This window comes from Agelaius tricolor, unplaced genomic scaffold, assembly GCF_023055355.1.
Source record: "Agelaius tricolor isolate 1412-34295 unplaced genomic scaffold, bAgeTri1.0.p SCAF_10, whole genome shotgun sequence".
Taxonomy (NCBI): domain Eukaryota; kingdom Metazoa; phylum Chordata; class Aves; order Passeriformes; family Icteridae; genus Agelaius; species Agelaius tricolor.
In genome coordinates, this window is record NW_027269270.1 from 21,673,896 (window position 1) to 21,801,962 (window position 128,067).

The 128,067-nt window shown below is 46.2% G+C and overlaps 1 protein-coding gene across 2 annotated transcripts; it reads left to right on the forward strand.

Annotated features, from left to right (window-relative positions):
- The first annotated feature begins 2,657 nt into the window (after positions 1–2,657).
- On the forward strand, positions 2,658–108,193 carry MARCHF4 (membrane associated ring-CH-type finger 4). Of its 2 annotated transcripts, none has more exons than XM_071435193.1 (4): positions 2,658–4,924; positions 72,337–72,498; positions 81,308–81,500; positions 99,861–108,193. In XM_071435193.1, exons 1-4 carry the CDS (start codon positions 4,463–4,465, stop codon positions 100,220–100,222), a joined length of 1,179 nt encoding a protein of 392 aa, XP_071291294.1. In that variant the 5' UTR covers positions 2,658–4,462; the 3' UTR covers positions 100,223–108,193. The 2 variants fall into 2 exon arrangements, with proteins under 2 accessions (XP_071291294.1, XP_071291296.1); XM_071435195.1 differs by having other exon boundaries at positions 72,337–72,492.
- Positions 108,194–128,067: the final 19,874 nt, after the last annotated feature.

The window sequence follows — 128,067 nt, forward strand, 5'->3', positions numbered from 1 at the left end:
TTGTTGAGGGAGTAGCTAAGGGCAAATGGGCCCACACTGTGCTTTAGATAACCAGTGTTAGAGTGTCTGCTGTGAGACCAACCTGCAGCCTGACACCTGAATCTTTCTATAACAAACAGTCCTGCCAAGATTCCTGGACATCTCCCCAGTCTAATTTCCTAGTCAGTAGCTTGGATGTAAGCAATGAAGAGGAACCAGTTATCCATTCTTAGCTGATTGAGTCATGTGTTTTTTCTTCCTCTTTGGGTACCCAAGGAGGGCAGAGGTAGTGTCTGCCAGAGGTGATGCCTCCCATGGTTATCCTCCCAATGTTAACCTCTTGTCTGTTAGTGGGCTCAAGAGACAATGGATCAAAACTCCCCAAAACAGGTCCTTCTGCAAAAGAAGGTGCTGCCCATCATTTGCTGCACATCACTTCCTGTGAAGCAAAATTAGGAAGGCTAAACTGGCCTCCTAACACATCCTGACTCTCACTGGAATCTCACCAAAGTGTCTTGGGCCAGCTCTTTCCAGTGCAAGCATTTTAAGCGAGACACCTTGATCCATACCAAAGGGCCTGAATGCAGCATCCAAGTGTGAAAACATTGGCAGCTGTCCCATTAACAAAACAGAAATAATACCCACTCACCTCTGGGAAGCATATGGAGCACTTCCGATTTATTATTTGTTTTATTTATTTTGTCACATTTATCAGCCATTCAACTCTCTGGGCACACAGCCCACACATTAAAACCCAGAGTATAACACAAAGATCTCCTCTACCCTGAGAATATCCTTTCTCTAAAACCAGGCCTGGGCAGGAGAGAAGGATGAAAGATGCTTTACACAAGAGAAGGATGACAACAATATATTTTTCTCCAGTTCTGTTGTTGATGGAACCATTCTGAAAATGTTGGTGACATCAAGACAAGAAGATGGGAGCATTAAAAAGCATGGGGGGTGGTGGTGGAAAGCCATCCTGGAGCATGGACACAGAGACTCAGCCTCTAGCCAGCCTGTCTCACACACAGGAAGTCTCTAAAATGCTCTTTCCATTATTATTTCTCTAATGACCCCATTAGACACGTATGAAATTCTGAGAAGCTTTAAAATGTTGTAGACAGCCACACTGGCAAATCTGCCCAGCTTTTCTGAGGAATGGCAGGCTGCATTGATGAATGTTTTAAAGCATCCCAATGTGTAATTTATTTCCTGGAAATTAATTGCATGTGCTGGTTTCATTTTCCGGTAGCAAATAATCAGTCTGCTCCTTTTTAATTAGGTAACAACATAGATTCCTCTACTAATCATGACACGATGTTTTATGCACGTCATGTCTTTTTCTATGGGAAACAATTTCAAATCATTGTCTAGGGCCCAGCACAACTTTAAAGAGACATGAGATTATTTATCAGTGGTATTGCCTGGGTCACTGCCAATGAAGACCTTGTACACAAGACCAGCTAGAGTACCCATACTGGGCATTGGTGCAGGCAATGGCCTCCTCAAGGAAAAGTTTAGGGAAGAAACCAAATTAAATGAAATTTCAATGGCATTGTCATGATGTCAGACCCAGGTGCCAAGAGGTGTGTCTCATCTTGCAGGTATTCACTGGTCCCTGAGCTGAGCTATTCCACTGACATTAGCCATATTGCATAGACTGTATCAATAATACTTTTGGTCCACATGAAACTCAGCACTTTTGTCAGCTGTTCCAGCTGGAATGCAAATACCAAGTTCCAGTTGAGACCTAAGCTCCCCCTAGCATTCAGAGGCTGCATGCAGGGTCTTCATGGACACACATAGCAGGATGGGGTGGGGAAAGCCACTTCTGCTGATGATTGCAGAGAAGAGCTAATGGCCAACAGCAGCTGCTACTTAAAATTTTCAAACAGGCTGAGAGAGTAAAAACTATTGGCCTTGACATCCATTCATTACTTGCAGCAAAACTCTAATTAAGCAATAGTGTTCCGTCATATTTACCCTCCACTGGGTTACAAGGAACCCATATTTCTACTGAAATACATGCTACTGAAACAAAACAAATCTATCAGCAAAAAACGCTGCTGGAGTAAAATGTAAGAATGATATCATAGCTATTAGACCGTGAAAACCTCTGCAACAAATTAATCTGCTAGGGAAAAGTTTGTTGGTGGGGTTTCGGCTTCCTGCTGGGAACATTTAAAACCCTCACCACTACCCGAGACACCGCCGCACCTGCGGCCTCTGCCTCCTGCCCCTGGGAAGTTCCCGAGTGTCACAGGATCCGCAGCGGCCGGTGGGAGCTGGAAACCCGCCTGGAACACGCCGGGGCGCCGAGGCTTTGCCGCCTTCCGGGTGCCCCTCGCCGGCGGGGCCGCATCCCGCAGGGCTGGGCTCGGCGGGGCCGGTGCGGGGCCGGTGCGGGCTCGGCGGAGCGGGCGCGGGGCTCGGCGGAGCGGGCGCGGGGCTCGGCGGGGCCGGAGCGGGGCTCGGCGGAGCGGGCGCGGGGCTCGGCGGGGCCGGAGCGGGGCTCGGCGGGGCCGGTGCGGGGCTCGGCGGAGCGGGACTCGGCGGGGCCGGGGGCTGAGCGGGCGGGTCGGGGGCGCAGCGCCGGCGGAGCCTCCGCGCCCCGCCCCGCGCCGCCCCGCCCGGCGGAGCTGTCCGCGCCCCGTGGTGCTGAAGCCGCAGCGCCCGCCCAGCCCCTTCCCCGCCCCTCCTCCCTTCCTCCCCGGCGTGGGCTCTCGCAGGCAGCCGGCAGCTCGGGGCATCAAAGGTTGGGAAGGGCTCCATTCCTCGCTTTGATTCTCCCCCTCTCACCCCGCCTTTTTGCTTTTTCTTTCTCTCTCTTCTTTTTTTTTTTTTTTTTTTTTTTCCTCAAGCTGGGGGAGGAAGAAGAGCGCGGCCACGTCCCACCCCTCCCTTCCTGCAAATCCCTGCTCGCACTGCAAACAATCTGCCTTCCCCATTGCATCCAAGGGAGATAGCAACAGCAACATCATCACGGCAAGCCGGATGGGAGAGCGGAGAGGAGGCTGCTGCTGAGGGAGGAAGGCACACACGCACACACCAGCTCGATGTTGCCAAAGCGGTAGGAACCGCACGAAAAATAAGCCATGCTGCCCCATATGTCTGGCGCATTGTGCTCCATCCGAGCCTTTTAGGAGGAAGAAGAGAATTATCTGCTCCGATTTTTTTTCCCTGCCAGCGAGAGTGCGACAGACTTGCGATGGTTGAATGTCAATGCCTGTGAGAGAGAGCAACAGTCAGAGCAGGAGGAGGACAGAAGGGGAGGAAAATGAAGGTGGGGACGGTGGAGGAGAGAAAGAAGGAGCCTCGTCCAATGCATCAAAAGGAGGTCCCTGCAATTGCTGATAGAGCCCCGACCGCCTCGCCATCCACAATGGTCTGTACAAGCTGCCAATGCGTTTGATGACGTTCCTGTTTTGTGAAAGGAGGAAAGGAAACGTGACCATGTAAGATCCACGTTTCGCCGGTCAATTACATGCGAAGAATAGATCCGATTTCGACGTGGGTTTTTGGTCCAGGATGATAACAGCTTAGGGAATAATACAGCCGCCTTCCCTTATCAATTTCGCCCTGATATTTTTTTTTTTGTGCGTGGTCCAGACAGCTGCTGGAATAGAGAAGGTCAGAATATATAAATATATATAAAATATATATGATATATATATTATATATATAAAAATATATTTGTCTCAGTACATCTGGGATTAAGCTCATTGAATGCTAATTATTTCTTTCCGGACTTTTAATATTTACAATGAAATCTTTTAAAGGCAACGGTAAAATCTGAAGCCACCTGGGAGCACAGTGTTGAAAACGTAGGGTGTTTTCCCACAAACAATGTGAAGGTCTTTTTTGTCAAATAGGCAATTTTGATAATAACAACAGCTACCAATTTTGCATTTTGATAGCCAGACCAGCTGCTATTTTGTCTGGATGCACACCGGGAATCGTGTGATCGGGTTTTATTTTTTAATTGAAAAAAAATTATTATAAAATAGAAGAAAAAGGAAAATTACTTGAGATGCCAAATACTGTCGAGAGAACCATATTCTCTCTCCTCCCCACACCCACCGGAGACGTGGACCCTTCTTTTTTACAGGCTTAGGAGTTGTGAGAGCCGATCGGGGGCTTTCTCCCGAGACCGCCGCCTGCGCCCCTGGACCCTCGGGCGTGGGAGATTTATTTCCTCCTCCCGCTGATTTCTAAGCAAACTTGTGGAGGGGGAAAGGATCCCTCGGCAGCACAGAGTCGGTTTTTTTCCCGGTGTGGATTTTTTTTTCAATCGCCGTCCCCGCCGGGTCGCAGCGGGCTGCCGGGGACTCGGCCCCCTCGCCCTCCGGCTCTGCTTTTGTGCGTTCCCCGGCGGCCAGCGCAGCCCCCCCGGCACTGCGGCCGCCGCGGAGCCCCCCCGGCCGCGGGGCGCCCGGCTCCTGCCCTTTTCTTTCCCCCGTGCCCGCCTGCCAAGGAAAGGCACATGTTAATACCACCCGGCGCGGGCATTTTCTGCTACTGCTGCTGCGGGCTCCTCCGTCCGAGACAGATGTTGCGAAACCAAGGCCTCCTCAAGTGCCGCTGCCGCATGCTCTTCAATGACCTGAAGGTCTTCCTGCTGCGGAGACCCCCCGCGCCGCCGCCGCCCTCCCCGCCGCCGCCGCTCCCCATGCCCGGCGGCGCAGAGGCGGCGGCGGGGGCCGCACCGCCCGGGGGGCGCGGGCCCGGCTGGCGGGCGGGCGGCGGCGGCGGCGGCGGCGCGGGCAGCCCGGCCGCCGAGGAGTGGGGCAGCCCCGCCGGGGAGCCGCCCGCCTCCCTGCCCAGCAGCACCTCCTCGGATGACTTCGGCAAGGGCAAGGCCGAGGACCGCTACTCGCTGGGCAGCAGTGTCGACAGCGGCATCCGCACCCCGCTCTGCAGGATCTGCTTCCAGGGGCCCGAGCAGGTGAGCGACCGCGGGCGGTGGGCGCTGGGCTGGGCGCCGCGGCGGGCCCGGAGGCAGCGATGCTCCGCCTGAGGGACCCAGGGCCTGCTGCTTGAGGGGCTGTCCCTGTTGCTCGGAACAGGAACCCAGACCCAAAGGGGCTCTGCCTTCTGCCCAGGCCCCGGGCTCCAGATTTTGCACCTCGGTAGTGTTTCCCAGGGAGGTGTGGCGTGGAGGCGTGCTCCGTCCTTTTCTGCTTCCCGGCAGCCTTGCCCCGGGCACTCATGCCCAGCCTGAGAGCCGTACAGCCGTGGCATGGCAGAAGGGACATGCTGGCACCTTCATAGAGCCGAGCACATCTCAGCAAGGGAGGCTGTTCGGTGCTTTGTGGGTACCCAGTTGCAATGATTCCAAAAGTGACGCAGAGGAGGAGTTCAATGTACTCTTTGCTTTTAAAAATACAATTTGAGTCTGTACAAAACACGTGGCACAAGACAACCCCACTTCAGTGTTTCCCAGGGGATGGCTAATAGGAACTGTGCAGGTGCTCCAGTGCTCCCATGCTCCCAGTTGCACTATCTGCAGGAGAAACACGGCTGGCTACGATTGTACCTGATGAAAATGCAGCCCTGAGGTGCTCCGTGGTACAGACTGAGGGTAGGCCAGTGAAGTTTCCCTCCACCACACAGGAGAATGAAACAAATGCAACCATGCTAGAATATAAGATGCCACCCTGGAGCATTATGCTCCATATTTAATGACAATTAAAAGCATCTCATGGCTGGCAACTTCCTTACATAGATGTACCCAGCAACATTTGTACCTGACGTGACACAGTTCGCAGGTGCAAGGAAGGCTGCAGACCTCCTCATGTGGGATCAAGCCCATATGTGCACATAACCATTATTACTCAGGATAATTCAATTACCTGTCATAATAGGGGATCCTTGTATGAAAAAGGGTTGCCAAGTTCAACTTGACTATTTCCATTTTGGGGACAGATTCTGGCATGTAAGGTGATACGTTGAAATCTGATGCAAAGTGGGTTTTACCCCAGGTGTTTTTTCCCCTTCACGGACCTGTGTGCTCTGCTAAGGAGAAAACCAGTGCTCATTTGAAAGTGGCCATGCTCTGGTACACGTCCTGCCTTTCCCAAAGTTGCCTACATCTGTAATGCAGTGATTGTGCCTTCCCTTATGTTGGTTTGAGGATGATGGTGATGGGTGCTGGAAAGTGGGGAATGGATTTCCATTATCCCTTGGGAGAACCGGGGCCTGCCACCAACCAATCCCAATATCCACAGCCCTGCTGGATGTGTCATACCAAGGTTTCCATAGGTCCCAGCTCAGTGCTCAATGGACTGTAGCCTTCTCTAATGGTTTATGCAGCTGGCAGATAGCTGTGTAACACAGTTTTCACTACAGGCTTTCAGATGGGAGTGGAGGAAATAATTATTTTTTGGAGATACTGTACACCTTCTTCTCTTGCTTGTCTTGTCCCCATCTCTTCTAAAAGTTGGAAGCCATGCAATTCGCTTCCTGGGAATTTGCATTATTCCACATTTCTAGTACTCTTCCCTGGCTTGCCATTCTGCCTGTGTACACAAGACGTAGGCACCTCCGAGATTGGCTTACATGTCAGAGCAAATAGAGCCTAAGCAGAATTAAAAGGTAGCTTGCTTCCTTGGAGAACATTAATGCTTGAAAATAATTGGATGCTAATTTTCACTCTGAAAACCAGTGTAGGTTGCATTGTAAAAGTGAGACTATTTGCTGACCATCTGCCAGCCTACCTGAGTGAGGAGCTGAGCAGATGTGACTGGCATCTCATAACACTTTCACCAGGATTTCTCTTTTTTGATTCTCACAGTTTCTGACCAATACAATACGATATTTGCAGCTGTATTCTGCTACTCCTCCTTGAGCAGTACCTTATTCCACAAATAATTTTTTGTTCATTGGCATTGCTTGAGGAGTATTTGAAACCTTTGCCCCTGCAGCAGCTGGGAAGCACAAGTCATTATGGAGGCCCAAACTGTGGGGTTTCAAAGCACAGCCAGATCCTGACACAGATTCCTGGAAGTACAGTTCAGAGTAACTGAGCACTGAATTGGTGCAGCTGATGTCAAGACCTGCAGTTTGGTTTATTTGGTGCTTATGTCAATAAAACTCCAACAGGGCTAAATCCCAGATTCCTTGTTCCTTTTTTTTTATGGTGTTTATTAGTGGTTTAGCCTTTATTTCCCATTTTTTTTACAGCTCAACAGCTGACCAAAGACTTCATATTTTGGACCCTCACAACTGTAAAAGTTATAGATGCACATTATTCTATACCACCCCTGCTAAGATCATGATAAAAATTTATCTGCTTGGAAACAAAATCTAATTGCTACTTCTTTACTCTGCTGATTAATAACAATGACAGATCTAAACAGTATTTTATTTACCTGTCAAAACCATCTGAATTTGCTGCAGCTGTGGGCAAATTTGCAGGGCTGCATCACAGTAACAAGAACAAAAGCCTTCATTATAAATTGACTGTTAGGCGCTCTAAGCTTATTTACTCAGATAAAATGACAGTGAGTCTCCAAAAGATGTTTTAATCCTGTTTTGATATAAAAAAAATCCTAACCAAAACAACAGCCAAAAAGGTTTCTTAGTAATCTGGCTTTGCAAGTAGGTTTTATTTAGTATCTAATGCAAAGTAAAATCGGTAGGGATTTTTGCTTTAAATTTATGATTGCCCAACATGCATAATATTTCAGGCTACTGAATTCTTATATTTTAAGCTCCTCATGTTGCTTTGTGGTTCTTATGGGTAAGCTGATTCTTCCATTTAAAAAATGTGCTGAGGACTATAGGAAGGAGGGAGACTCATTATTGTGAAACTGTTCTGATCCTTGCATGTTAGTCAAGAGAAACCAGGGATGTGGGCAAGAAAAGAGTGGATCTGATGACCAGGGGATCACAGCATCTGGACTCATGTTTTGAGGGCATGAAGGGCAAACTCTGCTCTGGTCTGGCAGTTGAAAAAGGCAGCTGCTTTCATTGAAAATGAGAGATAAACATGGTTGAAGCTGACTGAACTCAGCTCTTGGCAATGGCATTTCCTTTCAGGGACTTGCTTGGCATTTTCAAAGGTTTCAATGACTGAACGTCCTGCACCATTGTGTCAGCAAATTCTGAGACCCTGGATTGAGCAGCAAAGCTCTGGGGTAAAAGTGAGGAAGAAAAATGCTGGAGTATTTTCTTCTGTTTTGGTTAATGCTTAGTGTTTGTATAATTTTGTCTACTTTCCTGGATCTCTGACAATGTTCTGCAAGAGAAAGAAACTAAGATGAGCTCCTCTCTAACAAATGTTTTACAGTATTTGGTATGGTTCCAAGCTGAAAGCAAGTCATGGGGATTACCAGCAAAAGGCATGGGTGAAAAGTCCTTTTGCATCAGGGGATAAACTGTTAGCCCATGTCACAAGGAGTTAGCAGTGCTGTGGAGTTTAGGGTCTCAGAAGTGGTGCTTTCAGCTATGCTGAAAATAAATAGAAAACCATTCTTAAATGAAACTGAGATAATTTGAAAAGCCACGTGTTTCAAGGCTTGCTTGTTATATTGTCAGTTAGAGCGTGTGCACATCTTTTCTTACCTATCATTTTCAGTCTGCATTTCTCTTTCTCTTTTTGGGGGAAAGATGCTGGAAAGATGGAGATTTGAAAAGTCAGTAGTGGTAGATTTAGTTGGCTATGGAGGATCAGAGAGAGCAGATTGTGGACTCTTACCTACAGGCTGGTAGCTTGGACTTAGCTCAGTATTCAGTAGAAATGCTTGGATGAAGACTATTCTTCCCACCAAATTTCCTGCTAGACTTTTGGAACACCAGCCTTAATATGAGAACATGAAGACCTTCAAGAAAATTGGAAGGGAAGACAAAATGGATATTGAGACATGCATTTCCATGTGAGATGTGACTAGGCTGTGGAGCACCCTGCTGCAGGACAAAAAAGCTAAAGTTTAATGAATTATTATAAAGCCATGTGATTATTATGAATACCTAGAATCGTCACAGTTAATGATAACACTTCTTAAAGTAAAATTCATCCTTCACATCTGAAGCCAGTCTAGAGATCAGGGTAAGACTGTCAAGGAGCAGGGCCCTGGGGCTGGTGTCTTGCCCCACAGCTCACCAGCCTCCTGTGCCTGACCAGTGAGATCCACTCCTGCACGTGTGTGTCTGGATTTCATGCTCATGTAAGGTAATGTCTTCAGTGTGTAGGCACCTGCCATGTTCAGGACTTCTCTAGAATTAAAGTGACCTCAAATTATTCATCCTGGACTAACACACATTCTTGGGGCCCTGGGTAGGCTCAGGGCATGGTCAGTACCATTGAACAGCTGGTCATTAGCCTGTGTTACTTGAAATAGCTGGTGAGAATCTCAACTTCTTCCTGATACAGACATGAGCAAAAAGCATCATCAGCTCCCTGCATGGTGGAGTCTGCAGAGAAGGCATGAGCTAAGGTCAGGAGATATTGCTGGAATACAGACTGGTCTCTCAGCAGCACAGAGGAGTGGAGGGGGTGTCTGGGATACCTGATTTCTGATTTGCAATGTTGCAAGATTGAGGAAAATGAAGTACTAGAGTGAGACAAAAAGAGGCAGTCTGTGTCAGAATTCAGAGCACAAGTATGATAATGAATGAGTGGAAGAAGAAACAACTGTGCAACCAGTATCACAAGCGTGTCCAAAGCCCCGAAAACTTGCAAATATAGATGTTGGTGCTTCATGGGGTCTGTCCAAACTGGCTAGACCATTAGGACATTGTTTTCAAATGTGTTGAATCACATGACAGTGCAGGCTTCCATCCTTGACCTTTTCATAGGTGTTTCCACAGGATTCTTTTCTTTGCTGTTAGAAAGAGAATAATTCATTAGAAAACATCCAGTCCTGCTAAAACTGAAGAAGAAGAGATGCTCGAATGCAGCCATTTAGATTTCAATCTATATTTTGTAATTTATGGGAGAAAGAAAGAAAAAGAGGATGCTTTCTGTGACATTAAGTCCATCTTTCTGCCTTCCCATCTTTGAATCTTAACACCTCTCTAGCTACCTCTCCTCTTTCACCTGTCCCAGGATGAAATCCGTACTGTGCAGGCAGAGCATTTTTGGCTTTGGCAAAAGCTTTGCTTGAGCCATCAACTGAACGGAGCCCAGGATGTCATCTATTTTAGATTTAGTTGCTTTTGCCACAGAGTTGATTGGCAAAGCTCCCATTAACTTCAACAGCAAAAGTGTAGGCATCCAGTAGCAAGGACCTGACCCCTGTATTTCAATAATGTTGTGTGCACAGCGGGGTTTCTATAAATAATAGTGAAAGCCACTAATCCCATTGACTTTTAATTGCTCTGGAAGACAAGGTTTTCACCTTTTGTGCCTGCTGAAACTCTGATGCCTGACCCATTTATTTCAGTGCCACTAGCTAGCCTGAGCAGCAGTTTTTCTTTTCTTTCACTTTTCCCTGTATAAAAGGCTTCATGAAGGAACTTGTCTATGTGTCACTGTTTCTTAAACATACATTTCAGACCATGATTAACAGTGGCTGATGTCAGTTAGTGACAGAACAAGCAATGCAAAAGCATGTAGCTCCATTGTTTGCATCTGTAGAGTCACTGTTATTTCGACAAAGGCAACACTTGCCTCTGGAAGGGCTCTGTTCATACAAAACTGAATTGCATTTAGATTGTCTTTTAAGCAAAAATTCATTCCCAGCAAGGGCCTCCTCTGTGGCAGCCTTTTGCTCACATTGGTGTTTTTGCATTCAAGGCTGGCCCAGTCTAGAAGTCAGAAATGGCTGTGCCAAAAATCTGTGATACTGTGTGTCCTATGTGCCTGCTGCACATCTCCATTCCTCCTAGACCTGTAGTAAGATAATAAAATGTACTGTAATTGTTAGTGGTCCATGTCTGTGACCATCCCATCCCTTTACTATCTGGCTGCCACAGGAATAAAGCCGTGTGATGGTGTTAGCTGTTACAGGTTATGCTCATCAGCCCTCCTCTAAACCTAGTGGCTAATGACAGCCACATCTGGCTGAGAGCGGGGATCTGGAAGGCATTAAATTCCATGCTATGCTTCATGAAAACTAGCTGGGTGAAGAAGAGGAAAGCTAGAAATGTCCTGCTGAGGGAGAGATTATAGCATTATCTGTGCTAGACACTGTAGAGTCCATGGACAAGAGAGCTTCAGATGGAACAGCAGCTGTAATAGGAACGTGTATCCCATTAGACAAAAAAAGAATAACCCCATCATGATATGGTTTCCATGGGAAACCAGACTTACAGAATAGCTTGTTAACTTTTTATCTTTCTCTTTTTCCTTTGTTAATCAGAATTGCTTACCTAAAATGAATTGCTTGATGCTGAAGACTTTCTTCTCTTCCCCCATCTTTTCACAACCTACCTTTTATCCTTTTCTGATTTATCACTGGTTACAGTAGAACAGATTATACTGTTGGCAGTGGAGAGTGATGAGTGATGACTTTCTTCTGGTGAAGAAAGTAACAGCAGGACCTGGAAACCTATGTAGATAATAAATGGAATGTCCCCATGCTCCTCTGTGAAAAGTGATGAGATAAGGGAAAATCATAGTGGGCAAACTGGTTCTAGTGACAAGGCCCCTATACTGAAATTCTCACACATCTTCTGTCATGTCATTTCTTGTTCTTTACACTCTTGGGTGGTTTTCTCTCACCTTGTCTTCTTTTTTTTCTTGGCCAAAGCCAATTGACACATCAGAGCTTGGTCTCACCCATCCTCTCTGTCTCTATCTTCACAGGTTCTCCTATGGCCTATGTACTATCAAATCCAAGCCTCCTCTCTGTGCAGCTTGGAACACAGGTGACATTGCTCCCAACAGTCACACAAGCTCAACTTGCTTCCCTGGGTGGGGAGTGAGAGATGGTACAGAATGGGAGAATGATACCAAATTAAAAAAAAGTGTTTATATATTATAATTTCCTACATCTAGTACCTTGTGTTTATTGTAGGAACCAGGCTGTGCTTGGGGAAAACTGTGTAAACCCCATGGAGGATGGGGTAGTTGTATCTTGAAGGGATCCTTGAGAAAGTTTTGTCTCCTCTGTAGAATAACTTTGCAGGGAATGTCCATGTTGGTTGAAGAACTGGACTGTCAGACATACTTTTTTCCATGGAGTAACAGACATATGCAAAACAACTTTGCAGAACATGAGAGAGAAAACAAACTTGATATTCAGCCAGTTTGGAGGTCAAGCACTGCTACGGCCTTTGTGGTTTCTTTGCCATGTTGCTCTTAGCAGAAGGTTACCAAGGTCTGCTTGATTGACAGTGTGTTCCTGTTTAATGTAAGGCCATGAGGTCACCTTTCCCATGCAGAAAGTATGTGCCATTAGCCCAGAGGTCAGTCAGTGCTAGAGGCACCTCTAAGGGTTGCAGTGCACTAAGCATTTGGAGGTGTTTGCCCTCACCGTTTGCAGACAGTCCTGTGGCCGCAGCCTCTGTCAAGTCGTTCCCTGGGATTGCCATTGTAACCTCTGCTGCTGTGGAGGTTTAGCTTCTGTTTATTAATGTCTGCGCTGATCATGCCCAAGCCTGGGGCAGTGCCCAGGTCTCAAGAGATCTACCCATCCAAAATCCTGATAGAGCCTGGTCTAAACAGTTCTTAAGGATGGGCATAGTTGGAGAACCCACCTTTGCTGTTGGTACTCATTTCTTCTTGTCGTTTCCTTTTTTCCCCAAGAAGTATGTAACTGAAGGTATTTTCCAGTATTTGCATGTAAATACAGTGAAAATTCATCCTTTCAGGACTTTACAAGTTTAAGTGACAACTGAAGCCATAACACTGCTTCTTCTCTAGGCCAAACAATCCCAATTGTGCATTTCCTTTTATGATGTATTTTCTAGACTATTAATCATCCTTGGTGTTACACTTACCAAATGGTCCATATTTTGCTATAAAAGCACTGGAAACAATTATCCAGCTGAATCCTTGTCAGTGCCTAGCAGGCAGGAAGGTTTTGAATCCTGCTTAACAGGTAGCAGAAATCATCCATTCCAGTCTAATGTTCGCCCTCTTTATTTATTCATTTATTTAGGGAACAGCAGATGATTATTGATTGTTACTCAGCTCATGATCTCCATGTCCTTCAGAGCTGCTTCTTGGCCAGTCCTCCATGCTGGCTCTGTGCAGTTGGCATTACTGCACAGGTGGAGGAGCTGCATTTGGCCTTTCTGAATTGCATCTATTTTTCCCCAGTAGCAGCCCCTTACAGGAGGCCTGCAGAGGCACTAACCATTAACTCTGTTGAATCTTCAGATCCATAATGACTTGAGCTCTTCTGCCTTGCCTCCTGAGGGGAGCTGGAATGAAAAGGCTGGAGGAGCAGTTGTGCTTTTCTTTAAGGATCCCGTGACTGCCATAGGTAAGACTTATGGCTGAGGCTGGTCCTGCCCACTTATGGCCATGTGGGAGGAAGAGTGAATGGATCCTCATTCCTTCAGTTCAGGTGTCTGCTTCTGCCCCAATTAAAGCCACTCTCGGCAAGGCGGAATATGATTTTCCTGACAGTTTCAGGCTTCTAGCCAGTCGTGCTTGAAATATTGCCTGCACCACCCCTCCTGCTTCTTCAATCACTTTATAGATAGGATGGCTCACATTTCCTCCTAGCACCTTCTTGTGCTAGGACTGTCACTTGGGGCATTAACCCTATGCCCAGTTTGAGCTTATGTTCTCTCATATCCCAGCTGTATACTCATGTTGTGTTCATTTGCTTTCTCTAAGATTGCACAGACATTTGTTCAGATCCTCACTTCTTGCCTTCATTACTGTGATCCCTCCCTCTCCAATTTCCCAGCACAGGCATTGTCCTGCTTTAGTGGAGTCAAAACCAAGAAGCTCACTTCTTTGACTGATATCTTGATGAAATAAATGGTTTTCCAAGAACTTCCATGTGCATCTCCACACCCTTCAGTGTTCCCTGTCCTTACCCAGATAGATCCTGTGTAGTTTTTTACTCCAATTCTCAGTGTTTGGGAGAGCTAAAAAAAGCCCATGTGGAAGGATCTGTTGAAGACATAACGCACAGCATCAGCGTTGCAGGAATCCTGCTGGCACTTCACCCACATCACATCAGCACCTACCCTGGCAATTTCCTGCAGGTGCTGAGCTAAAGCTCAATGGATGCTTTGCACTTGCTGCAAGTACAGGGCCATGGGCTAAGCCTGCCCCTCCAAACACCCCAGTGCTTTTAGTTTTATCAGTCTTCTTCTCTGTCTGATGTCTTGCATGACCTTGCACTGTCTGATGAATTAAGCACTTCCCTTTTCTTTTTCTCCTTGTTAAGCACACTAGGACCTGTCAGGGCTTAAGGTGCTGGAGAAGTACAAGAATATTATTATCCCATTCCAAGTGATATTAAAAGAACATTAAGACGGATCAGATGGGCATTCAAGAAAAGTAGGTAATAATAAAATACTGTATCAGAGAGAAATAGCAGTTAAGTAATTAAAGAGAGGGTTTACACAAGAGGCAGAAGGAGAGTTATGGGTGCTTCTGGCCTCCTGACCATTCTTTATTTTAGTACTATGATAATCTTTACAGGATGTCAATATGTCAAACATTGCACCAAGAAATGAAGCAAAGGCTTTTCTTGCCCTACAGAGTTCACATTTTAGGACATAAAACCCCAATATTTCCTTAACATTGAAAAGGCAGGCATTCTTACAAGATTTAAGGCCAGAGGGAGTTACTGGGTTAGTCTAGTCTGAACCTCTCTGTAATAGCAGTGAAAAAGTTCCCTCAATGAAATTCCTGCTTGAAGCTTAATAGCAGTGCAAGGACTGGAGAAGAAATATCCCTTCTTGATTTTCAGATCTCCAGCAATGGGAAATTGTGGCAGTGCCCAAGGAGAAAATCTAGGGAAACAGAGAACTGAAACTGTCTTTGCATATCAACTTTTGTCTTTTCTGTCACAGAAAGAACTGTGTACTGTGTGCATCCTTAGAAACCAGCTTCAAAAACCCTTGGGCTAGCTGGCAGAGAAGATTTCCCTCATGGAAGAAGTTCTGTGTTTGAAGACAGTTTTATTCCACATCAGATTAAAAGCAAGAAACTTTCAGCCTGGAAAAACACTCATGGGATTCAGCTAGTTAGGAAAAAAACAGTTCATAGCCTCCTCTGACATATGAGAGCAGAAGTGCTGTCACCTACATTTAACCCACATCTGGAGAATTTTCTTCATAGATGGGATAGCTACATCTTAGAAAAATGTTTTTCTAAGAAAAACATTTTTAGAGCCCCCAAAGCCTGAAGTGAGGACTCTTTCATAAAGTGCAGTTTGCTATACTGTCATGACCTGGCCCAGCTGGTCATGTTGGGTCATTGTTATTACCTTTCCCACTCCTTATGATTTATTTCTTGCCCTTTTTGCAGTCATGTGAAATCTGTGGGAGAGTTCTTGGCCTTCTCATCCTGCAGCTATTAGTGAGATTTCCTCTCTCATCTTTTTCTTCGTGATGCCAGACAGGAGCTTCATCTCTTTGAAGGTGTGCTCAGGCATTCAGTGCAAATGTCAGAGGATGGTGACAATTTTGAGTTATAACTCATGTCAAATAAATTCACACAACCTCAAAATATTTTAGGATTTTAGGGAACCTCAAGAGATCATCTTGTTCAACTTCTACTCAAGCAGATCTGACCAAATCAGATCTCCAGATATCCAGAGCTGGATAATTCCAAGGACTGTTATTCCAGTCATGTCTCTGGATGCCAGATTTAATATTTACCACCCTTGTGGTAAAAATGTGTGTGTGGGGGGGTGTATTTCTGATTTCTAATCATAATTTCTTGTGTTTCAAATAGTATTTGTTTCCTCTTGTAACCATACACCTTTGAGAAGAGTCTGGTTTTCTTGCTGTACCATGAGGTGGCTGAAGACAGCAGTAAGATCTCCCCATAGCTTTTAAAGTGATTTTAGGAGGAGCTGTGCAAAAGAAAGGATTAAATGTCTGCTCTAGCTCCCTGGTGTGGATTTGGACAAGGGCTGAGATTTGTGTAATGGTAGTCAGATAAATACCAAGAGAAAATACCTGCCCATCTATAGCTTGCAGAATGAGAACAAACATTGCTAATAATAGCAAAAGCTCAGTTACGTGTCTTTGTCATAGCCAGGACACTTCTTGATCCAATAATCACTAAACCTCAAGGAGGTGATTCTATCTCAAATCTGAGTCTTACAGAAATACTGGTTGTAGAAAACCTTGATTGAACAAGAACGTTTTTTGTTTAAATTGAGCAGAAGGGTGAGCAAAAAGAGATCTGTAACTAAGGTTTTCAACTTTACAGAAGCAGATTTTGAAAAATTAATCTCTAAAAATATGCAATATAGCAGAAATTTATGATACGTTGTCTTATGACTACCAAAACAGCCATTAGTCTCTTTATAAGAAACAAAAGCATTCTGTTACAATTGCTGCTTTCTGGAATCTTACAGTAATTCTCTCTTCTACAGGCCATTTTTGCTTTCTGCCTTCAATTTATTTGCCTTGGAAAGCTGTTTAAAATCTTTCCCAAGATATGTTTTAATAGAAATGAAAAATATTCTCCTCTCTCTCTTACTTGCTTCCCTAAGCATCAGTACTTATCCATGTCAGTTCTGTTTATAAGTTCACAAGATACACTCAGTGACATTTAAACTTCTCTGCCAAACCCAGCCACCTTTGATAAATAAAGGGCTGCAGGACTCTTAAGCTCTTACGAGTTGCCTGAAAATGTGTGGCCAAGTGGGGCATACTCCCCACACTGGGTTTGTGATGCCATGGAGGGGAACTGTCATAAGAGCCCACTCCTACTAGACATCATAAAAAAGGCACCTTACTACCAGGTACAATTCAGGGAAAACATATACACTGTTTGGCTCCATTGCTCTGAGAACTTCTGATTCTGCTGTTGTCTTTGCTTTTAATTCTCTTTACAAAAAGGCAAGAATAAGATCCATCTGCCAGCAGATGTGGAACTAGCAAGTTTGAAGTTAATACTGGAATATTTCAGAACACTGTACATTTAGGAAACATAGGGACCTGTATAGTAAAAGTTCTAGAGCCTTCTCCACTGACCCCAGTCCAGGATCTGTTATTTCAGTCAGCCTCTTTCAAGGGCACTTCACAACAGGGTGGTCTCACACAGCCAAATGGTGAGACTTGCCCTTCAGGCAGCACAAAAAGAGAGGATGTTGATCCAGCCCTACCTAGGACTGCTTGAAAACCTGAAGAAACACATTTGGTAGATGGCTGATGACAGCAGCTCTTCCTCAAACCTGCAGAACTCTATGTGTCACTCCATCACTGCAGAAAACTCAGCGGAGTGGAGAGCCAGGTGATCAGGGGAAGGATTGTAGTTAAGCGATCATAACTGGCAGGGAGAATATCAGAAATAATTCTGTGCAACTTAATACGAGGAAGAACTTTGATCAGAGGCATCCAAAGTGCATCTGTCAGTAGCAAAGCAAACTAAGCTGCAGGGACTCTTCAGAAGTTCTTACTGCAATAGTAAGCCAAAGGAGATGCAGAAGCTGCTACAGGCTTATAGATTTCCATGGATCAGTCCAATGAGCTCACATCAGAGATTATTTGCAAACACAAGGCATACAAATGTGTGTGTTTGTGTAACTGAGCTGCTCTGCCTGTGTTTAGGAGGATCACAAACATACGGGGTAAAAGTTGTGATCTCTGGAGGTGGCAGGGTTTCTACCATAGCATGGCTCTGCTTTCTGTTTGTGTTGGATCAAGTTATTTTTCTCTGTAATGGATGTGAGAAAGCCTCTGAGATTGGGTTTCTGTGATGAAACAGAAGATGGAGGGGGATGTTCTTGGGACGGATGAAAGCTGGAAAACACATGCTCTGCTTCTCTGATCAGCACAAGGTTCTGTTGCACGTGATGGAACCTCATTCATTCATTTATTCCTGCAATGCCACTGCCACCAAAAAAGCCTAATGGCATTCATCAGCTCCTTGCTTCTTTGCATCCCAGTTCTGCATTGCCCCATTTTGTGTGTTTCCTTCCATAGGATTTATAACTTCATCCCTCTCCAGGTGGCATCTCTCCAATAGGGCAATGTAACTCTGTCTTTTCTTACCAGATCATCTTTTGCCCCTAAGCACTGTGAGTGGAGCAGCAATACCAGCCCTCTTAGGCTACAGGGGAGATTTTCACCTTCTCTAACTACATTGTGAATGTTACCAGTTTTTCAGCATGCTCTGCATTTTGGCTTGATTAGCCTATTTGTTCTGTTGTATTGCAGAGACAAGGAGCAGTGCTTAGGCACAAGAGAGTATGTTCTCTCTGTATCCTGTAAAATAAGAGAAAATTTGCTCAGCTGGAAATGAAACAACGTTGAGTTCAAAACTCATTTTGACTGACAACTGTTTTGCATTTTTGTACAACCATCAGTGCAGGCCAAGGTCTCTACCCCTATGTAAATGCTCCTAAGGCTGTTAGTCATTTGTATGCCAGAGATACTGACAAGTCAAAAAGAGGCTGCACAAATCCATGGAGATAGGGAAAACCATCAGGATTTCCCTCCATATGGCATGCCCTATACATGTTTGGAACAAATATGGAACAAAATTCACCGCAAGTCCCATTTCTCAGACTGTGCTGTCCACCTGGCCAATACTGTTTGGTACCCTCTGACACAGCTTTGGCTGTCATGGGTGGGTTGCAGCATGAATAACAGCCCTTCCTGTGATTTACATCCTTTCAAGGGAGTGAAAACGAGTTTTGCCAGATATCCATCGACCTATAAATGCATGTGGCATAACTGCTGGGACACAGCTGAACTCACGTGACTGTCTTTAATCTTGTTTCCTTTTAAATCACTGTGTCTACATTGCCTTGAGCTGTTTTTCTTCCCTCCTGAAATGTGCACAGCAGCTTTGGCATCAGTATCTCCAGTGCACTGGCTCTGCTTCTGGACTGCACAGCCTTTGGGGCTCTCATGAGATGGTCAGAGGGCCATGGGGGATCAGGGTCCTGGGTTCCCATCAGCACATCCATGGCCTCTCTGTCTTGAGAGGTTCTGTGTGATTCCCAGGCAGCCGCAAGCATCGCTGCAGTGTATGAGTGTGTGCTGATCCCAGCACTCACTGCTGAGCAGGGACCAGCTGTACGCGTGTTTGTGGCAGGGTGGGAGAAGGCAGATGCCACGTGGCTGAGCCAAATTGGATTGAGGAGATTAAATGGTCATTTGTGGGTCACGTTTTCCTGCAGAGGGCAGATTGATGCCATGATGCACATCTGGGCTGTGGAGCAGATGTAGCAGTTTCAGCTGCTCTGAGGCACTTTCCTGGAGGACTCTGCTGAGCACACTACGGGGCTGGGAACACAGCACACCAACCAGGAGAGCTGCTCTCTGCTGTTACTGGTACATTTGTAGTGAGAGATCTGCTCTTTTCTGTTTCTCCAGTAGTGTGTGCATGGCATGGCCAGTGCAGTGTGGTGATTTGCAGTGTATCACACCTGTACTGAATCACAATGGCTCACAGATCAGGCCTCCGTGTCTTGTGGTTTTTTTACATTCCACTTACCAGTGTTCTGTGTCCATCCACTGAAAAAGATCTTTCCATCTGACTGGTCAGCTGTAAGTTCACCAGGTCATGAAAGCAGGCTGACCTGGAAAGATCCAAGATGTGAAGATGGTTCAGAACTTGATTTATGCTTGAATACTTTCTGACACTTGGGTGTCAGGGCTGTGACTGTGAAACAGTAGTGAGCCCTTGCTGGATAATGCAAGTGGTAAAGAAAACTTCCTGGCTATGTCAGAAGATCGCTAAGCAAATGGCATACTGTGATATGGAGGAAAACCACATGGCCTGCCTCCATGAGTGCTTGGAGAGGGCACCTCTGCTTCCTGCAGAGCCAGGTTTTGCCTTTCTGCAAAAGAAAAAGAAGTAGACTAAAAGGTGTGGGGAACTGAGCAGCTAACACAGTCCTCTCAAATGAGAGTCACGCTAGGAGGTCAGAATTAGCAAACCCCGGATTTTAGAGTCAGGGTGGCAGCTGGGTCACTGGATAACAGGTCCCAGCCCAGGTAGAGGGTCAGTCTCTGGCTCTGATAGGATACATTTAGAATATTTCCCCCACTAGGATGGCTTGGCTAGAGGAGGTTCCTCTTCCAGTTCAAATGAATGAAAGTGGATGAGCAACAACCATGGATCTCAGCTTCTCGTCTGAGCTTTGTAAACAAACTGTGATTCTGGGCACATCACCAAGGTGGGACACAGCTCTGAATTGCAGACACCTCAATGTGAGTGTCACAATGTAGGTGTCTGCATGTGGACTGGGTGTTTAGGCAGTGAAAAATCAAGAGCTTGAGTCATGCCCACGCCATGATTTCTCAGTGGAAAACATCTTGAGGTAGGTAATCGTGCCCCTAGCGAATGCAGGCAGTGGAGCTGGAGAGCCAGACACCTACATTTGCTCTGCTGACTCACTCCCAGGGCTCTGCTGTCAACATTGACTAGACCTCCATTGATTATAGAGGAACCAGGGCAGCCAGTGCACGCAGAGCTGCTGCATCTACATAGAGTACACAGGACCCTTTCATGCCCCCGTAAAGCAGACTGGAAACCTTCACTTCTAGGAATGCTTTAAGGAATCCTTGCTCATCTACAAAGCACTTCAACCTAGGTGCTCTGCAAATGCTGAGTGTTCATGTTATTATAAGTAAACAGGAATTCAGAAATGCATGCACAACACTGAAGAGAAGTAAACAGATGGGAGAAGTTGCCAAGTAAGGCCATGCTGAAGTGATGAGCAAAAATAAGTGTTGGAGACAGTCTGACATTTTTATAGCAAGACAGACACAGCCAGGATTTGAAGCATATAGCAATGAAATGAGGTCAAGAAGGTGAGCTGCCTTTTCTCGGCCAAGCTCTTCTCCTGTTGGGCAGTCCCTTCTGTGCTCAAGCAGCAAGTGCTCCTCACTGTTGGCCTGGCTAATCAGGGTAATCATGGTGCAAAATGGCTCCAGTGGACAAGGCAGGAAAAGTGATACTGTTTGTGGTGAGTTGTTGTGTGGGAGAAGAGATTTTAAATACAGCCTTGAAGTCACCGAGTGACACCAGCACTGGGCTGACTTGAACTGACAACTGCTAATTACTGAGAAAAAAATGACTCACTAAAAAACAGTAATTGTCTTACATCTAATAGATGACTTACAGTCAAATAGAATGCTACAGTCTTGGCATGGGGGACATGCATAATGTGACAGACAGCCTGCAGCCTCACATATCTTTTACAGAAATGGAGTTCAAAAGTTGCACAAGACGTGCTGTATTTTAATTAACCAAAGCCCAGAAAAGCTGCTCTGCAAACCTAGGCAGAAACTGCATGAGGACACCCTTCTCTTGGCAAAACACGGAAAATCCAGTCTGATTTTGCTAACAGCAAAAATCCTCTGGCTTCTGAAAAGTCACTATTTTCCATTTTACAGTATCCAACTGGAATTGCTGCTGGAAACTCCTATGGGGAGGGGAGAGCATCACCAGAAGGGGTCTTCACAGAGAAATAGTGAAAGGGAGCAATTCTTGGAGAATGATGCAGTGAACGTGTGACAGGCACTTCTGAAAATTCATGTGTCTGTCAGAATTGATGAAACTATTTCCTGTTGGTGTGATAAGAATGTATTAAATATTTGTCTGGGTTCACACAAGCATGGATTATAAGAAAAGCTCCTGTATATTAAGGGATTACATACTTTATTACAGTGTATGCTACCTAAGTAGCACTGGGAACAGTTCTCACATGTGTCTGTGCTACAGGGGAACAGTAAGCAAAAGGCAAATTGTTTATGGTGGTCCTAGGCGTAATTTGTATGAACCATCATGGTTTTCCTGTTTTTGGAATCCAGAATGATCTTTTCACCTTCATAAAGTGGCCTAAGTCAGTCTGGAATCTGATGGTGCTGAGGCTGTCATCATTTGGATATACGTGGCTCCACCACGCTTCTTGGGCATGGGAGCACAGGGGATGTGTCTCTGGTGCTCAGATCCCTTTTTATCCTCCAGCAGGTCATTTCCAATCTCTGTTTTTGGAGGGATAGTTCAGCAGACCTTGGCTCTGAATTTCAAGATGCTGGGCCTGTTCAACAGACAGAGATGTCTGATGGGAAGCAAGGCACACAGCATCTCTGCAAACGGCACCATCAGTTCAATGCCATCTTTATTTTTTAAAGAAAAAGTTGGTTTTTTGACCCTTGAGTCACTGTTCATTATTTTCCCACGTGCATGTCAATAATTCCATGTTATTGGGTCATTTCTCTTTGTAAAGCACTTCAAGTACAGTTCAACACCAGTGTGGGACATGCAATTCCCTGAGATGGTGGTGGCTTCCTGTTCACTTCTCCTTCTCTTTTTCTCACTCTCTTGCAATCACTTGAAAGTTCCCTTGAGCTCTTGCTTAGCTGGCTCACCCTTGACTCTAAATAGTAACAGCCTTAATCCAGGGGACTTCTCTAATCCTGGGGTCAGAGTGGGAAGCATGAGTGATTGCTCTGAGCAGCAAACCCATTTATGCAAAGTGTTTCACTCTCTGAGCAGCATCGTTCAGGAAGGATGAGATTAGGAGGATATCACTGGCAAAGTGACTAAGAGATTTATCTTATTCATAGGCTTGGCTTGTACTTAAGGAATTTACATTATTGGGATTTTTTAAAAAATCTGAGCTGGCTGAATCTATCAGTCTTCCAGCTGTGTCACAGATATTGAAGGCTTGTTGTTTCCTTCCTGGTTCCTACCTCGCAGCACCTACACATTGCTCCCACTGCTTTCTCTTGTTGCTCTTCTACACCTGTTTCCACTTGCCAGGAGTACCACAGCCTCCCCCAAGTCCCTAAGAGATTATCATAAGGCAACTCAGTGTCAAGACGCTTTCCCAGGTATTCGGTCTGTTTTTTTCTTTTAGCTTAATTAATTTCTTCATTATTTGTCTAGTTAATAGTGTTGGGAATGATTAAGAGAGTTGCATCTCCCTCTGACACTGATATGTCTGAGTATTTATAATAAAAAAAAGTCAATGTCCTTGAAGCTTCTAAGTCAGTGATTCCCCTCTAGAGCAGGGGCTGGGACAGGTCATAGTATGGACACAGATATTTCTCTGCATCTGTCCTGAGAGAAAATTCTCAGGAGCTCAGCCCTCAGAGATCCCCTACCCCAGCTGAGACTGGCAATGCCAGCACAAGTGCCCCAGCTCACAACAGTGAGCAAAGGCCTGGAGTGCCTTTGCTCCACTACAGTTGTGTGTTCAGACAGACTGCTTGGGAAATTATATTGGCAAACCCCACACTCCTCTGCTAATGAAGACTGACACCTTGCTGGGGGATGGATGAGGAGGGGGATGGTTGGCACAAAGGAGTTGCACTGGGTAAAGGCTGCATGAAAAAAGACATGCGGTGCTGGAAGGCAGAACATCCAGGGTTAGCACAGTCAGGCTGAAGTCAGTTCAGGAACTCTGTCTTCCCAACATGGTGTCTCCTTGCACAGCAATTCAGACAGGAGCAGCAGGGACATTCCCAAGGGAAGGAAGGAGGTGTTACTGAAGTTGTAAGAGAAGTCAGTGTTACTGAAAGAAGGTAAAGTCTTATCTACAGACCTTTCCTGAGGATAAGGGTCTGGACACTGTCCAGTGTCTTGGTGATGTGTGTTCATGAGTAAGCTGAGCCAGTCCAAGACCTTGCAGCTATAATGAGCAGTACCCCCCTCAGCTCTGCATTTCAACCCTTTCCAAGCTCTAGCAGCAGGGACCATGCAGCCAGGGACTTGATCTCAAATTTTTTTTAAAATTCTGTTTAGCTTTTTTTTTAATCAATTCCCCTATCTGACCACCTGGTCACCAACACAGCACTGCTAATGGGGCAGGGCAGCACACACAGGAAGGGCAATGGGAAGGAGGAGATGGCAACACAGGCATAAACTGTGCCCAGAATTGCATCCCAATACCAAGAACTTAGCTACTCCCTTCTAGCAACAATGAAGTATAAGGCATTTGAAGATACTCTGCAGCAATTTAAAGGGGATTATTTTATATTCAGCCCAGAGATAAAGCAAACTTCAAGCTCAGCTCTTCAAGAAAACAAGCTCCTTGCCTGGCCTGACATCTGAATATCTGTCCCAGGAGGGAGTCCCTTTTACCTCTGTAAAAGGAAAAAGAAAGCCAGTGACACTTTTAGGCATGGAGCCATGCCATTTTTGTTCTTACACACTTTGCAGTTTTTCCCAAGTGACACTGAAGTTGTTCCCAGCTCAGGGAGGAATTGTTTTCTGGCCATTCTGGGAAGAAGGGCTGTACGAGGTGGTTGCAAGCTGCAATTTCAGAGGTATCTTTCTTAGTACCCAAATACTCCCCCCCAGCACAAATGAGAGATTGACAATCTGGGCTAGTCAGTGGGGGATGCTAAAATGCCTAAAGGGACAGAAGCACATTATGTGTGAGGAGAGGTGGAGGGATTTGGACTTGTTCAGTCTAGCAACACGAAGATGAAAGGGGAGATCAGCTGCCTCCTTCTACTTGAAGTCAGAGCATAAAGACCACAGAGGCAGAGGTGTACAGCAAAGGGCTAGAGGCAATGGCACAAGTTGCAGCAAGGGAGGTACTCATTGGATATACAGAATTAAACTTTTGCACTGAGACAAGAACCCAGATGTATGGTAGAATCTCAGTCCTCTGACATCTTCAATATTCAGCAAAATGGAGTCTTGAGAAGCCTTGAAGCTAGCCCAGGTTTGAGCAGAAGGTTGGACAAAAGAAATCCAGGGACCTCCCAACCTAAATGCTGTGACCTTAAAAAAAACAGGGGCTGAAGAGACTGAGAAGTGGCTGCAATGTCACTGGTCACAGGTTTTAGCCTTCTCCTTCTGGAGAATGGTGTTACAGGGAGAAGATTCTTAAGCATGCAGAGATGGGAGCCCACCCACTTGCCTGCCTTCAGACATGACTGTGCAGTGTGTCCCAACTTCTGTCTGACTGACCTTTGCACAGATGAGCTGGCCCAGCACAAGAGCCTGTCCTAATGAGCACAGCAAAGCTATGGCCTTTCGTACTGGTGGCAGCAGTCAGCCCATGACTGATGTCCAGGAGGTGCCTGTGCTCCACACTCATGTTGTGGGGACTGGTACTGCCATCCTTCACTTTGAGATCAAATTAATATCTAACTAATGAAAATTTGGGCTGGAAAAGACTGGATAGATGTGCTGTATATGCCCACCATCTGCCTTACCTGTACCTCTGGCATGACTCCTGCTCTATTCTCTAGATAACTTCCAACCTCCCATATCATCAGTATGGTTTACTGTGGGTTACACCAGGTCCCTCCAGTGTAACATCAGACCCCTGCTCCCCAGATATCAACCTCTTTGCTTTCAGTATTATTCTCCATCTATCTTGCTGAAGCACCCCAGTAACAAATTCCCAGTGACTGTCAGCTCAGATTCCCACTTAGCAGCACCTCTTACACCCCCACTTCCCAGAGCCTTCCCAAGCTCAGAACTGCAAAGTTCCACACTTGTGACCATCCTCACACAAGGCTCTTTCTCCTATGGCACATCCCCACTTTCCTCTTCCAGTAGCTCTTCCAACCTAGCCCCCCAAAATGGTCCTTACAGGTGCTCTCCCTTTATCTTCACCTTCCTCCCTGGCAGGAGTGTGGGAGGAGAAGGCAGGCAAAACCTCTCCCTTAGAGTGGGCGTGCTTAATTTGGTGTTTGTTTTCAGTGCCGTCGGCTCATCACTGTTTAATGGATTTCATTTATGACGTTCAAAGAAAGAAAAAAAAGAGAAATATCTCTGCCTCACTACAGCACCTTATTTCAAGGGAAAATACCCTTCCTGTTTTCCTCTGGATGCTTGTTCCTGTCTGTGGGATTCAGCTATCAAAAGGCATAAGTGTGGTCATCTGACACATGCATTGAAATGCTGCTCATTTTCTCCCTCAAAGAAGTAGCTGAAAGGTTTCAATATGGTGCTATTCTGCCAAGGGAGAAAGTGATGATAAAATGCAGCCTGCCCCAGAGGAGAAGCCAGACAAAGAGGGAGCTCTGGACAGGTAGATGGGCTCAGCTGGCCAGGTCTGGCTGCCCTGTGTCCCTGAGCATACCCAGCACCAGCAGGAAGGGACTTTATTCCCTACCTGCTTTTGCTGGCGACTGACTCAGAGAGCCCCTGCACTGGGGATGGCCAGGACATCTTGACCAATTTCTAGCCAGCCCACAAGTCCAGGCTATTTGAGACCTGTTTGGTTTTGTGTCCACTAAGTCCTTTATTTAACCAAAATCAGGCCTCCAAAAATGTCAAATAAATGATTTATATTCCTTTAAATAGTTACTAATTTCCTCTTTAAAAAACTTCTCTCCTGTTCTCCTACAAGGAGTTAGAATTAGGTGCCACAGCTGGACAGGGTAGGCTTTCCCAGTCTCTGCATGGGGCTTGGTACGACATTGCTGGTTTGCAGAGGAGCCATTTTCCTGATTGTGGCACTGGCTCTGACTCTTATTTAAGCTGCTGTGAAAGGAGAGGCATTAGGGAACAGCTATCAGGTCTCCAGAGAGCCAGACCCCGGCAGAAGTGTGAAACGTCACCGTGCCTGTGGGTGAGAAGGAAGAAAGTGTGTTAATGCTTTCGAGAAGCACCATCAGGCCACAGACTTTATTTCTCAGCCATCCATCTCACAGTCCTCTTAGCAAACCGCAAATAGTAACACCTCCCTCCATCCCTCCCTCCCTCCATCCCTCCCTCCCGGGAGCTGGGAGGCAAAATTAACTATTGCAAAGCCCTGTGGGCGCATGAAGCCGAGTCCAAAGGGTCTGTGAAAAAGCCTTTCCACAATGCAGATTCTCACTTGTGATGTACTTCAGGTTTTTCATGGGATTAAAAATAAAGCAAGACGAGCCTCCTCCCAGCCAGCGCTCGGAGCTGGGGATGTGTGCAGCGAGGATTTGGGCTCAATGCAGACGCTGCTTTCCCCAGCACGAGTGACTTGAAGGAGTGAGCCCAGCGCCGCATTGTGCTTTTAGCACAAAAGGATGGATTTTGAGGCTCAGTGCAAAGAAGTAGCGCTGCCTTTCCCTGCCACCCTGCTCCCACCTTCATTATGGCAGAGTGCGCTGCCAGGAGCAATTAAGCAGAACGAGTTTTGTTCTCCCAAAGAGCAAGAGCTCTCTCATGGAGCAGTGGCTTCTCACTGCTGTAACGTGGCTTAGCTCAGGAATGTGGCTTAGCTCAGGAATGTGCCGTGGCTTTGAAGGGGTGTTGCCAGGCTGGTTTTGTTAGAAAGGGGCTGCATGAGAAGCCAGGGAATGTCATACAGGCTGGTTAAAGGAAGAAAGGATGGTGCCAGTAGGAAACCTCTCACCTGGCATTTGGAAGCCTGCAGCGTAAATGTCTGCTCTGCCGGTGTGTCCTCCAGCACGCCTCTGCCCACACACCAGCTCCTGCCTGGGCACGGGGGATACTGTGCTGTCCCTTTTCCCCAGGGACACCATCAGGGCGAAGGCATTGACAATTGTACACCCTCAGACTGTATGAAAGAAGGAGACACATGCCCAAGATAGCCACTGTTAACCTTAACCTTGCCTCATTTTATATATTTTTACAGCTGCTGCAGATGTCTCGGTGTCTCCCTGAAAGGATGTTAGGTACTTGCAGCCCTTTCAGCTCAGACAGAGCTGCCTACCAGAGCTGATGGCTTTGGCCCTGGCTCCATGAGGCTCCCTCCTTGCAGGGAGGCTGGTTGAAGTCAGAATTCTCCCTGCTCTGAAAGGGACTTCACTCGAGTGCGGCTGGGCTTCAGCGGCTGGGTCAGGGCTGGCAGCTGCTCACCCAGATCTGATTGTAAAGTTGGGATGGAAATAAGACAGAGGATAAATAAGCAAGGATGTACTGGGAAGCCCTACAAGAGAAAATAAGGACATTATTATTGATTATTGAAGATAATAACAATAGTAGTTATCGACTTGATCTTGCAGCATCAACCAGCCATGTTGTGCTATTGCAGGAGACGGGAGAGGTGCAGAACCCCTGCACGCCAGTCACACAGCTCATTTGCTCTCACCCAACAGAGCCAGAGAGAGCATGTTTGTAAAATGTAGCCTGAATATCATAAGCTGAAGTGACCTGTAGGATTTTCACACTACAGTCAGCTGGGGAGCTGTTGGCAGCAGCAATCCAGAAGTATTTTTCCATGGCATCAGCCCAGAGGGTGGTGGAATTGCTGGGAAATGTGTTGAATTTGGGGAGCTTTGGAGCTGCTTGGAAGTATATTGAAGGAGATGGAGAGGAATTGGTGTCTGGATTTATGGTAGTGCTGGCTCCCATTCCCAGGCTCTGTAGCAAAATGGTCTCTCCATTTAAGCTATCCCTGGACTCACTGTAGCTCCCCGGGCTCAGAGCTGGCACAGCCACCTGTGGAAATGCTGCACGATGGGATGTATCCATCCCAGCCCAGCTCAGCTCAGCCTTAGTGCCAAGGCAGGAGATGCTCTGCATGGAGCTAAACACTAAACATATTTGCTGTCCTCCAGTTACCCCTCTACCTGGCCCCTTTGCAAGGCAAGTAGCTTTTAAATGGGGAAAGAACTATCAGGACACTGCTGCTGCTGCATCCCAAGTGAGACAATGCAGAGCTCAGGTGACCCTAACCCACAGTGCTGTGGGATGGATGCAGCCCTGACTCAGGGAAGAGGCTTATGTTATGGAGGGCGTGTGACACTCTGTCCAAGAACATTTGCTTTGTCCTCTCTCACCCACTAAATCTGATTTAGGGTGGCCTCATCTCTGAGGCCTCCAATTCCTTTAGTCTGTTTCCAATCACCCTCCTGGCCACCCTGCTAGTGTGCAGATGTATGTGTGTGTAGTGGGGTGTTAAGCCCTTTAGAGCATGAAATGTGATAGCTGTCCCTGCACGCAGTGAACTGGGGCTGCAAAGGGAGATGGAATTAATTGCACCAGCAGTAGCAGTTGATTGGCAGTCAGCATCGTGGCAGCAGGGAGGTAAGTCTGCAGAGGGGGAACCTTATCAAAAAGCTTAATCAGCTTAATCAGGAGGAGTTTTCTTCAGCTGGTAGCTGGACAGAAAAGACATCTCTTGGCATTAGTACCTGAAGGTATCCACCAGGTTGGAGGAGCACAGTGGAGGATCATGGCAGCCACTTGCACACATGTTGGCCCAGGCTCCCCAGGGGTGTGGAGAAGGACTCACAGGACAGCAGCTGAGATGTGCTGCCTGAGAAACCTGGTTTGATGGGATCATAAGAAAGCAGCCACAGACAAATCCCTGAGATGTGGGCTCTAAGTGAGGGCTTGGGACTGAAATGAAATACCAGATTTAAAAGTGAATTTTGGAGCTAGCAATTTTCAGAGGTAGCTGTCCCTGGCAACTCAGTCAGAGGATAAGGGACATTTAGCTGCTCATCCTGCGTGGGATTCAGCCTGGCATTTCTGCTCCCCAAGCACGGAGCTACCACAAACCTGCTGTGCCATAGCAGGGTGAAGCAGAGTGCTAGTCAAAGTTGGTTTTACTGTGTTGTAGGCAACACTGACAGCTAATCTCCAATCTGTAGCTCATCTTCATAGCCTCAAACCCACTTTGTACAATTCAGAGTCTCCACTAGGGCCAGATCCTCAGTGACTCCAGCTTGGTGTCTTTCCCTCCTTGGTGCCATGGAGAGGTTTTATTGCAAGCATCAGAGATGTGAGCACCCAGGCTGATCAGGGCAAGGCTGAAAGTCACCATAATGACAAATTACCCCATGGCTCTGCCTTTTGTTGCAGGGCTATTGCTACCATGTCCGTGACACAGAGATGAATCATTCTGCCCAGCGGTAGCGCACAGCCTCCCCCGGAATGGCTGCTGGTTACTCATCCACAGCAGGAATACGTGCTGCCTTACTCTTCCAGGAGGGTCATCTCCAGCTGCCTCTACAAAATGCCAGAAGGGGGTGTTTGGCCCATGCTGTGGCTGAGTGGGGCTGGTACCCTAGATGGGCAAAAAGAGGGGCAGCACATTGTCCCTGGCCCACTGTGGGGAGCACAGTTGTGCAGAGTCTTTTCTTAGCATCATGAAGAAACAGAATTTCCACCTTGCCATAGAGTCATTTGAGCTGATCGCAGTAGGAAGCAGGGCTGGGTAGCAGGGCCCTGGGCTCAGCTTGTAGCTGATTCCCTGCCTGAAATGGGAAAATGAACTAGGGCTTGTCTGCACCAGAGAATTTCCCCCCTGCACTAATCTGGTCTGGCAGAGGAGGCAGAGTGAGGTGCCAAAATGTTTTTTTTTTCCCTTTTCCTTTTCATCCTCTTTTTAAATAGCAGTTCAGCTGATGGGCAAAACACAGTCTAGAGTAGCATTACAGGCAGCAGAAAATTAGTTCAGCTTTTACCCTCATTAGCTGATTGCCAGTAATTAACATTTTGTCATTAACTACAGATGTTATGGCCTGGAAGAGAAGTTTGGGTGTCTTCATGTTAGCTCTCAGAAATGCACTGATTATCCACATTTAATTGACTGCCTGTGCCTCAGTTTCCTTATCTCCTACAGGGAAAAAAGGTCACCCCTATCCTCTGCTTTACATCCCAGCCTATAAGGGCTGTCAAAGGAAGATGTGCTGCCTTCAGAGATAGTTCTTTTTATGAAGTTCAGCTTCAAGAAATGCAATTTTTCACTCTTTCTAGCTTGCCATCTCTTCCCTTTAATAAGCCTCACTATCCAATAGATCATAATTTTCTTGGCATTGACCTTTCATTGTGTCCAGGAGCTTTATTCCATCTGTTATTTTCAAATAAGCATGGATGCCCACAAGTTCATTCATGCCTGTTCTTTCACAGCACCTGGTTACAGTAAGGTATCTTATAGAACCAGAGCTGGAAACCAGGAGGAACAGCTCTGAGGCCCAGCTCCTGATCTGAAAAAGCAGGCAGAGCCCAGCACCTGGATCTCAAACCCATTGACAACTGGGGATGGATAGCACTCACTCATGGGATGCCTCTTTGACAAGCTCCTCTGTGTCCCTGCATTTCAGAACAAATCCTTTCATAGCATTTGGTTTCTCATTAAAATAAATGCATTTCTCTAGCAACCTCCTCAGAAGCAATAGCCCCACAGTAGCAAATTCATGTGTGCAGCCTGGCATTTCAGAGGAACAATGTAATGAGAAATAAAGCCAGCTGGAGTTTAATCAGGAGAACCAAAAGAAGCCTCTCTCCTCTTCCCACTGCTTGTGCCTGGGGCATTGAGCAGGGCCCAGCACTGACCTGGTTGTGGTTCTCCTTCCCTCCTGTTCCCACTGCAGCTGGGAAACATTAAAGGCAGCAGCACTCTGTGCAAAAATGTCTTTCCAGGAGACTGCTTTAAGTGTCATTGAGTGAACAGGGAGAGGTAGGAAAAACTGGAAAGTCATGCACAATACCCTGCCAGTTACCCTTTGAGAGTCATTGCTGTTTATGTCCCCAGCATCCCCCTCCTGTTCCTCCTGCTGTGCTGGGAGCCTCAGCGCTCTCTGCTTCTCAGCCCTTCCTCCTGCTCTGCCTACATAGCCATCTACACCTTCTGATGCTCTTTCTGTGAGCAGGAGGAAGCAGAGTGGGGATTGATGAGGGAGTTCAGAGGCCCTGGGGATCGAGCAGTGACGCTTTCTTGCTGCTGCAGTGACTCCGAGTCTCTGTCTGCTGGTTTCACACACGGGGTTGTACACCAGTGCCTCTCCCAGACACTGCTGCGGTCTCTGCAGGTTGAGACAAAGGCTCTGGTTGTATCTGGAGTCAGTGGCAGTCTTTAACAGAAGGGAACATAGCTGTTCAGCAGAGCTAAAGGCAGCTGGGTGATTTCTGGCTCACACACCAGGCCCAGTGCTCAGCTGCTCTCTGCATGGGCAGGGAGTTTGCCTGTGCCAGCAAAATGCACATTGATGCAGCCTCACACACCGACCCCTCCCACGCAGCAGCATTGGCTGTAAATGCATTCCCATCACTGGATTTATATCCCAGCAGTGCCCTGGCCGTGCTATTGCTGTTAATAGGTGTCAGCATCAGCACCAGTAGCTTTGATAGCCCCCAGGCAGAGCTCATCTGAAGGATAGGGACATTGCAGTATCAAGGCTGGCATTGCTCCAGCACAGGATGGGAATATTGGTGAGGGAGTCCATGGACAGGCTGTCACACTGAAGGCAGGCAGCAGCAGAAGTGGGCTTTATGCAGCAATGTCCACTCTCACTCCTGTTTATTTTCCTCTCCTCCTCTATGGGTGTCACCTGCAGAGTCTTTGGCACTGCTTTTGTGTTTGGCATGCCCCATCTTTGCACAGATGAAATGCAAGTGTGGCTGACAACTGCTGGAGCAGCACTGGGAAAGCACGACAGCACAGAGCACACCATCCCAGGAGCAGCCAAGACAAGTGAATTACTGGGCATCTGAATAAATCCAATGGGGAGTCCAAGGATTGGCCTCAAGCAGGGACAGTATGTGGCCAGAAGCTGTGTCACAGTCATTAGGAAGGAGCAGCACCCCCGAGGCTGCCCAAGCTGTGCAGAGCATGTTTTCACACAGCAGGAGCTGTGTGTCTCAGAGCACTCTGTGCTCTTGGCATCCCACTCAGGCTCGGGGCATGGGACAGTCACATCTCATCTAGTGCCAGAGCAGTGACCCTCTTGGCATGACTTTTAAGTCCCAGTGGCTCTATTAGCTATTGCTCAGCTCTCCAGCTCTGCCCTGAGACTGCTGTCCTGCTGGAGGTGCGTTGGACAAGGCAGGAATCCCCAGTCCTGGGTTTCCCTCTGCTCTTGGCAGACAGGCTTTCCTCATGTAGTAGAACCACCAAACACCTACTGGTTCCCTGTGGAGGGAAAATTCCGAGGCCAATTTTGGTGAAGTCTCTGCCTTCTCTGATCCTCAGCACATCACCCAGTCACACCATGTGACAGAGCTGCTTTGCAGGCAGAGAGGGAACTCCAGAGAAGCCTGGAAAATGTAGTTTTCCTGCTTGTTAGATGTCTTCAGGATGGAAGGATCCTCCATCCACAGCCATGGCAGACACTGTCTCCCATGCTGGCAGCTCTGTGGTTTCCAGGAGTAAAGATCTGGGATCTTCAGGGAGGTCTGGAAGAAAAGGTGCATCAACGCTGATGAAGACTGCTTTCCTCTGTGCCTTGCACTCAAAGTCTCTGGTGCTTAACCATGTGAACTACAGCAATTTCCAGGATACCAAGGCACTTCTGACCCTGTCTTTGCATCCTCTCCATTTTGTGTGGGTACTCCAGAGTCAAATAAGGAATTCAGCTCAGTGCATTGATTTTCCTACACTGACAGTTTGTAATAAGGTTTCTCTCTTCTATGCATTCCCTTATTTTCAAGGCACATAAGCAATTTTATCTTAGAATCCTCTTATCCTTGCCAAGTTTGGCTGAAAGTTGCCAACAACTAAAAAAATATTTACTGGGGGCTTTACACAGGCCTGTGTATTACCAACTATGCAGTCTTGCAAGCATCATTCCCATTACAAACCATGCTGAAAAGGGGAAGAGCAAAACCTGGTGTGACTGGTCATGATGGGAGAAGATGCAACACTATAGAGATGGCAGTGATGGCAGAAGTGAGGTAGCTCTGACTGCAGGAGAGATGAAAGAAATACACTCAGCAGTGCTGCTGAAGCAATTGGATATATTTGACGTGTGTTGGGATGATCCAAAACAATGCAGTTCTGGACAAAGGTTGATACTTCAGGTGTGGCTGAGCATTGTTTTGAATGCCTCCATGCTACATGCTTGTGTATTTCACAGAGTTTGAGCTAGAGAGCTGGACAGACTGTTGGGGTCCCTGGGAAGACTGGGGCAGGTTCAAACTGGTGTGTGCATTTCTGCCAGCGTTAGGGCACAAGCACATTGTGCCCCAGGGGGGCTTCAGGGCAGGACTGCCAAAGTGTCTGTCTCAAAGGGTTTGGATGAGAAGGTCTCTGACAAGGCCTCAGTGTGCCACTGAGAACAGAGAAAGCCCATGGGATAGGTCATCACCATGACTGCAGTAGCTAGGAGAGAAAGTCCTTGATTTTCTTGACAGTGCCCATGTGGCCCTTTGGTCACCAGGTGGAGGCCAGTAAGACCTTTTAGCATGTGGAACTTTTTCTGTTATTCAGAGTGTAGCAGCTTGGCCAGCTGTGGTCATGAGTGCCTTAGAACCTGGAAATGGAAGTGGGAGAGGACTGTGTGCAAGTGATCAAGAGCCTGATTAACATTCTCCCATGGAGAATGTATGTAACTGCTCAGTGTAAAACCATGTAAATTCCAGTGGCTGGAAGGTGACAGGTGTTAAACAGACAAGCTTTTAGAAACAAAGGTAAATTCATGCAGAAAGATTTTAGAAACAAAGGTAAATTCATGGATTTCTTTAAGCAGTTCTATTACAAAACAGCGCTCCTGGTTTCTCTGTGGTGTGAAATTCTGTCAGACTTCTCTCATTTCAGACCCAGTGACACTTACAATTTCAAACATAACTAGATTTTGTTTAAGACTTCAGGAGTTGGGGGAGCTAGTGCATCTCTCTGTAAGTTCTTTAATAGCTAATTGCTTTCGCTCCTTCAAAAAAATGCACTTTATTTCTAGACTGTATCTGTTCACCTTCATCTTGCATCTACTGGATCTCATTCTGCCTGTCTACAGGATTAAAAAGCCCTCCACTGTTAAAAAGCTTCTCCCAGTGGTAGTACTTAACAGATTACAGTCGCGTCACGTCTTCACCTTCTCTTCATTAAGCTAAGAAGATTAAGCTTCTCTCTCTACTCACTAGAGAGACAGGTTTTCCCAAACACAGACTCACAGTTCTGCTTTTCACCTCTGAAATTGTAGGAGGTTTGTGCAGAGTCAGGGTATGCTCCAGATGGTTCAGATGACCAGACTAACCTCAAGACATGAGGATAAGGTGTAGGCTGTGTTTGAGAGGCTGAACTCACTCTGAGGTGCTGATTTGCCAGACTCTGGTCCATGGAGATGAAGCACAGTACTCTATAGTCTTGGAGAGCTCTCCTCTCCACCATATCTTCTTCCAGGATGTATTTACAGGAATTGGAGGTGAAAGAACATTTCTCAACTATCTCAACTTAGAGCAGCTCCTCTCTGCATCTGGCAGTCCTTGGGTTAATCTTGCACTTAGAAGTTTACTGATTTGCAGAAATTTCTCATTTACTTCTTGTGTGCACTTTGTTAAGGATAGGCCCATATGTCCTGTCTGCTCATCTAGTATGAAGAGGATTGACACAAACGAATGGTGCCATCCACAGCCTGATCATATTTGGCATTCTTGAATTTGGCAGAGGCTGTGGAGCTAGCTTAAAAAAGAAGAAAAAACTGTAAGATGCTGTCAAGATGCTTTCCTAAATGGTTTATTAGAAAGTACGCTGTAAGAATCTGCTCAGCATTTTTGTGATTTGATCAAGAATACCCAGGAGGGATGAGTGAAGCAATCTGGAAGGAATAAGAATTGATCCAAAGCCTGAAACTTACTGAAGTTTTTAAGTTTGAGCAGCTTCACCTAACTGTTCCCATTGGTGTTTTCATGATCTCTTACCTTGCTAACACTGGGACCTGGGTTCCACATAACAGAACTGCTCTAAAGCCAGGACATGTCGTGCCTGACCAGACTTGCCAAGTCTTGAAGAGGATTTCTGCCTCTGGATTTCTGGCCAAGCCACACTCCTCAATCACAGGTTTCTCCCTCAGCGTAAATGCACAGTTTCTCATCTTGGCAGTCTGAGGATATTCCGTCATTGCTGTCACCCAGGAGCAGTGGGTGGGATATGCCTCTGAGTTGGGGACTGAAGGATGTTCAATCCTGTGTCTTTGCATGATGTTTTGTCTTGTTGTCTGTGAAACATGAATTCCTTAGCAGCTGATTTGGCTTAATGTGCTCAGATTATTTTGCGTCAGTCCTCAAAGCGTTTCCTGTCCTCTTTTCTCTGGTTTGTGGAATAAAGAAAGGGATGTCCAGCTCTGCCAAGGACTGAAGAGTCCTCAAGACTCAGAAATCCTCAGTGGGACACAGAATGATTTAGTGTGCAACAAGACTAAGCAGAAAACAGCTCCAAGCTTTAGGGGGAGTAGGAAGAAAAGTAATCATTGGAAATTACCCCAATGTCACCACAGTCTGCCTGCTGCTTGGGGCCCTTCCAGTCCAGACCCAATAGACTGCCCTGAGCAGTGTTACTGAGTTAAGGACCTCTGGTCCCCAGAGTGATGGAAAAGCTTGTGTTTATCTCAAGGAGCTTGCTTTCAGCCAGAATGGCTGTGACTGTTCCCATTGGTGGGAATAAAAGTTCTCATGGTGCTTTTGGAAAGGGCATCCAAACAAGTCCTGGTGAAAAGGCATCTAAACAAGTGCCTGGGCCACTCGCCAGGCTGGGGAAACCACTGCTTCTGTCATCTGCCTAGGTCTCTCCTCAGAATTATGAAATTGTGGTAGGCCTGCCAACACCAGTGGCATTGATGGTAAATTACTACTTTTAGTGGCAGTCTAATGCCTCCCTGCTTTGGGCTCTAATCTGCCACATTCCAGTTACCTATACGGACACCTCCTCTCCATGTGTCAGGTAGGTGAGTTGGGCATTGAGCAGTACATTTGATGCCTTTATGTGGCACCAGACTTTCCAGAGCAACAGGACTTCTCCAGAGGAAGAATCTGCTTTCCCAGGAAGGTGATAGCATGGTGGTTGGGCAGATGAAGCTTAGCAGGTAAGGGTACATATTAATTGTGAAATTGTGCAAGTAATGGGAACCCAGTTCCCTTTCTGTCCTGTGTAAGGTCTTAGGTCACAGATACACTCAGTTACAATGCTCAGACTAAAAATAATTAATCCTTATGAATGCTGAGAAGGAGTCTAAGGAGACTCCTGTCTTTTTGGTTATAAATCCTCCCTAAATGCATTCACCAGTCAATCAAACATGTAACTTAACACTGGCTACATTTCTTGGCAGCTAAGGAGATTTTAGCTGGCTGGGCAGGGCGAGTGGATCAGAGTGCTGACCTTTTGAAGTCAGTGCCCCTGTGGTTGTTAAAATGTCCCCTCAGTGTCCCTCTGAACTTCCACAAAACACACATGGATAGGATGCTTAACCATTTGTACTTGAAGTCATGGGTGATAATTTCAAGCCTCGGGAATGCTAATCCCATCCAAGACTACGAAAGGAACTGTGTAACATTGAGGAAATCTCCCATGCAAAGATTCTTTTCTGTACAGCAATCATGGGTGGTCACTGTGTAGAATCATAAAAGGGTTTGGGTTGGAAAGGGCCTTAAAGATGTCAGGTTTCCAACCTTATTGCCGTGGTCATGGGGACCTACCATTGACCAGGCTGCTCAATGCCCCATCCAACCTGGCCTTAAACACTGCCAAAGATGGGGCATTCACAATTTCTCTGGGGAAAATATGCATCTACAGGTTCACATTTCTTTTTGCACCTTAAAAACAAAGAACATGAGAAGGTTGGGCAACATAGTCTGTAAAACTAAAGGATAAGAAAAAAGGAAAAAAAAAAATCTCAAAATTATGTGTAACTGAGGAAGACCTGTGTTCTCTTGAGCTTTCTTCATTTCTGAGCATTTTCAGAGTAAGCTCCAGAACTGCAGTCCCCACACTGCTCGCAGAGCCCAAACCATGGCTGCTGCATAGTGGTTGTTGCTTATCAGGGGCAGGAAAAGCCTGAGGCAAGGACAGAGTGGCTTGGTGGGCCAATGCACTGAAACCTGCCAATGACATTAGGTTCAGAGGCATCATCTGTGGAGAGGAAAACGGCAGAGGAGGATTTTTGGCATGGTCACAAGCATGGAGACCCATTGGACAAGAGGAAGACACCAGCCATGTGTTTAGCTTAAGAAGGCAAAGTCTGAAGGAAGGGTGCTGGGCTATTCCAGCTCTGCTAGGTGGGGTATGGGAGACCACAGCATGAAGGAGCAACGTCCACTAGCAGTCAGCATGGTTCTCAAGGGAGAAAAATTCAGAAACAGCCTCAAGGGGAATGACACAAAGAGAAAAACTACTTTTAAAAGCCTGGGTCTTTTACTTGGGATTGATGCTTGCCGTGGGATCCAACTTGGTCTATCCAAGTTAAAAGTCTCCCCCATAAAAACAGTCAGCTCAGAAAAGTCTTGTGTAAATCAACCACTCAGAATCTGTAACTCTGATAGTCTTCACACACCCAAAACCTATTTGACAAAAATAATAAATTAGGTGGCTAAGGTAAGAAGAAGGTGGCATGAAACCTAAGATGGAAGAAGAGGACTTGAGATTCCAAGAGTAGGTATACAATTCTATATGTACAGTTTGTTAATCCCAGCTGGATTTGTTTGTTTTAGTCATTTGAGACTTATTCACTTTCACTAGCAAACTAAAAATAACTTTGAACTTATGACTATTTCATCATCTCTGGTTTCTTCTCCCTGCTCAAAAATTTGAACTATTAATCAGACAGTTAATCTTTTAATCTACATCTAGTTGATTAAATGGGTCTTAATCAGTGTAAAGCCTCCTGTGAACTCAGAGTATCGAATTTGGGCAAGGTCTAGATCTCCACACACACTCTTCATCCCACCTAAGTAGCCAGGTCAGCTGTCAGGAGGCAGAGACAGGAGATTTGCTCTGGTTCAGCTCCTGCTCTCATAAGCTGTAAGTGCAGACATCCTGACCTTCTCTTGGCTTTGTCTCACCTCTCATGGCCTTGTGGCGAGATGAGAGAGAAAATGACAATCATTCAGGTCAGTATTTAAACTTCACTCACTGTCCAACTGGTGGCTGTCCAACATGGCTGTGTGAGGACAAATCCAGCAGGCAGCTGGGACTGGCTCTGGCTGTAGCTCATTACCTGTAGCCAGTGCAGGCTCCTCAGAGGCACTGACAGTCCCACTGTACCTCAGCCATCTGTCCCAGGCACCACAACCTCTCCAGCTCCAATATACCTAATGCTATCTCCTGGGAAAGGCTCTTCCCAGCAAGTGCAGCTGGGAATCAGGCTCTCCTCCTGAGCCTGACCAAGGGACAGCAAGCTTTCCAGCTGGTGCTCAAAGGACTTAGAGCAGCTGTATTTTTCCACTGAGAAATCGCAAGGTCCACTTTAAATGAATAGCTTCAGCTATCCTGAAATCTCATGAAAACATGAAAAGTAAAAGGTAAGACTGGCATTGGGGTGAGAGGTCTCTATGAAAAACTGTCCCCTGTTGCCCCATACTGTTTGTCAGACCTCTCCACCCAGAAATGTCTTCAGCCCCACAAATCAGGATCTGAAAAAGGTAGCAGGAGGGCAGCTGAGCGAGGAGGAGTCTGGCAATTCTTGCTGGTCCATCCCACAGTAACTGCTTTGCATTTCTCCTTCACTCAGAAGAGGCTGTTGGCCTTCATCAGTCCCAAAGCAAATTTTGTACACAGTTATTCCTTCAGCCTTCACATGTGGTAGGCCTCTTCGAATGCCCCTCCCTCACTATTCTTGTGTGACATCCTTTCTCCTGGTCATAGGAGACTGTGCTTAAGACTCCCAGCTCCTGCTGGGGCTCTCCATCCTGCTCCTGCCCTGCTGGCACTGCCTTCCTGGGGAACAGCAGACCTCATGCACAAGCTGCTTTGTTCCACATCAAAAACCAGTTCCCAACCTGTTTTGCATGGCCCCAGAGCAGGTAGAAAATATCCCTCCAGTCTGAGTGAGCCCAGGAAGAGGCCTTTAGTTCTTCAGAGCCAAAAACATGGTGGGTTTGAACAAACGCTCCCTGAGTGACCTGCCCCAAGGCCATGCTGTGAAGAAAAATAAATTAGCCAGCCAGTAATGCTGCCTGCACAGACAGCATTAAATGACTCACTGGGCTTTTCTGCCAATTTGTTTGGGGTTTTAAAATGTTTTTTACTATTACTTAGCTTCCAGAAGTGTTTTTCATATCCTCTTATCTGCTTTTAATGGACTGCATTTAGTTTTCCTTTTTCTTTTTTCTTTTTTTTACCCAATATTAAGGCTGTTGATTAGCTGTGTCAAAGTTTTTGGTATGTCTGGAGTTTCTTTTCCAAGTGTGTTAGGGAGAGCAGGCCATGAAGCAAAAATAGATGTCTTACATTTATTCACTGTGCTGGCCATGAAAACTATTCCTGTTTGAAATGAAGTCTTGTTATCTCAAACATGCCTCTTATGTCTGTGCTGGCAGCTGCCAGAGAAAATGCATTACTCTTCCAGCTTGTGCAGTGAGGTTGTGGCACTGTGTGTGGGAAGGGAGGAGTGGTTTTTTATGGAAGGACCCTTTACTCAAGTGCAGATGCCTTTCCATCACAAAATTTGTGCTTCTGGGATGAGGGACACCAGGAGAAAAGAAAATGGGGTTTGTTCCCCAGGAAAACATGGGGAAGTGCAATTGAGATGAATGGTGTGAGCATGTTGCATTTTTAGGCAGACTCTGCTGTCACTCAGCTCCAGCGAAGGCTAACGTGCTTTTCTGGTGGAGCAGAGGCCTCCAAGAGGAGCAGCACAGCCTGCACTGCCCACCTACACAACAGCACATCAAGGTCTCAATCCCATCCTTTCCCAAAGTCTTCGCCGGCTCTGGAGATGGAGGCGTGTGTGGATGAGACGATGCCACTCAGAGCTGCTCTCCAAATTACGTCATGGGAGAAAAACAAGGAATACAGGCAGGCTGGAGGGAAGGGGGAGGCAGGCAGACTGGAAGGGTGAGTCCAGAGGCAGGCAGGGGAGAGGAGAATGGTAGGATCCTAGAAATAGAGGCAAAAGGACAGTTTGATGCAAAAGGACAGTCATCAAGCCAGGAGGATCAGGGGAAGAGCATGGACATCCCAAGAACTGTGTGTGGTTGTGGTGGAACGTGTGGGTGTTATTTGCTATCTGACAGAGATTGCACAGCATCTTCATCATCCCTATCTAATATATTGATTGTGATTAATGCCATTACATGGCGTATCTGATTAATTAACAATGGCTTCCCACTGGCGGCTGCTCCTCACCCAGCAAGTGCGTCAGCTCTTACCCTGCAGATGCCAGCACTGGTGTTGCTGATCCCCACAGTGATCCCCACAGTGGGCTCCCCACTACCCACCACCAGAGCACAGGGTACAAACAGGAGAGCTGGAGGGGAAGCACAAAAGCCACCACCACCCCACTGGTGGCAAACCAAGCTGTGTGCCTGAGTGTGAGCAGGTGTGCATGAGTGTGAGCTGGTGTGCCCGGGTGTGCCCGGTTGTGCAAGAGTGTGCCTGGGTGTACCTGATTGTGCACGGGTGTGCACAGGTGTGCCCAGGTGTGCACAGGTGTGAGCAGGTGTGCCTGAGTGTGCCCGGGTGTGCCTGGGTGTGAGCAGGTGTGCCCAGGTGTGCATGAGTGTGCCCGGGTGTGCCTGAGTGTGAGCAGGTGTGCCTGAGTGTGCCCGGGTGTGCACAGGTGTGAGCAGGTGTGCCTGAGTGTGCCCGGGTGTGCCCGGGTGTGCACAGGTGTGAGCAGGTGTGCCCGGGTGTGCACAGGTGTGCACAGGTGTGCATGAGTGTGCCCGGGTGTGCCTGAGTGTGAGCAGGTGTGCCTGAGTGTGCCCGGGTGTGCACAGGTGTGAGCAGGTGTGCCCGGGTGTGCCTGAGTGTGAGCAGGTGTGCCTGAGTGTGCCCGGGTGTGCCCGGGTGTGCCTGAGTGTGCCTGGGTGTGCCTGAGTGTGAGCTGGTGTGCCCGGGTGTGCATGAGTGTGCCCGGGTGTGTACAGGTGTGAGCAGGTGTGCCTGAGTGTGAGTGGGTGTGCATGAGTGTGCCTGAGTGTGAGCAGGTGTGCCCGGGCGTGCACTGGTGTGCATGAGTGTGAGCAGGTGTGCATGAGTGTGCCTGAGTGTGAGTGGGTGTGCATGAGTGTGCCTGAGTGTGAGCAGGTGTGCCTGAGTGTGAGCAGGTGTGCATGGGTGTGCCTGGGTGTGCATGAGTGTGAGCTGGTGTGCCCGGGTGTGCATGAGTGTGCCCGGGTGTGCCTGAGTGTGCCCGAGTGTGCACAGGTGTGAGCAGGTGTGCCTGGGTGTGCCCAGGTGTGCCTGAGTGTGAGCGGGTGTGCATGAGTGTGAGCGGGTGTGCCTGGGTGTGCATGAGTGTGCCCGGGTGTGCCTGAGTGTGAGTGGGTGTGCAAGAGGGTGCATGAGTGTGCGCAGGTGTGAGCCGATGTGCGAGAGTGTGAGTGAGTGGTGTTTGGCTACTTCATAACTATATCAGGACTATGTGCTGATTCATTAGTCAGAATACATTTGAAACTGTTATAAATTGAGATTTAGTAAGTAATTAACAAAGCTGCCAACCAGTGTCCACTGCAGATGCTGCATTTTCTTTCCAAATTCTTTTGCTCACACCTATCATTTTCCCCATACTTGCAGAAATGCATTTTTATTAAATACTAGATTTTTAAGATTGTAGCTGAGGAAAAGCTTGCTGAGCTCATGCTTGAGTTACCTATTTCTATCAGCTCTATCTTCACTAAACACTTTGCAGCAGAGTCCAAATCATCTTGTATCAGAACAACAATGGTACTAAATGCTGTTTGAATTACACTTGTGTGCTCATGAGAGCCCTCTGAACTTTCCCTTCTGCTGGGGTTACACCAAAGAGTGAGGGAAGGACTGGGAATTGTGTTTCCTGCAGCCATGTGAGTATCTGGTGGCATGGTTGTGTCCCTGAGCAGCTTCTGCCCAGCCCAGTGTGAGCTGTGCCCCCAGCCTGGGCTGATGTTCATGGGGCTGCTCCTTCACAGGCACCAAATTCTTGTATTTTTCCTTTGGTGGCACCAAACAATTGGGGTTTGGTGTGGGAATCCTTAAGATCAGAGGGTTTGGGAAAGCTGCAAAAGGCAGGTCTCAGAAACAGCAGAACTGTGATTAGAGCTAAGGAGCAGCCATAAGATTTGTCAGCAGAAAGGTTCTGTGAGATGTAGAAAGTGAGGACAAATAGAACAATGGTCTGTGTGTTAACCCTTGGCTAGAATAACTCCATAAGCTGCAGAAAAGTATATCTAGCAAGATATTAGGGAATTCTAAGCTTAATGGAGCTCTGTGCATTGTATCTTAAGGCTTACAAGCATGTATTTGAAATAAGCAAGCATTGTTTTAACCAAAGATACTTACAGTGTGCTTATAGTGGTTGGATAAATCTGCTGTCATTATGCTTTTGCTTTGTGTGATTGGTCAAAAAACTTTCAAAGTGAGTTGCAACATTGAGTTCTTTAGCTGCTGCTGGCATCTTCCCATTGTCATAACCATGTAATGAGACTGATGCTGGAAAATAAACACCCCACTGATGGCAAACCAAGCTTTGTCACAGGGAGAGCAGGGTGGCGCGTGACAGCAGAAGTGATAGCAAAGGGGAGGATGTTCCTCTGGTCAGATGGAGCAGGAGGCTTGGAGGAGTCAGAGTTGCCCATGTGCAGGGCCTCGCAGCCCCAGTTGCCGTCTCTCCTTGTGACATTTCTCTCATGGATGGTTTTTGATAGCTGATAACCTGTTTCCATGACAACCAGCCACTGTTGTGACATCGGTCTTGAAACAAGCTCAGGCTGATGTTTTCAAAGTTCCTGCATGTCTCAAGCAGTCAGAGGGCTGCCTTTGTGCCCTCCCTTCATCGCTGGCAGGCCTCCGAGGCTGGGAGGAGGAGGGTAAAGTTTCCCTCTAATGAGGGCAGTGGGTGCCTGGCTACATTTTTATGCATTAGTGAACCAGAGAGAGATTAAAGGGTAGAGGCTCCACTAAAGGATTAGCAGATTTGGTTATTCAACTATCTCTTTAAATTATTATCCCTAATTATAAGTATGATGAAAGTCCACTTGGTGAGGGATTAGAAAAGAGCCAGATGCAGCTCTTGGGGCTCTTGTGCTAGAGCCTGGCTCTGAGGAAGATCTCCATGTTGTGCTTTTGTATGCTCCACTATGCTCTTTCTTGTCTGGCTGGAGAACAGCTCCCTTAAAGGGGAGCTGGGGCCCTGGTGCTCCCTTTTCTCCCCTCTGATCCCAGTGAGATGTCCCATGTGTAGGAGAAGCCAAAGGCAAGCAGGACCCCCATCTCCTTTTTGGCTCTTCAGCATCTCCATTTGCTTTCATTTCTGACTGCACGTGGTTTCTTTGCCTTCCCACATCACAATGTGAGCAGAGTCTTACCATTGTTTCCAAAACCCTTTGGGGTCGTCACATATGCTGCAGACAGAAAAAGTATTTTAGTATTTTAAATCCACACAGTCTTTGCTGCACACAGATCTTTTGCTTCTGTGTCATTACTTTCACTTAAAGGGCTCCAAAGTGGTGTGCAAAAGCAAGGCTTGGGATCCTGCTGCTGGAACTCGTGGTGGGAGGGGAAGAAAGCCACTGCCACCAAAAGTGCAACAGCTTACATGGGGCCAAATATTCACAGTGGTCTGGAAAAGGCTGAGCTGAAAGACATGGACTTCTTTCTAGGAAGAAAGCTGAAATTTGGGCAGGAAACAGAAACTAACCCACCTATGCCTGTGAAGTTCACACAGAGAGGTTCTAGGCTATTTTGGGTGTTATTTTGTGGGTGCTGAACCCCAGTTTTCCTGGCAAGCTAGCTTTCTTTCCTGGAAGCCTGCAGAGAGTCTTCTGTGATGTAGAGCTGAGCATTTGGGACCAGAAAAAGGTCTAAGATCAAGGGGTTGAACTAATTACACTCAAACATCCTCTTAGGGAGTGGGAGAAGCAGCTGGCATCCATGAGCCTGGGTCATGCCAGGGTCTTGGAAGTCCTAATCCCATGGGAAGAGCAGACCTTGCCAGCAGCTGTGAGAGGGACCTTACAGCCCCAGGTGAACCATGTCTCAGGACAGCTGCTTGGGAGCCCCAAATCCAGCCACAGCAGTCTGGGTTCTCTTGTAACTGTGGTGTTGTGCTACAGATTTGATTGAATAATTTCTTTTTTGGGGGTGGGGGAGAGTAAATTGCTGGCAAGAATTCAAAACATGGCAATTAATAGGCTTAAAGTGTCATGTTTTACAAGACTGTGTGCACAACTTACAATAATGGGAATTGTAATTATAAGTTCTCCCAGCTGACAGGGAAGGCACAGCTTTGAGAGTTGGAGTGCCTTATCCAGCCCACCCCACAGCATCTCGTTGGGATGAGGAAGAAATGAGCTACAGAGCTTGGGAATAGCATTATTTTAAGGAACAGTTGCTACATAGGCTCCTAGAGGAAACCTGGGAGGTCCAGGTGGGGATCCACAATCAAAATGGACATCACTGTCACTGTAAGGGTCACAGGGCTTCAAGTTATGTGCTGGTAACCACCCTGGAAACCTGGGCTGGAATCCCTGCATTGAAACAGAAATACACTCCCTTTTGGACTAATATTCTGATGGCTGGAAAGGAACAGGACATCTCCAAAGTCCCTACCCCTTAAGCTGAAGGGTTTTTCAACATGTTTCAGTAACAGCATTCAAAGTCACCCTCTTGCTGCTTTAAATGGTTCACAGCTTGCAGGGCCTTAAATGAGTTGTGTATTGTGAAGAATAAATTACATCACAGTGTGTGCAATTGGCTCCAGCCGAAACATGAGCCCTCCTTTTCCTGAGTCAGCAAGTTCTCCCAACTAACTTTGAAGGCTATTAATGTTTAAATGTCATCTGCACAGAGGACCTGGGACCCTCTCTTTTGAATGCTGAGGTCAATCACTGCCTACAGAATGCCCACAGAGCAATAAGGATTTTAGTTATTCACACTCCCTCCTTTTCCAGGGAGATTATTGCTTTGTTCACAGGAATATGGTTAGGGGTCTTACAGGGCAATGCAAAGTATGCCAGGAAGATGCAGTGTGTGATGACTGGAGATTTGTAGTGGGTCCTGAGTTCTGGGTTTAGCTCTCAAGTTCACATTTAGTCCCCTGAACCATCTGCCCTTCCCATGCATCAGTTTCCCCAGCAGTAAATTGGAGACAGTGGTCTTCCTACCTATGAATCCTGAAAAACAGCTCATAGGAGAGGGGTTATACTCTCAATGTGTTGCTAATAAATACTGCAATATGAATCATTTGGTAGCCTTACATATAATTATATTCTCTCCTTAATTATTGAACAGCTGCTTTAATAAAACATGCAGCAAATAATTCAAAATCTATTCAAATAAAAAGATGTGCAAAAATTCTTCCTGTAAATATGTGCAAAAAATAATTTGCGTATTATTTAAAAATCAGAGCAGTCCTTTGCTCTATCTACAGAGAATAATTGAATAGAAAAATACTGAAGTCAGTAAACAGCAAATTAATAATTCACATAGTATTTACAGTCACAGTACACTATATTTTCCACCAAGTGCATGTTCTCTTTTTGCCAGTCGACCAAAGAGATGCTGCAATCTAAGACACTGTGTCTGGGCATTTCTGTTTGGTGACAGGGGGATGCTGCTGTGAGTGAATGTCAAGTTCCAGCTGACACTGGGGTCTATGAAAACTTGCCAAGATGGAAAACCAACCCCTGTCTAGAGATCTGCAACATTTCAGCTCCAGATCCATTCAGTGACCTACCTCATCTGCATGATCTGCATCCTGGTCCTGTTATCACACACTGAATCCAGTTTATGGCACACAAATAAATTGATTTTGTGTTATTTTTCTTGCTCCTAGCTCTGCAGTGGTCAGTTTGGGAGGTGATTGTCCTATGTTAACATTAATTCTTCTCTGGAAAATCTATTGAAAGGCCTCTACCAAAATCTGTGTGTTGCTCAGGAAAAACAAGATGTCATTCAGGGTTCTCTTTTTAAGAGGAAATGGAGGTAGAACACTGATGTTACCAGAGATCTCCTGTGGGATTTTGGTGAATCACTCAGAGCCAACCTGAACTGTCACTACAGTGTGCAAATTTGGGGGAAAAAAGAAAAATTTTGATGGCCTGCTTTCCTGAGCCCCCTGCTTGTTTCTGTGGGGAGCAGTGCTGGGGTGAGCACCTTCAGTACTCACATACTGGGTGCTCAGGGCTTCACAGTGTTGAGTCAGCACTGCTGCAGGGTGGGGTTTGAAAGCAACTGCTCATTGCAGAAACATGGAATAAAGTTTCTGGAGCAGCTTCCTGGACCACCAGGTTGTGCTCCCAAAGGCAGCCCCATCCAGCAGTGCAGCATCTCCCCTTCATCCTTGTCCCAGCCTTGACAGGGAGAAGGTGTCCTCACACTTCACACACAGCAGTGCAGGAAGGGACATCCCAAGGGCAGTGATGGATCAACCTTCAGAGGCAGCTGGGACCAGGCTGGGGATATCACAGAGTCATAGAATAGATTGGATTGGAAGGAACCTTTAAAGGTCACCTAGTCCAAACCCCTGCAATGAGCAAGGGGAACATCAAGTTGTTCAGCCTCATCTAATCTGACCTTGAACATTTCCAGGGATGGAGCATCCACCACCTCTTTGGGCAACTTGTTCCAGTGTTTTACCACCTTCACCATAAAATCTTCTTCCTTATATCCAGTATAAATTGTCCCTTCTTTAGTTTAAAACTATTACCCTTTCTCCTGTCATAATAGGCCCTGCTAAAAAGTCTCAATTTTTATTAAAGGCCTCCTTCAAGTACTGGAAGGCTGCAGTCTGGTCTTTCTGGAGCCTTCTCTTCTTCAGGCTGAGCAACCCCAGCTTCATAGGAGTGGTGTTCCAGCCCTCTGATCATCCTCAGGGAACTCCTCTGGACTTGTTAAAGTACATCCGTGTCCTTCCTGTGCGAGGGACCCCGGAGCTGGATGCAGTACTCCAGGTGGAATCTCATCTTCTTGCCCCTATCTGCATCTCCACAAGGGACTGAAGTCTGAGAGTGAGACTAATCTAATGAGGGCAACCCTCCAGGGGAGGTTTTAGACCTGAATTCAGCAGCTTTTGGGTCACTTCAGTTCAGATGAGCTCCAATCTTGCACTTTTTCTAATGGCACTGCCCAGGGCACATCTCTAGAGTTCAGTGCATTTAAAAGTGCTAACTAAATCTTGGGGGAGAGGGCCTTTTCAGGGGCTCTTTGAAGAAGTTTTTCTAAGATCTAGATTTATATTGTGTCCCTTCACTTTCTTCAGATGTGAAGCTTCAGTGCTGCCTGACTTCTCTGGGAGTTTATCCCCAGTGTGGTCAGGCATTGCTTCCCTTCTAAGAAAACAGAGCATTCACAGCATCCTAAGTGCTCAGGGGATTGGAATCAGAAAAAAATACTGCATTTTCCTTTCTAGCTCACAGATCTAAATCCTGCTCAGGGAATGCCCATGTAGGGTGGTCCTGTCAGGAGAAGAGCTGAACTTTGTTTCCAAGCCATTGTCCCAAATGATGTGATTTTGCAGGAGGAAGATGTCGAGACGTCCTCACAGCTATGTGTTAGTAGTGGTGGGTTGGAGTCAGGGAGTTTTGGTTACAGGAAAGGAAGGGGTAGGTGGTTCTTCAGCATGGGCCATGCTCAAGGAAAGGCCAGGAGCAAGGGAACTAGTCTTCAACCAGGAGTTTGGAGTGATAAAGCCAAAAGGATGGAGGTGTTGGCGCTGAGCAGGGAAGAAGGAGCCACAATGACACGACTCAGACATAGCCCTCAGGGTTGCATCTGGATCCTCTGAAGAGGGTGGGGAGTTAGTCACTGGAGATCTGCGTCAGGGGTTATTTCTTCAATCAGGATCCTCCCATTTCCTCCCTCTTTCCTTCTGGGAGCCTCTGACTGACAGCTCCCCAGCAGGGATCCGTGCAGCATTGCCAGTCACTCATTACTGCCAGAGATGTTACGCGCTCACTGCAGCTGTGGATGGCACCGCAGAGGAGCAGGGGGTGTCTGAGGGACACCAGGTACCTTTTACTCCATCCATCATTTCCCTTCCTTGCTGGGGCTTGCGTGACTTCCTATCTGACAAAAACAGGGGTATTATCTCCAGCTCTGTGACCAGATTTTAATGAGGCAGTTCTTTTATTTCTGCTTTACATTTATTGAATGCCTGAATGCAGAGACGAGACACTGCACAAGGATTAAACCATTATCAAACCTGCCAGCAGTGGCAAACTGGAGCTACCTCTGTGTTTCCTGTCCAAAATCTCCTGCAGAGACTGACAGCCATCTTGCCCCAACCCACAGTCATGACTTTCAGCAGGGGATGGTCAGGTGGTTTGGTTTGAAAGTTTCTCATGAAAACCAACCTCCTACCCTTGACAGTTAAGACTATAAGACCACAGAGCATAACAGGCTGATTTCACAAATACTGTCTTGCCATCCCATCAGCTGAAGGGTCTGGGTACAGGTTATGACTGGAGACTCCACTACAGGATCTTACATGGTGAGGGCTGGTGGGGCTGAGTGTAGAGCTGAGTGTTCAAGCACCCACTGATGCCATCAGGAACTGGCCTCAGACTTCCTCAGATGGAAGCAGGGAACATGGGTTATCCTCATGGTGCAGCATGGATGTGTCATGTCCATCCTGGCCAAAACAGCTATTTTGATTCATCTCTGTTCATGCATTTTTCTTTGACATTCACATTAGAGGAAACAGAGGCAAGGGAGAGGGTAGGATCCACGTGGCAGCACCTGCTATTTTCACTCCTCCATGCTGTCCCACATTTTTAATTCCATCATCACTTAACCACCTTCTCAGGTGAGGTCCTTGGTCATGGCCTTGCCTTGATTTGAGGGCAGTGCCCAGAGGGAGGAACTGCAGGCTTTGTTTCTCCTGGCACGCCTGCAGTTGTGCACTCATGGGTACAGTCCTGATATTGTCTCATTCTTTAGTCACATACTGTCTGAAGTTAGGGCCTGACTGTTCTTGGAAGCCTTAGCTGTTCTACCACCCAGGTGGAACTTCCCCTTTTTTCAAGGGGGTGCTCTACTCCTCTATAGTTTTATTTACATCTTTATATTTATGTAATTATCTCTACTCCTTTATATATATTTTTTTAGTGATAGACTCAATTGCTACCATGAGTAAGGACCCTTTTCTAGGTCTTTGTCATGTATTTATATATTTAGCACCTGCTTCATGCTAATGCTGCTGCTTTCTTTACACATGAAGACACTAAATGAAGAGCTGAAGTGACAAATAGGTTTTTCTCTTTTGTTCTCTAAAAATAATGACATGCATTGTTCACAGTAAAGATATATTTCAATCAACCAAAACAGAAGAGACTGTCTCCCCTCTACATATATATAATGCAGTTTCAACTACAATTTAAAAATAAGGAGTTATCCCTATAAAAGCTAATTCTATTAGTGTAAACGAGACATCAACTGATCAAAAACATGTTTGCATTTATAAAAAATTTAAATTCTAGTCAGTGTGATTGTGCAGCAAGAAGACTAAAAATACCACTTCTCGGTTTTTTTAGGCATAATTTCTGCCTTGGAGATCAGAAATTTCCAGGTGTTCAAGGGAAGGTGAGCACACTGCACCCCAAATACCTTTAGAAACATCTAGAAACCAAGCACTGTCCGCATGGATCAATAACAAACATGGCCCAGCAAGGAAGTGTCAAGACAGTTAGCATCCATTTGCTGTGGATGGTTAATGGTCCCCTCTTACCTGTCTTGACTTGTCCCTAAACCAGGAGCTCAGGGAGCCAAGATCAGATGGGGAGTCTGCAGGGGAGCACTGCACATTAGATGTGATAAATCCCACACTCTGTCTCTCAGTCAAACTGTTTCTCTTGCTGTCACTGCTTCTCTCAAAGTTCCTCTTCATTTCAGGTTTTAAAAAAGGCTGATGTTGCTGCTATCTATAGGTTATGCAAATGAGACATTTTTCCCCAAAAAATACACCACCTTCCTTCGGTGTGTTTCTAGAAAGCAGGAAGCTAGATAACTAGTTCACCTTGGCTCAGCAATTGAATGGTAGTGGAGACTTCAGGGTAGAAAGCTACAAAATCCAGCATCAAGAACAAGAAACAGTTGATTACTCATCACTTCTTCCAGTACAAGAGCCAAAGGGTGCCCAGGTGCCAGATCAAAAAGCAGCACAAGGAAGCAAAATGCATCAGCTTGGCAGCTCACTTCCTTGGGATGTTGCAGGAGAAAATAAAAAGAATAAAACACCTGAAAGAGGGATTAGGAGTTACTAAACACAGTGGTCCAGAAGCAGCTTCTTTCAATGAGCTCTGGTCTGACCCTGCTCTTATGAAGGCTGTGGCTGGAAAGCATTAACCCCAACCACTGCTGCAGCCCCAAGAGGAACACTAATTAAAACACTTGTCCAGAGCAGGACAAACAGTGCCCTGGAGTGATGGGAGGTGATTCAACAGATATTGGTGGCCTTAGAGGCAATATCTTCTTCTGTCAGCAAAGGGGCCCAGCTGGATCCTAGGAAATGGGAAGCTGATCTGCTCCCCAGCCTCAGGAAAACCATTTCCTTGGTATTGCTCCTGACTCAGCTCTGTCTCAGTAATATGATTGTCACCTCTGCAGGGCAGGCACAATCTTTTACTATCTATTGGTTCCATTCTTAGGAGAAATCAGCCCATCTCTAAGGCAATGTCTCTCATTGTGCTTGCCATTGAGACGCAAATGGGCAATAATTATGTCTATTCTGGAAAAAAAATAATCCATTCCACTGTGTATTTTACTCTGCATATTTGAAGCTGTTCCATTTACAGACACCCTCCATGTGTCACTCCACTTACAGACTCTGATGCAGATGGTCCAATTATTTATTAATCTGGTTTTAAAATATCCTCAGCATGTTTCAGCAGGAGACACTTTCTTCAAGGTCCCAATTTCAGCACAGTCAAAAAGAGGTTTCCTGTTGAATTTGCTGGAGAGCAAGATTGAGTCTTCTTTTGTCCTTTCTGACCTTCCCTTTCATGTATACTAACATCTCTTAGACCTGGGAGAAGCAGTTACTCTTGTGGTGCATTTATATTTCTTAAATGTCTGAAATTGAAGGGATTATGGCTTAAATCTTTGCCTGCATCCCTACAGTGCATTCATACTCTCACAAGCCATAGACACACGGATCAGAAAAAGCATAAAATTTATGTGAATTAAGTGTTAAAGAGCTGAGTTGGTTTTTTTGTTTTGTCTTTATCCTTTCTGCCACATGTCCCAGAAGATTCAGAACATCTGGAATGTTGGCTGCAGGCCTGAATGAACTAGTTTTAGTGGCAGCCCACTGGGTTTTTGCCCTCCCTCTTTACAATTGTGTGAAGCTGACCAGGTTATTAATCCAGTCCAGACATCAGAGCTGAATGAGGCATCACCATGACTCAGGGTTTTCCCTTGATGGGATATAGAACATGTCTCACTGCAGAATAAGCTTTCAAACTGGCCACCAACCACATTCACGGGCTACACTGAAACACAAAGGCCAAATTCACCAAGCCATGGGGGATTTGAAACATCAGCTGTGCCCTTCCTCTGCAAAAACAGCAGAAGAAAGGTGCTAGGAAATGCATTCACCACCTCATTGCTTTCCTAGCAGTATTATTTGAATGCTGTTGCTCATGTGCTCAGGGGGGTGATACACCAGAGGGGTCCAGAAAGCACTTCAAGATCTCTGCCTGCACCCTCCCACTGGCTTCACAGGATGAGGTCTGAAAATGGCCATAGACTTCAAAAGGTGACAAGCAGAAAATAACACACTCCAGACTTCCCTCTTGTGCATCCTGTGAACCTGAGGTCATGGTATGACACTGCCATTGCCTCAGCCAGCCTGAGCACACCTGGGAGAAGGACTACCTCGTACTGAATGGCACTGAGGGTATTTTAAAGGTCTGAACCTCTGCCTCCAGTTCAGTGCTCTGCCCCACATGCAGGAATAGCTGGAGGCACAGAGGAACAGAGCAGCAGGTTTCCCCAGCACAGCTCCTTATTTGACTTTATATCCTGATCTGCCTCTCAAAGGTACCCATCATTCAAATCACTTCATTGCAAGATTAAGCTCCCTTTTGTTGCGCCAAGTGAGTAAATTTAGAAACAGTTAATCAGTATATTTGTCTTACACCAATTAAATTATTATGCAGCAAACAAGGTTTCCCGGGAATAAGACTATTATTGTGGAAAATGAAAGGGGATGTTTGTTTAATTCCCTTCTGCAATGAATTGTTTGGACAATGCAACATTTGAACTGATGAGCAGGAAACACAGGAATTCTGCCCTTAAAGAGAAGTGGAAATCTCCCCATCTCTCCCCCATCCCTGCTCTGTGGCTTACAGCACCACTGTCTGCCTTGGGCCTTGGAGGGAAACACAGACAAGAGGGACACTGAGGGCTCTGCTTTGCTGAAGGAAATCTTCAGCTCATCTGGGTTTTTGCTGCTGTGCTCCTTCATATTTTTCTTTCATATTTTTGGCTTTTTGTAGCTAGGGGTTCCCATCATTTAAAGACCCTTTGGCTTTAGGAGTAACTTGTGAGGCTTCCACCTCACACAGGCTGGTCTCACAAGGCTCCAGTGTATGCCTTCTGGTAAAAATAATATTCCTGCACTTGCTGCTGTAAAGTCCTGCACACATCAAAAGCAGAAGGGTGATGGTTCCTTGTGTCTGATCACTCTGGGATCAGTGATTTTGAGTGACCAGAGTGCGTCTGGGCTGAAAAAGACAAATGTGATCCTGAACACTGTGGGAAACAGGGTGTCCCTACTGTTCTCTGCAGTATTGATACCTGTGTGTGGCTGCAGGCAAGGCTGGGCCAGGGTAGCACAGGGAGCACACCATGCTTGGAGGGCTGTTTAATCCAGCAACAGTGCAGAAACAGGCTGCACACAAACCCAAGGTGGCTTCCTGAGCAGGAGCTTGGGAGCCCAGGGAAAAATAAACTGCTGACCTGATTTGTCCCTGTAAATACACAGGAGACATGTAGCTCTGGGTAGAGAGTTCAAGCTGTTCAAGCTTCCCAAAATTATTCTGCAACAGGAATATTTAATCTAGATAGAGGTTGAATGAATTTAGGGTGAAACTCAAAAGTTTCCAACTGACCAAATAGGGAGCTATTGGAGGAACATTCCAGAAGGAACTGGGTCATTAAACTGAACTGATATTACAATGAAGCACAGCACGTTTGAGAGCAAATTTATGACATGCAATTACAGGAGGCTGGAGCTGGTGGCTGAAGTGATCTCTTCAATCTTACATCTTTCTTCTGAAAGCAGGCTCCAATTTCTGAGCACAAAAGCATTCACTCAGTTAGCAAGGGCAGATGTGGGGCTGGTGACCACCACCCAGCCTCTCCCCACAGCCCAGAGCTGCTTGCCATGGTCTGCTCTCCCTAAGGAGATGCTGTGCAAGGCGACAAAATCTCAGCACCAAAACCTCCTTCCTCTGAAGTCAAACCCAACAGGGCTCTCTTTCTGGAAGAGCCTTCTGTGAATATATTTAAGCTTTTATTTCTCTGCAAGGATGAAGATTTTTTTTTTTTTCCTAATACCCACAGAAAGAGTAGAAGCATCATGGTTCATGACACATGGAGGCTGGAGCAGAGTCAGTGTGAGGGGAAAACCCTTCCCAGCCCAGAGCAGCATCATCCCAGCTAAGGTGGACCCTTGCCACATTTTTGTTCACTTTATCCCACTGCTTCTCTTAGAACTTTGCCAAATAATCACTGTCCCTCCTTGACCTTGCAGCTTTCATCAGGCCACACACACAGCAGGTCCACCTGTGCTTCTCCAGCCTTTTTTTGCTGTTTCTAGCGTGGGTATTCCCCTGTGCAAAATCTCCTCTGGGTGTTGCAAATCTAAATGAGAACAAGCAATTCTGAAACCAGCCATGATCACTGAAAGCAGCCAGCTCCAAACTCACACACATGCGGGAGCAGATAAACCTCAAATTAGTAGACAGCTTATCACTCATTTATCATCACTCAAAGCTTCCAGTTTGCTAATACACCTGGGTGATCTTTTTGCAATTACTGTAGTATTGCAGAGGAGCATCCTTCAAAATAATTCCAGGTAGAGAGAGCTTGTCTGGCACACAGCTCTGAGTATCTCCCAAGTGAAATAAGTACTGTTTCCACCTAAATAGGATCTAATGAGCCATTCAGTAGAGTAGGGGGGGAGGGAAGTCTTTGCCCTGAGGAAAAGCATCCCAAAGAACTCAACAGCATCTCCAGTCTGCTGCTGGCAGTGCTTGTCTCTCAGAAAATACAAGCTACAATAGTTTTCCTAAAGTATAAGTGAAAACACAGAATTGCAAGAAGGAAATGAGCATTTTTAGGATATTGGTTTCATAATTGTTCCCAAGAGTCTCAGTCTTCAGTTGCACAGTACCTTATCCTGTCACAGTTGCAAAAATGATTGGTAAAGACATATTATGGTGGATGGATTATTGCTCCCTGCATTTGTAGGGAGCCCGAGACAGCAGGTCAGAGGTGAGTGATGCCTGATCACAGGTTCACAGCAATGCAAGGAGCAGTAACAGCACTCCCAACAACCACTTTGCAACTCACAGACCCACAGAATTACAGCAAAATTACAGAAATAAGTAAATGCCTGCCTGAAAGGCTGCTGGGTTGCAATGGCATGTTTCTGTGAGCCTGGGGATAGGGCAGGGAGGTGAAGGTGCAGTCCCATAGTCCACAGCAAGGTCTGCAGAGAGCTTTCATCAGCTGACCTGATAAAAAGTGAAAAATTGGCCTGACCCACAGGGGAAATAAAAAACAAAACAAAACAAAACAAAACAAAACAAAACTATGTAAGCAGACCCATTATTCCAGTCCTTGAACATGAAAGAAACAGTGCTTTGTGGACAGAAAACTTATTTTTATCCCCAAGACCATATCAAACTCTTGAGGTTCAAGAAAGGAAAAACAAAAAATTAGAACTGGATCAGATCTCTGGTGAAAAACATTCCTTCCCTGTTGGCTGAGGGTCTGTATTCAGGTTCACTGTAGAGGAAACAAGTCTGGAGCATAGAACACATCAAGGGTGAGGTATGTGAGACATAACCTACAATGTTTGCATCTTCAGCAGTCTCATTTTCTAGTCCTGCATGGTGCAGAGCCTAAAGTCTTCTCCAGGGATTGGAGGACTGGGAGGGGCTTCTGCACCAAAGATGATTAAAGATGAAGTGTGTTTAGCATCACGTTAAAAAGCTCATGTCAGCTCTCTACTCACATTCAGCCATTAATCTGCTCTTGAGAAATTCTGTACCTGGGAAACATCCAGAGTAAATAAAGGTGCATGCAGGAGGAATCCCAGTCAGCTCAGTTCAGAGCTCACACTTCCATTTCTACCTGGCTGCACTGAGGACAGATCAGTCCCCTAGGGGCTGCCTGGACTGGGGCAAGGGCAAATTCCTTGATGAGAGGTAGGTTTAAGTATTTTCTGGTCACCACAGGCTGACAGAAGGGTGTTTTTCTTTTTGTTGTTTTCTTCTTTTTTTTCTTCTACATGAAAACAGCTGTGTTTTAGTAATAAATCTAGATTGCATTTCATTATGAAACACTTCCAGTCCATGCCTAGGAATGAGTTCACAGAGCACATGCAGGCACTGCATGAACATAGGGACAAGGAGAGGAGACAGGAAAGGGGAGGCTGAGAAAAATCAGTGGTACCTGCTCCCCATGAGGCAGCAAGACCAGTGAGCTAAGTCCTCCTAGAAAGGAGGTGCAGCCTAACATTGTCACTGTCCCAGAGAAATGAATCCTGCATGGCTCAGAGTAAAGCCAAACAAACTCACTAAAGCCAAGCAAAAGCCATAACATTGCTGGCTGAAAGGGAGCTCAGCCTCCTTCCATCCTGCTTCTAGGGACAGCCTCCATTCTGTAGCTCTCTATCTTCTCTGGCCCCACTAAAGATTTTAGGCTGGTTTTCAGCAGAGCTTGTTATGGACACAGCCACCCAAATAGCAGCAGCAGCAGCAGCAGCAGCAGCAGCAGCATCAGAGAGCCAGCAAAATCTTCCCAAGCTTCCTGTGTGACCCATAGCAAACCCATACCCAGACAGCTCCCTGCTTTAATAGAGACTTAAGCTCCTCACAGCTGCTCTGAGAAGCTGTTCAGCTATGGACAGTCCCCTCCTGGGCACCCTGGGACTGCTCTTGGCCACTAGCCCATGAGGACACCCCACTGCCTTATACAAACCCTAAAACAGCCTCACTTTCCACTCTTCAGAGGTGTGCCCAGGATACTCAGGTGTGTTTGATAATGCCCTCAGGACTGTGGAAATGAGCCCAATGGGCTTTCTCCTGGGTCAGACCTGGTGAGGTGGAAGGCTGCAGCAGCTGCAGGTGGGCTGTGAAGATGCTGTGTGTCCTTGCAGGAGAGTTCTGAGCTGGGGAAGCCCTGGGGTCTCCTTGGACTGTATTTTTGGAAGTTAGGTGTCCGGAAATATTTTCTCCTTTAGACAGGATGCTTTTAGGGTTATATTAATACTTAAAGAATGTAGTAGGGCTGTTTCTCTAGGGCACTTTAGGATCCTCCCTCTGCTGCCTGGTGGGAACTGGGAACCTTTTCTATGTGTGACAATCTCCATAACTGACTACCAATGTGTAAAAAGCCTGACTACACCCACACCAATGATGAATTATGGCATTTCCCTTGTAGGCCCTCACTCCCTGTGTCTGTCCCAAGGTATTGTCCCATCATCTTTCACAGCTGTAATGTATGATATTCCTCCTGAGACAACATTGCAGGTGGACATGACAGGATAAGCAGCTGTCTGTTGCCATCTCCTCCTGACAGTCTGGAATGAAAAAGAAGAAATTCATGCCTGTAGAGAGGTGATGTAAAGTGCAGACGGGGAGGAAAGGGAAGGTGATGGCAGAGTGAGGCAGGTTTGAGTGACTGCCTGTGCATATCTGAGTTTGCTTTGTAGTTAATGCAGGGAATCCACTGGGTTTGCTTCTGGAAAACAGTGTGCACAAGGATCTGTGCAAAGCTGGGGACAGTGCAAAGCCTGGGCCAGCCCTGCTCTGAAGGGTTTGTGCCCTAGGACGATGAGCGGATAATCAACCCTGAGATCCCTCTGCCCAACATCCTCAGGCCCGAAGCAGAGAAGCAAAGCATCACCCAGGCTGAGGCAGGGCTGATCTGCCGGCAGTGTTGAGGTAGTGTGGCTTTAACACGTTCACCTAGCAGTGCTTTGTCCCTGCCCCGTAGGGAAAAGCAAATAACCCATCTCACCAGGCTCCCTCCCGCCCGGCTCTCCGTGCCCTGCCGGCCGCGATGGGCAGCCGGCAGCTCGGCCGGGCTCTGCACCGCCGCTCCAGCCCCTGTTCCCTGCTCCAGCCCCTGTTCGCTGCTCCGGGCCCTGTTCCCTTCTCCAGCCCCTGTTCGCTGCTCCGGGCCCTGTTCCCTTCTCCAGCCCCTGTTCGCCGCTCCAGCCCCTGTTCCCTGCTCCAGCCCCTGTTCCCTGCTCCAGCCCCTGTTCCTTGCTCCAGCCCCTGTTCGCTGCTCCAGCCCCTGCTCCCTGCTCGCAGCGCAGCTCCCGCGGCTCGGATTCCTCAGCGCTTTCGCACCTCGCTCCCTTCCATCCCATTACACCCAGGTGACCGTTTCCCCTCCGCCTCCCCTCTTCTGTGCTCCAACCCCAGCTTTGTCATGTCCAAGTTACCTGCAGGCTGAGTGAATAAAACCATTCCTGTGGAGGCAAGCATGCCCATATTTTTGGCTCACCTTGGGGAAAATCTCATTCAGCTTATGTCCCTGTTTCCTTGAAACCTCTTCAGGTAAGGAGGGAGGCAAGCTCCCCTCTGTAACCATTGACAAGTCTAATAGCTGCTGGCTAGGATTATTACTTTTTTCCTATTAAGCAATGAATTTAACCAGAAAACGAACCGGTCAGGAGGGACTTGGACACCCTGCTTTCAGTTTGTAATACAGCCAGCCCTAAAACACGTGGCAGTGCAGCAGAGCACGTTTCAAGACCTGCCCCCTGTGTGCTTGTGTTCCTCAGCACTGTTACCAGGCAGACTTTCATCTCTGTTATCTCCAAAGAAATAAAGAGAAGGAATTAAATTAAAAATTCAAAACCCGTTGCTCTCCTCCCAGCAGCAGGAGGGCAAAATAGCTGGAGGAGATGCTGAGCAGTGAAGGCCAGGATGCAGGTCCCACCCAGAAATCTTGTTCAGCTTCCATGGCAGCTACCACAGCCCAGGAATGTGACCAAGCACGAGGAAGGGGTCTGGAGGACACGGGGTGTTCTCACCCTCCAGACCCTGGGGCTGTCAGAACTCTTCCCGCTTCCTGGGATGATTGCCATAGCCTTGCCGGGAGGCACCACTGCTTTCATTTCATACTCACTGCCCCTCAAAAGGAAAACCTTGAAATGTATTTACTACCTGTGGAAATGTGTGGATACCAGAGATGAAGGCAGACATGGCTTGGGCAAGAGCTTTGGATGCAGGTGTTGTATCTCTGCCAGGGCCCCTTGACCCTGCTCTGCCATCCCTGCAGTGAGGGACCACTGAGCACTGGCCCTTCACAGATTTGCATGGTAGCTGGAGGTACTCGTTTTGGATACAAAAAATCATCTGCAACTGCCCATTCATTTCACCCAGGACGCAGAAGGTAGGCTGAGAATTTGTATGTAAACATATTGAAGAGGAGAAGCCCCTCGACCAGGAGGCTGTGACGTACTTAGGTAATTTCTTTTTCCTTAAAGTTTCAGTTTGCTATCAGAGAACAATGGCAGGGCCCCTGAAAAACAGCTTCCACATAGGCACCTCTGCAGGTGAACAGGGCTGCTGCAGGGATGGGACCTGCCTCCAGAGCAGAACTGGCTGCCCCAGTGCTTTAGGCTGGACATGCTCCGACTGCCAGAACAACAAAGACACACCAGTGAAGATCAATGTCCATGAAGACAGGTGGCCACCCATGCTTCACTTTCTCTTCAACAGCCTTGTTTTTTCAATATCTTTACACACTGTGGACACATGTAGATAAATGAAGAGCAAGGATCACAACATGGAGCCTTCCCCAAACCCAGCAGCAGGACATCAGCAGAGCTGTGGGAGGGAGAGATTTTGCCAGGGCCCACTCTGCCCATGCCTTCCTCACACAGCTCCCATCACACTGCAGCCCATGAGGAGCTTCTGTGGCTGCTGCAGGTGTTTCCCATTCCTGGAGCATTGCCCTGGAGAGTGATAGCTGGATAATGAGTTTCTTTAGTCTTGCTTGAATGCTCTTGGCTCTGCAGACACAACTTCTCAGTGTTTGACATCAAAGAGCAGATGAGTAGCTGATTACACAATACCCTGCCCTGAGCAGTTAGTGGGACTTCCTCCAGGAAATACACATGTGGATAGTGATCATTTCTGTGCTTATCTCTCTACCAGCCCCAGTTCTGCAAAGGCAAGAAAAAAACCCACTAGGATCTTTCAAAAACCTCTTAAAATCACAACAAAGCCCAGGAGTGTTGTACTAAAAGAACTCAGCTCTTGGGACTTGCAGCCCTGTCCCCTTTGTACTCATGGCATCCAGGGCAAAGCAATGAGAGCAGCTTCCCTCTTTCCTCTTCTCTCTCCAGTGCCCTTCTTCCATCCCAGCTGCTTGCATGAACAGAAGTGAAGGGGTGATGAGTCTTGCCAGAGTACAGCAGGGAAGTGGGCTGGGCATTTTCATGTTGTTCCTAGCTTGGTGCACCAGAAAGTGGAGTAGAGCAGCTGGGTGGATGTAAAGGACAACCCCATCCTAAAAGCTGAGTACAGGTTAGATGGACAATAAAATCTCCAGCACTGGAACTCAGGAACAGGTATTTGAGCCTTCCTGTGTGAAAACACAACTTGCTGAAAGAACTGCAAGTTGTTACAGAGGAGATGTGTTGTTTCAGAGAAAGGCAGCCTAACCTGTAGCTAAAGAAGGCCACAGCCCAGTCTGACTGGACATAGTTCACTGAGCTAGACTAATCCAGCTGTGGTAGGAGGAATCTTGCTTGGCACAAACAGGTTCTGTATCTCAAACAGCAAATCCCATGGGGAAAGGGCAGGAGAACCAATTTGACAAAGCACAATAAAGACCAATAACAGAGAGACAGTAATTCATATTTCAATAGGGCATCTTTCATGCTGAGGGATACAAATGATTTGGCCACTGTCTGAAGTTCAGCCACCTCTGGAGTGGAGCATAGGTGTGCATGGCATCTGACATTGCCTCAGTGTTGATGTTTTTGTTAGTATGTAAATTGCCAATCAGTACATCTTCAAAAGGCTATCACAGAGTCAGATGATAAATCAGCCCTATGTAATGCTTAATATCTGTGCACTGATAGTGCTGAAACCTCAAAGCCCTGGCACTGTTTATATATGCACATCTGTGTGTGTGTATTTCACTTTTACACACACCAGTAAACCTGGTCTTCAACTTGTTCTAAAGACTGATTAAAAAAAAAAGAAAATGGCCTCTATAGCCCACTTGACTAATGTTACATCTGTTCTTATATTTATTTCTACTTTCTCTCCTCTCTGTTTCATATTCTGCCTGTGAAAGGAAAGCTGGATTCCCCAGCTGAAGTAGGAAAACACAAGAAGGCTTTCCAGGATATGTATGCAGGCAAAGACTGAAACACATGGATTTATGCAGCTTGGTATACCAGAGGCCTTTTGCCAGGGCAGCACTGAAAAAATCATAATTAGTGTTGTGCAGCTTCCCCTGGGGACAGTGCCCCCAGTGCCACTGGTACCTCTGGCTCTATCCTATTGGGCCGCTCTTGACTGGAAAGTTGTCACACTAGGCAAAAGGATTTGGGGATTAAGCTGCCTTTTCCCATGGTGTATTTTTGCTGCACTTAGCTAAGTGGGCCTGTGGGTTTATGAGCTCTGGAGCAGGCTCCTGCGGTGGCAGGGAGGAAGGTTCTGACAGTCAGCAAGGGCATGCTCCCCTGCCTCCTAATCCCAGCCTTTTCCCAGGGGACTTCACCTACTTTCCCAGGATGCCTTGAAAATAGAAAGCAAATGAAAGGGCAGTGTGACCACTCTTGCCATGGCCAAATGGTGTGAGGCCCCCTGCTTTTATCCTCTCCCTTACCCCATTCCTTACTCAGGCTGCTCTGTGCTGTCACTCTTCCATCCAGCTCGCTGCCCCTGAGCTGCCAGCCCTGCAGACACCCCCCACCACAGCCCCTTGAGTACTTCCCTGGATCCCACTGGAGAGGTGCTGCTGGCAGTGCTGCCTGGTGGGATCCTGAGTGGTATCCATCATCATGGCACAATTGCATCCTGCAGGCAGCTGCTCTGCTGCTGCTGCTGGCAGACACCCGCAGAAGAAACCCTTTATATTTATGGCTGGTTTTCAGCTCACTGCCAGTAAAGGCAGTTTAGCTTCACTCTGGAGCTGCATCATTTAGAAAGGAGGTGCTTCTGCCTCCAGTGCACGTTTGTGACAGCGAGCATTTTGACTTTCTGCCAAACACTCAAGTGACCTTATGGCAGGACTGGAAGGCAAGGCTCTGGAGCTCCACCGCCCTGCTGACCCTGTGGGCCTCTATTCTCCCCTTGGCTGCCTCCTTCATGTATTTTTGTTCAGCATCTCTGCTTGCAGGGTTGACTGAGACATTAAAAAGAAATGCCTTCATCACTAAGATGATAAGGAACTTGATCTCACATAAATTGGGATGTTCTGAGAACCATTTTAATTTCTGCTAATCAGCAGATGAAAAATAAATTACTTCAGATGTCATGTCCTATTGCACGAGTCTTGAAACGTTTGGAAAAGCCATAACAGAGTTACCCAGTAATTGAAGGGCTCTACATGAGTGAACTTTGTAATTGCATATTCTTCTCCTTGAGCCTGGGAGGCTGAAAGGAAAAGCAGATCAGGCCACGTCTTAATGAACCTGCTCAGTCCCGCAGTGCTAGTGAAGCCAAAAGTAAACAAACCACGCTCATTATTTTATATCACAGCTCCCCTGCTGCTGCAGCAGCCACGTGTGTGTGGTCTCCCACCTCACTTTTGCTTTCAGCCCCCTACCAGGCTGTCCTCAGCCTTCACCCCAGGTGCCCCCAAGGCCAGCAGCCCACATTTGAGCTCTACCTCACACCACAGGAGACACAAACAGCTTTGGAGACAGACATAGCTTTGAAGGGTTTCCATCTCTGAGCTGCCAGTCTTGACCATCCCAAATGGAGCAGGGAAAGCTCCTGCATACCCATTCCCATCCTGACCTGTTGGGACAGTCCCTCCTGTCATGTCCCCATCTCCACTCCCAGCCGGGAAACACTGCTTTCAAGTAGTGGAGATTTGCTCTGTGCTTCTGTTTGTACCTTTTTATTGGCTTCCACTTATTGAATGTGCACATGGCCCCCTCGGTTCCTCACTGCACTGCCCTCAGTCCTGTCTGGGGGTCACTTGAGGGTATTATGGCAAATGACAACCCTCAAATCCTGGCTGCCATCATCTGCTCCCTCCACTGATGAGCTGCTGGTACCAGGGTGAAGCAGCTCCTAAGCAGTTGCTGCACTTTTGGAGGGAGCATCTCACTGCTATATGACTGCCAATAGCACCTGGCCATTTTCTCATTCCTGAAGAACCCAGGAATATTAGGCAAATATTACAGAGTAAAGATTTTCTTAGGTCTAATGTTGAAGGGTTTTTCAGCTTTCTCTGAGGAAAAAAAAAACAAAACCAAAAAGCCTATTGGTCTGTTTGTTTCACTGTCTTTAAAAGTGGGGTTTGTGTCTGGAGAGTCAAGCAGCATCCATTTCAGTAGATTGTCCTCAGCAGCTGATGGCATAATGTTTCCTGAAATGGCCATTAGCTGAATATCTTTATGAACAGCTTCCTAGGGAAGTAGCTGCAAAGTTCAATTTGCTGAATTATGAGCACATCTCGGATAAGAATTGCATTGTACAGTACTTGCATTCTGAAACCATTAACTTTATGCTTTGAACTTAGAGATAGTAAGGAATAATTGCTATCTTTTTTATCTATGGAAAAAATAAGTATATTTAGAAAGATTTTATTTGGATAAGGCTTTCTCTAGTGAAAAAGCCATTTGTACCCCCCCCCCAAAAAAAAAAAGAAAACTTACATAGATGATTGTAGATTTATTACAAGAAGCCATAACTTAAGGGTACTTGATTTGTGCTGAAGAGTTGTTTGACTTCATGGTGTCGCATCAGATTTATCCCAGCATCACATCCTAGGGAGCAAAATTGAGTTCCCTCTTGTATCTCACACAGAATAAATCCAAGTATAGTCTGAAATACTTTAAATTTAATTAAGAAGAGCCAGAGTGAAACAACAGTGGATTTCTTTTTCAGAAGTAACTACCTCATGAAAGGGTTGGGGTCTGTGCTAAATCTCCAGAAACTTAAAGCCCTCAGTACCTTGGGTGAAAGCCCAGGAGCTACAGGTCATGACATTTCTTCTCTGGGATGCTGAAATGGCTCCACTCTGTATTCAGGATGAGTCTGGAGCTGAACTCAGTGCAACACCCGAGTGCTCAGGGGTGTTCAGGTACCTTGATTTCACATGTGCAGCACTGTGACTTCCATGCACTAAAGGCTCTTCACTTAATCGGTGCTATTATCACACCTGATGAGGCACAGCAGGAGATATTTGAGACACTTGCCTTTTGATTCCTTGCAACCAAGCAACATTTAGTAATAATTACTTAAATCAGCTAGTCAAAAACATGTTCAGTGACATTAGGATGAAGTGGGCTGTAGAACACATAAGTCAAGTAATTTTGCTTGTGAAAATCCTTCTGTAGAGAGAAAAGCAAATAAATATCATATTCTGTAACCTCTCTGCTCCTTGGGCTATTAATAATTAATTCCTGATTCCTTATTCTGTATTTCAGGTAAAGTTCAACTTTGTTCTAGTGGAATAATTTTTCAGGATCAGTTTCAGCTACTTTGTCATGGGTTTGCTGGTGGCAACAACAACATGGCAGGAGTGCTTGCTGGTCCCTGTGTTTGCTGATTTGCACTGAGGACTGCCTTGTTCTGATTTGCTCTCATTTGCTTATTTGCTCTGAGGAAAACTGATGGGCCAAGATTCCTGTTCAGAGGAATCTCCTCCGAGAAGGGCCTGTCTTGGCAAGACCTGCACACACAGATGGAGTTCAGCATCTTTCCTCTCAGTTAAGAGGACCCTTAGGGACTGTCCTTCCCTCTCATTTGCCCTGCAGTGGTGGACTCAAGTGAGAACCAATCCCCAGCATCCCTTTTCATGCTGTCTCCCTTCCCTGGCCAAGTGGGACTTAAATTGAATGGCTCTCTGCCCTTCACCTTTCACTGGCCTGAAACCAGGTGTTAAAGTACTCCATAGCTCATTGCACATAAAATGCCCTGTGATTCTCTGTTTCTCACAAAAATGCATTTTTTCTGCTGCTTTGAAGGAAATTGGTGTTAAGCCATGAGACACCCAGACCTTCCCAAACCAACTCCCTTTGGTCTTTACCGGTGGTGGCAAAGAAGCACCCAGAGATGTAGTAGCAGGCTGTGGGGAAACACATGACCAAGTTGCTGTCAGATAAATACTGAAACAGCCCTAGCCTAGATTAAGTCCTTTTTTTCCTTTTTTATAGTGAAAAGGGGTTGGGTCATGTCCAAATATTTTATTTTATATTAAACTCTGCAACTTGCCCGTTTTCTCTTCTGTTACCAAGGCAAATGTGCCCCAGCTCCCTGACAGATCACATTAGGCTCAGTGGAGCTGTGTTCAGTCACCTAGCTCTGGAAATCAGTGAAGGAGCGAGGGCAGAGCCACCACTCCAGACTGCTCCCAGGATGAGTCACCACAGCAAAGGCTCCTGGCTGAGTGAGCCACAGCCACCTCTCCAATGCGCTGGGCTTTCTGCACCCAGGACTTCTCAAGCCTCTTCCTTCTTCTTTCTTTTCTTAATGAGATTTTATTCCTTGTCTTCATTTCTCTCTCCCACCTCCTGCCCTGCAGAATTCTTTAAGGTTTTAGCAATTAAGGGAGGAAGAGAAGGCATCCTCTTTCCTGCTCCTTGGCAGAGCTGAGAGATGATCTGAGTGCAGAGGAAACCCATCCCTGCTCCTGCCTGGCTGAGTGTGTGGCACCATTGCTTACCCTGTGGGAAGGTGGAGTACAGAGGTTGCCCTCAGGCCTCTCTGATGTGGCACCCATCCCTGTTAATAGGCAGTGGGGATCCCCTGGGGGCACAGGGACAGTGCCATGAGAGGTCTTGCTTTGGAACATCCTGCTCAGAGGTGGCAAAGTAGGAGCAGAGCAATTTGGTAAAGAGGGCAGCCAGTGCAGCTCAGGGCCCTCTTGGGACCTTCCTGTTCTCTGCTGAACAGCCTTGAGAAGGGACCTCAGGTGCCTCTGTCAGATGCCTCTCCCCCACATCCCTGCACTGTTGTTGGGCATGGGTACAGAGATTTGACCCACTGTCTGCCTGCAGCACAGCTGAGACTCTTGAGTCATCTGCTTCAACCAAAAAAAACATGTTTTGACTTAAAACATGGGCAAGCTTTGTTCCTACCCTGATGAGCAGCCAGATGAGGTGATGGTCCCTCAGTTCTGCATTGACAGAAGAGTCCCCAGGGAGAATGGTAACGCTCAGAAAATGGAAAGTCTTCCTTCCCACTTCTCCATCCCACTCCCAAATTCTGAGCTGACACCTCTGTCATTGTCTGTCTCAGCAGTGGTGACAAGCACAAAACACTGCAGACGGGAAAGAGCAGAGAAAACTTAAAATTTCCCTGGTCCATGGTGAAGCCAGAGGCTGTGGGCATCAGCTGCTCAGCTGGGAAGTCATGCCTCTTGTGACAGTGGTGGGATGAGTTTTCCAGCAGAAGGAAGATGCAAAGCAGGTCCCACCCTGCCCTTCTGTAGCTGTGGCTACAGTCTTTCATGTTTTCATCAGAGAGGTGCAGACAAAGCCTGAGCAGCGTGGCAGCCCCAGCACTCCTCACAGGTGCCACAGCAGCAGCCTCTGTGGGTGGAAAGGCAATTTGTGTTGTTTTTGGAGCATTGGGAGCTCTGCAGATGTGATGGCTTTTCAGACAAGACTCACTGGAACAAATGTGGGGGTTTGGCTCAGGACCTTGTGAGACACATCCCTTTCCCAACCAGCACCCACACTCCCAGACATCACCAAAATACTCCTGGTGGTCCCAGAGGGGTGTGTGATGGTTTTTCTGGGTGCACTAAAACTGAGATCCCTGTCTGCTCATACCCAGCCTGTAGGCAGAGATGCCTGAAGCACACAGAACAGCTAATGCCCATTGAAAACCATGAAAAAGCAGAGCTGTGCCCCCACCACACCCATCTCAGAGCCCCCTGCCTGACATGCCCAGCTGTGGCTGCTCATTCATACTGCCAAGAAGTTGAGGAATCCTGGAGAGGGGCCCACACCTCTGCCCACACCTCTGCCACAGCTGAGCCCTGCAGAGACATCATCCTGACCCAGGGAGCTGCCAGGCCAAGAGCACACACCAGAGGCTTCAGCCAGGCAGTCACAGACTTAATAAAATCAGAGCTAGGCAACAGAAACAATTGTTCAGAGCTGGATTTTTCTCCTTTATAGGGCTGCATTTTCTCTTCCTGTTGGGATGGGGGTACTCACAGCACTCCAGGGCACACAGATCTTGCCTGCTATGGGCAGTGCTGTCTCTGCGTGGCACAGGGATATCAGGTTTTGCAGGGGAGCTGTGGGATGATCTTAGTCTGGTCACAGAGATGGCAGTCTGGATTATTTCCTTTTGTAATCACTTGCATAGATTCTCCTATAGGCTCTCCAGATTTTAGGGAGGTATCCAGTGGGGGTATTCCCCCAGCTGGGTCAAGAAAAGTCTCTCAGCAGATTTCTGCCAAGATGGAGATTGGGATCAGCACCCAGCTCTGCTGAGGTGCCTGGGGAAATGCCATCTCACCATACATAACCATGTCCTGTCCTGTCCTCGCACCACAGGAGACCTAGCTCCACTTCTCTCTGGGTCCACACTGTGTCAATTTGCCCCAGTGCTGGAGAATTTCATGCAATATAACACATATGTGTACACACACATACACATAGATACCTGTTCCATGTCCCTTGTTGTCCCTTGTGCTGGCTGGCACAGGGCTTGCATGCATGGGGAAGCATTTGAGATGCTGGTAACAATGTGTTTAGTTCAAAAGGATGGAAGGGCAACTCTTGTAAGTGTGTGAAGATGGAGTGGTCATTAGTACATGTTTATTGAAGTTTACCAGCTGTGTAACAATGGACTTTTCTTTGCCATTTTACTTAATTTGTCTGTAATTATGTTCCTAATATAGAAATAATTTGGCATTTATTTGCTGTAATAAAACTTCCCATTGCATTTAAACTCAATGGGAAGATTTAAGTATGTTTAGGAGACACAGCTGAAGACCTGAAATTAAATGACCCTGGCTTCCTTTTGCAAACAAGACAAACTCAGATAAATGCTAGCAGTCAGATGCATGCATGCAGATCTGTGAGCAGCAGCAGCAGCTGCATGTATGCTCCCAGAGAGAGATGGCAGCCCTTGTGATGGGACAACTCCTCCAGAGTCTCCTCATTGACCTGCTCCGGCCCAGGGCACTGCTCCTCTGACTGATGCTTTTGCTACTTTGCCTGCCTGAGCTGGAAAAATGCACAGGTAAAGGAAAAACTGCAGGTCTTAAGATCAACATCAGCTGTCTTGATTTTCTGTACAGCTTGCACTGGCTTTCAAAATGTTTGCTTTAATGGTTGTGATAGTAGGATGTTGGTAACATGGCTCTTTCCAGCTGAGCTGGTGCTCAGGAGCAGCCCAGGCACCAGACATGGTGAGCACAGCTGGGCCAACCCAGGAGACCAACCACATCCTGGCCCAGTGACACCATCATCCCCAGCCCTGCCCTGTTTAAAGGAGACTGGGTGGGCAAATTTGCTGTACTTAATTTGCAGTTAAAAGAACAGGCCTGGGAAACACATCCCATGTCTGCCTGCTGGTGGGTGAGCAGCTGCAGCTGTGGATGGGCTCCCAGCACTGATAAATGACAGATAAAAGCCAGGCAGAACTCTGCCACCACCACTCAACAGGGCTGACGCTGCTCCTGACGTGGTTATTTTCTCCCTGGATATACCGAGCACCACAAGCATGCACTGGCAATAATTTTTTTCCCATCCTTTCTCAGCACTCCTGCCAGTAGGCTTTAAATAGCAGGGGCCAGATAATCATTAACCACTTTGACATATTGCAGGGGACAGATTGGGAGTTCAGACAGAAAGGACAGAGCTGGAGCAGACCTGCACTACTGGTGCATCTCCAGCAGTATTGTCCTCCTCAGGGTAAAGCCAGTTCAGCCTGGCCTTGCCCTTGCTGCTCCTTGAGACAAGCTCCCATCATATTGAGAGATAGGGAAGAATATTATATATATAATTGATCAGTAAATTACTCTTTCCAGAAGTAGGGAAGAGCATTTCATGCATATGTTTGAAATGGTTGGGGCTGAGCCAGAGCACCTTTCCCTTTTTGTTAACTCTGTTTTTTCCTAATTTAGACTTGGATAACAGCAAAAAAAAAAAGAGAAAAAGAAAAAGAAAAAAAAGGCAGGTGCCCTGAGTCCAAAGCACACTTCAGTGTTTCAGAAGAACAAGATGGTAGTGAGCAAACTGAGGAGGAAGCTTGCAGTTGGGAAGCATTTCTCCACTAATTACTGACAAAGGAAAAATGCTGCTTAGACTCATCCCAGTGATGGTATATAACTCTACAATGGGAAGTTGCAAAAATAAATGTTGTGAAATAGGGAAATAAAAGAAACCTTTGAAACCCTTCAAAGGGTTTTTGGAGAGCAGTCCCCAAAGGGATTTGGTGGGAATTGTTTGAGCACTGGAGAATATGTTGTGCAGACCCGTCTTCTACATACCTGCAAAAATGGATGTTAGGGATTTAATTTCCATCTCTAATTGTTGTGATTTTTGTCTCACTTTGGGATTGCTTTTATGTTCCTGTAGCTTTTAGCAGCAGAGGACTCTGTATAGAAAAACCTTCCTGTGTATCACAGCCAATGGTCTGTTCCTGAGCTCTCTGTACAGCCAGCAATGAGACTCCTTCTCCTTTGCTGTACAAAGGATTTATTCCTTTAATATGCCCCTGGTGTTTGTTTTTCTGCTGGTACAGGAGTGCATGTGCATGTGTGTGCATGTGGCAGTGTTTTACAAATGCCTGCTGTGGATAGAATTGGGCTTCACAGTATGCAAAAATAGCTGTGTGCCACATACAAAGATGTAATATTTCAGACGGCTGGAGAAAATGTGATAAATTGAGTTTTTGCTAGATTTGCTAAAATCAAGTTACTGGGGGATTCATCTCCACAGCTGAATCCTGAGGTTGCAGGAGCTGGCAGGACTGTGTGTTTGAGCATCACAGTTAGGGAGGGAGACTGGGTCCCCATGGTGCTGTCGGACATCTGTGAACATCTCTTGGCTCTGAAGAGAGAAGCTCAGATATCAGAGACTCATTTATTACAGAGTCCCAGAAGCCAACATGAGTCCAGGCTGTAGCTGCAGCTTTTCCCCTCTGCCTTTGCCTGGAGGTTGTTGCTCTTAGTTCCTGCTCCATCCTGCTCCATTCCTGATCCCTCATCATCGATGCCTCCAGCTGCTCGTTAGACAAAGCCCAGGTCCTGCACTCACCATTTTGAGCCCTGTAAGAGACCCTGCTGTGCAGTGAGGTGGAAAGGCAGGGATGCTGCAGATCTGGGAGGTTTCTGCATGACCTCCTTACTGCTGGGGCCTCATTTGTGTGCTGAGGGACAAAACTGTTGACAAAATAAGGCACCAGGGACTGACATGAGAAGGGCAGACCAGAGGCACAGAGCAGTGGTCCTTGTACCAGGCTGGCTCTTGGTGTGGAAGAGGTTTGGTGAGTGGGGAAGCAGAGGAGTTGTGCCAAGTTCTGGTCCCTCCCCTTTTGCATCCTGTCTGGCAGTACCTGCTCTTCTGGGCTCCTAATCACTCTGGTGATGTCCCACCCCAGTCTCAGCCAAGGGCACAAACATGCACAGCCAAACCTGAGCCCCCTCAAATTGGACCTCACGTGGGGAGTTTGAGTGCCAGATGTCAGTGCTCATCCCCTTTCTCCCATGTAATCCTTCCCTGCTTCCCTTCTTCTGGTTTGTTATGTCACCCCTTGCCCGGTGGAAAAGGTTCATGGAGCCTACAACTCTCCTTGCTCTCCCTCTCCCTTTGTATCCCCTCCAATATATAATGAAAACCAGTAACAAGTATAAGCAAGGATGGGTTTGTAACATAAACAGTTGTTTACAGTTTTGCTAAAATTTCATCAAAGATGACATTTTTAGGTGATCTAGATGACACGAATGAAACTATCAACATGTTTGCATTAGGTTTTGTAAAAAGAAGTATCACTCTTGCCCAGTGTGGTCCTCAGTTCCTTAGGTTCTGAGACCTGATGTAGTGACCTAGAAGCTGAGACAGTTTCCCACCAGGGTTAGCAAGAGCAGGATCTGGTTCATAACCTGAGGCAGTTGGAATGGATGTCTTTTACCATATCCAGCAGTGCCCAGTGCCAGGGTCTGTTATCCTGGTGCTCCAGCAGGCTAGTGATGAGGCTGATCTGGGCTGTAAGAGCAAATATCTTCTCCCCAGTGCTGAAAGTATGATTCAACCTTCCCTATCCCATAGATATTCTGCCTTTAAAAGCTTTTTAATCTTGGAGCACAGCTAAGGAGACAACTGGAATCTATAATATGGCTTTTAAACACTAAACAGTGAGGAGTAAAATGTAATGGCTCTCTCCTAACCTAAATAAGCAATTACAAACAACTGTAAAGGGCTCCTGAGCTTTTGTGCACAGAGGATTTTAGTCTTGTGGTGAACAGGATGATAGCAGACGATAGATCAGAATAATATGGGGCATTCATGGATACCCTGTTAAAAGCTGCACCAGAAACAAGGGGACGAGCCAGGAAGTTCAGTGTTTCAGCCACCACTCTAACTGTCTGAGTCACAGGGCAGAACACAATTTGTTCTCCATCTTGCTTGCTTCTAGGGTGCAAATAGCCAGCCCTGTAGTTCATCAGTATGACTGGCTGGGATGTTGGATGGTGTGGGAGAGAAATTTGAGAACATTTTCCTTGCCTGGGCTTGACGAAGCTCCCTGGGTCTGAGTAGGACATCAGCCTGCAGCAGAGGCTGTCTCAGAACTTATCACCACCACCAACCTCACTTTCTACATAGGTAGCAGAGACAAAAACCTGAGCAATGAACTGGTGGTGTCTGGTTGCCAACAGAGCTGGTTGGGGTCATTGTGGGTCCTCTGGAGTGGTAAGAGTTGTGCTTATCCAGCTTTTCCTTCAGTGGTGACAAGGCATGTAAGAACCCAGTATTGGAGACTATTACATCCCTGACATCTCATTCACATCAGCCAAGCATTATTAGAGGAAAAAAGGGATGGAAGCAGCATGATTGCCTGAGCCAAACCAGGTAAAAAAGGAAGAAAGCTCAAATGGTGGATAAGGGAGCTTCTGCCATGCCTGCCACGTGTGCTGTGCCGTGCTGTGGAAGGAGGGGAGCCTCGCTGATGCTGTCTGTCTGTCTGTCTGTCTGTTTCAGGGGGAGTTGCTGAGCCCGTGTCGATGCGATGGATCCGTGAAGTGCACGCACCAGCCATGTCTGATCAAATGGATTAGCGAGAGAGGCTGCTGGAGCTGTGAGCTGTGTTACTACAAGTATCATGTCATTGCCATAAGCACAAAGAACCCTCTGCAGGTAAAGGTACTAGAGACATTTCAAAGTCTATTTATTCTTGTTTCAATTTTTGTTTCTGGGAGCAAGTGGATTTTACCTGTGTGGGTTTTCCTTCCCTGTGCACAGGGATTCCTATGTCTGAGACATTTAGAAAGGATTGCCAAGGGCTGGTCCAAAGAGACCCCATGTTCTGCTCAGTGGTTCTGGGAGCATCCCTTGGGAGTCTGCTCTTTCTCTCCTTGGCAATTCCTATATTCACTTGCCTCCTGTTGAAAATTCCACAATAGTGCTTTAACACCTCACAGCCATTCAAATGTGTTCATCCATTGGAGATCCCAGGTGTGCCTGCCTCCAGGGCCAGGCAAGGGCTGTGCCATTGTGGGATTTACTGCAACAAAACACACAGTCTGTGACTGAGCAGTCGAGACTCCACGTGTTTATAGTTGTGCCATTAATCCTGATCTCCTCCTGCTGAGACTCCGCTGTGTTGGCGTGAGGGATGGTGGAGGCAGATGGAGGGTTCTTAGCACTCTCCTCTCTGATCTCACCCCCTTTTTCACTCTACTGCTCTCACACAATCATGACACGGCACGGGAGGTGTTGACTCTGATGCTCTGGTCTCTTCAAGCCTGATTCTTGATGGACTTTTGCAGATGTGCGCACAACAGGTAAAGCACATCTTGATGTGTCTGTGAAAGTCATCCAAGGACTCACATTCTTATCTGAAAAGCATTGTAGTGAATAAGTCACAGTACAGACTGGTGATTTTAAATCAGGATTCAGAATGGGGAAATCTGTGTGACTATTAAAAATGGGATAAATTATCCTTAATAGCTATTGATTTATTGTGGGGGCAATGCCTGAAGATGCATTAATTACTGCATGCCTTTGCTGAGCATCACTAGTGCCTCGGCCATAAGGAAGCACATTACATCCAGGCACTTCTTCTTAATCAGCATCATCTGGACTGGAGGGGCATTACAGTGGTTTAGAGACCAGGGTCACGTCTGTAGGGATTTTGGTCTGTCCAGTGCCTGGCCCTCTGTGGGTCACTCTCTCCCAGGAGGCAAGGGCAGTCCTGGTGATGGTGCCCACTTGTACAGGGGAGTGGAGGAATGCAAACTCTTGCTCTCTCCTTCAAACTGCAATCTCTGTGTGGTTTTTTCTAGGCCTGAGGTCACTTACCACATTGAGGAAACAGGGACAACCTATTAGGACTCCAGACTTAAATGAAGTACTGAAATTAGGGGGATATCATGGGGAAACTTTGCTGAGGGGAAGGAAAAACCTGCCTGCTCTCTGAGAATCCCTAGAGCTTCTGACTCAATTTTCCATGAGCCATGGGCTGGACACATCAGTAGTTTCATCCCAAGCCTCAGACCCAGAATGTTTTAATTTCTTGGCTCTAGTAACTCAGAGCAGATTGAAACACAGGAGGGGAGATGTGGACAAAGCAGCTTTTGTTTGTTTCTGGAAAGCTGCTCCATGAGTGCCCTAATGCTTCCTGCATCTCAGATTGGGGATGCAATGCTGAGCAGCACTGAAGGTTTGTGAGTACAAATTTGTGAGCCTTTGTGTCCCCAGAACCACCTTTAATGAATGACTTCAAAACACTCTGCACTTTCAGGTGGCTCAGGGCAATGGGTCAGTGACTTTCTTCCTGTTCCTCACTCAAATAAAATTTGTTGGAGCTGCTCACAGACAAGCTTCCACCCCACATACACAACTTTCAGAGCCCGTGCAAAGTTTCTCTCACTCTGGGAGAGTGGCCTGATCTGATGGCCATTGCCATGAACACTGGGTGGCAGAAACAGCTGAGTTAGAGAGCTCAGCTCCAGGAGCAAGGGTCCCAAAGGACTGTGCAGATCCGGGGCTTGGAGCCTTCACATTGCTGGCTTAGACTTCACAGCACTTCTCACAGAAGCACTGGGAAATTTGGAGGATGGGAAGAAGCAACTGGAGTGAAAAACCACTTGGCCTGGAATAAATGCAGTGTGTAGAGCTACAGCTGTGTGCCTGGGTGCCCTGTCTGGTGCCAGCACAAAGGCACTGCTGGGAAGCAGATGCTACCCTGGCGTTAATATGCAAAATCCTGTGGGAAGTGGTGATACACCAGGCCAGGACTCCCTACCAGTACGCAGGGTTCCCTGGAACCCCTTACTGTGAATGCCTCATTTCTCAGTGGCTCTCACCATCTGGTAAGATACTGGGAAAAGGAGGCAGAGAAGACACAGGAGTTACTATGCCCCAACACTGTATCCCATAACAAGTGACAGCATGTGCAGGTGGGAGGAGCATCATTTCTGCTTGGTCTGCGCCCCATGTGTGGATAACACGGGCCAATTGAACATACAAGTATATCTCAAAGTCCCTGACCTTTCTTCTCAGGGTCTGCTGGAACTTGGGCCCAGCTTGATTCTTACAAGAAATCTCTGAATTTCTCAAGCACAGTTTTCAAAGGGTAAATGCTGTAGGAAGTCAAGGTCATTTGTTTTTTCCAGACCAGCCACAATACAGGCAAGGACCACACAAGCTTCATGTCCTTGTCCAATATAACCTGTTTGGGTGATGCTCTGAGCATGGCTAGATTCTAACCAAGATCATGGCCTACCTCTCTCCTGTGTCCTGTATCTGATAGACTGCTAGAAGCCAGATCCAGGCAGCTGGCAGACCCTGGGCTCCCTGAAGCATGTCCAATTGGTCTGAGCAGAGCAGCACATCCAACACCCACATGTTCCCTGGGACCTGCATGTTTCTCTGCCCATTTTGACATCTGCTGCACATTTTTTGGAGTGCTTAGGAGCACAGCATGGGCCAAATGTGTCTAGAGACTCATGGTGTGGGCAGAGAAGTTACAGCCGGGTTCATGCATAATTAACACAGGCTCCTTCCAGCCTCCAGGCTATTACGATGCTTCATACCAGAGAGGGACCTTTAGTCTTCTGTTTTGGCAGAATTAATCTCTGTAAATTAACCCACCCCACTCCCAACTCCCTGGATTGCAGGCATTTAAGAGCAAAGGTCTTCAAGCAGCAATAGTGCTAACCTGCTGAGACTGGGGAATAAAGTTGTTGGGCAACATAGCAGGTGTCCTGCCAAGCAGCAGTCAGGCAGTGAATGAGCAAAAATCTTCCATCAGCTGTGAACAACTAAGAAATCCAGAGCTTTTGTCCATCCATCCATCCATCCATCCATCCATCCATCCATCCATCCATCCATCCATCCACCAGTCCATTCTGCTCTCCAGTTTGCCAGTCACCAAGACAAGAGTCACGGGCTTGAGGGCTTTAAATGCTTCCCTCCACTGTAATACTTGTGTTAAGCCCATGATTTTTAAAAGACCCTGAAGGCACAGGGGTTTAGAAGCACGTGATCATACTGCCTGCACCCTGGTGCTGATACATAGTGGAGTAGGTATCTGCCTTGATGGGCCTCTGAAGTGTACTTAATCTATACACCTCCTTTATAGTCAGTCCTGAACCACATCCACTCTGATGCTCTCATTTTAACAAAGAGAAAATCTGTTTGAACCAACCTTCCCAACAACTGTCTGCAGTCTTGATGAGTTCAGCTCTGATTTACAGTTTTTATCTCCAACTCTTCCTGCATTGCAGGCTGTTTCTGCTCCAAAGATCCCCAGTTATCCAGTGCTGGGGTTGGGGTCTGCTCTCTGTTCTCCTCTGGCTCCATTTTATCCATGGTGATGATCTGTTAGGAGCTGATGGCCTCTTCATCAGAACACTCACAACTGCAAGAACAGCTGATCTCACAGGGTGTTTGAGCTTTAGCCTGAGATGCTGAGCTAAAAAGCTTGAGGCAAGTTTACCGATGTGTCCTGGTTGTCCCAGCCTGCTGAATCAGTTTTGTTGAGCATGAGCTTTGCTGGTCCCTGCTGAGCTTCAGCTGCAGCCTGCAAGCAATGGGTGCAGTCACTGCAAGAGAGACTTCAGGGCCTGTGTGTTACAACAGGAATTTTCCAGGATGCTGGTGCTGTAGCCTGAGTCTTACCAGATGCTGTGGCCCATGGAGGAGGGGGGTTTTCATCGCTGCACGTTTCCATTACATGGCCCTACTGGGCCCTCCCTCCTCCTTGCTGCATTTCTAGTATCTGAATAAGCCACAGCATCTGTAAGTGTACAGCAGGGAAGCTATGCCACAGCAGTAGCTTAATTTTGCTTGGCAAATTTATAAAAAAAAAACATCCTCCAGAAGTTAATTGATGGCTGGGGTCTTGGGACAGCAGCAAGGGGAGAACCACACCTAAGCTGCAAATGATCCTCTCCAACCTTCTAGGAAAAACTTCTCTTGCTTGTGACCCTGGGTCTGAGAATTAAATTGCTGACTAGCACAGCTCAGGATGTTAATGATGTGTATTAAGGGGACATGTCAGATACAGCAATAAAAATAAACTGAACTGCCTGAGGCAGGCATGGAGGAGCTCTCAGGGGAGTGCAGGAAGGCTCTTCCAGCAAATGAGACTTCTTTGCAAGCTGCTGCAGTAAGACATAGACATCTTCTGCAGGTAGTATCTGCCTTGGATATGCTTGTGCTGCTGCTTGGGAACCTTTGTAGACTGCAAGTGCCAAAGACAGGGAAATACAGATCAGGCATTAAATACTATAGTAATGACATTATTCATCTGTGTTACATGAGCAGGTTTTCACTTACAAACCTCTAAGCAGAAGCACTGAAGCAAACAGGGAAACAGGTTTGTGTTGAGTACAACTTGCAGGTTATGAAACAGTGCAGGAGAACAAGTGACATACTCAAAGGCAGCAGTACCAGCTTGGACTCTGACTAAAGTCATCACAAATGTCCGACCTGATGCTCCTGAGGCATCTGGGTTGCAGAGCTTTGTGATTTGGGCAAAATGGGGAAACTTGGGGAAAGTGGTCTGAGAGACAGTGGTCTGCACCTGCAGACATGGGTGGTGTGCCAAAGCACTTGGCCCAGGGGGGTGGTAGCCGAGGACAGACAGCTCCAGACAGTTTCTCTAGAATGGTTTGGAGGGTTGGAGCACTTTTCCAGTGTGGGTGGCAGACCATCACAGAGAACTGCTTGGACATGTTCTGAAGCCATTGTGAGTCTGGAGCTCACAAAGCTGATCCTGTTATCCTGCAGGAGCCTTTAAAGCTTTTTGGTACCACCAAGTCCTTAGTTCTGCCCTGTTCAGCACTGGCAGAGCTTTCTACCTGCCTAAAGGTCATGTCCCTGACTGACAACCTGGGTGAGCTGAGTTGTTAAAGGTGCACTTATTTTAGTGCAGCTCACTGGCTACCAGGAGCTCGAGTCATTATCAGCTGGGGGAAGAAGGGCTCAGCTTTAGGTCTCTCCCCCAAGTGGGATTGCTTGACCTACTGTGATCTTGCTAGATCTTCAACATTTGAGTGGAGATTTGGAGGGAGGGGGCTGTGTCTGCTGCTAGGCATTCAGACAAAGAGCTTTGGGGGTTTCAGATGTGCCAATAGAGGGACTTCAGAGTTGCTGAGCAGCTCTACTGGTGACCCAAGGATGATAGGGTCATCTGCCAAGTCCCTGGTCTGCTGGCCATAATGAGGATGGAGAGGGCTTGGGAAAAGGGGTGATTTTCTAAGGGCTGTTATGAAATCTGAAAGACACCGTGCTGTGATTGAGGTGAGCTCCTAAGGCTACCAGCGCAGGGACACATCAAGCCCAGCTCCTGCAGCTGAAATTCACCAGTACATTCCACCTCTGAACAGCTCTTGGACCTTTCTGTCTGAGCACTCATGGGGGTAAGAGGCTCTGTCTTCTGTCTCATGCTAACATCTTCCATCTCATACACTAAGATGTGTAGCAAAATGGAATTAAAAGATGAAAAATAATAACTCTAGTTATTAGTGGCTCAAGCTAGACCTGGGACACTAAACTGCAGTTCTCAGGGTTGCCAGAGAAGAAATACAACATTTATTACTTCTTTTTTTTTTTTTTTTACTGGAAATTATTAAATTCTTCTGCATGCTGGCTGTTTTCCCCAATGTTCAGCTTTGACCCATTTACCTCCTTGCCAGAGAGTAATCACACCCCAGTGCCACCTTCTGAACAGAGTCAGGACTGCTGCTGTGTGTGTCACTGTCACTTAGTGCCAGATGCAGGGGGAGAGCCTCCTACCCCCTGGCACAGCTGACAGACTCCAGGCTCTTCATTATCACCACAGTCAACTTCCCAGCAGCCACTGCCAGCTGAGCAGTGTCAGGCACTGTCCTTGCCAGTGTTTCAGCCTCCCTGTTCCCAGCCAAGGGGAGCAGGGTCTGAGGTTTTGCACTCAGGTGTAACTCTTCTGTTCTCTGAGCCCCATTCCCTTTGACAGTGTATTTAGTGCTACACCTAAGCCTCCCTTTCTCTGCAAAGCCATGGTGTTGGGTGTACATGGCTTCTAGTTGTAGAAAACAGTTCCTTTGCTGCTAATTGCTACCTTGGAAGGACCTGTTGCTAGCAGAGGCCTTGCAGTATGCCAGGCAGATGGTGAGGAGCCAGTCCATTACCTCCTCAAGAGAGAGAAATGATGCAGAATGATTTGGCTGGCACAGGCACATGCGGGTCAGTGTGCGGGGCCCGCAGTGAAGCCTTCGCACGCAGCCCCAGGCTGTGCTCTCAGCACTCTCATTCCCTCCGAGTCAGCCACAGCCAGTGGAGTGGGAGATGAGGTCTGGGGAAAGCTGCAGGGGCAAAACTGCAACCCCATGCACACAGCCAAGCTCCCTCCCCACCACATGAATTTAGTCCTGGAGCTCTGGGCTAATGGCATTGCTTGCAGATTTGTCCTTCATTGGCTTATGGTGCTGTTGAGAACAAAGCTGGAGAGGTGGTGGGAGGATGGCAGAGCTGCTTATCCCACCCTCAGAAGCCAGATTTGTGATGAGTGCTGGGTGGGCTTTGCTCTGCTTGATGTCAGGAGAGGAGTTGCACCATTGCACCTCTCCTGTGGACTCCAGCACCCCTGCAGCCTTGGGACTTCCAGGCTGCTCACTGTGTGACCTTCTCAGTGGCACAGAGGGGCCAGGTGGATTTGGTGGAGGCATGGAGCAGGTCAGGCTGTGGCAGAATGGAAATGGGCTGATGAAATGTTTACTGAGTGTCCCCAGTGCTAAGTGTTTTTGCCTTTGGCTGGGGCAGATAGCAGGAAGGGGACTGGAATAGCTGAGCCCAGGGAAGAGACTGGGTTTAGCTGAGCCCAGTCCTGCTTCAGGGGAGAACAAGCTCTCTCTCTAGGTACAGCAGCTCAGTGGCCATTTCTGGGGCCAACTACCAAATAAGCTGGTACTGCCCACCTCACTGGTGCTGCACATCCATGGTAGACAATTTTAGAGCTGTCTGCCCATGCAGGATGTAAGCCAAGGAGCAAAGCTGGCAGAGGCAGAGGAATCTCCTTCAGCTGCCACCCACAGACCTCAGCCTCTGGCTGAAGCTCTCGTTTGTCCCTCTCCAAATGCAGCCCTTTTCAGGGAAGTGCATTCAGTTCAGGGGTTTGGTCATTGGCCTGGTAGCAGTGCCATGTGTGCCTGTACCAGCACAAGTCACTTCTTGTGCTTCTCACCCTTCAGTCAGGGTTCAAAAGTCCTTGCAAAAAACATTGCTAACTCCTGGCTGGCCTGAGCATTAAAGAGGTATCCCGTACTTGAACTCCCTTCTTGCACTTCAGAAGGATGGAACAAGGCTTGATGGGTGATCCTGCTGTCCTAGGATGTGTTTGACCAACATGCAGGGCACTGAGATCTCACCAGACTGTCACTTCACAGGGGGACTGAATTTGGGCTGAATCTAGGCTAAAGATTTTCAACTCCTCTGAATCCTCTGTACCTGCAGGAGGTTGAAGTCCATCCTTATTTATCCTCCTGCCAGTCCCACTGTGACTTCAAGGGCATGTATCTCACAGCTAGAGGTGGCCTATATACTTCCATGCCAGGAGAGACTGTCTCTCCTCAGCCTGTTTACACATGTGATTTTTGATTTGCAGGAGATGCTATGGACCACGTCCCCAAGTCTTGTTAAAGACTCCAATTTCTGCTCTTGGTTTTATAGGACAGTTTTCTCAGCAGTGTAAATCTGAGTGGGGAGGTTTTATGCTGGATGACAGAGAGGAGTCTGGGTTTAGGATATTTATAACGTAGCTTATACAAAGCTCTTTGACAAAGTGAATGGATTTGGAGGAGTTATTTCTATTTTTTTCTTTTTCTGAGGAAGAAGCATTGACGTTTACCTTGGAACACAGCCTGAATATGTCATCATCTAAAGGCAGGGTGTCCTGACCACAACTTGTGTTGTTTGTAGCATGTTCTGTGGGATGTGCATTGCCACTGTGAGATTCTACCTAGGGCTGTGATCATGTCAGATCTCACAAAGTGGCGCAGAGCCAGCTCATATGAGGCCTTCAAAAGAAAGCTTGGTTCTCTGAGATACTTACTCTTTTGGTACTCTTACTCTCCTGGATGAGGATGTTGCCTGGCTTCTATTTGAGGGAGCAACTGAGCTTTATGGTTTGTGATGGCCATCACAGATCTACTGTCATTTTTGGTGTCTTGCCTTCATCCATCCTGCCTCACTCAGGTCACTGTGCTTTCCTGGTGAGAAGCAGGACACCTTTCAATTGCCTCTTTGGCAGTGTTGTCAAGAAACCCAAGGCAATGCACTATTGAACACCTGCCACGCTCCATCCCAGATGTGGATGGGGTAAAAGCACCTATGCCCAGAGGTGCTCTTTGAGATCTCCAAAGCCACCACAATGGTGTAAAACAGTGATGTGCTCCAAGTAACTAACTCTTCTCTTTTGTCCTCCCTCCCTCCCTCCCTGCCTTCCCCTTGTGCCCTCCCTGTACAGTGGCAGGCCATCTCTCTGACGGTCATTGAGAAGGTTCAGATAGCAGCGGCCATCCTGGGTTCCCTCTTCCTCATCGCCAGTATCTCGTGGCTCATCTGGTCGACCTTCAGTCCTTCAGCCAAGTGGCAGCGCCAGGACCTGCTCTTCCAGATCTGCTATGGAATGTACGGCTTCATGGACATTGTCTGTATAGGTGGGTGACCGTACCTCACACCGCGGCCACGGCTCACTCACCCCTGGAGAGCAGTGGGACATGGCCTGGAGAGCCAGCCCATACAGTTTGGCTTGGATTGAGTCAGTTTTTCCTCCTCTTTGCAGTTTTTCCTCCTCTTTGCTTTTTTGGCCCATTTTTTCACTGTTCTCTCAGCTCGTCTGGGCAGCGCCAGAGTGTTTCCTTGGCTGGGGTGGCAGAGGGACCCGCAAAAACGCCAGAGAGAAGCAGATGTCTCTTCAGAGCAAGAAGTGGGTGGGGAAGTCTGGGGGAGGCTGGGGAGTGTAAGGCTTTATAGAAACTCCTTTCCTCCTGGAATAGCTAATTTAGGGACTGCCTCACACTGGGCATGGCAGGGTCTCTCCACACGCAGCTCCTTGGCTCTCCAGCCCAGTCTCTCTGCCAGGCAGGAGTGGCTTCCCCTTCTTTGGCCCACCTTGGAGATGCAAGTCCAAACCAGGTCACAGGCCAGCCTGGGGTCCTTGTCAGGTTGGTACAGAGCAGCTCTTTGAGGATGCAGCTGCCTCACTCACACTGCACAAGCCTGCAGAGTACAGCAGCTGCTGTCAGCCTGACCCCAGTAGAGTCTCCCTGGGACCAGTGCAGGTCTGCAGATTGGAGGGGCATAGCTGCCAATACCTGCAGCAGTTCCTGAAACACTCTGGTGAGCACCAGACACCTCTAAATGCCCCTGAGCAGTGTCCACCCAAGCACAGGCCACAAGATAACTTGTTCAAGTGACCCTGACAGGAAGCAAAAAGGGAGCCAAAGATCTCTTCATGTCTGGGTCCTGGCATCACTGTTATGAAGTTAGAAGAAGCCCTCCCAAGCTCAGTGGGAAAAGGCAGTCTTCTTGACTTGGTAGGTATGTGTATGTGTGGATAGAGCCATTCCAGAGGAAAGAACAGCCCCCATTCCAGCCCTCAGGAGAAGCAGGACAGAGCTGCAACTGGTGGAATTTGGGTGCAGAAGTAAAACAGACCCAGTGGCACGGACAGAATTCTGGACTGCACACCCTGGTGTCCAGGTTCAAATGCTCTTGGCCTCAGCAGCCTTCCAGCACAGGACTTGGGCCTGCCAAGACCAATTCCTCCCACTGTTGCCACCACTGTGCTAGCATGAGATGTGAGCTTGGCCTGTAGAGATCATCCTGCTCCTTCATGTGATGCTGGTTGGAGCTACCACATTTCCCCAGGAAGAAAGTGTGTTAAAGAGAGATGGGCAGCACCCATGTGTTGGCACAACAGGCACAATAGGCTATGTTCTCTTGCTGGAGAAATTGAAAGTGGAAAAAAAATTTTCCCTATGCATGTGTGCTGTGCACATATGTTGCTTTGTTGGCAGGGGACAGAAGTGGAGAGCTCTGAGCTGGGCAGACATCAGTAACATGATTAACTGGCTTTGATAAAGCTTCAAGAGCTGAGGGGAACTGATTAGCTCATCTGTTAATAGGAGGCAAATCTTCCCACATAGCAGAGAGCAAACCATGCCAACCTTGAACTGAAGGGGAACTGGGCAGACAGATCAGATTTTAGGTTCTTTTGTTTGTTTGTTTGTTTTAATTTTTTCTAAGGATTTGGCCTCTATTTCTCTTTCCCACCTTCTCTGAGGGAAAAATAAGTTTATTTGCATCACCATAAAGCATAATGCCCTAAGCTGGGAGCTTACATCCCATTCCCAGGAACATTTCAGAGTCGTGACTTGGGGCATCCCCTTGTCTCATGTTCCTCCCTGCACAGCTGGCAGTCCTGGGGTGCCAGGCATGCTGGCTTTCCCACAAACTCAAAAGGCAGTGGGAAGCATTACAGATGCAGTGAGTTAACATGTCTGTACGTGGGTTCTCTTGCCCAGAGCTGCTCCACTTGGGCTGTGTGCAGCACGTCTGCCTGTGCTGCCAGGCAGCCCACCCATGCTCGTCAGGGAGAGGCTGGGCACGTGAGCTCTGTCTCCATTCCTGTAGAAAAGCTCATATGTGATGCTGCCAGCCCTCTGCCCCTGCCACCCTGCAGTGTAAAACTTGATTGTATAGTGCATTTTTGCTCTTTGAAATCCCAGCTGTGGATGCTGCTGCTGCTGCTCCCAGCTCAGCAGTGGAGAGAAAATAAACTCTGAGCAGTACTAGCTGAGAGTGTGTGTTCACTTTCCTCCCCTCCTCCTCCTCTTCTGCCCAGTTCAAACTCAGTGACAAATGAGATCTCCAGCAGGAGCTGTGACTCCCTGGCTGTTGATGTGGTCATCCCTCTTTTCTGAGTGACTTCTCCTCAGCCCTGCAGATTTCAGGGCATGCACTAGCACTGGCCAAAAGGCTGCTCTGTCCCACTGAGGGGCAAGGCCAGGTCAGGCCAGGGGAAGGGATTGATCACAGGGAATTCTTTCCTATGAACACAAGCTCAGAGTGTTGGGGTTGTTCTGCCTGGAGGAGAGGAGGGTCTGGGGATACAGCTTTCCAGTATGTCAAGGAGCCTACAAGAGAGCTGGAGAGAGACTTAGGGCAAGGGCATGTAGGATGGAACATGGGTCATGGCTTCCGTTTGAAAGAGAGTAGGGTTAGATATTAGCAAGAAATACTTTACTGTGAGGGTGGTGATGCACTGGAGCAGGTTGCCCAGAGGAGTTGTGGGTGTCCAATCCCAGGAAGTGTTCAAGCCCACACTGGATGGGGCTCTGAGCAACCTGGAGTAATAGGAAGTGTCCTTGCCCAAGGCAGCTTGGAACAAGATGATCTTTAAGGTCTCTTCCAACCCAACCCATTCTATGAACGCTGCAACTGAGGTGAATTCCTCATTCATTATAACTTTGTCATGGATGCAGCAGTGTCTCCCTAGAAGGCTTGCAGTGAGTTCCTCACTGTGGAGAGGGAGAGCTTTTGTCCCTCTCTTTATCCTTCTTCCAAACCTTACTGCCTCATGCAGGGTCTTTTGACAAATAGTCAAAGGCAGCTCTGGAGATGGAAAGTTCTGCTCCTGACTGCCAGCATGGCCCCAAGCCTCTTGTTATTCATCCCTGGGTTTTAGTTCAACTTCTGCAAGTTTAGGATAAAACCTCTCATGGATAATTACAGTGGCAATGGATCTTGAAATACTGGAGTGTTGTCTGTGCAATTCAGTGTCTCCTCCTCTGCAGTAGAGCCTTTTTCCTCTTTTGTTACCTAGCCTGTGGGTGGGTAGGAAAGATTTAGGAGCTAAGAAATGCTCAGTCATGGGGAAAGGGCAGGACATTAGGTGCACTCAGTTCTACCACAGTTGTTTTTTCCAGCTAATGTAAGATGCTGTCTGTACATTTTTTTGTAACAGGCTGGGCAGCCTTAGCTAGCAGAATGTGATACCATAGGTCCTACAGTAATTGCATCAATTCCAGTTGTTTCTTCCTCCAGCTTGACCCCCAAGTTTTTCTTTTGCTATCAGAGGAGCAGAGGTTTGAAAGACCTCTCTTACTGAAGAGCAGGTGTGCTGAAATAGAGCTCCTCTGTAGTTCCTGCCAGTTTGCACTTCTGTTATACTTGGGTGTCTCACATCCATTGGGTAGCCAGTGATTCTTGCCCTGGAGGCAGGTTTATACACCCTGTCACTGGAGATGCTCAGCAGGACACTTCCTCTGGCACTGTGGAGTCTCAAAGCTGGAGAGTCACCAACTCTGCAGAGATGTGAATAAAATCAGACAGGCAGTCAGAAACTGCCCAGCTGTTTTGTGTGATCTCCTCTCTACCTGGTCAGTTAGGGATTTAGGTAGCAATTTGCCAAGATAGAGATAACTGTGGCAATTTGCATGGGTAATCCCATGGCAGCACTGATCTTTTCCAGTGTGGAGTCAAAGGTGAGGGCATGAGTGCTTCCTTGCACATACAGCTCCCTCAGCACAGATTATTTGGTTGCTGTTATCCTCATTTGTTCTGAAATGGTCAGATCATCTCCAAGCTGAACTCTCAAAATATGTCTGTTTACTCAGAGACCATTGATCCATGGAACAAAATCCAGGGGTCTGGATTTGACCCTCAGTCACTAAACCTTCAGTAATATACTAGTTTTCTTTGGACTTTTCTAGATCTAGCATGCCCCACAAAAACAGTTGGGAGGGACAGGAACCATTATCTACCTCTTCACCCGTGATGAAAACAAAAACCACTCCTCATGATCAGTGGGACAGGTGGTATGGCCCCAATGACCAGAATCTCTGTCCTTCCGGGCAAGATGTGCAAAATGGGCTTTCAACACTTTCTCCCTCTTGCTCTCAGACATCTAACAGGAGGGCAAGAAGCACTGGAAAAGATTGCTTGGGATTTGTGGGAATCTTCAGTACTGGATTTTATTTAAGAACCTGTTAGAAAACATATGTCAAGAACAGGTTGCAGAGAGATGATCCCAGTTTGTGAAGGAGGAACAAATTAAATGCTTCTTGATATCCAGCCAGCCTCGATGTCTTTGATTCTGATCTCTCTTTCATCTGTGCTATCTCTGGTCATGTCTGTAGGACAGATATGAGAGTTGGATTAAACTAGAAACTGGTGATGGTGCCAGCATAGGTACAGCTCTGCTATGAAGTCATCTACAACACAGACATCTGAGATCAGGAACCAGGAAGGGAATGAGAAGTGAGATGGGGACTGTTCATTTGATTAACTGCTCTCTCCATGGTCCATGAGAGGTAAATCCAAGAGGTAAATCTCTTGCATAGCAAGATTAGCAAAAATGCGGTTATCGAAATGCACAGATAAATGGAATGAGCCTTCTCAGGCCTCAGTTACTGAGCAGAGAGAGTAGCAGCTTAGAGCTGGCCTCTAAATCCTGAGAGATACCTGCCTGTTAATTAAATGACAGTCCTTGGAGAGGAAAGGAGGGGTTTGCCTCTCTCTCTGTCCAGGTGCAATTAGGGGAAGTCGACATTTGTAGAATAAGGTGTCATTTGGGGTCAGGAGGGCAGGAAAGCATCTCCTGTTAAACAGGGAGGAACTCTGCCAGCTAATGAGAGCATGTCACAGAGAAGGCTCAGGCATCCCCAGATGGGCTCTGAGGGAGAAGCATGTCCCAGGAGGGCCATTAGCAGGCTGTGTGCACAGGGCTGTGGTGATATGGTTTGTGTGTGCTGGCCTGCTTGGGATCACACGCGGTATCCCTGAGGTTGGCATGCTGGGGAGTTATCCTCAGCAATGCAAAAGTAATCTGATCTGCCTCCCTTGGATCACTGACTGATGGGCACTTCTGCTTTGTCTGTGCCCAAGTCCCTGTTCCCTGGCTTACCCTGCCTTGGTGCTGACAGCAGGGCACTTCTTCAAGCACTAAATCCTTGTGCTTTCTGAAGTTTTTCCCGCTCTTTCCCTGGCTGGCCCCTGATGGTATTTGCCTTCAAAATGGCACTGCACCTCAGCAGCACAGGATGGGCAGAGCAGGACCATTCATCCAGCCAACGAGTCTTGTTGGCACACCATGGCAATCCATTACAGATCAGGAAATGTCTGCCTGCTGTTTTTAATCCCAGCTGCCAGAAGGAATAATCAAAAGCATCCAGTATGTCTGACAGCATCTCAGCACAACCATAGGTAATAACATAAGAAATCAATAGCCAATTAAAACCGATCCACAGCATTTGATCTTTCTTAGTGCAGTGGGAACAGTAATTAATGGAGCTTCCTTGAAACAGTGACAATTCAAGCTTCCTGCCAAGACTAATGGGGTTTTGTTCTAAATGAGCTTTGCTTTCCAGAGGAAATGCTGGGCTGAGGTAGCCTCGGGGTGTTATCCAGCCAGGTCACTTGGGCCTTCAGCATTCAAAGGATTTAGGAGTCAAAGTCACAACAAAATAAAAAGAAACTGAGAAATGAAGTGTCTTCAGGGTCTTGGTCTTCATCTGTATCAGTCCCATTCTCAAAAGGAAAGCAGATGTTTTCATTCAGGTCTACACAAATCCCCCAGGGTACAAAGCTGGAAGAATTGCTACTGCAGTAGGGAATCAGTTTTGAGGAAGCACCAAACCCAAATGTTGGCTCAATGACACCCTAAAGGCAGAGCACAAGGCAGAGAAGTTCAGCAAATGTCTTTGGAGGAGAGACCTGACAGCAGCCCACACAGCAAATGTGTGTGGCTTTGGCATACCTGGAAGAGATCTGTGAGAATATACAGAAGTCTTCTGAGCCTTTCAGCTTGATGCACTGCTTGCCATGCTCTTCATGCACTTCTTACCCATTTTGCATGTAAACTGGAGCTATCAGGAGCTAATAGGAGTGGCCAGATCCAGGTCCTACCTTCAGAGCAGACAGTTGGGATAAAGCTAGGCAGCAAAGTCACCTTTTCTTCACCATGAACTCTGGTTGGACACATTCAGCCACAATGTGCGTGCTTTAAAAACCACTGAGCACATCATTGATCTGTCAGCTGTACAGAGGCTGAGTAGACAGGAACAGTCCCCACAGGGCATGTTGTGGGGCTCTCGATCCAGCTGGGCAGGGTCCCTCCTGGGGAGCAATCATTGTGGGCCCTGTAGCTGGGCCAGCATCAGGAGAAGCAATGCTGCAAAGCTGATCTGGCCTCTGACTCCTTGGCTGTTATCCAGAAACAGTGGATGCTCGGCAAAATCGAGACAAGCCACCCTTCTGCCCCTGAAAGAAGGGACCTATTTTTATCCACTGTTGCATTGATTGTTCCATAAGAGAGCACAGGGGCAGCTGGCACGTGTGCACTACGTGCTCCAGCAGTGGGCAGGACTGCAGGGGCTCCATGTGCCCACAGGACTCCAGCACAGCTCCAGTCGCTGCTGAGCAAAGAGACACAGCTTTGGACCTGGCTCTGAACGCTCTCCCTCTTTGCAGGGAAGGAACTTGGCTTCCAGCACAACCTGAGCAGCACCTAGGCTTTCACATGTGTTCGTTCAGCTCCACGCTCCTTCCCCACATCCATCTCCAGCAGGGCCCCACCATTGCAGCAGGGCTCCAGAGATGTATTTATCGTGAATAACCATATGGTGCTCTCTGCTCCAGTGGATCAGTGTGCTTGGCGTTTAATGAGGGCAACATAATTAACTTCTTTTGAGGGAGAAAAGAAATTATTTTACCTTATGAACTGCATCTTGTGTACAGTCAGAATGGTGCCTTACTGTCACTAAAGTCCTTGACAAAATCACATGCCTGGTGTCCCTGGGTTAAGTTTCCGTACGTGGGCAGAGGCAGGAGCACTCACCTGCCTGTCACAACCTCTACACTGTGGCAGGAAATTCCCTTGTAGGCAGCTGGTAGGATCTCCCATGCCAGCTGCACAAATTGTGCTGTCTAGTAAGGGATGAAAAAAGTCCTCAGTTCTGTGCCAGGCTGTGTTTTTCCAACTGCCTTCTGTCCCATCACTCCTCCTACTACAGCCTGCATCCCACAGACACATTACTCCTGGAGGTGGAAGCTGTGGTCCATGGCAGGCTGTTGTGGCTGTAGAAAGGGAATTCAACTCCATGGTCACAGATGAGACCACGGTGGGGTCACCCCCCATGTACAGTGGATGAGGCTGCTTTCCCCAGCTCAGTGGGGAACCAGAAGCAGAGGTAAGAAGAGATTAATATGAAGGCACATTAATCAAGCTCTGGGATCACCTTGTAGAGACTGATTGATGGCTACCTACCAGCAGAGCCATCTTTCAACCCAGATACAACAGGCTGTAATGAAGAATATTGCAAACTTAATTCTTTCTGAAAGCTACTCCCTGAAGCAGTGCTTTTGTTCCTGCACCAAGACCCATGAACGACAGCCGCAGCCTGAGCCCCTCTGCTCCATGGCAGAGTTGATTCCACAATATCCATACTATGCCAGGTAGGACAATTCACTCTGCTCAGCCACAGCCACATGAAGAGCCTTTCTGTGTTCTGCAAGGCTCTCTAAACCTTTGCTGCAGGTTTAGCCACGGTCAGCTCCATTCACTGTTGTCATACCTGTGAGCTCAGCACTGGCAGATCCCATAGGCATAAGTAAACCCTTTCCTGCCCCTCAGCCTCTGTCAGCATTCACTCATCTGGATATTGTAGCCACAAAGGCCTTCAGCTCTGGTGGAAGACCCTTGTATGTGCAGAGAAGAAAGGAACATGTTTTGCCTTCCTAGAGATCCTAGCTAGTAACAGATCAGAAATAACAGACCCTGGTCCTTTTGGCTTCTACCACCCTTTGTTAATTTTGAATAGAGCCTCTGTGGGAGAGGTGAAGACCTTTGCAGGGGAGAAGGTGGGGTGAGACCTGTGGGGACATCATCAGGGAGCAGAGAGAGGCTGCAGCACCCAGGGTGAAAGGCTCTGGGAGATCTCACAGAAATCCTGGGTTTGCAATGAAAGATTTTTTTTTTTTTTTTGCCATGGCTGTGAAGGACAAAGCAGCACAGGACAGGCTGCACCATGGTGTGTCCCAGGAACCTGTTTATCCCAACAAAAGGCTGGCCAAATTCCAGCATGATCACCTTCTGCCTCACATCCTTGGGATGCCTTCCTGCATGTTGGAGGCGAAAGATGCCCACATCTCACTCCAGTGAGGCAGTAGAGGCAATCACCATGCACATGCCAACGTGTGACACCACAGGCATCTCAGGTCCCTTAGTTTAGCCCATGTGCCCTAGGTTACCCTGGGGGATAGCAAGGGTGATCTGTACTCACCTTTGTGTCTCTCCTAATTAGTTTGTATTTCTCTTAGTGAAAAAGCACTGAGGTGACTGGAATAGTCTGGAGGATTTGGGCCCAGACAGGACCTGCATCCCTTGGAAAATGAAAAAATTGTGAAACTATTCTCATTTTTCCTTACAGAATTTCATTTGCTAATAAAAGCAGAGAGGGAGGCATTAGTTCTACTTTCAATAAGCAAATGTCATGTTTTGATCATTCTTGAACAAAGCATTTTGATTTAACATTTAGAGATGACTGCTCATGCTGAGTGTTTCAAATTCAGTGTCAGAATTTAGAATACAACATTTTTTAAAAATTCAATTCCAAATGAAACATTTTAACCTGTCTGCAAATACACGTGTGTTCTTCCATTTTGGGGAACAATGTGACTTTTTCAGGTCTCCAAGCAAGTGTGAAGGCAGATTCCCAAGCCCTGCACAGCACAGTGGTGTTGTCCTTCTAAAGGAGTGTCCCTGGAATGTCTGGGGATCAGCATGACTGCCCATGCAGTGCTTTGGTCAGAGTAGCATTAGCTATGGCATAGGAAGGTTCAGGACCCAGACCTGGAGGAATGGTTTCCCTCCTGCAAACAGAATGAAGTGGAAGTCACGTGCTTTTTCTCTCTTCATCATAAGTATTCAACTCCATGGACTTCTGTAGGGAATGTCTGGAAATCTGAAGGTGGAAAAGACCCATAAAATCACCTAGAGACCAGTGCTCTATTTAGCCTAGCTTGAAATGATTACTTACTCCCTTCTTTTAAAGACCTTGCAGTATCTGTCATGCACACAATGAATGTCTTTCACCTCTTGAACAAAGCCTTTTCAAGATGTGGGGTGTTGCTGTTATATCCATTTTAAATTCAGAGGGGAAAAAAAGGTTCCAAGAGAATCTGATCTACCCAGTCCTAGCTACAAAGCAAGGAGGGGAAACTTTGAGAGAGCAAGAGGGGATATGAGTACTGCCTCCAAGCCCTGTCCCTCCTGTTTTGGCACAGTTATGGATAGACACACAAGTGGGGAATGGTGCTGGAGAGGCATGATTCAGAAGCAAGGGGGTGTTCTCTTGGTGGAGCTCCCATCTCTATTTATTTAGTTGCTTTTTCCAAGAAGAGTCTCATTTATTGCTGCCTGCATAACTACAGACTTCCCTTTAATCCTCTGCTTTATAATGTCCTGTGAATTCAATACTGCAGGAGTACAAGGGCCCTTTAGGGCACAACATCCATTTTGCTCTATCTGTCCACAGCCAGCTGATTTTATGGGAGTACTTCAGTTTATGCTTTTATCTACTGCCTGAGCAAGAATTTCTTTGGGTTTCATTTTACCTATTTTCACTGCTATTTCTTGTTTTCCTTTAGGGTGGTTTTTATCACTGTTTTGAGTCAAGGGGTAAAAGAGTACTGGTCTGGGCAGTGCAGGAGGAGAAAGTTGTGGTTGGTAGTTTGTATGTTGTATGTACAGATGGAAGTACTGTGGCATCTCCAGGGCCATGGTGTGGCTGTGTGCAACTGCAGGGGTCAGCCCAGCTCCTCTGTCACATCTCTGCTGGACAGCTGGTGTTATTTTCCCATTGCAAACAAATCACATGGAAGTGCTGAAGAAAATGAAATTTCTTTTCTATTGGACAGCTTTTCTCAGCTCCTTAATTTTGCCAGTGTTTCCTCATGTTGGGTCTTACCAGCTCAGCCCTACAGGGCCCTGCCCATGTGTTGTGGAGAACATGGCTGGGCCGGCTGCCCTGGGATGGAGGCAGCACTTCACAGAGAAGATGCATTACTTTGCAGCCATAAAAGCTCCCCCAATGCTTCTGCAACACCCTGCCCCCAGCTCCCATGAGCCCCACAAGCCCTATGACAGGCAGTCCTACTTGTTAACTCAATCCATCCTGCTGGATGAAGCCTTCCTCCTCCTGCAGCTACAAACGCCATGTCTGTGAGATGGACAGCTCCCGCTTCCAGGAGGAACCTGTAGCATCCTGTGCCCACAGGAATCACTGCTGCATACTTGTGTCACATGAACTCAGGACATGCTGCAGTGTCACAGCCTAGAAATGGTTTCTTGCCATGTAGCTCAGCCTCATCCTGCAAAATCTAAGTGCTTCCTGGGGGAGGGATGCTGCCAGCTGCCACACCAGGCACTCCCAGCAGTAATGAAAGAGCTGCCTCTGTCCCCAGCCCCCCACACTGTGCCCCAGGATCACCCACCTGGTGGAGCAGCAGCTGTGGGGACTCCCTGAGGTGCCAGCACGCTGGATCCATGTCCCACCTGGCAGGGCTCCTGCTGACTCTGGGCTGGGTGTTACTGGCTGCAGAGAGCTTGGGGCACAGCATGATGACCTGCCCAGGTGGGATCTGCTGCTCCCCTGGCTCTGCCAGGTGGGGTGGAGGAAGCAGGGAAGGAGAAGGGCTCTCACTGCACTTGGGGGTTGGTCCTGGCCCACCAGGGGCCGAGGAAGCTCTGAGGTACAGCTGCCTTTGAACAAGGAGAAATGAGCTGTAATAAACACAAGATTTTCTGTTTAGTCAGCACTGGAAGGTTATGGGCCAGCTTGTTTTTGCTGTAGTGACCCAAAATGGAAGAGTCCAAACCTTCATAGAAGACTGGGAACAGCTCCTCTGTGCACACTGGTGGGAGCTCTTCCCTGGATGTGGAGGTACCAGGCTCTGAGGGGCTCAATTTCAGTTTTGCTGGAGTCATGGCCCTGTGGCCAGGAGATCCAAGCATGGCATGCCAGTGCTGGGAAAGCTGTGTGACAGTGAAACCTCACTACCATTAATGCACTTTGCAGAAGAAGGAGTGTTTTGTCTTCCCCAGGTCCATGGGATCCATGATGGCCATGTCCAGTGATAACAGCACTCAAGGGAGTCCAGCCATGCAGACATCCCAGTCCTGCTGAGCCAAAACACAGTTTAGACTCATACATAATCAGTTCTTTAAACATTAAAAAAAAAGTGCATTGAGAATGATTGATAAGAAAGTGCCTGATTATAATCAGCTAATTATTTTTCCATATGTTAAGCATTCACTTGAGCTCTAATCATTATGAATACATTTTCAATTTATACTTTATCTCATTAAATGCTGGCAATTGCTAAGTTTGCACACCCTCCTAGTACAGTTCCAGCATTATTCAGAGCAGACCTTTGCTAAAAGTCTTGTGGACTAGAGAAATCCTGATCACTGGTCCAGTGTCTTGCAGCTTCCAGAAATTTCTAAAAGACAGCACCATGTGTTCCAGGCTAACCAGTAGGAACTAATCCTGTATGCAGGGTAGACTGTTCAGCTCTGGGGAAAAAAATTATATTTTGGAGAGGGGAGATGATAGTTATGAAGGAATCTATACTTCCTATTCGATTTCCACAGAAAGCAAAGACTCCCTGAAAATTTGAATGTATCAGTAGTTTGTATGGGAAGCAACTGTTTAATGAAGGCATTCCAGAGCTAAAGAAAAGTAAGATGTGAGGATAATGGACTCCAGAAAAGCAGCAGCAGCAGCAGCCCCAGGGGAGCAGAGCAGCAAGTGTCTCTTGGGAAGAGAATCTGAAGGATAAAAGAGCTGTGAACAGCTCACAGCTGCCAAAAGGGATGATACTAAAGGCACAGCAGCAAACTGTGCCTGTGCAGGGGGAAGCTCAGAAGCGTGGGAGAAGAGCACAGAGGCTGCATCAGGAACTCTTTGAGGACCCAAAATCAGAAGCTGCAATCACACAAAAGACAGAAAGAATAACCTTCAACTAATGAAAAGTCTCTAGAAATCACACAGGCATGGGGAGCTGTCAGACTCGAGCCCCAAGATGACCATCCAGAGATTCAAAAGGCAAAAATAACTGGGTCCATAAGCATAAGTGAATAAGAGCAAGGCAAGTCTAAGAGCTCAAATAGTATTTGATAACAAAGGGCCAAATAGTTAAATGTTGCCTTTGTTTCAGTCCTCAAAATTTAACTAAAATAATTTTAATGAGGAAAAAGGAGCCCAGGGCAGAATCAGAAAAGAACAGCCTCAAAAATATTCAAATGAGTTAGCTCTGTTCTTGTCAGCATGTCCTAATGAACTTCAGAGACAGCTGCAGGAACAGTGGCTGACCCATGAAGATTTCATCATCAGGAACTTGAGGAGGATGCAGGAGGTGCCAGGCAGCTGGGGAAATGCAAGCAGAGTACCTAACTTTAAACATAATCTCTATCAGATAATGAAGGTAGGCACTGAGGAAATGAAGGGCAAATCAGCTTAACTGATTCATAGAAAGATACTGAATATTTTTTAGCCAACCAGTTGGTGAGCACAGGAGTATAACCAGATGTAATTTGGAAGGGTAATTGCAAAGTGGCTAAGGAGGAAGCTGTTAGTGTAATATGCTGTGGCTTGGGCAATGCTCTTGGTGCTTTGCCTTTGGACTCTCCTCCCAGAGAAGCATGTTCTAGATTAAATAACTATAATGCAGGTGTACAGCCAATGGAGAAACTGCTTTCTCAGTAGTTGTCAGTGGTGTGCTGTAAACTGGAAACACATTTCAAGTAGAGAGTCTTTTGGACTCTGCTGTCCTCAATATTTTTATTAATGACTTAGATAATTAAATAGTATCTGCTGTTATAAAATACACAGATGACACCAAGCTTGGAAAGGCTGCAAGCACTTCGGAGGATCAGATCAGCATTTGAAATTTGAAATTATCTTGACAAATTGGAGGAATCAACAAGATGTAATTGAATAAAGAAGTGCAAAGCATTACCCTTAGGAATGAGAAATCAGAATCCCAAACACAAGCTGGACCAGTCATACTGCTGAAGACAGTGACAGACCAGTTTATTTCACCAGGGAATCAAAAGGCAGGTGGGATGTTACAGTGCTGATTCTGCTCCTCTCTGCCCTGAGACTGCACCCTGCTGGGGAGTTCACCTGCAGAAAAAAGGGAGATGAAATGAAAAGATTCTGGAGATGATGAGCAGGATTGAGGAGAAGAAGGACATTACCTCATTCCCAGCCTGGTCAGTTTGGAGGAGAGTTGTGAACTCCAAATCCAAATCAGCCCAAGTGCAGAGTCACATTGATGCCATGGCATTGTTTTCAAATACAAAACTACCTCTCCCTGCTCCTTGGTTCACCCTCTTCCCCATTTCCTGGAGAGCACAGGTTCACCCTCTTCCCCATTTCCTCTGCAGCCTTGAGTATCAGCCACAGGAGCACCTAAGAATGCCAGGCTGTTCAGAGAACTTGTCATATTCAGCTGGAACTGACCTGGGCACAATGGTGAGGGATGCCAGATACTATGTACCCTTTTCCAAGCCTGTATTTCCATGAACAGATCCTTCTGGCTCTCTTTTCCTGATTGATCATCAGCCACTTTCCTGTTCTTAGGTCAAGATAAAAGGTGACTAAGGATGGAGCAAATAAGATAAGATGAAGGCAAAAAGATTGGTGAGGGCTAAGCTGGTGGAGCTTTGGAAACAAAAGTGCAGAAATTTGAGATTGTCACAAAAGATTAAAGAATTCACAGAAAGGGAGGGAAGGGTTTGTGTATGCAATGATGTCAACAGAGAGAAAGCCTTGCAAATAAAATGTTATCTCCCAGAAAGCTTGGTTTACCTTGGCCTGAGTCACAACTGCTGTGGAGGCAAACATTAAGCTTTGATCACAGCTGCCATAATCTTCCCTTGACACCCAATAATGAAAGCAACAGAAACAGGCTGAAGCATGGCAGCTGTCTGGCTGAGATGAAATTGCATTTGAAAAGGAAAACAAAAAGGCAAAGTCCTGCTGAAGGTGGAAACAAGAGGTGACAGGACAGGGCCTTTTTGAGAGGGCAACTGGTTGGAATGGACTGTGATTTTTTTCTTGTGTAGATAATATCAGTGTCAGTGCAGGCGTGATGAGCCACCCACTGTCAGCAGAAGCCCTGTTTTGGTGGTTTTCCTTACTGGCAACAGGTGAAACAGTTCCTGCCTTAAAAATTTACCTGCTTCTTTCAAGAAAATGCATGGCAGGTGTTGGAATAAGAGGAAGGGTAATTAGAGGCTGAAAATTCTGGGGAAAACACCACTTAGTGGCAGAGGCTGACCATGTTCAGGAATTCACTGTATGTCATTTCTGGGAAACTGCTGCTCCAAAGTTACTTTAAATTGTAGGCTCACAACCCCCTTGGTTAATCTCACAGGATGGTGGTACAGCAGCTGTGATGGTACTGCTTCCCCATCCAGAGACACAAACACAATTTCCTTGTTACTCTGCCACTGTTCTCCCAGCAGCCCTTCTGGCCCTTGGGCTGAGGACTTTTCTCTTGATCAGTTTTCTTACAAGCCCACTGATGCAATGCATCTCTGTCTCATCTATTCCCAAGAGATTCCAGCTTTCAATAACTTTCAGATCAAGGAATTTAATCCAATGCTGGTCCAGCCAGGTCTCTACATGAGAAAATGGGAATGAGAGCAGCACATCATGAGTGCCCTCATTCCATGGGAGCTTCACTTCACCCAGCACAAACTAGGGATTTCATGAAGCAGGCAATGATCTGGACTAACAAGTGTACAGCTCACAGAAATTTTCCTTCTGAAGAGGATGGTTTTCACAGAGGATCCACTGAGAACAGATTTTGTGAAGCAGAAGAGGGCAAGATAAAATGGGGAGGAGTAGAAAAGGACCAGGACACTCCCAGAATCCATCTGAAACTCTGATATAGACATTTCTGTGTTGAGGACTGCACAAAGAGAGAAGATCACACCAGCCTGTAATCTTACACACTCAGAGGATTTGGCTTATGGAATAACTGCTTCTAAATGGACACCTCAAGTTGGAAACAGTCCTTCCTAAAGGACTTCCCACTGAATTCTGGCCTTTAAACTGAACATTTCACCCCTGTCAACAAGAATGATTTTTCAGGGGAGCGGTGTTCTTGTTAAGGGATGCACAGAGCTGAATGTAAGAATTCCGATCCTAATTTATCTGAGGCAGACAAGATTTGTTTCAGTGAGAGCATTAAGCATCCTGCAGCTTGATATTAACTGATGGACTCTTGCTTACTCTTGGCACTTCCTCTTGTGAATGAATCACTGTTACTTCCGCTTCCATGCCCACCCCTCCACTTGGTTCCTTCTTAATTTTACAGCTTCCTGAGCTTGACACTGGGAAATCGATAAGTAATTTAGAGCCCAGTAAATACAGATGAAAAGAGGTTATTTTGTACTTTTATAAATATTTGGAAACCAAAACTATCTAAGAAAACAGCTGCTCAATTGACTCAGCAACCCATCCATCAGCATCACACAGTTAATTGCATAAGATCATAAACATTTATAATTAGAAGGCAAACAAACAAGAATTTTATAAACAGCCCTCTTGAATCAGGCTGCACATTAAATATTTGTGATAAGGTAATTAAGAATAGATTTACAATCGTGGCTCGGTGTTTAATACTTTGTAGAATGGATTTGATTCTATGGAGAATGTTCTACAGCCAAAGAGAAAACATTTGATTTTGGTTCTTTTATCCCAGGCTTAAAGTGGTCTCTGAGAAACACTGATCAGAGTGGAATTTCATTCATTACTGATCAGACAGCTCATTTAAATGTATGTCTAATGTCCCTTGTCATGGGCTGATCCACTTCAGGCATGCTTCAAAGCTCTGTCTCCTTGGCTGGATCTGCAGGCTTTCCCTAAGTCCTGCTTTTTATGGTTGATACTTTGATCAGACCACGTCAGAATTCTCAACCATGTTTCAAAGCAGGAAGGAAAACCCACATTTGCTATTATGACATCACTGGGTTTGGTTATAAAAAGCCAGCAGCACTGCAGGGTTACAGCTGTGCAATCTCAGTGGCCTGTGGGAACCAGAGGGTAGAGCTCTCTCGTACTGTGGTGCCCTACATCATTCCCTGTCCCAAAATAGTCAGATCTGCGTACAAGCTAGCCAATGGAGTTAATTCTACAGCCAGTGAGCAGGCTCAGCACCCCATTTCAATGAATGTGAGTCCCCCTGAAGCTAATCTGGGATCAAGTCAGCAGGGCTCCTAAGTTATGCTTAGAACCAGGGAGGCTGGACACTCAATCTGTACTGAAGCAGTGATTTAAACTCTCTGACATCAGATGCTGATCCTAAGAAACCAAGTGGCTGCATCCTGTGACTGGATAATGGGGAGATCAGCCCTGAGGGTAAGATGACCTTCAGGTATTTAGGGGTCTGATGTGGCACAGGTTGTCTCCAGTAATTATCTGTCATCAGAAGCTAGAAGTGTCTGGAAAAGGTAGGTGGTGGGTAAAGCTGTAGCATCTGATTAATCAGTAATAGCTGTAAACCACTTTATTCTGGGGTGCCCATCATCTCTCTACATGTTGTTGGTCAAGTCAGCCCCTTTGTTTAGGCATGGGTTTGATTCTTGTGAGTCTTGTTCATGTATTTTTATGGTTGCAACAGGAAAGCAAGAGAGCTACTCTTCTTAGAAGGGTTTTTGATAATTTTGATCCTGACCCAGAATGGTGAAGCCTTCGTCATTAAGGACAATGAAGCCATCCATGTGCTAACTCACCCAGTCCTGCCTGCTGGTCTGGCTTCAGTTACATGGGACACAAAGGCACTTTCCTAAGAGACAGATGGCTGCAAAGCAGACTCCCCTCATTCCACATAAATCCCATTGTCTAGCAAAGCTTGTGAGGTATATTATATACAGTGTGCCGCTAAGCCAGTCTACAGGAGATGTTGCAGCTTCCTTCAGCCTCAGTGGGGAAGACCTGTGTGGAAGCCACTGCTAGACCTAGTGCTTCCACAGGGTCTAGCCAGAGTCTGCAACTTCAGTAATAATAGCAGAGCTTAGTACTCAAGTACTGTCATCATCCAAGCAGCTAAAATTATTTAATTCCTTCGTCTCATGCAAGGGTGGGGAGGATGATGGAGACACCTGGGAAATGAGATAACTGCTGGGCTGCTGAGGGGCCTGAGCTGCTCCTTCTCTTAGGAACACAGAGACCATTAGCAGTGCCATGTTCTACAGCCCAGAGCCATCCCCAGACATCAGCCCTAAGCCTGCAGGTGGGCGGCAGGACACAGGCACTGTCTGCATGCTCTGCACACACTGGGAGCTCCTCTGCCCTTTCTGTCAAGCGTCCTGAGCTTCCCCTTGAGAGGAGGCAACGATGCTGGATGAGGTACCTGCTCTGCAGATGAGCAAAACTTTGCCTTGGATAACAACTTATGGGCACAGACAGAACCTCTTTTTCTGCTCACTTGCTGCCTCTGGCCTCCACATGTGTGTCTGCTCTGCTGCTGTGTGTGTGGGGAGAGACATGGGCTGTGCACACACACGGCGCTGGTGCACAGCTGTCAGTGACACGTCAGCTGCAGCTACACCCCCTCCAAACACACGCCTGAGCCCAGTGAATCATGCCTATGCAGCATGCAAAATTAGCCCAGTGAGAGATAAACCTTGGGCATTTGTTGGTAAACAGATACTCTTTTGCAGTAAGAGCATAACTCACTGTGCTTCATTTATGATCCGTTTGTCGATGGCTGAGATAAAACCATCATCCCTTTAATTCAGGCAAAAAAGGGATACAGCAGAGGAGGAGCACCAGTGCTCTGCCTGTCAGTAATTAAAATACAGGATTTATCATTGAGAAAGCACTGGCTGGAGAGCTAAGCTTAGCCAGCTAACTGGGGGAAAATGCTGGGGAAGGTTTATGGTTCTTTTTAAAGTTTTGTTTGTGTTTTATGTCTATTTCTTTCCCCCTTCCCTCCAGGTCTAATAATACACGAAGGGCCCTCGGTTTACCGGATTTTTAAACGGTGGCAGGCGGTCAATCAGCAGTGGAAAGTGCTGAACTATGACAAAACAAAGGACATGGAGGAGCAAAAAACAGGGACCAGGACAAATCAGCGCCCCTCCTCCCAAACCACCCACTCGTCCTCCACTGGTGGTACAGCCACTAACTCCGCTCCAGCCGACAGCGGGGCACGGGCTGCCGGCCATGCCACAGGCACCCTCTCTGACCACCACTGTGCTTATACCATCCTGCATATACTCAGCCACCTGAGGCCTCACGAACAGAGGAGTCAGTCTAGTAGTAACAGAGAGCTCGTCATGAGGGTCACGACGGTCTGAGCAGAGGAATTCAGGAGGCCTTAACACGAAGCGGAGGAGACAAAGAACTCATAAAGCAGAGGAGCATGGTGTGCCTTTTTCTTTCTCTTTCCTTTTCTTTTTTCTTCTCTTCTTTTCTTTTTTCAGTAACTGCACAAGATATAAGAGGCGGCACCTGGCCAGCTAAGGAAAAAAGCAGGTGGAGGGAGAGCTGCACACTCATGCTAAAGAGGTTAATGTTTTCCAGCCTGTTTAAAAAAAAAAAAAAAAGAAAAAAAAGAAAAAAAAAACAACCCAAATCACAAAAAAACCAACAAAACAAGTGCAATACAGACTACAAACTGAGTAGGCAGAGTTCTGGGGAAGCAGAGGAACAGACGGTTGAGCATGTCTTACAAATCCTATTACCTGGAATAGGTAACGCTCTGTGCACAGCCCCCGTACACACACGCACGCGCACACAAACACACACATAGTGTGAGATTTATAAAAACATGGAAGGGAATGAAATATTTGGAGTGGTTTTATTTTCCAGACTCCAATTAACCAGGGCTATGAGTTGTTTTGTTTCATGAGTCACTGGAGCCTTGTTTGATTTACCGTGGGGTACCTGAAGTGAAATGGCTGGGGATTTTTCAGTATTGATTTACAGAAGACAGATTGAATCATCTCACTAAGAAAATCTTAACAAAATCCAGGCATACCCAAATTTCACCAAGAAGCCTGTTTTTTTCATAATGTTCCTGACAAGGGGTTTGTGAGGGTAGAACTGGGAGGGGGGAGGGTGCTCCATAACCTTTATTTGACGTATAGGCATTTTTGGCAAATTTTGTACAAATGTTCCGCAGGTGTTTCAAGCACAAGTACTGGTGTGATTCATGCCTTCATAACCCCAAATCCAGCATCCAGACCTTGCCACCCACACACATCATTTTCCATGCAGACATTCCAGGTTAATTTCCTTCCATTTTACTCTAATCACAAGAAGCTGACCCATCTTTGGTGGGTTTCTGCTCCCTTGCTGATTCAGACACTCATGCATTGGAGATGTACCTTTTTTTTTTTGGTGTCTGTATCTCTGCTGCTCAATTTGCAACAGTCTCACTCAGTCTTGTAGGCTGATCCTTTTACATCCAGTCTGTTAGTTTATTACAGAGTCTATTCCATTCAATCATCCAAAAGAGAGTTAGTCTGAAGAGGGAGCACAGTTGCTGACTGACTGTGTAGCACTTCTAATAAGTCTCCCTCTCTGGGGTATATCCTCGAAGGTATCGGTTGCTCTTCAGGAACATTCTCTTTCAATGCACAATGGCTGAATCATTTGTGGATATTAAAGGGACACTGTCAAGTACTTTTTAAATAGTTTTTAGGGTTTGGGCTTTTTTTACTCTCCATTGTTTGTAATATTCTCTTACAAGCTTGAAAATAAAATTTCTTTCCCTACCGATTTTGTCCTTTTCCATTTGGGCATGTATGGTTCTCTCCACTCACCCCATTCCTTTCACCATCCCTGTCCTTCTCCTCCCCACCTTTCTTCTGTGACAGGAGGAAATCCATATTTCTGATTTCCTGCTGACTGTCTTCATTCTATGGAGGGTATGTCCCAACTCTATGGGGTTGAGTTATTTTGCAGCTGCCACAGAGGAAGCATAAGAGCAGGAACCCTAGAAATACGGAGATTAGCTGGGATTTTCAGGAGCAAAAGCTCAGCTATCACAAAACAATGACCCCATAGTGTTCAAGCCTGAACCCAGCTCCCTCCAAAATCAAGATAAAGTCTTCAGCCAAACTGCATCCATTTAGCAGCAGTGCCAAGCAACGTTGCATGATGGCTGAATGCAGCTGCCCTCCATCATCATACCAGCACCTCTCGCACCTTCTGTGGAGACAGGGCAAACAGGGGCTACCAGCTCCTCTGGCAGCCAGGCTGTCACAGGTCAGGTGTTTCTGGACTGGAGAAGGTGTCAAACTTCAGCCTCTGTGTTTGAGCATGGCAGCCATCCTGCAGCATTGAGGATGGAGGTGAGCAGCTTAAGGCAAGGTCGTATTTTTCACCTCGATTACTTGACAGTGTCCCTTTAAATATCAGAATGCAACAGAACAGGTACTTACTTCTCTGGCAGAGAATGTGGGAGGTGGAACACCGTCCGAGAAAGCCAGCTTACTGAGGACCAGTGTCAAACAGCATGGTTTATGAGGCCACTGTACCTTTGTCTGACCAGATTTACTATCTACCAAAGAGTACTTTTGGCAGAGGGGAGAAGAGAGATGGTGGTGGGCAGAGGGAGAGGGAAGGGGCAGTTCCAGTCATCTCTGAAAGTAGCTATCCCCCAGAAGGAAGGTGTTGCAATGAATGATCTCTGGAAGAACTGTTTCAGTAGAGAGAAACCTGGCCAAAGCAAGCAAACACTGCAGCCTCTCACTCCTATGCCTGTTCTGGAAGCTGTCCACATTCCAAGAGACGAGTAATTATAGTGTTTTTGGGAAGGGGGAAGCATACACAGATGAAGGGACAGCTGTCACCCATGATGTCGTTTCCCGCCCTGCCCTCCACTCATTTAATATGGAGAAGTCAAATTCCTTTAATTTGGCTAACAGATAAAATGTTACGAGGTCAGAAGCACAACTTGCTGTGAAAGAGTGGTGTACTCTGAGCACACAGGACTCTGCATACTCTCACTCCAGCTCTGCCACTGACTCTGTAGCCTTGGGCTGTTTGGCTCAGTCCCCCCTCCACGCAAAGGGGGAATAACAATACGTACCTACCTCACAGGGGTGTTGTGAGAATCCACGTTGGTAAAGCCTGTTGAAGTGCTGAGTCTACCGCCGGTAGTGACGAGGTGTGTGGTGGGGGTGAGCAGCGCTGCCCTTTTGCTGGTTACAGTGTGAATCACAGCGGGAGCCCATCGGCCTTCTCCTCCCTGGAGACCCTCCTCGAGCGGAAGCGGAGGCTGTCGCCCGAGTGCCCTCTCCTCCATTGCATGACATTTTAAGCGGCTGTGAGGTGCAGGATAGTGACAGACATGAAGTCCTACTTGACCAGGGATTTGCTACAACGTTTTCTATATCTGTGGGGTTTGTTGGTTTGTTTTTTCCATATATTGTGCTTAGAAATAAACTTTCCACTTAGGGCTGGCGGTTTGGGGTCTATTCTGTTGCATGGCAATGTATACAAGTCTTATTGTCTGTCTTACTGTGCAAATGATCCCGCAGCCCAGTTTCAGAGATGGGCATGGTCTGAGCCTTTTCACAGCGGCATAAGACTCAAAAGCCTGTCTAGACTGTTTAATATTTAAACAACACTATGAACTTGTCAATTGTATGTGTTCTGTGCAATACGAAGCATGTCATTAGCTGGCTTGATGGGCAGAGGGGCTAAAGGAAGGTCAAAACTTGTTCAAAGAGCTTCATACATGTGCCAGCATGGGAGCCGAAGGGCTGCCACCAGCAAAGCAAACTCGGGGGAAGCCATTGGAAACTATTTTCAGAACAGTTTACTCCAGAACAAGGTACTTCTGAGTTTACGAACTTCTAGGCTGCCAGCCTGAGAGAACAAGTGCAAATTTAGTGTGGGGGTTGGGGTTTTGAATTCCCTTTTTGTTTCCTCCTCAAAGTTTTGATGGCAGAAATACTGAGGATCTCTTCCTTCCATAGCACAGTTCTCTCATCTCCCACAATCTCCTTGTGCTACTATGCAGGACTTTCAAAGGTGCAAATGGAGACAGTACGCTCCTGAGACATGAAAAATAAGTTGTGTATTGGGTGATTCTAGCAGATAGATGAGATGGGGCAGAGCTATGCTGCAGAGGCATCTCTTCTTCCCCATGTCTTTCTTCTAGTCTTGTCTGCTGGGTCCCTGAAGAGACGTTCCCTGTACTTTGTTACAAAGCTGTCAGATCACCTTCCACTGACAAACAAAGCTTGCAGAGTTTGGCAGCTGTTTCTCCCAACGGAGAAAATTCTGGGTCCTATCACTGTGGAGACCCCTCAGTTCTTGGGCTTTGTGGTCCTCCAGCATTGTTTGGGGGTGGTCAGTGTGGAGGACTGTGTTCAGCCATCATCAGAAATCGTGCGTGTATGGTCCTGCTCAATCTTGTGATTTCTGCCAGTCCCCTGATTTTCTGTCAGCTTTGACAGGTCTTTCTGGTAATGCTTTTCTGGTTATGCTCTTCAGAGGTGTTTTGCTCTGTGTCAGTTGCCAATGCTGTTCTTGCCTACTGAAACATCAGTGCTGGCCTCCAGCTTCACAGCTCTTCCATTCTTGCCATTCTGTCTCTTGGTAAATACTCACTGCCAAGTTCAAACCCTCTTCCTCTGTGCCTGCAAGGGGTCAAGCACATGCACTAACCCAAGGGTCACCAGAGAACACAGGGAATGTTAAGAGTCTGTATCAGTAAGTCAAACTCTATAACCATCAGTCTTTAATATATATTTACTTTTCCAATCTCAGTGCCTGCTGTTAATTGGTTGCTACAAAAAAAAAGACAAATGCTGGCAAAACCCATATACCCAGCTAACACTTGATTTCCAATTTAAAATGTAAAAAACTATGGGCTGTTTTTCAGAAAAATCTGGTCTGTTCCCTGTTGTGGTTTCCCAAGCAAGTGGTGAAGAGGTTCTTGTTTTACCTTCCCATGATGGGATGGGCAACCCAACGAAAGAGAAAGTCAGCAGCTTAGATTTGAGTCAAGAGAAGTGTCAGCTGTCCTGTTTTCACTCAGGGAGACAGGAAAATACTATTCACACCTACCAGATCCTTGGCTCTTCTCAAAGCCCTTGATATGGCAGCAGTAACTCTAGAGCCAATGGCTGCAGCTGGAGGACCATTCTGAAGAATTTCCAGTTCTGAAGACCATCCTCTGTCCACTTGTTGTGGTCAGTCATTCAAGCATCCTCTCTTTGTTTTCCTTAAGAGAAAAAGATTATTTGACTAAGCAAAGCACCAATGCTCTTCAGGGTAGGATGAGGCTGCACCATTAGCACTTCCAACCTGTGGTACATCCACCAGGATTCCTGTCCATCTTCTTGTGAGGATGCATGGTCAGAAGAGCTGCTCCTTCCCTGTTTTATGTTGGTCAAGCACTTGGAGGAAAGCAGTCAGGAGTGCAATTGCCTTAGGGACTGCTGGCTGAGTACCCTGATCTCCCCTCCAGCATCATCTCCCCTGTGACTGCTCCTTCTCATTCCTGAGGCAACAGATGCCTCATCCCCTCTGCCATCCTTAGACTCTGGCCCTGAAGATCTCATGAGCAGACACAGAACTACATCCTTCACATTTCCAGACAGGCAAATTCACTCCATTGATAAACAATGACATTCAAATCCTGAGAGGACAAGCAAGTGTAGGAGCCTATTGCATTGACCTTCACCATTTCTTACATGCTGAAGGAAATAGGGTGAAAACACCAATTGGTTTCCTCCATTTTGCAGCAATGGACCAGTGGCCCTAGGAATATTTCCCTCAATAATGCAAGTCTGACATGCAGCAGTTACTGCAGGCTGTCTTTGATCTCACATCTATCATGTCGGATAAAAGGAGAGCAGAATCTGACAGTTCTGTGCTGTTTACACAAACATCAAAAACTATCTTAGTTCATTATTCAAATTACCTCCAGGTCAGTGGGTGAATTTCTCCTTTGATTTTTTTTCTCTTTCAGAACTGGAATTGCAAGATAATAGATATGTAAACATATACATATATATTTATAAATGTTATCCTGAAAACATAAAGAAGAGATAAAAACCTAAATAAACCTACAACGATACTTGATTTTTGAATAGGTCTTGTCAGAAGCCAGGGAGTTGCTGTGTGGAAAATGTGACATAGGGTTTGACTTCAGGCAAAGAGAAGACAGAAGAGGGAAATACTTTTGTGGCACTCTTGGCCTATCTTTAGTTCATGCTCATTATTGTATAGCATTTAATTAAGACAGAAATATGTGGAAAACAGACACTCAGCTCCAGCAGCAGGAAACTGACTAAAGACCCCTCAAAACTACCTGAGCCTCAAACAAGCACAATGATGCAAAAGCACAAACAGCTGCCATCACAACTGCTTGAAAAGAGATGGATTTCTAAATGGGACAAGAACTCAGAAATTATTTTCCAAGCCACATTTCCCATATTTCTTACTTAAAAAAGGAAAAAAAAAGAGAGAAAATGAAAAAGGAGTGTTCTGATACCCGAGTCTTAAAGAAGTAAGTAACAGTAGAGAAGAGGTACTAAGAGAAGATGCTCCTTTCTATGTTATATTATGCATCAAGATGTGCTTTGCCAAACAGAATTAGGATATCACATTCAGTTCCCTGATCATTCAAAGACAGTCTCAGTGACTGAGTCTGCTCAAAGAGACTTCCTAGAGTGTAGCCTTCACCAGAGTACCAGAGCTCCCACTGGATGGATGAGCTGGCATCAGGCTGTGTGCCTCCAGCTGCACTCTTCTGTGGCAGGATCACCACCTGTTAGCAAGTCACTGTTGGGCAGCTTTCATCAACTGATAGAGGTCATGATATTAATAATCACAAAAATTGCACATGCCCATCGGGCCCCTGCAAGGGACCTGTCTCATCCTTTCACAGCTCAAGCTGACGAGAGCCACTCTACTCTTTGGTCTTCATCACAGGAGAGCTTTCCTTTAAAATCCAGCCTGCTACACTTCTCTGGGAGTTCTTCTACCACACTTTATAGAGATCCTTTTTCCTATAAGGATGGACAGACTTCTAACCAACCCACCCGATCTTACTTTCTAGCTAGAGAGACAAAAGTTCATGTTCTCTGACACCTGATCTCAGTACCTATGTTCTTATGAGATGATATTCTCCCTCCCCTTTCACTCACTACTCCATCATCTTCGCTTTCCTTTGGAAAGGGGTGATCCATTGCTACCAAATGGTAGCAATCTCCAAGATGGGAATCTGGACAGCCCTTCTACTCCTTGCTAACAGGCACACAAACCTTCCTCCCGCTCCTCTAGACTGATGTGGCCAGCAGAACCCTTTTTCATGGAGTTTCACTTCTTGATCCAGAAGAGCAAGCGCTTTGAAGCATCTCCTTCACTGCTATCAAGCTGTGGGATAATGGCATGGGGAATCTTTTGTTTCTTAGCCTCAGGATAACTACAGTGGATGATGTACCTGAGCCAGAAACACAGTGAGGACAAAGCACTTGTATTTTGGATGGTGGTAAAACCCGGCTGAGGCTTGTTCTGATGACAGGAGAGCAAGAATCTTTGTCAGCTACATACAGTAGCAAATCAAAATGGCCTTGTTCCCTCGTGTTTTTGGCTCATTTACATCAGCTCTCCATTACAAACAAACCCTTTTGTAGGCAATGCAGGCCAGGCCTGGGGAGGAAATCTTCCTCATTCCAGAAGCACAACCAGCCCGTAGCTATGCATCAATCCCTTCAGGACTTTTGCCCCTGAGAGGCTGAGTGCAAGAATGGAGGTAGCTAGCAGGGATGGCAAGAACACTTCCCTGGATCTTTGTCCCCAGGGGGCAAATTTTTCATCTCTACATGTGAGTCCCCTTTGAAGTCACTCCTAAGGCCTCCTTCACTACTACAGGGTCTGCCCAGGAGACTAAGCAGTGTCTCTGCATGGATCCCCCAGGTCTGCTGCTGGGATCCTCATTCAGGCCTGCCGGAAATCACATTGTTCTATGAGGGTTGAGATGAGTCAATGGTGTGTCCATGCAGAAATACTCTCTTTGAGACAGCTACAGAGATGTCTGTGGGGTTGGGAGGGAGGGGGTGGATTTGTCTGGGGCAGGAAGCACGGGGAAGGGAAGGCTGCAGTGTAAGGAAACATCAGCCACAAGGGAGGGGCTGACTAAGGAATGACCATGTCAACTGTGTTACTGTCCCGTCATTCTCCTGAACCCAGAATGGAAACTTCCAAGTGCTCTTCATGAGCTTACGTTTATTAGAAAACTATTCCTGGGTGTTCAAGATTGTTTTCTAATGAAAATATACATAATAAAAAAAGAAAATCAATGACTCTTGGTAATCTTTTCCTTTCCTCTCTTCGCTTGTAACGCATTGTGGAATTCACCTCCTTTCTCATTTGTTTGCTACAATAAAAAGTTTCTTTCTGGTCACAATTCACACAGGGCCTCACACAGTCAACTTTTATCTTCTCTTTACACATCAGAGGCGAAGACTTCACAAAAGGAGATTTGAAGAAAGGGCCAGGGCTCAGCATGCCTAGCACAATGTGTTAGCATTTTGACTTATCAATTGTTTATGGCATTCAACAGCAAAAATTGTTTACCAAACATCACTATAAGGTTCCTGTGTAGTGTCTTCCCTATGTTGAAGAGAGAAGCTTGAGGCAACCATGGTAAGTACATACAGCTATTTTCAGAGTACCCACCCTGATGTGCTGTGTCCTTCCCAGGGACTGTACAGAACTGCTCTCAACAGAGAACATCTCCTGTTCAACCAGTGCTGGAGTCAACCTCTACTCCAATCTTCCACAGATTGCTGTGGAAACACCAAGACACAGGCAATGCTCAGAGCAAGCATGCACAGGGGAAGGGAGGACAGTGGAAGCAATCACCACTGACATGGTTGGGTAAAGGGATGGTAAAGAGCTAGGCTAGATCCACAGCTCCTCTCCTGGGTGCACATGGCAGCCAAGCTGTACCCCAGGACACCTTCTGAGGCTGCCCCTTGTTCCTGAGGTGCCAGCTGAATGCCTAGAGCATCACTTGTCAAGGTGATGTGCCCAGAAGCCCAGTGCCATCAGCCACACAGCCTTCCCATCTCAGGCGGAAAGCAGGGGCAGTGCTTCACCAGAAGATGGTCACAAGGAGCTCTGCAAACTCTACTTATGCCAAAAGATCACTGAACTTGCCCATGCTTGCACATGTGAGGATACTGCTCTGTAGAGTTAAGCAGTCTGTTCCTCATCCATCCCCTGGAAGCAGGGAAATCCTTTTCTTCTCTCACTTTTTGTTTTAATATAGGTCTATTCCAGTAAGTCTATTGAAATGCAGAGAGACAGAGAGGGAGAAAAGAACAAATAGAGAAAAAGGAAATAGGCAGGACAAGGAGGTGCCTGTAAAGAAACAGCTGTGCTAATCAGAAATGAGGGACAAAAAAGAAGAAGGACTCTGACAGTGGGAGCAGGGATAGGACTGATAGAGAGAAGGAAGATAAATGAAGAGGCTGGTGGCAGTTATTGATAACTGCAGTGATAACACCAATGGTTTGGAATAAAGAGGACAAGACAGGTCCTAGAGGATCCTCAGGGAAATGAGGAAGAAGCCATGAAACATGGACAAAATGGACTTCAAGGAGCCCTCTCCAACCAGCCTTTCTATGAGTCCAGTACCAAAACTGGTTCTTTGACAGACTGCAGCCTGACAAACAAACTTCTTGCTAGATCACATCTCCCCTGATTAACAAAAACCTGCATCACCCAGGCTAGACAAACACAAATCACTGCACACATCATCTTACCTCAAACCCAATTATTCTTAATAGAATGTATTATTCCTAATTCAAGGTGGCCTCCAAGGGCTGGTTTTATTCAGTGCACACAGCTCCATTGCTAAAAGCCATCATGTGCCCTGCACCTGCTCAGACCAAAAGGAATTTCCTACACCAGCCAACCATGGCTCTGCTGAACTGTGGCAGCTGTAACACACAGTGGTCTTTGCCACCTCAGTGCATTTCAAGAGAACAGGGATACTGAAACACTGGGTTGCTCTACAGAGATGTAAGGCAGTCTGTAAAACTGGGAGGTTTGAGTGATATTGCAGCCTGGATTCCCTCACACACAGAAAGGAGTGTTGCCAAAACATTGGGATCTGAGCTCAAGCTGCAAAATTCACGGCAGAATTGCAAAAATCACAGGCTCAAGAGTAAAAAGCTTTAGAGGCAAGGTGGTGGCAGGAAGATGTTTTAACTCCTTGAAACATGGAAGTATTTTGGTTTAGGAATGGGAGGAAATTTCAAAACCTAAACTACAATGAATGTAGGTATAATGTGAATGGGAATATATTTACCTGAATCTTAAAGAGAAAATAATCTGGTTTAATCTGAGAATTTCAAGCAGCAAGTCAGTGCCTCCCATCCAGAAGTTACTGGTCACTTCTAGAGGCAATGTAAGACTGTCCACTCAATGGCCAGAGGATGCCCATCTCTAAAGAAGATGGCAAACCACTGTTTGCAGTTACAGTGGTAAAATTCACAGTGTAATATAAGTCTATCAAATAGACAACAAGTTCATTAATTTTGAATGAGATCACCTAAGGGGCTGACATAAACCTGACTGAAATCTGCAAGATTTTTCCTCAGGCTTGAGTGGGTGCATAAGACCAGGGCTGTGCCCTTGGGGCATTTTGTTCTCCCAGCTCCTCAGTACTTTTCTGATTTTGCAATCCTAAATGAAGAGCATAGGAGAGCAGTAAGTGGATCAGCTCTGCGAGGTCAACTGAGCCTGTGTTGCTGCAGGATTTGCAAAAATTACTATTTAGCCATAGTTAAACCATAGTTAGGTACCTGCATCTGCAGGGGAAAAGAGCCTGTTCACAGGCAGGAATGGTAATCAGCTGAAATATTCTGAGTTCCTACCAAGGTCAGTTACATTTGTAAACAAGGCCTCCCATCCTCAAAAAGAGCCAAAAATAGCCCCATGCATCCAGACAAGACAGACACAGAGCTGCACACCTTACAGAGAATAATTAAAGTATTTCACTCAGTCTCATTTCAGGTTTAGCTGGGAGCAACAAGCACTGATTACTTAATGTAAACAGTGCCCTGGTTTTTTAATGCATTAAATAACAACAGACACCCATAAACTCACTTATTTTATATACTTTTTTTTAATGCCCAAGCCTTCTCTCTAATCTGTGGCTACTGTGAACTTTATTGCACCACTAAAACCCTATCAAACTTCAGAGTGGTCTCAGGTAGAGCGCAATGGATCATTTTCAAAGCTGTAACTGGTGTACAGGAAGGCAAAATCATTTCACTGAGTGACACTTTCACATACCAGCCATGTCTTTTCCATTCAGATAAGGTTTCTTGCTGGTGAAGGATGCCACATCTGGAGCTGTCTCTGCTCACAGCACATGGAGTGACCCTTGAAGCTCTCTGTGGTTTTAACCTCCAGTAAACCACCTCTGCCAGCTGAGCAATGCTTAAGGCCATCTATTTCCACCTGCCTTTGTACATATTTAATGTAGTCATCTACAGCTACAGCTCACCCAAATTTATACATCTAAAGGCCACTTGTCAAATTCTAAGCTTCCTTAGTAATCATCAGAGAAAAATAGGTGCCTCCTAGGAATTATTCATCTCAATTGTGTTCAGCACCAAACTGCCCACACAGTTGTCTCGCATGATTTGAGATGCTTGACTGGCCTCCATTGTCTCAATTTTAAATTGACACCTATCTGTAAAGTTAGGAAAAAAAGCACCCACCCCTCCTTTGCATGTCCCACATACCCAGCAGTTGCATCAGTCATTTTTCCCCTGACTATTAATCAGAGGAAGCAAGTTTGGCTGCCCAGGCTGAATACAAGATGTGGTCCCCAAAGCAGTTGCTTCTTCACTTACTGAAAAAGGGAGAGGAACCTACAGCAACTGTGAGGTTTTCCTACTGTCCACAGTCAGTGTGAGACTTCAGCTACCAAACCTCTCAGCCCTGCAGTTAATTGTGCTTGGGGTCTACAGATCATTACATCTGTTGCTTGAAACCTGCCTCCTGTTCTCAACTTCAATTCTGAATTTGCAAATAGCATAAATAAAATGCTGTTCAACTTTTAGGAAAAGTAAAAGAAACCAAACCAAAATGCTTTCTAGGCCAATTTAGCACCTCAAATTACTGTTACCTCTTGAAAATTCAGGTCTAAATTTCTAAACACTCAGAGGAAACCCAGGATTTTTTAAGAAGCAAATTCTTCAAGGCTGTGGATGAAGCCTGGCAAAAGTTGTTCTCTAAACAGCAAGGCAGCTAGTCCTGTGCCTGTCACCATTTGTGACTCTCATCATTACAGCACATCTTGTAACAGAAGCATCTTTCAGAGCTTTAGGGAATAGTTTGTTTTCTTGTTTAAAGCCTGTAAAAAAATCCTGAGAAAACAGAAAAGGAAAGGTAGAAAGAGGCTGAGTACCAGACAAAATGGAGCAAGCAAAGCCACCACAGCCAACAAGCTGGCCTGATGGAAAGCACAGCCTCATGCTAAAGGACAGCCTCAGGATTAGATATTGTGCCTGAAAATGTTTAATTAAGGCATTTGTCTGACAGCCAAAGCAAAGAAGAAGAGGCACAGGGAGGTGTTTTGAGGCTTTAAAATACTATTTGCAAGGTTGAAGGAGATCAGAGGCTCAACAAGGTAAAGCTGCTGGCGCTCATTAAATTTTGCAAAGTAACAAATCTGTGCAAGGGAATCACTCATGATCTCACACAACAAGGACCTGGTGTTTTCAGGGAGAGCTCTGCACTCAGGAGTTATTCCTTGGACTGCCTTTCTCAGCTACCCAAACAGCAACGCTCCTCTCCATCACCTGACCTGCAGCCTGTCTCAGCCTCCCCTTCTGGAAAGCCAAAATGCTGTTCTCCTGCAGGGCAGGAGCAGATGTCACTGGCTTCCCATCCCCACCAACAAATGGGCCTTGGGAAGCCCTGGTGGGATCAGCCCTGACCTGCATGTGCACATCAAAGGGCACCAGCAACCCTGCTCCTTGCCATGGACTTGATTGGAACACATCAGATTACACTAAAACTACAGCCCAGGAGGCACTGGAAACATCCACAGCACTCTGTGCTGTACACCCTCAGCACTCTGTTTCTGAACACGTGTAAAAAAAACCCCATTACTTCACCTCTCCAGAAAAAAAATCCACTGCTTCCTTTGGCATCTGTCTCCACACTTCTTCCACACTTTTCCCTGCCCTGTGGTGGTAATTGCTGCTGTTACTGAGATGCACAAGATTATGCAACAGTCTAGCATTTTGATTTAATCAGCACGGGGAAAAAACCTGCTCCAAATTCTATTAATAACTACCAGCCAGCTCCCTCCTTCCCTCCCTCCCCAAATTCCCATGGAAGGAGGATCACAGACAGATCCCTGCAAGCACAAACTATCATCCTGACTGGATCAATAACATCCATGGTGCCAGGAATCTGCAATGAATTCTGGGTAATTAATCTGCCAGGGAAACACAACCTTAATTAAGAACAGCCAAGCTGTTCTTTTCCCAAACCTTGTGCTTAATAAAGTCACAGTATTGGTTTGGCTGAGGATTTTGGTCTAAATTTTAATGGGTTTTTTGTTCCTAACAAATGTTTTGAAAGCAACAGTGCAGGCAGCAGGAAAGTCTTCACACAACAGTCAGAGCTACAAAGTCTTTACTTTGCCTTCTTGATGCCATATTAAAGGTGGATGATCTCATTATTTAAGTTGCCTCAGGGCTGGAGAGAAGCACTGGCTTCAGCTGGGATGGACACTGCCCTGGAGAGGCTGCTTCCATCCCTAAGGGGCCACAGTTGAGATAAAGCTGTGACCTTCCTTCCACTTCTTGGGAAGAGCAGCCAGGACAAAAGTTTTCTCAATAGGCCAAAATTTCATCTTTTTCACAACCCTCCAGGCAATCTGGGAAACACCATTTCCCCATTTCAGCCCTGTCAGGCTGCAGGCAGCAATTTGGGTATGGGCAGTTGTGCAGGTCACTCCAAAGCTCCTTAAGCAGTTGCTGCCACAAGACAGCCAGAAATGCTGCCAGGCACCACATGATGATTTAGGAGGAGTACTGGTTATATTTCTGATACACAGAATTTAAGTTCTTTGTTCTACTTCAAGCTCTTCATTTCATGCATGATAAGTGTATCTATAGCAACATTTATCCAGTGTGCTCAGGACCTTTTTCTGGTGCCAGTGTCAATGGGTAAAGACTCAGCCAAGTCCAAACACTTATTCCTCAGGGCAAAAACCAGTTTGGCCACATCCAAACTGTCCATTCCTCCTGACCCATGTCAACTCCTGAATTTTGCTTGGGCCAAAATCAGGTCAAAATCTGTGTTAACAACTTACCAAGATGAGCCTGGGAGTGTTTCCCGGGCATCTGTTCATGACAAGGACATGTCTCAAACGTTCAGAAAGACCCAAGAAACTCCTCCCAAAGTGGCACTATATCCCAGCAAGGACTTGGTCAGCTGCAAAAAAAACCCTCCTGAAGCAATTTGCGCGGTCAGTTTTGAGGGCCTAAAAAGGTGTGCTCCAGAGATTTTCAAAAAGATCTCCAATTTTACCAGCCCTGCTCACTCATCTTTGCAGGTCAAACTCTACTCACCTGTCTGAAGCCAAGAGGGGCCTCCATATTTATTGGCAAAAAATCAGCATTTTCCCTCATGGTATCCTGGACAGAAGGTAATTATGGTAAGGCCTGATGATTTAACTCCTACTATGGGAACAGCATCATGACAGCTAGATTAAAGATGTCCTTTATGAACTGTCACAGAGCAGGAGAACATGATAATGAACGAGTTAATTACCCCAGCATTTGAGGCTGATACTACCCATCTGCCACTTTGATTAATTAAAACTCTGATGGACAACAATGAGGCCCTTCTCAGGTCTGAGAGCAATTAATTGCCAAAGTCCTCAATAAATCTAACAGCATCACTGAGTGAACTGGCAGAAGAGTCCACTGTGAACAGCCCCAGAGCAGAGGCAGCAGAGCATATCATGGAGTTTGAAGCATCCCCAACATGATGCATTAATCTTTTGGTATCGCTGGGAGCTGGGGCCGAGGAGTTTTAACTTTTTTAATCACTTTTTCTTACCTCTCAACATCAGAAGGGGCAGTCTCAGTAAAGGACAGGAACTGCTGAGGAAATTAAGGGCTTTGGCCCTTTTTGTCCTTTGTCCAGGTTCTGTAATGAATGGGCTGCATTTTTGCTCGAGTGTCTGTTTTCCTTGGACTAGTTGTAACCAGTCCTCACAAAGAGGGATTTTGGAAATGCAATGGGAAGCCAAACTCTTCCAATGCTTTCTGTGTTCAGCAATCAAAGAATGGCAGCAATCAGCAGCAGTTGCTCAGAAAGGGGTGGCAAACTGGGCACCTGTGGGCAGGTCAAGGGAAGACTCTGAGAAACCAGACACAAACCACATGTCCTGATTCCATCAGAGCAAAGACAGAGCATGACAGAGCCATAAAATATCCTGAGATTGAAAAGACCCACAAGGATCCTTGAGTCCAACAGGGTAAAGCTGATCAAGGCACTTTCTACTGTGAGAAATCCCAGACTCCAGAACCACTTTCCAAAGAAGGGAAAAGAGGAAAGCCCTAGTGCACAGCCATTTAAACCCAAAAAATGTTGTCATTGTACTGCAGAGGAAATGCCCACAGCCAAGGGGGAGGAATTAGTCCTTTTCACTTTTTGCCCTCTGTCTGCACAGAAGTTATACAAACTAAGAACAACTACAAGGCAATGGATTTTTGAGGGAACACCACAAAAAAGTTCACTTTCTTGTGCAACAAACAGAGCTAGAGGGTACCAGATCATCTTCAAAGCCAGTGTAGCTCACACACGTGGTTTGGAGACTTTGCAAAAGGTGCTGCTTTTTCAGAGAGATGGGGAGAAAAAGCCTTCCTTCCATTTTTATCCTACTTGTGCATTGTTAAGCAGTTGTTGCATTTCACCTCGAACAGTCACAATTGAGGAAATAAAGCTTCATAGTACAGATCCAATGATTAATAACAATTATCAGCAGTGATTAGTTAATATGGCCCTAATGAACAATCCCACTGCCTGCCTGTCAGTTGGAGGCATCAGTGCATTGGCTGATGCCAGCTGCTCTCATTAAACACTGCCTTGCTCCTGAGGACAGGAGGACAGCTCTCTGCAGCACCAGCTCAGCTCATTGTGATGCAGCTGCAACTTCCCAAAGCTTCTCAGGCTTGAATGGGACAAGAAACAGCAAGTTTAGACATGCTGAAGTAAATACAGAGACCACTGCTTTATGATCACAGAAAGGTTTGAGTAGGAAGGGACCTTACAGATCATCTCGTTTCAACCTCCCTGCCTTCCAAGCCCCATCCAGCCTGGCTTTGAACATTTTCAGGGATGGGGCATCCACAACAGGCAGCCTGTTCCAGTGACTCACCACCCCCTCATTAGAGAGAGGGTGATTATCCCCTGGGTGCATGGCTCTTGCTTATTGCTGGGTCCTTAGTCAGTAATTGAAAAGGAACCATGCATCAAGGGGTAAGACACAATCCAGTTAGCAGATGATAACAAAACAGGTTTGCTCACAGGGCTCTTGCTTCAAATTCTAGTACCTGGTTCTTACAGAGTTTCAAAAAGCAAAGCAACTTCTAACATACAAATAAAGTAACAATGGGCTCCTTTTCCAGCTACAGAAAAAGAGGAAAACAGTCAAGGAAAGAAATAGATCTGAAATGGGGAAGGCACTTTCCAACAGATGCTATGGCCATTTGCAAATAGTAATAACTCATCTCCATCTGAGCAAAGGAGGGTGAGGGACAGATGCCACATACATACCTGTATTTCTCAGGAGAAGGATGGAAATGAGAACAGACCAGACATTTTAAGGATTGCAATTTTTGAAGACTAACAAAACACACAAGGAGCTGTTATTGCTCAGGTGAGCCCCAGGTGCCTCAAGGCATGTCTGCATCATGCAGAACAGAAGCATGCAGAAGTGCCCTAGGCATCACAGAAAACCCAGCTAGGTCAGAGCTATGCAAGTATCTCCTCAGAACATGGTGCTCCCCTGAGCCCAAAGGGCAAGATTAGTCCTCCACCAGTGCATTTTAAGCCATCTTCAGGAAGCAGATAATGTGGCATGTCTCTGCAGATCAGCTGACGTGACAGATCCATACAGACATGTGCATCCACTGTGGACTGAATCCATTACTCAACCTAAGATTTGGGTCAGATTTTCTGACTCCACCTGCAGCTCAACTAAAGACCATTCCCAAAACCACAGAGCAAGGATGTGGTAGGGATTTGAGGTTTTCACATCTTTTTGCTTTCTAACCCCTCCAGGTATTACATATTTAATTCACCAAATTCTCCAAGGGCCCTTCCCTTGTTGTCCAGCCCCAAAAGACTGCACATTCAGGAAAAGTATGAGAAACCATGCTCCAAGGACAGGGTTTTTTTTTTCTTTGTCCCAGTTTTAGGTTTAAGCCCATTTCACATATTGATTTTTAATGTTAAAGTTTTAGCTCCCTCCAAAAAGCCAAGTTAGAAGAAACACTTTTCATAACACCATTAAAACCTTGCTGCCACTGCAAAGAGAACCATCATTCCAGGCTCCCTGCAGTATTTGGCCATTACAAGGTAAGATGGGGATGTGGGTATAACATTAGCTTCAAATTTCTTTCTTACCACTGTCAGTTTGAGGTAAGCCCCAGTGTTATTTTTACCCACTATATAGACCAGGTTCTACAGAAGAACTTGGTGTAACCTGCCACACTGCAAAACAAGTGTCATATTGAATTAGTGAATCTCTACTACACTTCTGTCCTGTTCTTTCACAAGCAGGCATGTAGTAGGAAGAGTAATAAAAAAAATCACTTTCTAATTCCTGTTTTATAAAACAGTTAATGCCTCTAGTTACATAGCATTATTGTCATGGACAGTCAAGAGAAGCACTAATTAGCCTGGCACAATAGACAATTGCATTCTCAGTTCTCAGTGTCAGGAGAATGTCCCATTTGTACCTTTAGAAGTGGTGTGAAGAGGAAGAAGGGAAAGCAAAACCAGCTCTTCTCTGATGTAGTATAGTTCTTGAATAACCAGTTACTGCAGTGTGGCTGCCTTATTTTTGTCATAGACCCATCTGGATATGCAAAAGGATTTATTTTATTCACAAGAATATACAAAACAAGCATCTCTCTGATGAAGTCAATGGAACTGTATTGGTATGCAAACCAGCAAAAATAAAATCAAAATGCAACACATCACTTCTAGGATTTTTATCTCGATCTGAGATCTGCAATCACAGATGATGTCTCAGACCATTCACATATGGCTGGAGTTGAGCAGTTTGGTCTAGTTCAGCAGAACTCAGTTCAAGACACAAAAACACCATTTAGGTTTGAGGGAATTAGAGATAATAAGTTTTGATTCAAGCTCACCTCTAAATTGATCTGATTCTCCCCTCACTCATGTGTATAGTACAGCTTTTAATGTCTTCTTCTCTAACAAAATTATCACACTTTTCTCATCCCTTTCCATCTCATGTACTTAACACTGCATTTTCACAGTTCCTTCACAGGTGGCCTCTGAGCCAGGTATTCCTGAGGCACAGAAAGGGGAAGGATGGCTGTCCAAGAAACTGTAAAAGATATGTTGAATCTACCAAAGGGCTCAAGAATTGCCCAGTAAATTGCTCTCAAAGGTGCACTGAAAGTGCTTTGTCCCTCTAGCACAAAAACTGAACAAGGCAAAGGGTGTACCAGCACTGAAAGATGAGTTTATGTGATGAGCAGCACTGAAAACTGATGTTAAAATCCCATTCAAAGCTTTCCTCAGAGAATTGATCTAATCCACCTCCCCTGAGGGTAGAACTCAGCAAAATTACAAGTAAATCCCATATGTCCTAATCACAAGTATCACTGATTAGCCACCAGAACATGTTTTCTAGCACATAAGATCTTTGAAATGCTTTTATATGCTTTGTTTTGCCAAGCAGAGAGCAACACCAACTCCAATGATGATGGAGGACACATTCCTGCTTTGTGTCCTCCATCAGCCACCCTGCAGCAGGCAGCAAAGAGTGCATGAACAACCCCTTGCATTGCATTGAAGCAATTGTGTCTGGAGACCTCTTGTAAGCTCATACAGATTTTAGCATGAACAGATGATTAGATTCCTTTGATAGTTTTGAAAATGTTTTTTTTTTAGACATTTCAAAAAGCAATCAAGGGAGTGAAGGGCTAGTTGAAAGGGATTGTGTTCCCTTTGGAGTGAGGCTCTCGGGCAGCTGCATGAGACAGCAAACACCCACATACTGGGCTATGGCAGTGTCCTGCTTTTGGCTGGGAGAGAGTTAACTTTCTTCTTAGTAGCTGGTACATGGCTGTGTTTTGGATTTACTGTAAGAATAATGTTTATAACTCACTGATGTCTCAGTTGTTGCTAAGTAGCGCTTACCCTAAGTCAAGGACTTTTTAGTTTCTGATGCTCTGCCAGCGAGCAGGTACACAAGAAGCCAGGAGAAAGCATGGCCAGAACAGCTGACCCAATCTACAGAAGGGATATTCCATACCACAGAACCTCATGCTCAGTACATAAACTGGGGGAATTGGCCAGAAGGTGCTGATCAGTGCTCAGGAACTACTGGGCACTGAGTAGTGCACAAGCCAACTTGGTGCCGAGAAAGAAGGAAAATCCTACAATGGGTTTTTTTAGGATACCAGACCACCACCTTGCTCATTGCTAGATCAGCCAAGCACAGCTGCTCTCTTGGTCCCACCACACAAAACACAGATCCTCCCAGGCAACAGTGACCCCAAAAGCTCCAGTGGCACAGACTCTGCTCCAGGCCATCTGTTTTGCAGAGTAGGTGGAGCAGTATCAAACAAGCAGGCTGAAACTTTTGTTTAAGGATCACAATTTTAAACTGACATCTCTGCAGCCTGCACCAGCTTCTGGTCTTGAAAACATATATGGGTGATGCTCTTTCCTGCCTCATGCCAATGGATAGATCAATATGAACCTCTTTATTCATCTAATTATAGCTGCAGGGGGGGCTCTTTGCAGCTCAGGTTCATTTGTCTCCCTGTGATGTTAATACAATCAGGCACAAGGATCACTTCATTAAAAGATCATCTATGCCTGATCTTATTTGAGCTAGAAAAATCATTCCTTTGTCATACAAACTGTATGGTCAAAATTGCCAAGCTAAATGAATCAGTGTAACACAGGGAGCAGAGTTCAGCTCCAAAGAGCAGCTGGAAGAGGAGCTGTCACTAAGCAAACACAGTATTTCCACCATGATTCAGATGGAGGATCTATCCACTACACAGAAAAATGGGCATTCTACAATCAGGTACAAGGAGGAAATGTGGAGTACAGTGGATGTAAGGTGCAGAGTATCTGTGGCAGAATCCAGAGCAGAGCCTAGCTCTCCTTCACTGTAAAATGATGTCCTGTTTTATTTAGTCCACTTCCCTCCACCTTCTTCCTACATGTTCCTCCAGAAGTACAAAAGACAGGGCTTGTTTGTTTAGAGTGTGGTCAAACAGACACTGTCCTCAGAGCAAAGGGCCTCTTTTCTAAGCAGCTGCTGGCCCAGAAGGGATGAGGCCTGCAAAGGAGGCTGAGAGTGTCCCAGAAAAGGCAGCTCTAGGTTGGTACTTCACAGTCACCTCCTAGATGCAGCTTCAAGCTGGTCACCCTGTGAATATACCCTTATACAAGAGCACATCTTGAGTGATACAGACACAGACTAGAGATTAACAGCCAAGAGGAAGGATTTAAATTTGAAACTCTGTTATTGCTAGAAGATGCTTTAGCCTCTTGAGTAGAACAGACAATAAAGGGGGTAAGGGAACAGCACAACCAGCCTGGTTCCACTGGATGTTTTTCAGATCTAACCTATTTTTGCAGACATCATCTGAGGACACCTCTCCTCGAGGCCTGTGGGTAAAGAACTGTTTCTTTGTTAATTTTGCAAGGAAATCAATGCAGCCTTGGCACACTGTAACACACACACAGAATATGCAGGCAGAGCACAGCCTTTGCCACTGACTGCACCCCAGCCCAAAATGGGCATCTTCAAAATCCTCCACAGGAACAATCTCATCCTGCCTACATCTGCATTTCTACCTTTACTGACCTACCTGTGTGCATATTGCCTCTCTATATTATAAACCACTCAGATGAAAAATAGGAGCAATACTTTTTCTTTTGAAAACCTCAGGATGAAAGTAAGCTCTTACAGCACTCCCTGTGCCACTAAGTTATTAATAAACACACAAAGTCCTGAAATCTTTTTAGCAGATTCTCACTGAAAGAAACCCTTACCACCTGTACATGCTAGAAATTCAGCAGCAGGGAAACATGAATCCTTGGTTCATTATTCATAGGAGTTTCTGGACATGAATTAAATACATATGCTTGACACCAAAACTGCTCATATAGCAGCACCATAATGTGAGTTTTTCTCACCTTATCATCCAAAATGATTTTCAGGAACTAGTAATCACAGGAAAACTCAGGAAGTGATAATTATGGGTCACCAGGTTGACACTGGCCTCAGAGAGCAGAGATTAGTTGTACAGCAAGATGAAAAGCTATAATGGAGCAGCCTAGCACAACAAATTGGCAAGAGGCCTAGCATGCAGCATTGGAGAAATAGTTATATCCCCAAAGAATGGTACCTTGGAGCCTCATGGGTACCCTTCTGGAGAGGTGAAAAGCCACTTTTGAAAAGCCATTAGGACAGAAGGATTTGAGGGGATCTCATTCCAGTCCCCAAGAGTCAGAATCAGATGGCAATTTCCTGCAATTAATGGTTTTGACTCCCAAACCTGGAAGCACAGCACACATTGTTGATTTTATCTAAAGGTAAGAGCTGGGAATGACACACAGCTGCAAAACAGGCTGGAGAGTCTAGAGGATGAGTATTCACAGCAGCTGTGTAAGCTTCCCTGCACCCTGCCACCAGAGCATTTAGAACCTGATCAACCAGGCTGCCAGACCTAGATGTACCTGGGGATTTTGCCTCAGTATCATCTGTGCAGACAACGTTACCCAGAGGAAAATTGTAGTGCAATGAAGACATCAGCTTCTGCCCCATTGGCTGGTTTTGTGCTGTCTCTGAGAGTACACAGAAAATCCTCAGAGACTTTAGGAAATCTTTCTACAACAAAGACTTTAGCCAAGGGTACATTACCTTCAGATGCATTTGCTCTTCTAGGAATTGGAAATTGGTGATGATTGTTTCTTTAAAGAAACATTGCAGAGGGGCTGGACTAGGTGACTTTTCAAGGCCCCTTCCTGTCACAGCATGTGCCACAGCACATGCCACAGTTGACAGGGCCACAATACACAGTGTCACCATACAATATCAGAAGGCTTCAACTCATACAGAATACCACCATACCTCATCAGAAGGCATCTGCCCATACAGAGCAGTATCACCTCAAAAGGCTTCAAGCATCTGCCCTTCTTGCTCTTTAGCCCAACCTTTTATCCCCTCATGTTCATGCATTGCACCTGTGTGCCCTCTGTTCCCTTTGGTGGTTGGTCAGTGCCCCTGGGCACTCCATGGCTCAGTGCTGTCAATGCTGCTCACCTGCTTCTCACAGCTCTGCCCATTGGGGATGAGGCTCTGCCTCAGCCCCATCCCAATCACCACAAACTGTGTACCTACCACACCTTCCAACCCAAACTCCTCTATGACTTAAAGTCTAACAACATATAGAGTTACATCCCAACAATTCCTGCCATTCTGCAGCTACTGAGTGAATGATAGAACTGTATTTTCTTCAGTTTCACTCATCCCATAGGATGAGCTTTTGTACTAGCCACAAATCATTTGCAGCCTGGCCTAGAGTAATTTTTCAAGACCAGATACTGGCAACCTAAAGACCAGATTCCATCACAAGGAAATTCCTGCACAAAAACTCCAGCAGTTAAACGTCAGAGAAGGATATTATTTTGCTTTGGATACCTAACATACATTTTCTCTATGTAGTTGTGACTTGGCATTTCAATTCTCTTTACTCCACAATAAATTTTTGAAACTGCCCACAGCTCTTCTATGAAGAACTAGATTCTGCAGAATAATCTTCCCTTGAGGAGTACACAGCTGTCTAGAAGGTGAAGCTGGTCCTGCCTTCCAGCACACATTCAATCTGTAACATATATCCATAATGGGGTTCCCGTGATTTCCAGTGGTCCCCTTGGGTATGTGTCATTCTTGTATTTTAAGTTACAGTGACCTGTGGGCAGCAAAAGGTCATTCTTGCATGTTTTTCTCTCATCATGTTTGTTCCTTTTCACATGTCCTCTGTCTCATCACAGTTCTTACTTCTGAATCATCATCAGCTTTAGGTTAACAGGGATTATACACAATCTCATGTGTAAACCTCGAGCTGTGAGTCATTCAAATACTAAAGCCTATATTGCTCCCATTTCCTGAGGACTGCAGAGAAATCTCTTGCAGACAAACTACAACCCAATTACATCTTGTCTTGCTGGACTAACCCTATTCCTTCTACATTGATTTTGTCACTGCTGCCCGAAGGGAACTTCACGACCATTTGCATTTTTAAATAGGTCAGTGTGTGTGTGTCTGGGAGAACTGTAAGTAAATGCTCATTATGTAAAATAGATCATTCTTTCTGAAATGTGAAAAGAGATACAGAAAGGCTGTTCTTTCCAATAATAACCTTTGAAACCTCATCTGTTTCCTCTCCTTGCCTTTCAAAGTCATTAAGTGGAATAACTGCTTCTCCATTTCTCCAGAATACCTCAGTCTTTGTCTGTTTAATGTCTGCCTCTCATATATACCTGGTGCCTGTGGGACACTTAATGGAACTCCCACTGTTCCACTTCTCCTCAAGACTAATGATCACATTCTCCTCATGCCCAGGGAACATCACAATAACTCGGTTTTTTTTCTTCATTTATTCCCATCCCCCCAAATCTTGTCATAAAACTTTTGCACGGATATATCTTCTGTATATGAAGTCTCATCCAACCAAAGTCTATCAAAAGTCTTTCCTCTGCCTTCCCTGGGAGATATCATAAGTAAACAACTTTCCCCAATTACAGAGGGAGAATAACCAACAGGCAGAGAGATTTTTGGTCAGAGCATGGTGCTAACAACACCAAGGTTGTGGGTTCACTGCCTGTATGGGCCACTCACTTAAAAGTTGACCCAATCACCCTTGTGTGTCCCTTCTAACTCAGGATATTCTGTGAAACTGTGAATAAATGGCCCCTAATGAGCCTTCAACAGAACTAGGAATAAAACCCTACTGTTGCTGTCCTCAACTAGTGAACCATATTAGCTCTCTTATATTCTTAGAAAATAAAACAATGAGAAAATTTTAATGCAGCTATGGAGGACACAGCCTGTTTCTCTTACTGTTTAATTTACAGGTTGATTTAGATGGAATCATTGAGGATTCACCTCTTCTGGAGTACCTCCTTTATCTTCCAAGAAGCCTGACCACCAGATCTCACATAGTTTTGAGCCACCCCTCATGACAAAGCCACAGATCCCTTACAAACAACATGAAGCAAGCCCACCCAGCTTAGCTATGCATATGGTCCCTGTAAGTGCATGTGCTCCCAAGTTTTCCTAGTTGGTTAGCCAGCAAAAGTACTAAAGACAGAAACCTTCCCTATCTCTGCCTCTTCAAGGCATTTCTGCAGCAAGTGCATTATCCAAAGATAATGTTACTGTTGCTAATCAATGGCTTAATAGCTACAGGACACACTGATAGTCCTGGTACTTTAAGGGATAGCATATAAAATAAAAGCAAGTTCATTAAACATACGCAATTTCCCCATCACCAAGCCAACTTTCCTTCCCAAAATCTTTATTCCTCTTACTCAGGGAGAGAAAGGGCATACTTGCTGGCTGATGTTATCTTTGATGAATTCCCCCCAGCCTGCCCAAGAAAATGAAGTGAATCAGCAAGTTGAGCTGCTAGAAGATCAGATGCTAGTTAAAGGTGGGATTCAGATGATATACAAATTTTTACAGCACCCGGCACAGTTCTCTGAAAGGTGGATTACCATCACTTGTGCTATGCTCTTCTTGGAGAGCATTTAGCCTTCTAAATCTTGGTGTTAAACTGAAATGTAGAGATCCTACAGGTGGCAACTACTGAAAGTTCCCAAGGAGTAATAGGGAGGAATTTACATCACAATCACTAGACAAAGATCATATGATTTCTCAATTCACCTTTGCTGAGCCATTTTTCATGCTTTGCAGGCAGAGAAATGATACCTTCTCAACATTCAGGACAACTGTGGGCTAGGAGACCAAATTCACACAGGACTCAAACAGCATTAAGCCATCACAGGAAAATGCTCTTGGCAGTCTCTCACCCATTCAGATCAGAGCCTTTAATGCTGGCCTGCTTGGGACCAAAGAAAAAAAATTCTCTCCATCCCCCTCCCTCCTTTTTCAGTAAGTAAATGGTCCCTAAGCATTCTGATACAGCTTCTGTAACTTGTGAAAAGTCAGCATAGGGGCCATTTGATGTACTCACTCCATGGGGAGAGAACATTTGTCATTTGACTACTTGCATTAGCAGGCTGGAGAAGGCATTCTCATACATCCCAGTCATATAAAACTCCAGCAATCAGGTACTAACAGCTATTTTACCTTTCTTTTCCTAGCATTATATCTGATCCACATGCTTCAGGCAAAAATATCTGCACCACAGTTGGTCTCCTCAGGGGCTTGTGCTCCCCTTATGCATTGTCTCAGACAGCAGACAGAAAACGTTTCTAGTTATACCCTACATTGGAGGTATTTCTGTTGTCTGATAATATCTTGAAAGCTGCAAGATTCACTCCCTTCTGGAGGAAAAGAAAATGACAGTTATTACTGCCTATTATTGTACGTTAAAATAGGAAGAAAGGATGAGACAGAGTTGGAACTCAGTGAGCCCATGAAGAAAAACAATCCTTTGGTTTGATATATTTAAAGCAACAGTGAATATATTTCCATGGTCAACCTACTAATTCCATTATAGAGGCCCCAGACCTTCACAGCAGTCCATACAGCTGACTTGGTGCATAGGAAGGGGTCCTAAGAATCAATACACCAGTAAATATATATGTGACCAAATCTGAGTACTTTTTAGTGCTGCAGAATAATTCATTCTTTGGTAACAGCAAAAAGTACTGTAAGTATTTCAGGTTCCTGCCTAAAGAGGTGCTTTTGATGGTCAGCTATTGAGACTTGTACTGGGGAAGCATCAGAAGGAACAGAATTAATTTTACTATGTCTTAGTCATGCTGCCTTCACAAAGTTTATTGGGAAGAAGCAGATTAATTTCTATCCAGCTTAAGTCACTAAAGTACAGTATGTGCAGAGTCAGATGAGCAAAGAGTCTATTTTAAGGCACTCATCTCACAGATGCACTAAAGCTATGCCTGGTTTGTAAAAACAAAATTGAGAGGTTTTCTCTTCCTGTTTAGTTCTTTTATTTTCATAAAAGCAAGCACTATTCCAGAACAGTAGAAGAGGGAAGGTAGAGTGGGACGTAATCTTTCCACTTACCAAAACTTGCTGCATGGAAAAATATGATCAAACTTTAAGCTAAGCTTTGTTCAAATGTTTTTCAAGTAATTTTCTTGTAAAGAGTATCTCGATGCCAATTTTTTATGCAGAGTTTGATCCTTTGGGAAAAATAAGAGAGGCTAAAAATCACAGCCTTGCCTTTTTTAATATATCTATTTCAGACCTTCATATCAGAATATGATAGTATTACAAAAGAAAACTTCCCCTATTCTGGTTTCCTTTATTTTCTTTAATATGTGGTTATCTATTCCTCTAAAATTTTCAGGTTCAGTAATCACAAGAAGAGTCCAAATTGGTACAGAACTTCTAGAGCTGCCCTCAAAACAGTGCAGAGAAATGCTATACACAAACTCCACCCCCCAAAAGGCAAATCACTTCTTGCAGAAGTCAGTGCTGCCTTACTTTAGCAGCACCTTTAAGTAGTGAGGGCTTGTTGAAAGAACTGTTTTTTTTTCTGTGGTAGTTCTTCAAAGAATTTAGAAACAAAAACCTGGGTGGGCTTCCAGTCCCCTGCTAGTACTGGGAACATTTTGAGTTTTTAAAAAAGTCTTTGTAACCCACATCTCAAAAGAGACACAAGAAAACTTGGAGGTTTCCTACATCTGATATTCACAAGCACTCCCAGCACTGAGCTCCATTACTGTAATGGTACCAAGAGAAGAATAAAGATGGAAGGGGAAAGGAAGCCAAGCTGAAAATTTAGTGGAAATGAGTTTTCCACTGTCACAAACCAACAGCTAAATTTAATACTTATTTCACACTGACAGTGGTGAGGCTGAACAAATCCAAACCCACCCTTACAAGCACAGCAGCAACATCCACCAGTGTATTTGCCAGCTTAGCAACATGCAAGTCAAAACTCTCTTTCCAGATCATCCCCGACCCTACTGAGATCACAAGGGAATTCCTCCCTGCCTTTTAACATGTGCAAATGCAGACTATAAAAATGGCCTGTGTCTTTAGAATTCACAACTGAGATAACTGATTTTCCTTCCTCATTTTCTAATTCCAAAGATCCTGCTGCAACATCAAACAGACAATTCTGTCAAAACCCCAAATACCAGGAAAGTCAGCAAGATATAAATTCACCCTGGCAACTAAGAGACCACAGTGCAGCAGAACAGGTCTCTTCACATTAGAAGTGTTTTGATGGCATGTGTAATACTTCTGTGCCCCATTCCAAGGACAGAGATGAAGCCTTGCTTTCAGAATTCTCCAAACATGTTGACATCATACTGTTGACCTGACATTCATTTCAACCTGATTAATATCAAGCAAATCACAAGTCTTCAACTATGTAACATTCTAGAAGTTATTTTTTATTACTGTGGCATATTGACAACTGTCCAAGAGTACAAATTTAGTTTCTGAGTATAAAAGGAATGATATCAAACTTGAGAACTGCGTAACAGGTAGCAGACCCTCCTACCCAGTGACAGAACAAAATGCTCTTTGCAGAATTGATATAGCCTAGACACTTACAGATTAACAGTATATTTAACCAGGACAGTCTTACTCTTCCTCTATGACTCCCAAACCCAGTATTTTGTCCTTTTCTGTGGAGTACTCTCAGTTCCATGCTATGGTCCCAGCTCCCTCACATAT

Bases quoted from the DNA above. Each gene is read 5' to 3' on its own strand.
- MARCHF4 (XM_071435193.1), top strand. From the start codon at position 4,463: ATGTTAATACCACCCGGCGCGGGCATTTTCTGCTACTGCTGCTGCGGG. The intron at 4,925-72,336 runs GTGAGCGACCGC...TGTCTGTTTCAG, and splicing joins GCTTCCAGGGGCCCGAGCAG to GGGGAGTTGCTGAGCCCGTG. The intron at 81,501-99,860 runs GTGGGTGACCGT...CCTTCCCTCCAG, and splicing joins CATGGACATTGTCTGTATAG to GTCTAATAATACACGAAGGG.